The following is a 116,501-nucleotide window of genomic DNA, read 5'->3' on the forward strand; positions in this document are numbered from 1 at the left end:
CTTGCTTCAGCAATCCTAATCAACTGTTGCCTCGATTTCCTCGTCAACCAACTAGTCCCTACCCTAGCAGGATCTTTCGATCTTCCACTAACATAATGAGTCAACAAGGACTACTTATCTTTTGACCTTACAATCCAAACTGGCTTGGGGTAAAGGTGTTCACGAATGATCAATACCAGTTTTGGGCTAGGGTTAGTTTCATGTTCTTCCTTTCCTAAATAGTTAATTCGTTTAGTAACCCTCCAAAACAATTAAGAGATCATGCTCCCACTCACTAATCCCCCATAGAAGGATTGGTTCCTCATGGCTTTCATAAACAACATGGAATAGATGGAAGAATTAATCATAGAGAATGGTTTGAAATAGATGAGGAGCATGATTGGAGACAACATGTACGACCAGTTCGTAAAGCTCCAATGAAAGAAAAATCAGGAAGCCAGACAAAGGACATAGCATAAAAGGGATCCTCAAAGGAAAGAAAGACTAAAGTATAAAAGTCACAGAAGACGGGATTAACGGACATGCCCATTTCTATATGGCAAACACATTGGATGCAAGACATGGGTGATATTTTGATTCGCCTTGAGCAACAAAATGGATGACCGATGCCAACTCCACTCTCAGACATGTTTGATAAATTCTTACCGTCTGACGAGGAGGACGACGATAATGGAGGAGAGGATGATGATAATGAGGAAGAGGAGGAGCCCCGATCATGCCACTAGACTATGGGTGGGTGTTTCGACCAGAACACCCATCGGCTAAGGGCGTGGTGATCCGTAACTTGAGCCATCACAGTCCGACCCAAACTTCAGGAAGACGGGTTACTAAAGCATTAGCGAGACGAGAGAGGGGCAAGGAGTAGATTATGGAGAGTCAAAGCCTAATTTTGACTAGTTTTGAACAATTTTTTATTTGGACTTTGTATTTTACTTTTATATTTGTTTTGGTTTATTTAGTTAGGATTTATTTTGGCATATATATAGTTTGTGTTTAGTTTTTCTTTGTAGGTACCCTATATTTTTTATGGGAGTACAAACTCGAGCCAATATCGCAAGAAGGAGTAGTCCCACCAATTGAGTTGCACGTATCACGCCAATTGGGTTACATATTTCCTTTATATTTTATTGCACATTAGGGACAATGTGCCGAATAAAGTGTGGGGTGACTTAGGAAAATTTTTAAATTTTTTTGCTATTTTATTTTGTTTTTCTAGTTTTGAGTAGTTTTTAAATTTTTATTATTGTTTTTCCCTATGCTTGAGCTTGTAGAAATCCAAGTGATTGGTTTGGAACATGTTAATAGGATTTTGTGAATAAACTGTAAATTTAGCTTGATAATAATTGATTCTAAATTATCTAATTTTTAGACTAATTAGTTCAATTTATTACACTGTGAATAGATTTAAAATGTTAAGTATACCACATGATAAATGAATATATAAATAGCATGCACGTTTACTTGAATTATAGGCTTAGAAATTGATAGAATTGGCTGATTTAGTCCATGTATAGAATTATCTAAGGATGAACTAAGGCATTGTTTGGTAGACAATTTTTCGAGCCAAAAAGTTATCTTGTAAATATTTTCCTTAGTAACTATTTTGAAGCTTGAACCCATTTTCTTGATAAACTAGAAATGAAACCATGAACCTAATAAATAATTTATTTGATCCTTTATTTCTTGGTCCTTTCATGGATTTAGATGTTTGACCATTAATATTGAGGGATTAGGTAGATACATCACGGTGGTTTCAAAAATAATTTGGTATAGTAAGTATAAGATTTTTGAGCTTCTAGAAGAAAGGAAAAGAAAAATGTCAATTGAGAAAATATCGAAGAAAAATAGAAAAATAAAAGCAAAGTGAGTTGGAAAAAAAAGTACGCTCACATTTGTGAAAATACGAGCTCAGAATGATGGTACTCGTGAATACTATACTAGGCCCTAGTAATGGAGAAATAAGGTGGTGACCTAAATGTACACTTGGGGAAGTATAGAGGACAATATAATGTGCCAAACTACTTTCGTGCTTGGCAATTTGTTGAGCCTGTTCTTTTTAGTTTCAAACCAACCTAAGTCGCAAAATGTTACAAGCCGAAAAGTCCTATGTGACCTAGGTAGTACTTTATGTGGAGGAAATTGTGCCAAGCTTTGATATTTTTACCACTTATATTCATTTGCACATAATTGTATATTTATATATTTGTCTTGATGGATACCTATTCTTAATATTCTTTTATTTGTTTGCTTTGTAATTCAATGAACTAACCTGTCCAATTTTAGAAATTTTCAGTCAATTGTGTATCATGCTAGAGTTATTTGCTTATTTGCATTATTTTGTTAATATGTTTCTGTCCAATTTCCTGTATCAAGTTAGCTCAACTAAATTTTCTGTTCTTGCATGTTTATTTCTTATTTTCAATTTGTTTTGTTTTCTATTTTTATTTTGTTTTTAGTTTGTTTAGTTGGCTTAAGGGAAAGCAAACACTTAAGTTATTTTGGTATATCTCCGCACTTAACGAGCTTATTTTCTATCCATTTTATTATTAATTATTGCATTTTTTGTATTTAGTAGTTTAGTATTAAATATTAAGAAAATAAGTTTTTTTACACAATTTTGAGTGTTAGTGATCTCTTAGGTCGACACGGATCTTAGGTAGTTTTAATTTGTGTAATTAAGTGTGCAAGATGCTAAATTTAGGGCCCAATGGATGTAGGAACTTGGGATGAGTGATGCACAAGCTTTCCGAGTCATGAAAGCATGACAAGGACTTCCAAGCCACAAATCATTATCGTGTCACACCGTAGCTTGTGTATGGTGTGACATAGGACTGACGTGGAGCCCAAGAATTTCAAGGCTATTTTTATCCACACAATTAAATTTATACAAAGACCTAGGACGTGTTGAAGACGTAATTTGGGCTACTAGCACTTCTATAAATAAAACCTTAGGGGTTTGATGTAACTGAGTCATCTAAGACGCATCCAAAAACCCTTGTAGTTTAGGAGTAGGATTTAGGTTTAGTTTCCTATTATTTTTCTAAAACGCTTTGTTCTTCCTCTTGTAATCGATTTCGATCCAAGACTTCTTTTATAATATTGAAGTTATTCAGTTTACTTTCATTTGCAAGCGACGATTCTTATTATCCCAATCAAGAGATTTCCTACTCTGCACTTCAATCGACATCAACGAGATTATTTCGTTATCTCTTTTCTCTTTAGATTTAATTGTGTTTATTACATGTTTATTTCAATTGAGATTGAGATTATGAATACCATGAGTAGCTAATTCCCTTAGCAGAGATTAATGAGTGGATGAGGAATTCTTTAACAATGGATTAAGGGTTTGTCAATTGGATTAGTTGGTATAAATCATGCGTTACAAACCCTAGGCTTGACAACCCTAGGAAGTAATCAAAGGTTAAACGAGATTAGAAGATAAGTTTGCCGAGTAAATCATAGTTCATCCTAGTTGAGAAAGTGAGGACGAGAGATAAGCGAGTATCAACCAAATAATTAACCAGTTAGAGGCCGAGATGTTGGAAAATCGTGTTTAGAAAATGCAGCGGAAAAGAAATTTAGGGAAAAACCAGAGTTTAAAAAAAAATATCCAAAACAAGAACTTGGTTGAGATATCTTAAGTAATAAACACTTAATCAAAATTGTAGCTTTTCGATTCATCTAGGATGTACGCTTCGACTGAGTAGTCTTCTTCGCTATCCTCAAGCTCACGTGTGCCGAGTGTGGGCTCGCTTTGAATCAGAAAAATTTTCACAAAAATTACCAATGGGGTAATTTCACAATTTTTCTAAACTTTTGGGTCAAATTGTAAATAAAAAAATATATCTAGAAATTTTTTGAAATAATATCTTCAGAGAATTTTCTCTACAACTTTTGCTTGAATTCAAGTGTGTGTAAATAATGACCCAAGGCTCTCTTTATATAGGGAGAGTTTAGAGAGTTAAACTATGATTAAACTTAATCACTTTAAAATTAAATTAATATAATATTTATCAAGATAAATATTAGGTTAAATTTAATATTAAATCTTATTAAATTAATAGAATATTTATTTACAAGATAAAAAATAAATTAATAAAATATTATTAAGATAAACATTAACTTTACTTTAATATTAGATTTATTAAAATAATATTATTTTTGGAATAGTTCATCTTAAATCAAATTCTCTAGTAGAGTCCCAGTAGGAGTGTAATTCTTCCACTACTTAACCACCGAAGACCCACCACCATCGACCATTTTTCGGCCATCGGAGTGCTGCCATCAGTAATTCGAGCTGGTTCAATTTTTGACGGTTCGGTCTAGGCCAGTGACGGCCTGAGTGGTCCGGTCTAGCCACCGATTGGATCGTTGGCCCAATTTCACATACTAGGCCCAATTTACGATCTCAGGTTCAATTTTCAAGTTCAATTACCCATTAGGCCAATTGTCTAACTTGAAAATTAATTTCTAAAAATATCATATTAATTTTAATTAATTTGATTAATTTAATTTTACTTGATCAAAATTAATTTTCCCAAAAGTCACTTAGATTTTCCAAATTAAATTTTCAAGAAAAATCTTTAATCAAATTCTCTAGTTGAACAATTCTTACAACCACCCAATTTAATTCCGCATCGAATAAATTGACTCAATTAAATTATTTCCAAAGTCGTAGAATTTTCTTCTGATTTAAACGCAATCCGGTCAAACGTTTGTTAAGCTAGCAGAGGGACCAATTGAACATATACAATTAGGCTCTAGTAATTACAATTATATCCAGAAGCATGGTTTCGATAATTCACAATTACTTAATCATGGAGTCAGTTCACAAGAAGTACCATGATTGAAAACTCTTTATTGTATACTTTTTACGAAAGCATTTCATCCAACTGCTTTATCCAATAAGCTCGTCATGTGTGTTACCCTCATATGATATCATTGAGTCCTTTGAGTTAAATTCGTTCACTCAATACAATCCTATTTTATCTCATTGTCAATATTGTGTCTTCTTAATGATTAATATGATCACTAACAACAAATGACTATGATAAATTGCTCGTTCGAGAACAAGCAACCCGTTGCCACGTTTTATATTTATCAATTCACACAATGCCAATGAGAAGAAATCGTTAACTCTTTAATTGGTCTATGAATTCCACTGTTGCTAGTAAAGCCATGCCATACACAAGTCATGTACCCAACATACTAGCTATCGACTTGATCATCTTTAGAGTATAAGCCTCCACTTATATCAAAGCACATGAGTTCCGTACGCATGGTTAGTAACTAACTCAGGATTTAGGTAAATCACACTATGAATGTCACAAGTGAATTAATTCACAAACAGATTTAGAATTAATTCATCTTAGGTCTAGTCCAATGTATCATTCTGCCAATGAATACATCTATGTTTCTACCTGTAGAATCAACTACTCCGATAGCCAAGACTAGCCATCTCCTAAATTGAAATTGTAGATGACATAATAATCCTTTTCAATATTTGAATCAAATGCTCACTTTGATTCTTTTACGGGATTATGGACTCGTTTAGATTATCTATTGAAGTAAGTTATCTTTCTTGCAATGTAAACATTCTTACAATGCCACTTATCATTTGTTTTAACTTAAACAATCAATGAGCTACTATTTGTTTGTCACAATTTCATTATGCATGCAAAATATGAAAGGTAAAAATACAAAAGAAATAACAGTGAAATGTGAAACTTATTTATTAACCGTTCAAATACATAGAAAACAATTACATGTTTACTACAATATGGGAACATTTCCCAACATGGGAGGTAATAATTGGTTAGTTAATAGCTAATCCACCTTAACCCACATATGAAGTTAATTACAACCTCTAAAACGAGTTAATCTTCCTGATTGGTTTAATCGATTTAGCCATTTGTTTATTTATTTTAGCTATTTAATTTCTAATATTCATTTCTTTTATGATTTATCGTAATATATAATTTAATTATTACTATTTACACTTATTATTATAAAGATATTTTTAATAGATTTAATTCATCCTCCTTTGGGTACGATCCTCGAAATATTTTCTTGTGTTCTATTGTAACATATTACTAAATTACAATTTGACTCTTATATTTGCAGACATCGCTGCTCTATTTCTTATATTTTTGATGTAGTATTTTCCAGTCAAACGTTGACATGTTTGGCGGTGGTCAATGGATGCTATTGAGAAATCTGGATACTGTAGTGGTTGAAGGACAAATAATTGGGATTCAATCCTGGTGCAGCTAAGTTGGAATCGATTGGTTCCTTAGTGAGAGACAAGATGATTAGTGGTGGATGGTTATGTGGGACTGTGGTGATTGTGCGAAAAATGGGTATAAATATGTATAAGATGGATCATTCTGTAGGTAGAAAATCATCTTCATTCTATTTTATTTTCTCCTCTTCAGCATTGTCTTTTGGTTGCTCTGAAGAAGAGAAAGATGAGGAAAGCTCTTCTTAGGGCAGTGGTCTTGAGGTTTAAGACCAATAAGTAGATAATCTAGTGAACTAGTGTCAGGATGAAGGAGACTCTGGCATTTGGAAAAGCGAAATTGGCAAGGACGAAGTATAACATGTGAGTTTCTATACTCCATCTTTGGGTATTTACTGGTTTTTGTGCTACTTATATGGTCTACTTATATTTTTGTTCTAATTTCTATGATTGAATATGATTATGGTGAATGAGAAAGCCATACATGCATAAGGTTATGTGAATACATGAATGATTGTAAGTATGATCTTTGAATTGTGTATAGATGTATTGATATGTGGCGTAACCCTTTTTATAGTAGTGTATGGAATGTTATGCGTGAAATTTATGTTATAAAAATGCAGAATATAGAGGGAGTTACTTTGGCGGGCTAGATGAAGATAGGAAAAATTGACGTAATGGAGGAATGGACGGATTGAAAGGGGATTAGATGAAGTTTGGCGGTATTGTGGAATGGTTATCTACTAGCTCTCCGAAGTGACCCAAGTTCTACTTCTAAAAGAGATCGCCAAAAAAGTGGGAAGTTCGCCAAGGACCATCTTGGAGGTTATAAGGGATTAATAAAGAAAGAGATCGTCTGTCAGGACTATCGAGTGTTGGGAAGTCGACTCAGGATTATCTAATGAAGAAGTCCGCCAAGAATCTAAGGATGGGATAGCTTGTTGGAGACAAGCGGTTGTTGGGAATATCTTGTTGGATGGTTTTTAGGGGGAAAGTCCTACGAGACTATCTTGCCAGTACGAGTCCACAAAGAAATAAGTGCTTGTCTATTAGCCAAATCTTATATTCAAGGCTGCAAATGAGGATATTAGTAAATGAGTCTTCCTTTAAAGAAGGGTATATGCACAAGCTAAGTCATAGGAAGATAATTTGTCGAGGCTAATAAGATAAGTCAATGTTGAGTTTAGTATGGAATGAAGGGATCAAGGAAAGAATTTTCAGTTGTGGCAAGATATCTACAAGTCCTCAAATAGTGGTCGCCAATCTGCATATATGGTTATCTTTGATGAGTCAAACCATGAAGGTAAAATGGAAGTCTGAGATGAAGTTAGACAAGGTCAAGTTTCAGAAAAGTGTTGTCAAGAAGAGTAAAATTGCAACTAAATAAGCCCGATATGTCCACCAACGATTCATTCAAGGAGGACACATGGGCGTCATCCACGCCAGTTAACTGCAGAAGCTTACAAGAAATTTAGGGAGTTTGCTTACGCGTATCAAAATATTTATACTTACAATAGCATGCATTATTCATTTATAATTAATGTAAAAAATCTCACCAAGTTCATTTGAACTTATGAGTGGTTTCCTTTTTTGTAGGATCAAAGATAGACAGAGCTGTTATAGGAAGGGACCAAGCCAGACACTGCCAAGTTCACACAAAGGGCGTAGTAGTTGTTTCATGTATATAAAAGGGCATCCTCAGAGGTCACTCTTCGAGGGTTAATTAAGTGTATTTATAATGAAGTCTTAAGTTTTAAGTCAATGTAAATAATTTTTCATGGTCAATAAGGCGAATTGATTGTAAGAACCTTAGAACTTGTAGAAAGTTTATTTGTAGTCATGTTTTGAAACTTGTTGTTAATTAAAAATATTAGAGTAAATTTATGTGGTAAATATGGATTAATCATGGCGTCATTAATTTGTAACTAAAACAAGTTAGAACTGTTATTAAGTAACTCAGGTTAATTATGACACTTGGTACTCGAACCCAACAATCGGGTCGGGTATAGGGTGTTACAAATCAAATCTACAATTATCATTCCATATCGACCCTCAGGCTCATTCAACTGGTTCATATGATCTTTTACATGTTATCGATAAATATATATCGTAAATACGTACCTTTAATATAATTTCATAATGTCGAATTCTTTTTCAAATATCAATTAACTAATTTGCAATTTATATTTCCTATTAACATAACTCAAATTTAAAGTCCGATACATGGAATAGACAACATGCATCTCAATCTGGCATTGTAGTGCATCATTGGATATACCAAAGAAAAGCTACAGGCACACATAGTGAATTATTGGGTAAGTCGAAGCAATTATACTGACACACGAGGTGCATTATCGAACGAACTGAAGCAATTATACTAGCACGTATAGTGCATCATAGAATAAATTGAAGCAATTATACTAACACACGAGATGCATCATCAGACGAACTGCAACAATTATATTGGCACGCTATCACACCCCAGATTTTTGAATCTGTATTATGGCTTTTGACCAGATGAATTTAGTCAGAAACTTGTAAGTGAGCCCGTCTAATTAGAAAGATTATATTGGTTTTATTTAGGTGCATCCTTTAACGAACTGTTTGGTTGTGTTTCACCATTTTGCGGACTCCCATTCCGCATTTGGCGAGTTCTCCTACGTGTGAACACGTTAGTGGCGGGTTCAATTGTTGTGAAGTTAATCATTCGATTATTAACCCCTGGTTGGTGGGACATGTACCAGTTACATGTTAAACCTTAGGAAAGGAACGTGTCACTGTGCATGACACTTGGAGAGTTTCGATGGTTGTACTTAATGAGTAGAATTTTGTGTGGATGTAATGTGATTAGGGATCCTGCTTAGAGTGGGAAGAGCATAGTTTTATATTAAAAAATAGAGGTATATAAGAGGAAAGGTTTTAATTTTCCTTTCCTCAGTTATTTTTTGTTATCTCTGAAGAAAATTAGAAGTGCTCTTTGTTGCTTGAAGGAAGAACCTACTATTTTAACCTATTTAGAAATTGCCTTTAGAGCCAATTTCTGGTAATTTATTAAGTCTTCTTTTACTTCAAATGTTAGGAAATGAAAGAGTAATTGAAATTATATATAAGTTTTCATTGGAAGTTTTGAAAGAAAGGAAACTTTCTTCTGGTTAAATTGTTGCATGTTTTCGATTCTTAATTTACGTAACAGCCTTGGTTATTTTTGTATTTACTAGAGATGTTTGATTGTATTTATCGTAAGAGATGGGAGAAAACTCTAGTAAGAAGGGGAAAGAACCAGCTGAGTAGATAAAGCTTTTCTAGAAATTTCTAGTGAGTTCATTTCTTTTGTTTTTTGATAAATAACGAACTAGCTTAAAGCTAATATTGTCTGTTCAGGTAAAGTTAGTTATATCTTTAGAACTTGTATGTACATTTTTGTGATTACAAACTGCAAATACGAAACATAAATAAACGCGCAGAAATAATTGAAATGGATACCCCTTCCTTGGTGCATAAACTCAATATCTAGAAAGGTGGAAAGAGTGATAATGAAGGTATATTGAAGTGTGGTTGTGATGGGAAAAGTAAATAGAGAATATGATATGTTATACATTTTGCCTTCGGCAGAACATGTGAATGCAAACCGAGATTGGTGAAGGACTTCGGCCTTACAGGGGAACACATATGTGTTAAAATTAATAAGGAGGATTTGCGAAGGTTCGAATGGAACACTAGCTCTACAGAGCAATATAGTGGAAATGGAACATTAACTCTTCGGAGTGTTGAAAGGATCTGAAGCTAGCACAAAGAAGGGTGTATAAATGTCTGTAAGAGTACCACATGTGAATTGTACTTGAATGTATCAATACCGGACAGTGAACTATGCTTATTTGAATTGTACTTAGAATGCGGATAGTATCCGCCAATGCATTAAACTTAGTCATAATATTTGATATCTTGTGAATTGTATTTAGATGTGGTTACTATCTTCCAAGGAGCTATACTTAGTTGTGACTTGTATTTGCATGCGAGTTGTTCATTCCTCCTAAGTATAGATATTCATTTTAACATCCTCCAGCGTGCTATGTGCACAGACTTGGATGGGAAAATTGTATTATACGCAGGTTTTTTTGGTTTATTGTGACCTTGTACGCCTAAGATGTCTAGAGATTCCTATGATTTCTAGAAACCCCGGTTGGAAGGTTATTATTTATTTTATAAACTCACTAAGTTCTTTTTGAACTTACCTAGCTTCCTTTATCCCTTTTTAGGTATTTTAGGGCATTGTGGGTTCTTGAAGGGAATTAGCCAGACAACAGATTCATTCGTGAGTCATCCTTTTTTTTTTATTTTTGTAACATGAGTATATTAGGGTGGCTTGTTGTTCATAGCCTCTTTTGTTTAAATATTGTATTTAGTAAATTTGGCTGTACCCAAATACAATACTTTGTATGAGCTGATTTTTAGTGATACTTCACAAATTATTCGAACTTTTATATTGTGCATGATTTGGGCACTCTTTTTTATATCTTTGAGGTGTGACATGGTACCATAATTCGCCAAGCAGCTTTAAAATCTAGTTTGTTATTATATATTGAATGGCTTAATCAACGAAGCATTTTTTTTAAATTTTTGTGTGGTGATTTCAGTTTATTGGTAATATCATTGTTTGCCAGTTGACCTACCAGATTGGGGGTGTTACATAAGCATAGTGTATCATCGGATAAACCAAAGAAATTATACTAACACACAAGGTGCATCATCAGACGAATTGAAGCAATTATCCTGGCACGTAACTGCATCAACGATGTACTAAAGCAAATATATTGGCACGTAAGTGCATCATCGGATATACATAAGTAATTAATTGGCACGTAACTGCATCATCACTAAATCGAAATATAACCTGTACAATTAATAGAGTAACCAATTTCCAATTTCACCTCATAACTCAATTCACATCCCATCATTCTCAATTCAACATCAATTCATGATTTCTTTATATAATATACCATAATTCAGCTCAATTTCATACTAAGTTATTACATCAGTTATGTTATACAACTTTCTATTCTATTCAATTTAATCCCTATCTCGGTATTCAATTTCAACCATAGCATTTCAACTAAATAACCATTAACAACTCACCTCAATATTATACAATGCAAAATGTCATGAATATGCAGTAATTAAATTGATCTCGGGTCATAGAAATACAAATCGAAAATGGTGTTGAGCTTCTTATTTTTTTCTGAATAATCGGTTGGAGGAGATGAAATTATGTCTCATTCCTTCGAAAAAGTCCTATTTGTAGTTGGATTAATATTAAATAGAATTTAATTAATCATATGTTAATTATAATTAACTTGATTTTGCTTAATTAAACCAATGTCATCATACTGTCCACTAACCCTTATTTAAATATGGTCTAATTGCTAAGTCCCCAAGCCTTAATCTAATTAAAATCTATAATGATTGAACTTTTACAATTTAGTCCCTAGGCCCTGATTAACCACAATTTTGGCTAAATTGACTATCCAAATTTCAATTCATCAATACTTTAAATCCGTAAATATTCTTATTAAATATTTATGGACTTGGTCTACGGGAATGGGGTCCAAAAACGTAAAATTTCAACACCACTGACTTTTAGGTAGTTATAGAATCAATTAAGATGATTGTTCGGCAGGTAAATGAACTAAGAAATAAATGAGTTCCTATAGTGAAAGTGCTAACATCATAACGTCGAGGAGGCAACATGGGAAAGTGAAGAGATAATGAGACAACAATATCTGTAGCTATTCGATATCTGGTAAATTTCGAAGACGAAATTTTATTTTAATGGGGGAGAATGTAACATCCCTAACAATCCCTGAGAAGTGAACAATGTCAATTCGGGTTAACACGTGTTTGAAATTTTTTGAGTAGACAAAATAGAATTATTAATATTAGTGGAGAAGGTAATTGGGTATTATAGGAAGTTAAAAAGACTTTTGATTTTAGGAAAAATTAATTTAAGGAATGTATTAAATTGTAAAAGTGTGCGAAGTGTTGGGCCATAGTGTAAAAATTAGAATTAAGAAAAGATCAAATTTGATGCTTTGGGAAAAAGAGGAAGGACTTGGAGTGTAATTTAACCATGAGAGTACAAAAATTAGTGGTTGGGAATGGGAAGATATTAAAGCCACGTGTGGCATGAAAATAAGATTTTTATAAAAAAAAAAGGTAAAAAGATGGATAGATATTTTTGGAAGATGTAGAAAAAGTGGGGAGAAAAAAAATGTCGTTATCATCATCCTCCATAGCTTTTCCACAGCTCACTCTCTCTTTACTAACAATTTTTTTCTTTTTTCTTTTTCATTTTAATCCTTTCATTTTCAACCTATTTCAATCTTTAAAGCCCTAAATTTCACCATATATTTTAGTAAAAATACAATAGAAACTTCATGGAATGATTAGTTTTTGGTGAAGTTAGTAAAAGTACATCTAAGAAGTGAAGAAAAGTTGGGGATTTGACTAAGGTAAGGACGATAAGATTTTTTTAAGAGATTTCATATTTATTTCATTTGATGTGCATGGAAGTGATATGCGAGTATGGTATTGATGTGCAAATGTTTTGTATGTTTATTTGTAATGAAGAGAATAAGAAGAAGAGAAGTAACGAACAAATTGGGGATAAAGGCAAATGTGTAGCCAATGAGTAAAGAAGGAAGAAAATGATTATTCAAGCATTTTTTTTTGTAAGTATATCAAGATTCTTACTTTGTATAATTTAAACCCTAAATGAAAATTTGATAATTTATTTTAGTAATACTCGTAGGATACATTAATACTTGAATGTTTATTTGAAAGTGATGTGTACTTATATGGTGAATTGAAAATGTGTGTGTGTGATGAATTTGTTAAATAAGGGCTAAACTATAATTAGTGAACTTTAAATTGGTGAAATAAATAGTGATATGAAATATTTAAGTGAGATGTCACATGATGATGAAATAAATTGAGTGGGAATTATGATAGTTGATTTTATATAGAAAATGACTAAATCGTAAAAAGAGTAAAGTTAGAACTATTTTTAATTATTGAGTGAATGTAGTGAATTTGTAACACCCCTAACCAGTGTCCGTCACCGGAACAAGGTTATGAAACTTTACTAGACCTATCAGATAGTTTACAATTAATATACAAATAATTATCAAATATAATATAAAATAGTCTTAAAGCCCTTAGATAACCTTCGAGGTCCATAATTCGAGTTAGGAGTGATTCAGGACTAATTCGGAAACTCAGGGAAATTTATTTATTTATTTATTTATTTATTTTTTGTGCGAACTCAGTATATCCCCATTATAATTATCTAACCTTCCCTGCAATTTCAACCGCAACCAATTTACAATCAATATGGAATCCAACACATTTTCACATTCAAACATATTTAAATCATACCTAAAACATTTGCTTATCAAATTGATTAACAACATTCATAATACTATATAAAAGTTAACTAATAAACTTTGTTCATTTCATTTCAATTTTAGTACCAAACTAACTCAAAAGTATATCAATTTAACTTACTATAACCATAAATTCATCTTAAGTTCAAACATGCATTTTCTCAACACTTAAACAACCAATTCATATGGCCAAATACACACCGACCTTTAAAAGCCAAATCTCATGGCTAATATCATAACTCAAAATATACCAAGATGACACTAGCCTATACATGCCATATACCATATATATAAACATTTCAAAAGTACCAACTTAGATGTCCTGTAACAACCCGGTTTTGACCCTAACCGGAACAGTGGTTTCGGGACCAAAAATCCAAATTAGAAAAATATTATTAATATTATTTTGCGTGTTTATTTTGTGTGCATTTGATTGTGTGAAATTTTCGTGTTTTAATTTCGTCGTTTAAGTGTCCGATTTAATAAAAGGGCTTAATCGTGTAAAATGAAAATTTAGGGGTTAATTATAAAAGTACTTAATTGTTGTTGTCTTTATAACTTAGAGGTTTTATTATGCAAATAGTCCACTATGTAAGTTAGTGGGTGGCAAAGGACTAATGTAACCTTATTATATATGTTATATATATATATGGAAAGGTTAATATAGTAAATTAAAAATAAAGCTAATATATGTTTAATATAACAAATTAAAAGGGCCATGTTCTTCATCTTGGCTGAATATAGAAAAGAAAAAGAAAGGAAAATAGAACAACAAAGTTCGGCTATCTTTAGGTCTAATTAAGGTATGTTTTTGCTTCGATTTTTGATGATTTTTACGTTTTTGATATCGTTGCTTTGAATACTACCCGACCCATATATAATATTCGAATATACAAGTATGATCTTGTATAAATTCATGTTTTAAAATGAAGATATGAAATGTAATCAAGAATAGGTGATGTTCGAATAAGCATGAATATATATATATATATATAAATTTCTTTTCTTGAAATTAGGTAAGAAAGTTATATATATACATAAGATAGATCAAATTTATATATGTGAATACATGATTAAGTCTTGAATTTAGACAAAGATATGTATATATATTATGTATAATACTCGAATATATATATACGTATATACAAGTATAAACTCTTGGATTGGATTAAAAATATGTAACTTATAATTGTATATGTATAGTTTCGAATAGGTATATACATATATATATATATGTGAGTTATAATTTATTTGTATATGCTGTACTTGAATGAGCATGTTTACATATATATATGTCCTTTTGTTGAATTTAGGTAGGACATTTATATAAGCTTATATGAAGTTTGATTATACAAGAGTATATGTATATGTTATCGTAATGAATTTAAGTATGAAATTTATAAATGTATGTGAAAGTTTCGATTATGTATGTATGTTCATGTAAAAGTTCTTAAATGGAAGTGAAGATATGAATTTATTAATTTGGATCATTATAAAGTGATCGAATGTAATACAGACTTTACGTCTAGCAGGCTTGATGCCGGTGAAATAATTCAGACTTTACGTCTAGCAGGCTTAATGCCGGTGATACATTTCGGACTATAGGTCTAGCAGGCTAAAAGCCGGTGTACTGAATCAGGTTTTAAAACCTAGCAGGCTAAGTGCCGGTGAATCTATTTAAATTATGTGAAAATATGCAATTGTTATATCTATGATTTCGGTTATATGAAATCGATGAATACATAAACATTAGGTTTTTATATGTTTGGTGAGTATACATCTACATTCCGGTTTTGCTTTGGTTAAACATAATTGTATGCATTTGGTGTATACAAATAATAAAGGCATATGTACATTAGGTATATGCGGTTGTTAAATACATATAAGTCGAGCCTATGTGTTTGATAATTATTTATGTATGCAATTGGGATATATATATAAATGTACTCATTTAAATGTATATGATGAATATGTATATATATATTCGAATGTATGTATTAGCTATGTATTCAGGTATAAATTCAAATGAGTCTATATATATATATATTTGTTGTTATGCTATAGACTTACTAAGCTATAAAAGCTTACTTTGTTTGTTTTCATCCATTTGATTTTATAGATTTTGGAGACGCGTTACGAGCTCAGGGATCATCAGCATAGTCCATTACACTATCGACTTCTTTTGGTATTTTGTTAAATATTTGAACTTAATCTTATGGCATGTATAGGTTTGAGTACGATGTTAATTACACTCTGATTGTAAATTATAATAGCTATGCGAAAGTAATTAAATTTTCATGTTGTGATCAGTTTGGTTGAAAAAAAAATGGTTGTGTTTGTTCGGTAATGCCTCGTAACCCTAATTCGGTGACGGAGACGGGTTAGGGGTGTTACAATTTTATTGGTATCAGAGCTACGGTTTAGTCGATTCTTGGACTAACGTAGCATGTATGAGTCTAGCTATACATGCCATATTTTTTATATCGAGATAGTGTGATGACTGCTGATGTCTAAAAATGTGTTTTCGTATAGTAATGGATCCCGATCGAGCCGTAGCCGATGATGTTGAGAGTATAGCGCCTGCTCCCGCACAAGGGACAGAGCCGGTAGATTCTCGACCGACCTCGAGTAACCAGGAGGGACAGGCTAAACAAGCCTTCTACCAAATGATGAATGACTGGTTTACTCAATATGTCTGAACTAATCCGGTTGCACAACAACCTCCACCCCCGACTAATCCACCTTCGATTCCTGTTATACCCCAAGTAAGTGATCCGATGAGATTACTTAAGCCTCTGGTTGACAAAATTCGAAAACACGGGGCCGAAGAGTTCAGAGCTACTGATGATGATGATGCTGAGCAAGCTGAATTCTGGCTTGATAATACTATTCGAGTGTTTGATGAGTTATCTTGCACCCCTGATGAGTGCTTGAAATGTGCCATATCTTTGCTACGGGACACTGCATATCACTGGTGGAATACACTAGTATCGGTGGTTCCGAAAGAGCGAGTGACCTGAGAATTCTTTTAGATTGAGTTCCGTAAGAAATACATTAGCCAGAGATTCATTGATCAGAAGCGTAAGGAATTTCTTGAATTGAAACAGGGTCGTATGACAGTGACAGAATATGAACAGAAATTTGTGAGACTCAGTAGATATGCTCGAGAATGTGTTTCGACTGAAGCTATCATGTGTAAAAGATTTGAAGATGGGCTGAATGAAGATATTAAACTGTTAGTTGGTATACTTGAGATAAAAGAGTTCGTGGTACTTGTTGAACGAGCTTGTAAAGCTGAGGAGCTCGGGAAAGAGAAGAGGAAAGCTGACTATGAAGCTCGAGATTCTCGTAAAAGATCATTCAGTAAATCGTTCCAGTCGACCTCAAGGAAATCCCAAGAGGATCATAGCCGATCTAAAGCTACAGCAGGGTTTCCTAAGTATGATCGAGATCGACCCCCTGTGAGTTCACGAGCTACTTCAGTTGCTAGCGTTGGTAGTGTTCGACAAAATAGATGAGAGTGCAAGCATTGTGGGAAATGACATCCTGGAGATTGCAGATTACATGATCGGTCTTGCTTTAAGTGCGGTTCAAAGGATCATTTCATTCGAGAGTGTCCAATGGTAGCTGAGCAAAACACTGTGCAGAATACCAGACCGAGTAATGTGCCAGTACGAGGTAGACCGTCGAGGCATTTGAGTAATGTAAGTGGCAGTCAGAGAGGAACAAAGGACACGGCAGATCGATCTGAGGCTCGTGCACCTGCCAGAGCATATGCCATCCGTGCTCGGGAGGAGGCTTCTTCTCCAGATGTTATTACTGGTACTTTCACTCTTTATGATACTAATGTTATTGCATTGATTGGTCCTGGTTCGACTCATTCTTATGTGTGTGAGACTTTAGTATTCAGTAAGACTTTGCCTATTGAGTCTACTGAGTTTGTAATTAAAGTATCGAACCCCCTGGGCCGGTGTGTTTTGGTTGACAAAGTGTGCAAGAATTGTCCGTTGATGATTCGAGATTTATGTTTTCTGGCTGATTTGATGTTGTTACCATTCGACGAGTTTGATATAATTCTGGGTATGGATTGGTTAACTCTGCATGATGCTATAGTAAACTGCAAACGGAAAACTATTGATCTACGGTGTCAGAATAATGAGATTATTCAGATTGAATCTAATGATCTGAATGGTTTACCAGCAATAATATCCTCGATGTCGGCTCAGAAGTATATAAGAAAAGGTTGTGAAGCTTACATTGCATTTGTTCTTGATAGTAAAGTGACCGAAAAGAAGATTGAATCTATGCCAGTAGTGTGTGAGTATTCAGACGTGCTTCCCGAAGAATTACCGGGTTTGCCACCTATTCGAGAGGTAGAGTTTGGTATGGAGTTAGTACCAGGGACGACTCCAATCTCGTTAGCTCCGTACCGTATGGCACCTACCGAATTAAAAGAATTGAAAGTACAGTTGCAAGAGTTGACTGATAAAGGTTTTGCACGACCGAGTTTCTCTCCTTGGGTTGCACCAATTCTATTTGTGAGAAAGAAAGACGGAACGATGAGAATGTGCATTGATTACCGACAACTCAATAAGGTGACTATAAAGAATAAGTATCCGTTACCACGGATTGATGATTTGTTCGATAAGTTGAAAGGGCTACTGTGTTTTCGAAGATAGATCTGAGATCAGGCTACTATCAGTTGCGAGTTAAAGACTCTGATGTGCCATAGACTGCTTTCCGAACGAGGTACGGACATTATGAGTTTCTTGTTATGCCTTTCGGACTTACTAATGCACCTGCTATTTTCATGGATTTGATGAATCGGATCTTTAGGAAGTATCTGGATCGGTTTGTGGTAGTATTTATTGATGACATTTTGATCTACTCTCGTGACGAAAACGAGCATACCGAACATCTGAGATTTGTGTTACAAACTTTGCGAGATAAGCAGTTGTATGCAAAGTTTAGTAAATGTGAATTCTGGTTACGTGAAGTCAGTTTTCTGGGCCATGTTGTATCAGCATCGGGTATTCGGGTTGATCCGAGTAAAATTTCAGCTATACTTGATTGGAAACCTCCGAGGAATATTTCGGAAGTTCGAAGCTTTCTGGGGCTTGCTGGCTATTATAGACATTTTGTGAAAGGGTTCTCTATGATTGTGACCCCGATGACAAAGCTACTACAAAAAGACGTTAAGTTTGAGTGGTCAGAAAAGTGTCAGAAAAGCTTTGATCAGTTGAAAGTTCTTTTGACCGAAGCTCCAGTCCTAGTTCAACCCGAATCGGGTAAAGAGTTTGTTATCTATAGTGATGCATCTTTAAATGGTTTGGGCTGTGTTTTGATGCATGAAGGCAAAGTTGTAGCTTATGCCTCGAGACAGTTAAAGCCGCATGAAAAGAACTATCCGACGCATGATCTGGAATTGGCTGCTATTGTATTTGCGTTAAAAATATGGCGTCACTATCTGTATGGCGAAAGATGTCATGTTTATTCTGATCACAAAAGCCTGAAATATTTGATGACTTCGAAAGAGTTGAATTTGAGACAGCGTCGATGGTTAGAATTGCTGAAAGATTACGAGCTTGTGATTGACTATCATCCGGGAAAGGCTAATGTTGTTGCTGATGCCCTAAGTCGAAAATCACTGTTTGCTTTGAGTGCAATGAACGCACATATGGTTATGTCTGATGATGGTGCGATAGTAGCTGAGTTGAAAGCAAAACCGTTATTTGTTCAACATATTTGTGAAGCCCAGAAGGTCGATAATGATTTACTTGAAAAACGAGCTCAGTGTGACTTAAATGTTGATTCAGAATTTCTATTTGATGCTGAGGATTGTTTGAGATTCAGAAATCGATTATGTGTTCCGAGAAATTCAAAGTTAATACAGATGATTTTGAATGAAGCTCATAATAGCCGATTTTCTGTTCATCCGGGAAGTACAAAAATGTATAACGATCTGAAACAGCACTATTGGTGGCATGGTATGAAATGAGACATTTCTGACTTTGTTTCGAAATGTTTAATTTGTCAGCAAGTTAAAGCCGAGCATCAGGTACCATCTGGGTTGCTTCAGCCGATCATGATACCTGAATGGAAATGGGACAGAGTTACGATGGATTTTGTATCTGGTTTACCGTTAACACCCAGCAAGAAAGATGCAATTTGGGTTGTTGTTGATAGATTGACAAAATCGGCTCACTTTGTTCTGTTCGTATTGATTATTCACTTGATAAACTTGCTGAATTGTACATTTCTCAAATTGTGAGATTGCACGGAGTGCCTATTTCTATTATTTCGGACAGAAACCCGAGATTTACATCGCGGTTTTGGAAGAAATTACAAGATGCTTTAGGTACAAAACTACATTTTAGCACAGCTTTTCATCCGCAAAAAGATGGTCAATCTGAGCGAATCATTCAGATACTTGAGGACATGTTGAGATGTTGCATTCTCGAGTTTGAAGGTACGTGGGAACGATACTTACCTTTGATTGAATTTGCTTATGATAATAACTTTCAATCTAGTATCAAAATGGCACCTTACAAAGCTTTGTAGGTCGTAAATGTTGTACACCATTGTATTGGACCGAGCTCAGTGAAAATAAGATACACGGGGTTGATTTGATTAAAGAGACCGAACAGAAAGTGAAAGTGATTCGGGATAGTCTGAAATCAGCATCGGACCGTCAGAAATCTTATGCGGATTTGAAAAGAAAGGATATAGAATTTCAGATCGGGGACAAAGTGTTTTTGAAAGTATCACCGTGGAAGAAAATACTCAGATTCGGTCGTAAAGGCAAATTGAGTCCAAGATTCATTGGACCGTATGAGATTATAGAGCGTGTCGGACCGGTTGCTTATAGATTGATGTTACCACCTGAATTAGAAAAGATTCACAATGTATTTCATGTTTCGATGCTCAGGAGATACCGATCTGACCCTTCACATGTAATTAGTCCGACAGAGATTGAAATTAACTCTGATATGTCATATGAAGAAGAACCGATTAGCATTCTGGCTCGTGAGATCAAAGAATTACGGAATAAGAAAATTCCGTTAGTTAAAGTATTGTGGCATAAACACGGAGTTGAAGAAGCAACTTGGGAGTCAGAAGGTACGATGAAAGAGCGTTATCCAAACCTGTTCACCGGTAAGAATTTTCAGGGACAAAAATCCCTAAAGGGGGAAGAGTTGTAACAACCCGGTTTTGACCCTAATCGGAACAGTGGTTTCAGAACCACAAATCCGAATTAGAAAAATATTATTAATATCATTTTGCGTGTTTATTTTGTGTGCATTTGATTGTGTGAAATTTTCGTGTTTTAATTTCGTCGTTTAAGTGTCCGATTTAATAAAAGGGCTTAATCGCGTAAAATAAAAATTTAGGGGTTAATTATAAAAGCACTTAATTGTTGTTGCCTTTATAACTTAGAGGTTTTATTATGCAAATAGTCCACTATGTAAGTTAGTGGGTGGCAAAGGACTAATGTAACCTTATTATATATGTTATATATATATGTAAAGGTTAATATAGTAAATTAAAAATAAAGCTGATATATGTTTAATATAACAAATTAAAAGGGTCATGTTCTTCATCTTGGCCGAATATAGAAAAGAAAAAGAAAGGAAAATAGAACAACAAAGTTCGGCTATCTTTAGGTCTAATTAAGGTATGTTTTTGCTTCGGTTTTTGATGATTTTTACATTTTTGATATCGTTGCTTTGAATACTACCCGACCCATGCTTGAATTTCTGATTTTAATGAATATTTTGAGTTATTCCATTGATGAATATTTGTGTTTTGTGATGTTTGATGATGAATAATGGAAGATATGTCTTAGATTAACATGTTTTGTCTTGGGATTTTTTATGAATTTGAGTATTTAGGGCTAAATTGTGAAAATAAATTTTTGAGGGACTAAAATATGAAATAAATGCAATGTGTGGACTTGTATGAGAACCATGAATATTCGGCCCTTGTGTAGTATGGGCAAATTTTGTGTATTTTGTGTTTTGTGCAAAAAGGGCTAAATTGCAAAAAGTGTAAAATGTTAGGGGCAAAATGGTAATTTTCCTATTTATGTATTTTTGGACTTAATTGAATGTTTTTATGAATAAAAAGGTTAAATTTGATTATGTTTAGATCGAGAAACGAAGAAAACAAATTTGGATCGGGGAAAAACGAAAGTAATCGAATAGTTGATCGTGTCTGCTGGTATCCGATGTAAGTCTATTAGCAACTAAAAATTATTAAGTTAATATTTATACATGCATACTAATTGTATTTTATGTTAAGTTATAATTGAAAGTATATTAGTTGAATAAATTTTGAAGTGTAGATTTTATATATATAATATTCGAATATACAAGTATGATCTTGTATAAATTCATGTTTTGAAATGAAGATATGAAATGTAATCAAGAATAGGTGATGTTCGAATAAGCATGAATATATATATAAATTTCTTTTCTTGAAATTAGGTAAGAAAGTTATATATATACATAAGATAGATCAAATTTATATATGTGAATACATGATTAAGTCTTGAATTTAGACAAAGATATGTATATATATTATGTATAATACTCGAATATATATATACGTATATACAAGTATAAACTCTTGGATTGGATTAAAAATATGTAACTTATAATTGTATATGTATAGTTTCGAATAGGTATATACATATATATATGTGAGTTATAATTTATTTGTATATGTTGTACTCGAATGAGCATGTTTACATATATATATGTCCTTTTGTTGAATTTAGGTAGGACATTTATATAAGCTTATATGAAGTTTGATTATACAAGAGTATCTGTATATGTTATCGTAATGAATTTAAGTATGAAATTTATAAATGTATGTGAAAGTTTCGATTATGTATGTATGTTCATGTAAAAGCTCTTAAATGGAAGTGAAGATATGAATTTATTAATTTGGATCATTATAAAGTGATCGAATGTAATACAGACTTTACGTCTAGTAGGCTTGATGCCGGTGAAATAATTCAGACTTTACGTCTAGCAGGCTTAATGCCGGTGATACATTTCGGACTATAGGTCTAGCAGGCTAAAAGCTGGTGTACTGAATCAGGTTTTAAAACCTAGCAGGCTAAGTGCCGGTGAATCTATTTAAATTATGTGAAAATATGCAATTGTTATATCTATGATTTCGGTTATATGAAATCGATGAATACATAAACATTAGGTTTTTATATGCTTGGTGAGTATACATCTACATTCCGGTTTTGCTTTGGTTAAACATAATTGTATGCATTTGGTGTATACAAATAATAAAGGCATATGTACATTAGGTATATGCGGTTGTTAAATACATATAAGTCGAGCCTATGTGTTTGATAATTATTTATGTATGCAATTGGGATATATATATATAAATGTACTCATTTAAATGTATATGATGAATATGTATATATATATTCGAATGTATGTATTAGCTATGTATTCAGGTATAAGTTCAAATGAGTCTATATATATATATATTTTTGTTGTTATGCTATAGACTTACTAAGCTATAAAAGCTTACTTTGTTTGTTTTCGTCCATTTGATTTTATAGATTTTGGAGACGCGTTACGAGCTCAGGGATCATCAGCATAGTCCATTACACTATCGACTTCTTTTGGTATTTTGTTAAATATTTGAACTTAATCTTATGGCATGTATAGGTTTGAGTACGATGTTAATTACACTCTGATTGTAAATTATAATAGCTATGCGAAAGTAATTAAATTTTCATGTTGTGATCAGTTTGGTTGAAAAAAAATGGTTGTGTTTGTTCGGTAATGCCTCGTAACCCTAATTCGGCGACGGAGACGGGTTAGGGGTGTTACATGCCCGATAACGCGATGATGTTCCCGACGACTTTTGGATCTGAGCTAGCCTTGATTCTCTATAAAACATAAGAAAATAACACGAAGTAAGCTTCATAGCTTAGTAAGCTCATAAGTGAATAATTCAATACATCAAATACATACAATTCAACTAATTGTACATAACATCACCATATATATACAATTACATCAAATACATACACGTACCTGTATCGTCTCATACTAACCTCTTCCTCAATCATCTCAATGATATTTATAATTCAATTCAACTAGGTCGAATTCAAATAAATCTCAAACACATAAACATTTAACTAACTCATATAAATGCATATTATCACATTAAGTACTAAAGTTACCTTAATATTGCATGAACATATAACTTCACACATACCTAAACCATTCAACTCAAATTCACATTCAGAATTGTTAAGATCCTATGAAAATCATATAAAACTCGTACAATGCCATATCTCAGATATGGTCTTACATGTTTGTAATGCCCCAAAATTTCTAATTTCGTTACTGTGAAAATATGACACAAATTAATTCATATCTAATTTCGTTATTGTAATGCCATATCTCGGATCTTTCGACTTCGTAATTAAATCAATTCATGCACGAAACTAGTCATCCAATGCTCAAATCAATTCAGTAATATATATCCATATACAAATCAAATTCGGCAATGTATAAAACATATACATTTAAATTTAAAAAAAACATTTATTTACTTATGAACTTGCCTCGTACTCAGAATTGAAGAATCGGATTGATTACTCGATAATTTTGCCTTTCCCCTGATCTAATTATGGATTCCTCTTTTCTTGATCTATATGTATTCAAAATTAACTCATTTAATCATATAATCATTCAATTCAGTCCAAAAACACATATGTAAGACAATTTGCACTTTAGCCCTAAACTTTCACATTTATTACAATTTAGTCCCTATTTCACAAATACACAAAATTCATAAAATTCAACAAGACCCATGCTTGGTCAAATTAGCATAGTGCCCCTAGCAGCCCATATTTCACATTTATTCACACTTTGAACCCCACATTTTCATCTTTTCACAATTTAATCCCTAATTTGCATTTTCATCAAAAATCACTTTATAAAATATGAAAATCTAACATCAAATATTCATATTTCACCATTAAACATCAAAAAACACATAAGCTCATCAATGGAAACTATCAAAATCTTTAACAAGTTTGAAATCGAAGACACGGGCCAGCTAGTACTTGTTGCAACGATCATAAAAACATAAAAATAATTAAAAACAGATTAAAAATACATACCAAATTGAAGGATATAAGATTGACTAAAGTTAAGCACAAAAAATGGATTTCTTCTTTGTGAAATTCGGTTGAAAAAGATGATATAAAATGGTGTTTAATGTGGTTTTATTTATTATTAACTTTAATTATCTAATTACTTAATTAACCTTTATAAACTTTAAAAATTACACTAATGCCAAACCATTAAAATCCACTATCAACTCTAATGGGCTAATTACCATATAAGGACTTCCATTTTAAAGCCCTATAGCTATTTAATACTTTTAGCTATTAGAACTCAACTTTTACGCTTTACGCGATTTAGTCCTTTTTACCGAATTAAGCTTTCAAATAGTAAAATTTATTTACGAAACTTTCACATAATAATTATATCATGCTGTAAAATTTAATATAATAATAAAATTAATATTTTAACTTTGTATTTGTGGTCCCAAAACCACTATTCCAATTTGACCCAAAAACAGGATATTGCAGAAATTGTGTTTGTTCCATGCCCATATAGACAAAATGAGAACTAGTAGGATATAAATGGCATGCCATTAGGAAAGTGACTAAGCGTGTAAGTGATAATGACATTACAGTGCAAGTGAAAACGACATTATGGTACAAGTGTAGTGGCACTTTGATGCAAAGTGATATCTGCACGTCTGTGTGAAGAGTAATGGCACTTTGCTGCATCTTATCAAAATTTATGTATATTCTATTGGGCAATAGCAATATAAGGTAAGTGAATGTAAATGTGACAATGGTAAGTAATTTATATATTGTGGAATTGATGTTTTAATATAGTTATTATGGAAACAAAATTCTATGTAGGGCAATTGAAAGTAATGATAATAATATATGTATATGTTTGTATAATAAATAAGTTTTAATTGCATAGTATAATTATTGATATTTTTACTAAGCTTTCATGAACTTAACACGTTTCTTTGAAACGCATAGGTGAAGATCATTTTGAAGTTAGAAGGTGAAGATCGTCTTCAACTCATCTCATCACATCTCAAGCTTTGGAGGAAGTATGAATTAAAATTTTGGGAATTAGTTTTGGCATGTACATAAGATTTCATTGAGAATTGTATATATATCTAAAGGATGAAATTGTTGGATATGGAATCTTCATTGTAAACTTTACACTTTGGTCATGTTTGGAGTTTTTTAATGTTCAAATGTGTAGTGTTTAAAGTTGGTAATTGGTATATATGAATGTATTATTGGATTGTAAGATGCAAGGTATATGGAAGTGGTTTTAAGTGTTAGGGAGAAAAATGCGCAGGTTTTAAGGTTTGCAAGATTGATATTGCGATGTCAGGTTGTTGAAGTTGCGACAAGCCAAGTTAAAGAGTCATGTCGCAACGTGAAACCTCTCAAGGTCATGACGAGCTATGAACGTCACCACGTGGGAGACCCTGAGGTCGTGACGAGCTCCCGATGATTTGAACAATCAACCTTTGGTCTTGTTTTGACCTTCGGCCACTTAAAAAGCTTTCGTAAGCTTGTGTAGATCTCAGAATAGTTCATAAATCTTATTTTAAATGTATTTTGGGGTTGATAACTTGAATAAAATGCTTAATTGATTTTTGAGAGGTCGTAGTTGCTTTGGCAAATAATGTGACATTCCGATACCTTGACCTGGAGATCAGGTCAGGTAAAGGGTGTTACATGAAAGATGACCCATGCACAACAAAGATGATTCATCCAGATTTTTAGGCACCTAGGTTGTGAAAGATAGCTCAGTTAGGACTTGTGGAATCCAAGAAAGATTCACCCCAAATTTAAGGTATCTAGATGGTGAAGAAATCTGCTTAACTCTCTATGGCATCAAGATGGTGGTACATTTGATCAACCCTTAGTAGCATCAAGATAGTGGGAAGTCTGGTCGAACCTTAGTAACATCAAGATGGCAGAGAGATTCACTTAACAGTTTAAAGGTTCAAGATGGTGGTAAGATTCCCACTTCGAAGCACAAGATGGAGGGAAGATTTGTTCAACATTACAAAGCTTCGAGTTTACTGAAGATCAAGTGTTGATGGGCTCAAATAAATGTCAAAACTCCAAAGAAATTGAGCTTGGAGTGCTTTCCATGCCGGTCGAAACATTACAACCATCATGTCCTTTTTGGTAGATTTGTGACCTAAACTTCGAGGACATTTTTGGGCACCATCCTGACAGTTTTTAGGTTCAATCCAATAAATAAGTAAAGTTAAAGCTTTCAAATCCCTTCAAAATGATATATTATGGGACCAAAATAAAGTTCTATGGTTCAAGATATGACCAAATTATTGAAGCAGTGTAAGTTGGAAGTCAAATCTGTAAAACTTGCACTTAGACTAGAACGAGGATGAAGCTGAAATACTTGACTTCTTGCGAAGCATGTTGGGAACTCCAAAGAGACTTGAAGGTTTTTAGGTCACGTCTTTTACTTCATTTGATGTATTCAAAAATCCACTTTAATTTTGAGAACTTTGTCGAATCATAATTCATCTTTAAGTTTGGTATGAACCAAATTTTTTTCTTCACATATAATCTTGGAAGTGTTACATGAGTGTGTCATCAATTACAAACTAAATCCCAAATAAAATTAACTTGTAAAAAATATTTTGCATGAATAGATTATAATATGAAAAATAATCTTTCAAGTAATAGTTTTTTTTTTGTTAGGTTTGACTAAACTTGGTGATAAAACCAAGTTGCCTATGTGCCCTCAAGTTTGAGGATCAAGCCATAACGTAATTCAATATTTTTTTTTTGTTTTTTCACCCTAACTTTTACGTAAATTATCCAAAGAAGGATTTTCAGCTTAACAAGCTTCTTTTTTTCTTTTTTGCTCTAACTTTTAGTTAAGTCGCCTAATGAAAAATTTCAGCTTAACGAGCTTTTTTACCCTAACTTTTGCTTATGTCATCTAACTAAAGATTTTCAACTTAACAGGGTTTTTTTCTCTAACTTTTGCTTAAGTTTTCCAAAGAAGGATTTTTAGCTTAACGAGCTTTTTTGTGCAGTTTAAGCTCAAAACAATAATCACATACTAATTCCATGTATTTTGATGAGATAGACATGAAACCCCTTAAGAAACTTCATCATCTTACCTTAAGTTTTCTCAAATTCCTAACTTCTCTTTTCTCTCTGCTCAAATATGAAATCTAGCTAACTTCACAAGAAACTTATATTGACATGGAGTTATTCTATTGTTTTCACTAAAACTCTAGGGAAGAAATTTGAAGTTTGAGCTTGAAAAAGGTCAAAAATGGTGAAAATGGTGAAAATGACCTAAATGAAAGAAAAAGAAAGTTTGGCTAAAATGGCATGAGATTAATGTGGGAGAGCGATGATGAAAATGATGAAAGACTTTTCTACATCTTTCTATGTAGAAAAAATCTTTTTTTATTTTTTTTGTTTTTTAAATTATTAATGATATTTAATTAAAAAATCTAATCATCATCATGCTAAACAAGTGGTTTCTATTTACTCTCAATCTCATTCACAACCTCATATACTTCCTTGGTTAAAATGCTCCTTCAAGTCTCTTTTTTCCCTATCCATCCATCTAATCTAATCATTTCTTATTTTTAATTTTTACACTTTTGCCCAACACTTCTCACACATTTACAATTTAGTCAATACCTCAAATTAATTTCTCTAAATTCAAAAGACCTTTTAATTTTCTATGATATCCTACTACCTTCTCTACTAATATTAATAATTTTTATTTTATCTACTTCGAAAATTCTAAAACGTGTAAAATCCAAGATGACATTGTTCTCTTCTCAAGAGGTGTTAGGGATATTACAAATTGGTCCAAAAAAATTTCACCTAAAAGGAGTTTACACGATATTGAATTTTTACAAATAATGAAATTATGAGTGTCCTTGGTAACTCTTCTATGGAACAAAAGGACTTTGAAATATTTACCTAAATTGGTAAGTTGTGTAAAGCCCAATTTATTCTTGATTTGTACTACACTAGCTCTATCCACATTCTTAGGGAACAATACACATGTTTTATGAGCATTAATTTTGCGTTGAGAAAAGTTGTTGAATTGTGAGACAGTGTGACTCATTAAATCGGCTTGTTGCACATCTGCTCTTTAAAATGGAATTGAATTATCTTAAAAAACAAATGTGAAATGGGAGGCCTATTCTTGGATAATCGTATAGACTTCAAAATTCCATTAATCACTTCCTTGTTAATTTTATGTCCAAGACTTTTCATACCCAAAATGAATAAATAGGGAGAAAGCAAGTCACATTGCCTAGTACCTTGTGTTGGCCAAAATTTCAACGTTAAAGTGCCATTTTAGAGGGTTTGCATTGTGGAGGTAGATATACAATGCATCATAAGCCTAACAAGGTCTATTTTGATTATTATTCACCTTGTCTTCCCTTTGTAGGTTTTCATTGTATGAATCACATCTTGAGTTATAAAAATGTTTTCACTAATGCTTTATTTTGCAACAAAACTAACCTGATTAGGTTTAGAGCAATAAGGAGTGGCGTAATATTTCTAAGCTTGTTAACAATTATTTTGGCAATCATATGTAAAGCACAAGCTAATAGGCCAAAATTATGATATTGTTTTTAAGCTATCAACTTTTGATACAAGAATTGATAGAATTCTATTCAAGAATTGCTCAATTTGCTTCCCTTGGAATACATCTTGGACAATACGATAGATTGAGTCACCTACTACCTTTTGTTGGCTCTAGTAAAACTATGCAAGAAAACCATCAATACCAAAAGCTTTAAGCAAAGCCATCTCTAACAAAGTTTTCTTCTCTAACAAAGTTTTCTTTATCTCTTCTTTTTTACTCTAGGATTAAGTGTCACGGGACTAGAATTTTCTTTACCCAATCCGTACGACCTTAGGTGATTTCTTTAATTCAAGTATGCCTAAGTTAGCCTAACTCTCTCAAAGTGATAATTCTCTTAGAATTTCTCTAAGGCATCAAATTATAAAGTGGAAACAACTCAAAGACAAAAGAAAGCTCGAAAGAATAGAATATCCATGGAAAAGAAAAAGCACAAAGAGATTAAGAAAAACTTCTCAAAGAATTCTTGTAACACTCTTAACCTGTATCTGTCACCGAAAAAGGGTTACAGAGCATTACCGTAATTTACAAATCCAATAAATAGATATTTCACATTAGAAACAAGTCGGGACTAAACCGGGTACTCAGAGAATTTTTCGAAAAATATTAAAATTTTCCAAAGGTGCAGGGGACACACGTCCATGTGCTCAGGCTGTGTGGGTATTCGAAATAGGGGCACACAGCCGTGTCCCAACCTGTGTCCATACCCATGTAATTTTCTGACTTGGATCACACGGCCAAGCCACTCGCCCATGTGCTAGGCTGTATGAGCATTTTGTTTTGTGCAAATTAAAGATATAGGGGACACACAACCGTGTCATCTGGCCGTGTGTCACACACGGCTGAGACACATGCTGTGTCTCTACTCGTGTGGATAAAAAAAATAGGTCATTTTCCTAGCCATATTTCTCACCCAATTTTTCATCAACCTAAATCAACATTTTTGGACATCAACAAGCCATAACAAGATACTTAAAACAAATCAAACTCAAGTCTTATACATGAGATATCATCACATAAATCCAAATATTCAAACTTACCTAATTGACCGAATATACATATATACCAATTTAAACCAACCATTAATATACCTATAGGATTTTCATCATTTAACCATTTCAAACACACATCAAACATGGTAAGGCCACTTATACACATATCAAAATATATTCACCACTAGCCATTCAAATGGCTAATCTCAACAAAACATCTACTTGCAAACATTGGCCAAATTAACCTATACATGCCATTATAACCAAAATTAATTTATTATTTATACTGAATGAGCCATTGGATAGTGTGAATATGCTCTGACCAGTTTCCAACCAAAATGAGCTTCTGAATTACTATAAAACATGGAAAATAAAACAGAGTAAACATTTAAGCTTAGTAAGTTCGTATAAAATGGAATTTAACTTACCATTATTTCACATATAAGGTAAGCATACAAGAAATATCCGAACCAACTTGGCCAAAAGCCTAAACACTTATCCTTATCATGTTAACCAAGTAATCACATATAAGAACCCTTAATCATGGATGAACAAGGTCATCAAGCAAGTTCTACATTCAAGTAACAACCAATTCATGTTTCAGTATATCAAGTAATATCATTTCCATGTACTTCATGTATATACGGGTAATAGTTCGTTTCGAACTCACATTATCTCATATCAAACTTTGCTCGTTGAACCATTTAAAATATTGTTGGATACACGGATAGTACACACGAAGTGTACAATCCGCCAATTCATATACATATGTACTCATACGAGCATATTATCGGGAAGCTCTTCCGAGCCATATAATAGGAAGCTCATGTGAGCTAAGTAACGAGAAGCTCATAAGAGTTGTATATTGGAAAGCTCTTGCGAGCAAAATATCGAGACGCTCATGAGAGCCATTAATTGGGAAGCTCATGAGAGTCAAATATTAGGATGCTCATAATAGCTAAATAACGGGACGCTCGTAAGAGCCATGGTGTGTCTGCAACACATGCAGGATCACAACCAATTCGGGAACCCTAATGACATGTCATTTGTATCTTTCGAATTTCTAAGGTTCAAACGGGACTTGATACTTGCCGGATATGTGATCAATAATTATACATGGAAATTATACAAATCACACACAATAATATTCAATTTAAAACATATAATTATACAATTTAGTTACACGAACTTACCCCGACAAGTGTTCGTAGATACAAAGGCTACTAATCCAATACTTTCTCTTATCCGGATCTAAGTGAATGAGTTTAACTCAATTTAATATAATTCATATTCAATTCAATCCAATACACATCTTTTGGCAAAATTTCTATTTTGCCCTTATACTTTTAATTAATTATAATTTTGTCCCTAGGCTCGAAAAATAAAATTCATACAATTTAATACTTGTTTCAAGCAGCCCATGAATTTCATAAAATTTAGAATTTTTCCATGAATTTATCATATTTTTAATTTAGTCCCTAAATCATAATTTCATTAAAATTTTCTTTACAAAAGTTGTTTATCTAACAACAACCTTTCATTTTCTACCATAAAACTTCAAAATTCAACTATACTCATCCATGGAAAAACCCTAATACTTTAATAGTTTTGCAAATTAATCCCCGAGATAGCTAGATTAAGCTATTATGATCTCGAAAATATAAAAATCATTAAAAATGAGACAAGAATACATACCTAATTAAGCCAAATAAGTTTGCTAGAACTCAACTTCAATGGCCAGGGTTTCCATTTTTTTTGTTTTATTTTAGGAAAGATGATGAAAATTATATTAATTTAATTATTTATTTCATTTATCATATTATTTTATCATCTTTCCAAAATTAACCTTAATATTTTCTTCAATTTCTAATGATGAATAATCATTCTTATCTTCTAAATCCTCTAAATGGTCTATTTTCCATATAAGGATATCAAATTTTAAATTCCATAGCTATTTGATACCTTTAGCTACTAGAATTCAACTTTTGCACTTTATGTAATTTTATCCTTTTTACCAAATTAGACATGTAAACAGTAATATTTCTTAATGAAATTTTTATACTGTATTTCTATCATACAGTAGACCATAAATAATAATGAAATAAATTTTTCTCTGACTTCGAATTTGTAGTCCCGAAACCACTGTTCCGATTTCATTAAAAACAGGCGGTTACAATTCTATTACTCAAGAATGAAGTGAATACAAATAAGGGGGAGAGGCCTCTATTTATAATTGAGCTCCCCCAGATCTAACGATACAAATTAAAGTACATCAATGATCGAGATTAAAAACAATATACAAATCAAATCCCCTGATATTTACAGAATCAAATCTATTACTTTCCATATTTTTCATGCTGTGCTGATGGGCCTTATATTTCTCCAAGCAACAGATCAATCTTGTTGGGCTATATGACCCCTCATGAATAAGATCAATCATTCAAGTCTGTCATGGTTGCGGGTTCCCTTGCACAACCAATGACATAAGAACCTTCATAACAAGACCACTTAATCTTATATAGGCCCCCCGAATTGGAAATACCCCATTTATATAACCTTTAACCAAATGAAGGTTTTATTAAAAACTGGATAGTTTGGCTTTGAGAATATTTATCATCAAAGCACCATTGCCCATCACTAAGCTCCATTTAGATCAGTGGTGAGATTGAAAATAACAATGACGGTGAGATTAATTACTATAATAGCGAGATTGGGTACCATAACAATGAGACTAAAATCAACGATAAGATATGTATTTGATTCAAACGCAGTGGTGGTGATGAGATCAAAATGACCATTAAATTGGAATATATGTATATATAATAAATTATTAAATAATATATTTAAATTAAATAATAAATTATATTTATTTATGTTAAATTGTAATTAAAATATATTTCTATTAAAAATAAATTTATAAAATAATTATATTATATTTATGTTAAATAATAGTATATTAAAATTATGTCATATTAAATCTTAATTAAAATAGTATTATATTAAAATAATAAAATTGAGGGTTAAAATAAGAAGTACATTATTTATGGGAGGTCCAGCCTATACACCAGACCTCTAAGCATCAGTGGAAAAATGATGTTTTTGTGCGATTAAAAATTGAACTAGAGGATATCCAAACTACCTCCCTAGTGAACTTGTGTTGCAGTTGAAAATATTTTTGCCTAAAAATTCTAACACACTGGGACTCCAGTGCATGCAAAGGGGGCCTAAGTTGGAGTATTTCAATATGGTTTCTTTTTTTTATCTATCCACTATGCAGCTATGAAAATATTTTATGTTATTATCACCTTTCACAATCCACTCACACCTTGATTTTTGTTACCAAAGTCAATCTTCAGGGTCTAAGGGTGAGTTTGGATGGGCAGTTCGTTTACCTGCGATTAGTGTAAAAACAGCGATGGCGTTGAGATTAGATACTGTAGCGATACTGTAGCGTGAGACAAAAAGTAAGCTAAACGCACCGCACCGCACCCAATCGCCCATCCAAACCCACCCTAAGTCACTACTCTAATATTTGATTCCAACACACTTAATCTTTTAGAGTAGTGACTTTTCATATCTTGTTGTATACCTCAAAGTTTAGCTTTAAGCTTTCTTTTTCTTTCAAATACATTTCCACAAACTTCATCACTCCAATCTTGACTACTCTAGTAAACTTTTCAATTTTCTCAATAAAGCTACTATCATGCCTTCAATTTTCCCTTACAAAATCCTTAAAAGAATCATGTTGAGTCCTCAAGAAAGAAACTTGATGGTCAAAAGTGCATAGGCAATTCAACCTTATGAAGTTTCATAAGATAGGCCTGTGATCATATTCCAGTTTTTGGAAAAGGTATACAGTAGATTCTAGAGAGAAATTATCCCATAGATTTTAAATCTCTCAAAAAATTATGTCTTTTGTTCCAAATAAATTTTGGATTAACAAATCTCGTATCTTGTAGATTACAATCAAAAAAATCTTGAAATATTTACACCCTTTTGAGGTTATTACAGACTTATTTTTCTTCTCATCACTACTGAGAATGAAATTAGAATCCCTTGATAGTATGGTTCTTTAGTTTCCTTATCAATTAGTTTAAGATAATGCCATAAATATTTCATTTTAGCTTGTTTTGAGTTGCCATAGACTATCATAAAAAAGAAGCCTCACTACCAAGATTAATTTTGACTCAAACGTGTACAAACTGAGAATGATTATAAATTTCCTCTATCCCCATATGCCTCCCAAAAATCCTCTAGCTTCAAATTTGTGAGAAAAAAATCTTAACTTGGCTATTGTAACACCCCATACCCAGTCCGGTCACTGTACTCGAGCCACGAAATGTCACTACAGTAAACATATATCATCACATACAATTCTAGCTTAAAAATCAATTTTTCATTTCATAATTCATGTAAAACATGATTAAAAAACTAATTTGGGTCTCAATCAAGCTTTCAAAATATCTAAAACAAGTTCCAGATCAAATGAGGACCAAACTAAAACTTTTGCAACAAAATAGGGCAAACATGGGTCACATGGTCGTGTAACTAACTGTGATTGTGTGATCCAAATATTACTAAACTTGCAAATCCACATAGGCGTGTGGCCAACTTGTGTGCTTGGCCGTGTGGGACAATTATGTGCCATTTTAAGTGTTCATCATATATCAAGCAAACCTATGATTCATGTAATGCATAAATGGCAACACAACCTGTACAAGAACTAATCAACCATCATATCAAACATGTAACTAATCATTCTTAAGGCCATTCATTCATATGACATAGATATTTCTTTTAACACACTTAATGACCTAAGCAATCAACATTTAAACCACAAGTCTTATTCATCCATGATATTATTTCAATTCATATCAAACCATATCATACATAAACATTTCCTAGACTTCTAACTAATATGCCTCAATGGCACCTTTTTACAACAAGATGATTTACATAGAACATATTCCATCCAATCATTTCATCACCAATATGCATACATTTCAAAAAATTCAATCTCAACTTTGATGAAACTTACCAACTTCCGAAAACACACCTAACACAAGCGTAAACAAGAATTCTTAATCCAACATCTTTATACACATTCCAAATCACACACATATATATATATTTACAAACCATAGAAATGAAACAAGAGCTCACATCATTTCTTTCCAAGACAACACTTATACATTCAACCTATATACATGTCACATAACCAATAAAGAACATTTCAAAGAGCTATCGACTTTGATGCTGGATAGTGTGAGCTTTGAAGAGATCTAATAGTCGAGTTTCGCAAAATGTCAACTACAAGAAATAGGAAACAAAACCAAGTAAGCTTTATGAAAGCTTAGTAAGTTCATATAAAACATATACACTAACTTATCCTATAAACCAGAAATATAGTTATACAACTAAGTATTAATGGCATAATCAATCCTAACATTTCATTTCACAAGAAACAGATAAGTCTTTCATCTATTCATATAAAATGACAATCATTAAAACATTTCAATCAGATCAATCCAAGTATTCAATTCTTATTCCAGTTAACAAGTTAATCACTTCTCTTATTTAATCAAGATAGCTCAATAAACAATAGTAAAAGGATTCAGATACACAGGTTACAATATCATGGAGCACCGAGATGCTAAACAGGGCACAAATGTGCATACAGGAGCACCGAAGTGCAAAAGGGCACCAGAGTGCATAACAGGGCACAGATGTGCAATTAGGGATACCGTAGTGCAAACAAGAGCACAAATGTGCTATCAGGAGCACCGCAATACTAACAGGAGTACGAAAGTATTATCAGGAGCGTCGTAGTGCTAATAGGATAAGCGTGCATCAGCCCTATTGGCATGTTAATCGTATCCTAAACGTTTACTAGATTCAAATGGGCACTTATACAAGATTCAAGACTTTCATATTACTACAACATTCCCAAGAACCAAGGCATATATAAAAATCATCTCAATATCATGCGTTACTCTACACAAAATATATTTATCACATACATGCCTATTTACCTTTCAATTGAGTCCAAACTCAACTTTTATACCAATGTTATTTCATCCATGATTCATTCAGTATATATATAAGTATTTACAACATAATTAATCAACATTTATAATAATTTTAAACTATATAAACTTACCTAAAACAATCAGCTAACAAACTAAAACGTAATGACTATTCTGCAATTTTTCTTTTTCCCTGATTATCAACAAATTGATCTATATAATAGTTAAAATTCAAATTATCAATACCAAATGCATTATAACACTTAAATACATGTATATGACCTTTTAATTTCATTTTACATAAATTCCTTGAACTTTTATATTTTGTTTAATTTAGTCCCTAAAACCATAACAAATATAGCTTCCACAATTGAACTTTATTTTTTTAATCTGATTTCAATTATATCCTTCTACAGCCCACTAAACTCTAAATTTACATAATTTCATGTCAATTTTGTCATTTTCACAAACTAGTCCCTAATTGCAAAATTAACAAAAATCACTTAACAAAATAACCCCTAAACATCTTCAAGCTTACAAATCTACCATTTTCTATCAAGAACATCCAAAATTCATCAATGGTAAATTTTACAATGTTTAACAGTTTTAAAAACGAAGATACGAGATAGTTAGATTAAGCTACAACGATCTCAAAAATATACATAAGCCGATTGTTTGGAAAGTTCGAAGCTTTCTCTTCTCCTCTAAAATGGTGGTTTCGGGTTGTAAAAGAAAATTATGAAGATTACATGTTTCTTTTTATGTTTTTAACTAATATTTATTTTTGTATTTATTTAATTTTGAACATACAAAATAAATGAAAAGAAGTACCAACAGTCCACTATGTCATTAAAGTGGTCAAATTATGATTTAGGCCCTTGAATCACTATTAATTAGGCATTTGAACTAATAGCAATCAATAACAATTAACTTTTGTGGTTTTTATGATTTAGTTGTTGTAACTTAATTAATTATCCAAAAATCAAAATTTTCAAACCAAAACTCAGTTCACCTATATAATAGCTTCGTAAATATTTAATAGAAATATTTACAACCTCAATTTATAGGAATGAGGTCTCGATACCTCATTTTTCAAAATCACTGGCTTTCGATACAAACCACTTATACTATAATTAATCGTTTTACAAGTAAAATTTACTAGATCAATATTCATTATATCATTAGGTTTGAATCGTTAATATTCTCACTCATCAAAATTTTGTTCCGAAACTATTATTTTTGACACCATTGAAAAACGGATTGTTATAGTCTTTTCAATCTTCAAGCCACTAATACAGGTTTTCACAAAAGGAAAAATATTTTGGCTATAATCTTTTACATATTCCTTTGCAATTTTATGAAATTGAGGATGCTTTCCCTGACTATTTCGTACTATGGAGCTAGGTTCACCAAAAGAAAGAAAAGCAAATTTACAGAGAAACAGAAGTTGACCTTGTCCTCATGGGCCTATTGCATCATCTTCCTCATCAAGACTTTCAACCTCGGCGTCCACAACTGCAATGTCCAATCCTTTTCGCTCATCAAACAACCCATTAACTATGAGTTCTATTGCCTCTTTCAATAGCAACGAAACCTCCTTCATTGGCAGTATTTTTAAGGCGTTGCTACTTGACTTATTATGGGTTATCCCCCGTCTAACAACTCTTGGGTTAGGTGGAAAAGGTGGCCCAAAATCCTCAAGGTGTAACATAATCGGTAAATCTTTAGTATTACCCTTAATGTTGTTTGTAATGTTGGGATTGCAGTTCTCGTCCACTTGTATCATCGTATGCTAAGATTGCTTTAGGTTATAACTAGATCTAATTAGGGGTCGAGTGTTATAACTAGATCTAATTAGGGGTCGAGTCGATGCAAAAATTTAGGTTTGTTTTTTAGGTTCGGTTCTGGCTCAACTTAAAAAATGGGTTTAAAATTCTTCCCAACTTCAGCCTAGATTAAAAATTCTAAATTCGAGCCTGACTCAATCCGCCCATATTAAACTTTTTTTAAAAAAAATTATATACAAACAAATTTTTAAAAAAAATATATAATACATCAAATACACTAAAAAATTAAAAAAATGTTTCCCAACAAATTAAAATACATTTAAAAAATGTTTTTATACTTAAATAACACTAAAATAGTTGCAACTTAGCAAGCAAATGCCTCTAAAATAGTAGCAAAATTAACAATAAGACAAGAGTTATACAAAATCCAAATAATAACAATAAAATAATAGTGATATAATAGCAAAATGATAGCAAAACAACAGCAAAACAGTTGATTCAGACCAGGCAAAAATCCTACTTGAGGCCCAATCCTTTTAGGAAATTGGCATTATTTTTTGTTCAAGCCCATTTTTCGAACCTATATTTTTTTCCAAACCCTCCTACTTTTCAGACAGGCCTTCAAACTTGAGCGAATAGCCCAACTCATGATCAAGTCTAGTTAGAACTATCTTGTACAACTTTGAAACTTAAGATTGATGATCTGCTAGAGTCCCCATTGTTTTGAATTAATAAACCTTGGGTTTTAGCCAAATTGTTTAACCCACCACTAATTGGATCTATAGGCTCTTCAGCTTTGGTCTATTGTTTTATATTTAGGTCCACCTAGTTCTTTCATTAATTCCTTCGGCTAGTACGCCTTGAATTCCTAGGCCACCCTTGCTTAAAACGTTGAGAAAAATCCATTGACTTTCCTGATTACATATAATTTATAAGAGCTATAATTGGATCGATGTCAACAAAATCTTCTTAAGATTCAACTACTACATTGAAGCATGATACATTGGAATTGTTCCCACTATTTTGTGTTTGATTACCACCATTTTTCCTTATTTGTCTCCTAGTTTTATGTTCTACTAGCATCCACGAGACAAAATTTTCGATAGTCGCTTGGTTGTCCATCTCCTTCATCAGCGAGCTAGATTTTGGTGGTGTAGCACCTTCTCTCAGTTCCTGATTACAAGGGCAGGCCTCTTTGACATGTCCATATTGGTCTCAATGAAAACAAACATTGAGTAAAGCTTTATATTCTACCCTATAGATTTGATTTTCAATCTTGATCTTAGAGATCAAAGCTTAGGACCATTCTTGCAAATCTACCTCTTGTTACATTGTGAGAGTAGTAAAATATTTTTTATTACCTTATTTTTTATTACCTTCCCTATGAAACTTTTAAAATGCTTCTTTTTTGCACCCGGCAAGAGAGTCCTAGAAAAAGAATTCATACAACCACTTCATAAGGATAATGTTTTAAAGCAGATGATAATGTTGACCATGGTTAAATGGTTAGATACTGCCAATAAATGATTCATAGCTTTCCAAATCAACTTTGGTATAATCCTCCAAAGATTGGAACTTCACTAGGTAGTAATCTTGTTCAAAAGATTATTGAAACCAATCTTTCTCCCCGTTAGTTTGATAATCACAACGTTGGCTATGATTTCTCTCATTAACTTGTGATCTCTTTTAGTAGTAGGTTTTTTTAAAAGTGCAACTTTTTTTTACATAGAGATAGTTACTCAATTATACAGATAGTTATCTGGTAAATTATACAGATAGTTACTCAATTATAAAAAAATTTCATTTTAGGCACCCAAAATAAAAGGTTTACAATCTAAGCATCTACATTACATAGTTCAATCATTTTGGTCACTCCCGTCAATATCACATACAACAAGCTATGTTGGAACTGCTAACAGCAGTTATTGGTTCGTGGGGTTATTCCCACGTTTCCCACTTTTGTTGCCCTCCACTTTCATGTAGTTTGTTAGTGGAACATGTAATTGGTGGTTTTTTATGGGAACAATCACTATAAATACCAACAAACATAAGGTCTCTAGGTATCGAAAAATCAAAAACAAAAATATTTATATCTAGTGACGTTTTCAAGTGCTTAGAAGACTTTTGTGGTATTCAATTTTTCGTACAGCTAAATTCAACGACCTCGTCGGCGGTTTGATGTGCTCAACAGTGGTGTAACAACATTTGGATTTTGAGATTTGGTTCAAGCAATGGTTGGAGGTATTTATGTTCGATCTTTTCAATTGCACTATAACGTTTAAATCGTTATTTATGTTTACAAGTTGACGTGGTAGTTAAAATTTTGGTATAATAACAAATTTAGTCCTCAACTTTTACATATTATATCAATTTAGTCATAATTTCAAAAAATTAACTCTCAAATTTTACAAATAATCTCAATTTGATCCTAATTCTAAAAAAAACTCAAATAAATATATAAAAGTACACAAATATTTTCAAATATAATAATAAATTTAGAAATTATAAAAATAAATAAATATTTCCAAATAATAATAATTTTAAATTTATATTTATATTAAATAGATATACTATATTAATATTAAATAAAATAAAATCCCCAATCCTCAATCCTCAATCCTCAATTCCTAATCCCTAATCCCTAATCCCTAATCCCTCCCTCACCAAATCTCCCCCACCGTCACCGTCGATCCCTATTGTTATGTTTGCTATTTTGACCTTTATTTTCTATGGAAGTTCCTTGTTTAAATCTTTAAGGATCTTTGTGATTTGTCTGGGATCGAATTTTTCAAGTACTAATTGTTTGCTGGTTTTGCAAAATGCCTATACATGTCCTATGCCTCTATGGAACTATCTGGTTTAGCTTCTTAAATATCACATTGGTAGTGAGGGAGAGGGAGAGGAACATGGGATTTTTATTTTATTTAATATTAATATAAAATTTAAATTTATCATTATACATTTTGAAAATATTTATTTTTATATTTTAAAATTTTATATATTATTATTTCTTGTCAGCAATATTTTTTTATTTTTATATTTTTAAATTTATTATTATATTTTTTGAAATTATTTATATTATTTTTATATTTCTTTGAATTTTTTAAAATTAGGATCAAATTGAGTTCATTTGTAAATTTTGAAGGTTAATTTTTTAAAATTACAATTAAATTGATATAAATGTAAAGGTTGAGGGTTAAATTTATTATATCAATTTTTTAACTGCACATCAGCTTGTTGTTTGTGATTTTAACAGGAGTGAACAAAATGAGCGAACTATGAAATGTGAGTACTTAAATTACAAGACAAACATTTTTATTTTGGGTGGCTAAAATAAAAAAATTTTATAGTTGAGTGACTATCTATGTAATTTACCCTTATATTTAAAATTTTGACTGAATTAATATTACCATCAACCAAATCTCAATTCAATCCTAAAAACAGCTCATTTTTACATATTATTTTGAGAAAAATTATCTTTTCATGTAAAATTATCTTTTTACTTTGAATCCAAAACATTATAATTATTAACGTATCAATTTTATCATTTAAACCAAACTTATATTTAATTATTATATCAGTTTTTTTTAAAAAAAATTATTACATAAGTATGTATAATAATATTTTTCACTTTATTATAAAATAAAATAGTTTTGAAGTATTTTCGTAATTCAACTAATGTCTTCCATATAAGTACGAAAGATTCATTTTACTTTTTAAGAATGGAATTGCAACGGCTTCCACTTCGAAAGGGCGCCCGATAGGATAGTATATTTATCCTTCACCGCCTACTAAGGTGCTTGGATTGCTTCTAATTTTGTGGGCAGTGGCACCGTAATGTTTCAGCTGTTTATTTCTTTACTATATAAAATAAATAAATAAATATTGAAATGCAGCCATAAACTTAAAAGAGAGTAAACAACAACTTGATTCCTTCTTTCTTCCCACTCACCTCATATAATTTTTGAATCTAACATTGGTTTGGAGTAGATATGACAATCATATATTTTTATTATTCATATAATAATTATTAAATTTTATTTATGAAAATTTCAATATATCAATAAAATATTATATTATATGACACGTGCTAAAATTCATTAAAGAGAACAATGACGAGCTTTTCAATTAATTTACCAAAAAGAAAAAAGAAAGTAGGACAGAAGACAGAGCGCAACATTGAAAAGGTTAAAAAATACACCTAATGGGGCTGAACCTAAGCTAGTAATTTTGGGGGCTCCTCTTTCACTAATAATAATAATAATAGAGTTGGTTAAGTTGGCTAACAGAGAAGGGTAAAAGAAGGCATGTCTTCAATCCGCAACACATCATCCATTAGAAGTTCTCTTTCCAGCTGAGTCCTTGTCGATTTCAATACTTCCTGAAATCATAATAATAAATAATAATAATTACACATGCAACACAATTTATATTGCTCAATGATTGATCTTTTATTATTGGGAAAATTAAGGATGTTGAGCTTCTTTCTTACATTGAACTCCATGTACGTGGCATTTTTCTCCAGCCATTGCTTGTCCATTACCACGAATGCCACGCAGTATAGCAAGTCGAATGCCCATTCATTTTCTGTTGCAAACCAAACACAAAATCCATTCAATTGGTAAATCCCATTGCTTTGTTGTTTTACTAACATCAGTTGCAGGCTCTTACCTGATAACATCTGTAAGAAAACTGATCGGATAAATGTCCTAGGTTTCACTGCTAATTCCCGGTAATTTGACATTAGTAAGTTAGCATTAACAATATAATCGGGCTAATGAATGAGGAATCAAATTAAAATATTATCCTTTACAACTTGAATTACTTTATGGTTGAAAATAACATAGTTAAGGTATTTTCATTATCCACTTACAGGCATCAAGGTCAAGCATTTGCATGATCATGAATGTGATATTTACGCCAGCAACAGCAAACGGATACTCCCATGTAGATCGATTTCCTCCTTGCTTTTTTAATAAACATTGAAATGATGTCTGCAATAACAAGTCTGAAAGTCTCAGATTGAACAAATGCATTACATTGCTGATGGTAATTTACTAGGCAGCCGAGGCTCCTAAACTATATATATTTGGATGTGAGAGCCAAATATGAGTATGTTTCCAACAAGGGTATGCTCAGTTCTCTAAGTTTGAATATACAACAGATTGCATACGGATACTTGAAAAGAAAAAAAGAAATGAAAAGTCGGAACAATGTAGGTGATTTGTTTATCATCATAAACAGAGGTAAGTGCAAATGACTTGAAAAAAAGAAATACAACTTAATCAACAATGCTTCACTAGAATGAAATGCTTACCGAGAATGTCTTGGCAAAAAATAACAGGTTCTCCAATGAAATGAATCCAGCACCTCTGTTTTGAGCAAGAAAACAAGTTAGAAAATAAAAAAGAAATAATTTGCCAAAACAAAGCAGTTAGGTACAAAAGCCAACCTGAAATCAGTAGATGGATCCCTTCCCTGCCATCCCATTTCTTTCCACTGATCGGATATCAAGCCATGGAGTTCCTTTCCAGCGTATGTAGCAGACCATAGTGCTCTTAGAGCTTCCTGTTGCATTGAAAATTGTAAGTTGGCTGAAACAAAAGGGCAAGAAGCTGATAATTTAGATTACGTTGTCTTTAGGTATAATTAATGGATATGGAGATCCAATTGTTCTCAGTAGATATAAAATATAGGTCCCTCTGATTCAAGTTGGTGTCCTCATACATTAAAGTATTAAGTAAAGCACCTTCAGAATTAAAGATCAAATTTCTGAAAAAGAAACGGAAAAAAAGTGAAAAATCAGACCTGGTGATCAGGCCTGGAACCATCGAAGTACACCTTCATACGGTGCCTCAACCTATTCAACCTTTCCTCCTGCAATTTGCTAACGAAACTATCAAATACAAGGAATTTACATAAATTAGGAAAAAAGGAAAAATTAGCTTAATATAATACATGTATAGATATTGCATTCTTTCTCAATCGGTTTAAACATGTAATGTATTCAGTTCTACGGTATTGAACCTAACAGAAAAGAAAGAAAAAATGGCAACGTAGCCTTTGAAACTTATTTTTTTGTTCTAGATTAGCATGAACTATGTTACCCAAACTCAGAGGTGAATGTAACCATCTAAGGTACGTTATATGAAGAATTTAAAATCGTAGTCTGGATCTATACTCATATTCGAATATGTTGCAAACGCAGAGGTTCTTTAAAAAAAATGTCGGGATAAAATAGGTGATGAGTAAAAATTATCATGGTACTTGCCTGTTTGGGTGTGATGTTAAAGTAGATCCCTTCATAAACTCCCTTTCGCTTGAAACAAACACAAGTTAGGCGCTTACCAATCCAAGCTGGCCTTCCACACGTTGCACCATCTGCATGCATTGATACAATCATTCCACCTCGTTCTTTTTTAACATTTTCCATTCAAATTCTATTACAATCACAACTTCAAACCCACAAACAAAAAACATATATATAAGAAAAAAATTTAGCCTTTCAGGTGATTTTGCTGCATCCAGGAAAAGGAAAAATAGTCCATGAATTCTGGACTTGAACGAGTTCATTGGAGTCGATATAGCAGTTCTTAGTTCTCCGTGGCACTCGTATGAAAGTGGTGGGGACCACCATCAGATGACTGGTCTAGTGGATACCGCCACTAACGAACACGTTCACAGGGGAGACGAGTTTCTCGTGCACGCGCTCCTAGACATACTCTATACGACAAGCCAAATACTATTGCGTATTTAAGCTCGTTAACCCGAGAAATTCAACAACAAAAAAAAACGCAATGGGGGTCTCTTAGAATTTGAACACGCGCGTGAGCTGTTTTAATGTTGAGTGTGGACAAATTCCCCGACCACTCGGACACCACTGTTCCCCAAATCCGAGTAACTTGATCCGAAGTGGTCGGAATCTGAATAACACGCGCTAAGAGAACGCGTCAGAGAATCGTCAACCGAAAGTGAATATTGTAACTTTTAAGCAAATATAGAAAAAAAGAAGTTGAGGGGGGTTAATGAAAGATGAGACTCTTTAATCATAGATAGTATATCAAAAAAGTAAATCAAACTTAAACATCAAACGGTCAGCGTCATACCAAAATCAGGTACATAAAAAGTAGTTTATCTTGTGAATACGCAAAATCTTAAAATGCAATTATCTAATGTACACACATCAAGAAGATGATATTCGTCAACACTAATCATTATGTATTATTATATTGTTGTTTATTTACGTGGTCTAATATTTAGGTTTAAGGGTGGGCTATGTTCATGTGCGAGTGACATATTATTGTGTGTTTGATAAGGACGAACCCAGGCTAATCATGGGCCACTGACGGATGATGATTGGGCTGGACCACTACAGAAACCCTAAATTGCGACAAATCCGGCATGATTCCCCTGAAATCGATCCCATTTCTCGCACGGCAAATGGAGATTAATCAGGAGTTTTTTTTTTTTTTAAATCTGGACTTTCAAATTAAATTGAGTTTTAACATTTCCAGCTTCTGAGTGGAGGAAATGAATCGTCCGCCATTAGAAACAACAGATTCGTTAGTATTGTAGCGCTCATCTCATCTCCCCCACTGAAAAACGATTCATAAACGTCGTTTTTTCTCTATTATTTTTCTATTGTAAAAGAAGAAGAAAGAAACGGATTATACAGAGTTAAAGCAAATCGACAACTATATAATCTACACAATTGGTGCGAACAATAAGGAAGTAAAAATCGGTGCAAACATATATATAATTTGAATTTACAAAAAAGAAAAGAGCATGGAATTACAGAGATCGAGGGAGACATACCTGAAGAAGCAGAGGCGTGAGAGCAACGGTTAATGGAAGAGGAAGGAGAGAGAGAGCGGATGGCAACGCAGCTTCCTTGATTCCTAACTACACTACTCATTCTCTAATCTCACAAAACGTCTTTTAATCGGCTTCTCAATCTTATTATTATACAGAAAAGAACGAGAGAGAAAGAGAAAGGTGTTGCTGTTGCTGTTGGCCTCAGGATTCTTATGCGAGTGAGTGAGGTAGTGGGATAAATAAGAAAAAGTCAAAACTACCCTGATTTTTTCATCATTAGCTGTTAAGAAAAATAAACAATATATAATATTAATTGATAATAAAGATAAGGGTAAAGTAGAGTTTTAGAAAGATAAAAGAGTATCTCTTTTTGAAGTTTTTAACTCTTATCTATAGAGTTGTTGTCTGTATCGCTTGATGAAGGCAAGAAGTCAAAAGCGGCATATTAGAATCCACATGGCAGGCCCTCCTACAAAAGACTCCCGACCATGCTCTGATATAAGTCGGCGAAGCTTTTTCAACAATAAAAAAACTCAAGTCCCACTCTCCTTTCAGAGATTGACTATCACCCATCTAATCATTGGAGTACTGAAGGTGGAAGGGAGTAGATGTAACGCGTGAGTCTGTGAAGTGGGACTAATCATGAAAGTTATTGCAGCTTCATGTATTTGGAAGCTCAATTAACTTGCAGTGTGATGTCTTTTATTGATGGGTGCTCTGAATTTGCGATTTGATATAACTGCCACGTGGCTTTATATGGCTGATATTAAGCAAAAGGCAAATCAAATGAAAGGAAGGTTTGGCTTTGGTGGTGTTGTTTTTCTTTTGAGCCTTTTAGAGGGTGCAGGGCAATACACCAACACGAATCATGATGTCACCCACGCTGTGCCCTACGCCTCGCCTCACTTGGCTACTGCTACAGAACAATGTCAATGTCGGGATTTGCCTGCTTCTTCACATTAAACTCGCTAATTCAGTAATCAATTAAAGAAAGTGGGTCATTTTTTAGTTTTAGGTATCCATCATCTTAGTTAAATATTTGGATGATGATTTTGTTGTTTAACTAATTATTAATTTCTTTCAAATGAAATGAGAAACAAAAATGAAACTTAACGAACTTCACAAGTTATTATACGCATAAACTGCTTTTATTAATGACATGGGACGCAATTGCTGCTCGGTAAAACCAAAAAGTTTCTCGACTATGAATTTTAGCACATTTCATGATTATTTTTTTTCCATTTTCTATACTATAATTAACTCATGATTGAGTTGGTATCACTAATTCGATTAGTAAAATTACGTAATTAAAATAAGTTAAATTATTTGAGGGTAGGTTAATTTTTTTATTTTAAAAAAATCATAAAGAATTTTCATGTGATTGAATTTGAATTCATATTGTTTACATCAATAAAATATTAACTTTCTCGCTAAATCAAAACTTTATTTTAATATAATATTTACATTTTAATTGTATTATGCATATCTTATTATCTCTATCAATTGTATATCTATACTATAATTGTCCTTATGTAATTAAGATTAGTTATATTATTCGAGGGTTACTTAAAAAACAATTAGAAATTTTAATGTAGTTCGATTTAAACTCATGCTATTTACATAAATAAAATATTAATTTTACCACTAAACCAAAGTTTTATTTTAATATAATATTTACATTTTAATTGTATTATGTGTACTTGATTTACATTTGCGTTTTAAATGTATAAATTTCCACACGCATATGCCTCTAATAGAATTTTTAGTATTGATAATGTTGTTGATTGAGTTGGTATCATAAGCTGATATCAACTCAAGATTGATGACAACATTATGATAAAACAATTGTAGTACATGTAGTATTTTTAATATGATGTATTTACGTGTTTAAATTTTATTTTATTTTATTTGATCTATTTTTTATTTTAATATTGTATATATTTTATGTACTATTATTAATTAGTTTCAAACGATACATTTTGTTATTTATTGTACGCTATTTTTAAACTAATATATGTGCTCTAAGTATATAGTTTCCACATGCATACATACGCGTGTGGTAAAATTTTTAATCTATATTATGTTTGTGTAATTTCTTTTATAGCATAATAGTTTTTAGTTATGGATAAATACTAAAGTTATACATAAAATTTGACACAATTTACAATGTTATACATAATTTTTAATTTGGTGTATTTGTATTCATCAAACCTTAATTTTGTTTCAATTTTTACAGTTCACTAAAAATGTTATCTATGCGGCACAATTTTCTGTTAAGTCATATATAAATTGTTGATATAGCATTTTGTTAGATTAAAAAACAAACAAACAAATTTAAATTATTTTCACCTAGATTTTAAAAAAATATATTTTTTTTGGGAAAAATAAGAAACCCTTTTCTCAAGTGTGTTTTTTTTTAATTTAAGTAAAAATAATTTAACTTTTTTTTACCTAATACACATAATATTTTTTAAAAAAAATTATGCTATATAAATAATAAATTTAGCAGAATGTAAAATTTAAATTTAAATTTAAATTTAAATTTAATATATACAAATACATTATATAATATTACAAAATATATAAAAGTTTAAATGTAATTTCATAAAGAAATTTTAGTTCCTGCCTTGAATGCAAGGATTGCTTTGGGTATTTTGTTAGTCAAAAACAGTAGTGAGTAAAGCCTGTGAATGATTTTTCACATGACGCGTGACGATTCCTTTTCCCATGTACGTTAAAAACCAATCTCTCTTCTATTATAAAATTAATTTATATTTCCACGAATTAATTGTATTTATAAATTATATTATATTATATTAAATTAAAATAAAATTTAATTTAATTTAAATGTGTTCAATAAAAACTGTATACAAATTATTGGAAAATTTTAGTTTTATAAAATTATTATTTTTTAAATTAGAAAATATTTGGAAATAAATAATAAATACTACCAATTAAAAAATTAATACTAAAAATGCAATGGTGAAGTTGTTACAATTACTTTAGTATTAAGGGGCTGAAGATGTAATTTAATTAAAACAGTTTGTTTACATGGATGTAATTAAAAATAAATTTGTAAAGCATAAGCGTTGAAGTTTTTCTTTCTTTATTTTTTTATTTTTTTTTCAATTAGGCTTTGAAGCACTTGCACTGATAACTCGTGAAATGGTTTTTTTTTTTTTAATAATATTGTTGATCATGCTTTGAAGCGGTTGCATCATCGGCAAGGCTACCCATTCTTTTGTTTGTATTTTTTTTTATTTTAAATTCTTTATAAATAATTCAAAGTTCTCCACATAAAATTATATTTTATGATAAAAAGTTGATTTGGATGTTGTAAACATGGATTAAAAAATATTTTTAAACTTTATTTGGTAGCTATTTAATAAAAACAGGGAGGTCATCTAAAAATATAATAATGTTACTATTTAAGCTTTTTAAAACATGCTTTTTCATCAAAAATCATAATTAAAAAAAAAACTGTTTTAATCATTTATATTCAATTGCACGGGTTAATATATTTACCATTAAAATATAGTTTTAAAATTTTTAACCCATGCACGAATTTATATATCTATCTATTTATCTATTAAAAATTATAATATCTGTAATATTTCAATAAACATATCATATCATCAACTCGTGCAATGCAACTAAATAATTTATTTAAATTCAATAATGAACATATTATATGTGTAATAAATATATGTTTTAATTTATAAAAAGAAAATATACACAGTAAAAATATATGTAAAGTAATTTGCACGGCAATTGTATTATTTGATGCACCTAATTGCACGCCAACGTTGAACTTGTTTTAATACATGTTTAGTATATTTGCACGCCAATATTTTTTAATATATATATTTGATGCAATGTTGAAAATTATCTATTGTCTGTAGAAAGATAGTGTATTTCAACGCACTCAACCTACATCTTTTTACACTGACAACAATGTCGATACTAACTGAGCTAAGACTCAATCGACTAATAATATGATTTTTTTTTAATATTTCATTAATGGTTAATATTTACAACACTGACAATTTATTTTTTTATTCTACAAACAATCTTAAACAATGGTTAATATTTATTTTTTTAGTCCTTATAGAATCTTATTAATCTCCTACTCTTATTTGTGGTTTATTGACAGTATATTAAATATTATTAGGAAATATATGTTGTGTTCAACATGTTTAAGTTATTTTTTAAAATATATTTACACATTTGTTAACACATGTTTAAGTTGTGGTGTCCACAAGAAAAATTATTTGGATATAAAAAAAAATAAAGAGATGAAAACCATAATTTATTAATAAAAAAATAAATTTAATAGATAATTATGACACGTATCGTAAATTAAGTAATTACGAATAGTATTTAAAAAAAGTAGCTAAAATAATATTATTGAATATAGCATTTGTAAACATTATTTTACTAATCATATATATTATACAAAGTCTTTGCCTCCCAACTGATATGATATGAAGGACTAATATTTTCAATATATATATATATATATATATATATATTTTTAGATTCACTCATTCATTTGTTTATTTTAATGCATTAAAAATTGAAGGCATAACCATTTTAATTAAACTAATAATACAAAATAAAATTTAACATCAAACAATATATATTTAATAAATAATTTGATATTTTTATAATAACTAAATAAATATTAACATCAAATGACAATTATCTTACTTTGGGGGTTGTTATAAAATGAGGGGTGGATTCTCAAAAATATAAAAATAATATTAGTTATGTAATATCAAAATAAATAATTTCATAAGGTTATATTGCATTTATGAGAACTTAAGTTATTTAAAAAAATTTAGAAATATTAGTAAATAAAAAAATAAAGGTCAGATAAATATTGATTTAAAATAATATTGAAATAATATTAAAGTTTGATAATATCAGACACAGTGGTGACAATGAGATAAAATAAAATTGTATTGAAGGAACGGATTTAACTCAAAGGAATCAATGATATCATATGAGGGTAACACACACCTGACGAGGTCATTAGACAAAGCAGTTGGATATGAATTGCTTTCGTAAAGAGTATACAATAAGGAGTTTTCAATCACAGTACTTCTTATAAACTGACTTCATGATTAAGTAAATTATGAATTATCGGAACGACGCTTCTAAACATAATTGCAATTATTAGAGCCTAATTGTATATATCTAATTGGTCCCTCTGCTAGCTCAACAAAAGCTTGATCAGACTGCATTTGAATCAAAAAGAAATTTATTAATTTGTTATTTATGAATTCTATTTATAATAAATGTTTTAGATATTTTAAAAAAGTTTTTTTTTTGAAACTCAATCCTATAAATAATCCTTATTATAATAAAATAAAATTAGCATAATTTTTTTTAACATAAAAGTAAAAGGACTAAATTCTAAATGTACGAAAAATACAAAGACTTTGAGCAATTTTAACATTTTTTTAAATATATATGCTATTAATAAAGTCAAAGCTTTTAAATTATATTTATATTATTTTAAATTTTAAACATTTTTTATTAGATTAAAATTCTATTATATTAATAGAATTTTTAAATTCTTAAAGTAAAAGTATTTTATCATTTTCTTAAAAAAAATGTTTTAATGTGTTTTTAAGTTTGTAAAATCATTTTAATACATTTTTATTTGTTCCATTTTATATGAGTTAGTATTTTTCTTAAAGAAAAATTAATATTGATTAAAATGATCAACGGTGACATTTTAATAATTAGGTTAAAACATACTTTTAAGTTATTGTAATTTTTATAAATTTAGAATTTAATCCCTATATATTTCATATTTCATATTTTATAATTCAAATTTCAGATTCAATTGTTAACGTCACTTTAAAATGAAATCAGGGGACTAAATTCCAAATATAATAGTACAAGGAATTAGATTTTAACCTACTCATTAAATTCAAATTTAGATATTTATTGGGTTTTTATAACAAAATTTAATTTATTTTTGAATATTTAATTTTTTATTTTGAATTTATGACATATATTAAAAATATATATTTTGTAAATATAAATATTTTTAAGAAAAATGAAGGATTTTTTGAATGGTTAATCTTATTACATTTTATTTTGTAACATTAACACTTTTATGAAATTATTTTTTAATTAATAAAAAAATTTTAAAAAATATTAATTAACTTAAAATATGAATAATCCACGTGGCAAAAATTAGTTGGTCCACATCAGTTGGAGTCTAAGGCCTTGTATAATATATATACATATATATAATATAATTAGCTTGGTTTCGGGCTCAAGCTTTGGTGCTTCGAGTTGGGTTAATTATTTTGTTGACTAAATTATAGAATTGAAAATTAAAGTTTATAATATGTTTCAAGTTTTCTTACTCTCTCGGTATATTTGAAATTTACTTTTATTTTCAAAAATTTTGTCCATTTATTTTTCAAATTCAAAAATTTTGGTCCAATCATTAACATGTTTAAGTTCTTTTATTAAATTCACTAGTATGACATTCTAAAATTAAAATTAAAATGAAAATACTCGATTGGTAACTATGTGATAGAAAATAGTTGTAATGGTCTAAATTCAGGGTTATCGGAACAGTGATTTCGTAACCACAAATCTAATTTCAAGAGAAATTTATTTTAATATTTTTGCATGAATATTGATATGATAGGAAAATCATATGAAAATATAGATAGAAATTTTTTTTACCAATTTAGTGGTTAGTTAAAAAAAAGAAATTATTGAAGAAAATTGGGTAAAAACAAGGGATCGAGACCTCGATCTCGTAAAACTGAGTTGAAAATATTTTTATAAATATTTATGAAGTGTTAGTAATATGGTATTAAAATTTCGTTAGAAAATTTTTACGTTTGGGTAGTTAATTAAGTGAAAAGGACTAAATTGAAAAAGGTGTAAAAGTTACTAGAAGAATTAAATAGCTCAATTGTTAAATGAGGAGGAACATAAATTGCAAATAAGCCCAAAAGGAGATATTTTGGGCGGCATAAGCTGAGAAAAATCAGGAGAATTGGTGAAATAAGGGCAAAATGAGAAAATAACAAAATTTACTAAAATAAAAATGGGACCAAATTACAATATCTAGAATTCTCTTCATATTTTCTTCATTATCATAAGCCAAAAATGTCTTAAGGGTTTATTCAAGCTGGTATTTCATAATTTTTGCACCAAAAAATTCAAATACGAAGCTAGATCGAGGAAAAGAAAAAGTTTGAGATTAGTAGATTTTCGTATACGAACAAGTATCGAGGTAAGTTCGTGTAACTTGAATTATATTCTTAAATGCTTGAAATATATTTTTATTGATGTGAATATGTTTGGATATTTATTGTATGATAATTGATGAAGTATTGATATTCTTGATGAAAAGGGAAAATAAATCTCGATTGAATGAAAGGAAAATTCGATGGATTTCTGAAAAGGAATTGATGGTAAAAAGGATCTAGCCCGGATGGGTGATCCTATCCTGATATAGCGCTCCTGAAGAATATGTGGAAAATGGATTTAGTCCAGACGGGTAATCCCAATTAGGGTCTGAATTTAGCCTGCACTAGTAATTCAGATCCAAGCTCATTAGAGTAATTGCCATTGCAGGGGATTTAGCTTGGACTGGTAATTCCGGAAATATTCTATAAGTTTATATTACAGGGGATTTAGCCTGGACTGGTAATCCCGCTACAAGGATGAGGTTCGCAGGAGTGTGCTCTTTGAAATAAAAATGTGCGCACATGAATATGAATTGACGGACCCGGATTTGTACACTAAAATGTACCCCTGAAAATCCATCGAAATTCCGAGAAATTCAACGGGATGAATATGAAAAAATAACAAGGGTATGGAAATCATGGTATTGATGAGCTCATCAATCATGGTATATATTATTGATACATGGAAATTATTGGACTAACTTGAATGTTGAGTTTGTGCATGTTAGGGGAATAATGCATTGAATGGATGTATGAATGATTATTGCATTGTATTGAAAATATTAGGTAAGTATAATTCTTGTTACATGAGCTTACTAAGCACAAAGTGCTTACCCTGTTTCATTTTCTCCTGTTTTGTAGTGTTAAAAGCTCGGAGGTCGGATTCGGTCAGAGACGTATCACACTATCAACCTCAAGATTTCGGTATATAAAGAAACTTTATTTTGGAAATCAATGGCATGTATAAGCTAATAAAGTAAATGTTAATGTGAAATGAATGTAAAATTAGCCATTGGTATGGCTAACAAATCTTGGTTTTGGTATGTGATGACATTGGTATGGCTAACAAATCTTGGTTTTGGTATGTGATGAGGTTATCTTATGGATATGTTTGAATCTATCTTGAAAATATGTTGAAATGGATTGGTCTTGGTTTAAAATTGCAGGGAAGGTTAGATATTTATAAAAGGGGTTATATTGAGTTCATAATAAAAAAAAACTTTGGGATTTTGTGAAAAATTTCTTATGGTTTCGATTTAATCCCGGTTTGGTCCATATGTATGTTTTGGGCTTCGGAGGCCCATCTAAGGGACGTCATGACATGTTTCAGTAAATGAATAGTATTTAACTCGTAATAACGAGAAATTAATTCGGTAAAATCCGGTAATGCCTCGTACCCTATTCCGGCGACAAATACGGGTAGGGGGTATTACAATAACATTGTAATTTATTTGAATTTAACAAAAAAATTTAACAATGTTAACAATTCTTAAATTTTACTTTAGCATTTTTATTAAAATAAAGTATTTAGGCAAACTAATTATATTATAAACATTGAGATACTAAATTATGTAAAGAATTTAAAGCATAAAAATTAAATCTCAAATCTAAATGTATTATAAAAACTGAAACTGAATTTTGATTATTTTTATATAATATAGATAAAATAAAAGGTTAGACACTCTGTTAATAATGTAAATAAAAAAACCATAGCCGCGAGTCAAAGAAGGCCTTCCAAAAAAAAACTGTTGACATTTCAATTAATAGATGAACATCAAACATTTAAAAGTTAATAAATAAGGTTTAACGAGTCTTAATTGACATTGACACTAATATTATTATTAATGTAGGAGAACATGAATTCACCTATTTAATAAAAAAATGTTAAAATAATTTCTCCCTATTTTCTAAGACGGATAACATTATTAGTTGGTAAAACTTTGATTCATGAGCTTGGTGAAGTTAGTCCATGATGTTGGCCTGTGACATCTTGGCGCCTTTGCATGTTTCTCTCATGGAGATGACACCAAAAATGATGGAAAAAAATTTGTGATTTGCAGTATCATAAAAACAAGAATCTGAAATCATTTCTTCCGCCGCCACCAATCCGGAATTTTCAACCTTCTATTTCTATGTACAGCAAGTTGGGCACCGGGAAGCTTGTGCTTTACCTGTCTCCATATCATATAGACTGCATCCTCCTCCTTCGGAGGGTACTGGAATTCATAATGATGGGAAACCTGCTTAAGCCGCTTCCACATTTCAACCCATCTATCCTTTGGAAATTGGCGCAGCTGATTCACCAAATAACCCGGTTCTAATGCCTCTTTCATAGAGAAGAAAATTGAGAATTTAGTGTAGTCGATTTCGTCCTCAAAGGGAAGCTCAATTTTGTCACTGACTACCACAGGTACACAATGGCTCACAATCGCATCAAATAGTCGGCAAGATGATGGAGTGTCCCCTGCAGGATGCAGACAGAATTTCGACAACCGCATTCCCTTTGTAGACTAAAACACAAGAAGGTAAAAGAAATAAGATGTATAGCAGAGCATAGTTATAACATTAAACATTTATTAGAAAAATACAAATCGACTCGAAAGTTTTCCAGCATCTCGAAAAGAATACTTTTTTTAAAATTTTTAATGTGTTTGAAAGGATGATTGGGAGTTCTGAAAATATACTTCCTAGGGACTAGATAAGCAGAATACCATTTTAATGTTTGATGGAGTTGCTACACTCTTTTCATAACGAACATCATTGTTACCGGTCAATATCTTTGCAAGTTTGACTCGAATTTTGCCTTCCTGCAACAGAAATCGTCTTGATGAGTAATATATTCAGACTGCACAGAAATTTTACAAATGGACTATTTGCGTCTTAAACCGTACATCTTTCCTGACTGTATTTCCCCGGAAGAAAAGAAGGGTGGTTCGGTTTTCATATGGGTCTAGAGGGTCATCATCTGTGAAGGATTTCACAACGTGTACATAAGGGGAAACCACATCTTTGCTTAGAGTTGCCATGGTACGGGGATATCGACCAAAGTCTACAATAATAAGAATAGAGGCATTCAACTGCTGTCGAAGGAATCTGAAAGCATTTGGATGTGTCATGGGAATAACATGGTCTCTTCCTCCAGACCTTTGATAGTACTTGGATTGTCGCAAGATTTCCAGTAACTCAACCTAAAATGAGAAGAAATGTACATTCCACTAGTTAACAGATGTTCCGTCCACCAAATTCAGATGTCGCCTAATGGTAGCAAACTAGCAATGCATGGTACAGATAAAACACAAACCATGAACTGCAAACTAGAGAAGCTCCTCAGCAAAGTAAGGAGGATCCGACAACCTGTGTAAGGTCCTAATTCTTGTCTACTACTTGCTTGCAAATAGCAAAAGACAGCATATAAATGTTAAACAAAGATTGACAGAAACCAGTAAACTCTTCGAGGTAACGCAAGAAGCATGTAATAGATCCTGCTTTGTCTAGTAATCATACCATCAATCATAATCGATATTGGAACCATTAACAAAGGATGGAATGCATCATGGCCAAAAGACAAACTCAAGTTACAATGTCTAGAGTTTATACGTGTTTGAAAGCTATATTTCATTAATCAATTCCAAAATATCAAACCTTTTATCATTCCACAATGCTATGCTAGTTCCTAATGACTAAACCATTGGGCTAATTCTTCAAGAAGTCAAAAATACCAGCAAAGCATCATTTACTTTCGTATAATCAATTGCCAAACTCATCCTTGTTCCATTTTAGCGAATGACTGATGACTATGGGTTAAAGAAGTTCAACTTATATACATAGGGAAAGTACTAGAAGGCTGGAAATTCAATATTAGTGAGGGAAATGCTTCAAATTGGAACTATGAAAAAAAACTAACCGATTGTGTTGTTTTATGAACTTTTAGGATCAAAACTTAAACAACTCAAATCCAACTCCCTAAATCTAGTTTCTTTTCTTTTACTCAAACTCAGTAAACCAATTAATCGCATGCCTATTTAAAACCAGAAGCTTCCAGACAAAATTCCAGCAAAAAGACACAAGGCAACAGCACAAAAGCGCATCAAACCGTAATTGATAAAAGTTAAACAGTTTAAAGTGATCAATGAAGGTTTTAAGAACCTGTAATCGGCGGTCGCCTTCCGTCGCAGCATCCGTCATGTTATGGCCGTGCGTAGTAACACTCATCGAGGAGAAAAAGGGCACAAAAAAGGCGTCCGCAGTCGCGGGATCCGAAACCCTGACCGCCTCCCTCTCTTCTCCGCCCCTGCCATCGTAAAGCAGGGACGCCATCAGCCAATACTCCACGCTGTGTTGCCTCCTTACCCCTGCTCTCGCAGGCCACGGAGGCAAATTCTCCATGGTCACTGGACCCGATTCCTTGGAGTACCGACGGCCCATCATGCCGACGTGGAATTTCCTAGGGAGATCGTACATGTAAACGCGAAGGGGACGACCGGTTGCACAGAGCGAGAGTGGAGCCGACTGTACAGGGAAGAAATATGATCTGAGATCAACGGTGCCGAGATAGATTGAACATGAAATCAAGAAGGTAATCGCCAATGTCAAACAAATTGCAGCTTTGCCGTACATTGTTCTGAAAAAAAAGAGTTCGAGACCGAGAGCGAGCGAGCGAGCGAGAAAGAGATCTCCCTTTGTTTTTTCGCTTACATTCTTTTAACTGTTTTTTTGTCAGTTAACTGACTGTCCGTTCCGTTATTTTAATTTTTTGGTCAAAATATCTCACCAGTTCATGTACTTTGGCCAAATTAGAGATTTAATCCCTATATTTAAAATTTTTTAAAATTAAATCCTCTTAATTTTTCGATTTAAAGATCCTAACCTAATCATCAACACATTAGTATTTATAGTAAAAAGTTGTCAACTTAACAAATTCATTTTCTATAAAATTATATGTCATATCATACGAGAGTAATCTAAAGAACATATCTTCATAAAAAAAAAATACTACGAGTGCCTTAGTTAGAGGAGTGCTTCGAGGTAATAATGGTACTTAGGTCATTGGCTATGATAGAAATGTAAGGATGTCTACAATAGCTCAAGCTTAATTACGGGTAATTTTTGAATAATAGCTCAAGCTTCCAATTGTGAGCCATGTCTACAATGTGCCTTGCCCTCCTTATATTACCAAAAAAAAAATATATATTGCGATGGGCGGGACATAAAAATCATGGATGTTGCATGGTATATCTGTTACTATTGTTACTTCTAGGTAATAAGATCATGATTCACACCTGTTGCGTGGAAAATTTGTACGGCTGAAAATTAATGTAAACTTTTTGCTTTAAATTTGGAAATTAGTTTCATTTTGGTATTTGCATTTTTTGTTCACTTTGATATCTAATGTAACACCCTTCACCTGATCCGATAACAGATTCGAGTAAGAGATGTTACATTTAAGCATATAATCATAATTTGAAATCACATTCATACACTTGCTTTATAACACATTTCTATCATAAATTTATAACCTAGATTTACACTACTAAACTTAAGTACATGTCATCTGTAAAATCCAAAATTTCTATATATATCAAAGCATAATTTGGTCTTGTAGCTTGGATTAGTGATGTGATTTAAGTTGAAGTAACAATCCTCATAAAGAAGTAATCAACGTACCTTAAATCTACTTTCTTTCGCCTACAAACATGTTAAGCTATGTGAATAGCTTAGTAAGTACTCAAATAAATTCAATTTTACCTTATATATATATAATTTAATTAATTTTAATAATATTTATTCACACAATTTCTTTCACTCATATACAAAAAAAAATTAATTCATTTCCAAAACATAAAATCATTTAAATTATCTTTATAACTTATAGTTTCTACTCTAACACATAAAGCCACTAAGCAACTTTCACATTCACATATCAAAATCTTTTTTTCATATCACAAACATAACATAACCACTTAATTCACATATTTCATTTAACACATAAGTTCAAATGTATTACTGAAACACATATATCACTGTAGCACTTTTACTTTCACATATCACTTTTGCAATCATTAGTGAATTTTATAAGGAGTTCAATAATTTCGATACATTGCAAAGATCCATGCCAAACAGTAACTCTCAACCTATAATGAAACACTCATAACAGGAAGTCCAGAAAAATATACGGGAACTCTAGTAAACACATCACATAACCCAATACTCCTCTCCTAATCCCCTCCGAAACCCCACATCACCAACCTGGTTCCCATCCAAACCCTCAGCCTCTCTCAACTCCAAAATCATTTCGTTATCATATATCATATTTCCTACGAGTTCACTAAGACATTTATTCACATATTACTTTCATATAACATACTTGATATATCACACATATATCACTTTGTATAATATTACTTATTCACTTTGAATCACATAAATACATTCACTACATTTTTATTTCACATATTCACTTTATTCACAATTCATAAAAATACATACATAACATATACTCACATCACTTAGCACTTTATATTTCAATTCACTATCATTAAGCATTTTACTTTCTTACAATAGTTCACTTAAATATTTTATTTCACTATTTTAGCACACTTATTAATTTTTGAACATTTTACAATTTAATCTCTAAATTCATGAAAAATCAAGATTTACTTTTTTAACACTATCACTATTCACTTTATTTAAACTGTTAATGTTGTTGATGTGGTTGACTATAACACCCCAACCTGTATCCGACATCGAAACGGGGTTATGAAGCATTACCGAACTTATAAAATCAAACAATCATACATTTGATATTCATTTCTCATTCAAATTAAAAATCATTCAAATTCATTCATATAGTCCCTAATACAAGCCCTCGAGGCCCCAAATAGACATTAAAAGTGGTTCGAGACTAAACCGAGTACTCAAGGAATTTTTAGAAAAACATTAAAATTTTCCAAAGTACAGGGGACACACGCCCGTGTGGCCAGGCCATGTATCTCACAAGGCCAAGAGACACGCCCATGTCTCAGGCCGTGTGGGCATTCGAAATAGGGACACACGGTAGTGTCCCAGCCCGTGTCCGACACTGTGTAACTCACTGACTTGGGTCACACGGCCAACTCACACGCCCGTGTGTCAAACCGTGTACCTTTCGAAATGGCCTCACACGCCCGTGTGCTAGGCCGTGTGTTAGGCCATGTGAAAACTAGAGGGTATACAGACTTGAGCCATACGCCCGTGTGCTAGGCCTTGTGAAGCTACTGACTTAATTTCTAAAGAAGTATCAGGGGACACACGGCCGTGTGTCATACACTACTAAGACACATGCCCGTGCCTCTGCCCGTATGGACAAAAATAGGCCATTTTCCAAGCCATATTTCTCACCCAATGTGGTACCAACCTAAGCTCAACAATGCACATACAACCATGGCATAAATAAGCATTCAAAACCAACCAATATCAAGTTTATAACATGTAATATCCACACATACAACATGATATCCATAATCACATCCATTGACCCCTTTAAAACATACCAATCACACTTCCAAAATATACCTAAATGGTCAAACTCATATATGAGACATTGTGCCTAAATTCAACATGCATACCACATCTCAATTTCAACCATTTGGTACCTAAAATACCAAATCACAAACAAGGCACTCACATAGCAACTATACACCACATACCATAAGGTCATTCATACATATTTACATAACCAAACATATGCCATTTTCAAGCCAAATTAAATGGCCAAAACACAACAAGACATATAGGCTACATTAGCCAAAACACCTACACATGCCATTTACCCAAAATATAAAGTTGAAAGTACCAAAATGAGTATTTGATAATGTGACGCAATCTCTGATAACTTCTAAACCGAGTGAGCTTCCAAAGCACTATAAAACACAGAAAAATAAACAGAGTAAGCAATTAAGCTTAGTAAGTTCGTATAACTAGAAAGTTCGTATAACTAGAAATACAACTTACCATTCATCCACGATTTATACAAGCAAAATTAAGACATGGATTAACTCCATTTGGCCCAAAGCCTAACACATAATCCACAATCTTGTTAGCCATGTATGAATATATCAAAATGAATTATTTTCTGTATTTCACATGAATACCTCCACTAGTTTGTATCAATCTCGCAGAACTTCGTATCATCACTGTGCCCGTTGAACCATTTGGAATACTATCAGATACTTAGGTATCTCGCACACTAAGTGCCAATACGTGGTCAAAACCACCACTATCTCATATCTCATATCAATGCTCACTCTCGAGCCATCATTGGGTTTGCTCACACAAGCTGTTAATCAAGACATAGCTACACGGTGCTGCTCACACAAGCTGTAAAGTAACCGCAACATAAGCCAGAAACTTAGCCACCTGTAGGACGTACGAGACTAGCACCCAAAACACGGTAACCCCTAATGGCATGCCATTTGTATCCTATCTATTCCTAAGGTTCAACCAAGATTCATACATTGCTGATACCTCGTCAAGAATTTTTGTGGTGTTGTATAATCACAATTATATTAATTAAGCATTTAAAACACGTATAATTTAATGCTTATTAAAAATACGAACTTACCTCGAATTAATACGAAAAAAATTGACCGATCAATCCATTACTTTATCTTTTCCTCGATCTAATTCCGAACGTGGCTTTTCTTGATCTATGTAATCAAATTTAACTAATTTAATCTTTTTTTTATCCAATTCAATCCAAAATTAATGTTATGGTAAAAATACCATTTTACCCCAATACTTTTAACTTCTTTACAATTTAGTCCCTAGGCTTGTAAAATGAAATTCATGCAATTTCATCCACATTTAAGCCTAACCGAATTTACTACATGCTCATAGTAGTCCATACATTTCACAAATTCACACATTTAACATACAATTTTCACATTTCTCAATTTAACCCTTAATTGGTAATTTCATTAAAACTCACTTAACAAAAGTTGTTTAATTAACAACAAAGATTCATTTTCTTCCATTAAACCTCAAGAACAACAAAAATTATCTCATGGAAAAACCCTAAACTTTCAACCATATTGCAAATTAGTCCCCTATTTAGCTAGATTAAGCTACAATGATCCCGAAAATATAAAAATCAACAAAAACGGGACAAGAAATCACTTACATGCAAAGGAAAAGATTGAACAAAAATTTTCTTCTTCTCCAAAGGGATATTCGGCCAGCACAAAAGAGAATAAGGAAGATGATAGCTTTAATTTTGTTTACTTTGTCTTTAATTACCTAATTACCATTTTACCCTTACCTAACTTTAAAAATTACTCAATGACCAAGCCATGCATCTCCACTAACTCATTTAATGGTCTAATTACCACTTAAGGACTTCCACTTTGAGGTTCTATAGCTATTTAGCACCTTTAGCTAATAGAACACAACTTTCACACTTTACGCAATTTAGTCATTTTTCACAAATTGAGCATACAAACGGTAAAATTTGTTAACCATAATTCTAATATACTGTAGATATTAAAATAAATTTTACGACCTCAAATTTATGGTCCCAAAACCACTGTTTAGATTTCACTAAAAATAAGTCGTTACATTGACGATATCAAAGGGAACAATTTATCTGGATTTGTTTTATAGGAGTTCAAAACTATATAAAATATAGAAATTATAAAAAGATATTAATAATTATTTTAAAATTCTAAAATATAAAATATTAAAAGAGTGCTTTTTTAAATAAAAATTTTTATATGTTTAATTTTTTATATAAAATGTTTGAATTCAATATAAAAAATTAAACATATATAAAAATTTATTTTTTTAAAATAAATTATTTTAATATTTTAATATTTTATAATTTTTAAATATTATTAATATATTTTTTTAATAATTTTTAAATTTTATATAGTTTTAAGCTTATCTAAAACAAATCTGAAAAATGGTTGTCCAAATTCAAATGAACTTGGACAACTATATGTCTAGTTCATCCAAATATAATTTTTGTTAATATTTTTATAATTTTTAAATTTTTAAAAAAATCCTGATGGGGCATGCCACATCAGTACCCTTCCATGTGGCATGCCACATCAGTACCCTTCCATGTGGCATGCTGGATCACGACGGAATGTGCAAATGTATATAGTTGTTATCGTCTCCACATGGACTGTATCTATTAATCAGTAATTGTAAAATTAAGAACTTAAAAGTTGGTTAAGAAAACACAATATTTTGAAATGATGGATAAAATTAATTTAATTATCTAAATGCAAATGAATTAACCTAAATGTAATGAATGAAATGCAATAAAATGATTTTAGTAGCAATTTCACAAGTTTAACAACAATAACATGAATAAGCTAGAATACTTACAACACTTGACTCAATTTACTCTTCATCATGTTTAATAATGTTCAGGAAAAGAATTCCATGACAACTCGATCATTCATTAACTTGGAATCTAATATAAATTCTTTCAAAATCTTATACAGAAAAAACATGTATATTTTTCTATGTCCATATTTAACTAAGGATTCCTTAGAATTTATGTGAAGTAATAGGGATGGGTTAGGTTTGAAACAATTAAATCACAAAACCTAATGTTATACAAGGTAATAGAGCTCTCTCGAGTTATTACGAACCTTTAATTTAATTGGATTAGGATCTAACTTAAGCATGCACCTTCCAATTATTGTGCCCATTAATCACCATCTAATTAAGATTGAACAACTAATTCTAATGCAACCTGTAACACCCTAAACCCAGCCTAGACGTTATGGCCGTATCTGGCAATGTCACACAATAGTGTTTTTGAAACCTCGTTGTTACATTGAAAACATTCCATGTTATTATCTTTAGTAAACCTTTGTTAGAACTTAGAAAGTCGTCTTTATTCATTTAAAACATTTGTTTTGAAACATCCCTCGTTGCGGAAGCTTTAATAAAACAGTCTAAGTGATCATGCGTTTAGAAACTACTTTAACTTTTTGAAAATCGAATTTCCTATGACTAGCAGGTATAAATCCATAAAGTAAAATAAATAAATAAAAACCTAAAATTTAAAACCAAAGTCCTAGAGGGTCCTTAAATTACAACCTAAATAATCAATAATAATTAAATCATAAAACGTAAATTGAAAACCATGAAGTCCAAAAATTTCTATGGTCATCGCTGAGTCCTCTGTCGCACCGATCCATCTAAGTCTGGGGATTACCTGTGCACATTAAACAAAAATGGTGAGTTTACATAAACTCAGTGTGTAATCCCGCAGAAACAAACAATCAGTATTCACAGTGCACAATTGAACAGTCTTAGGCCTAAGCCCTTTTCAGTATTAGTGACAGTTTGGGCCTTAGCCCATAACAGTATCAGTAGCAGTAACAGTTATGCAGTAGCAAAATCCTACCCATCCAGCCTCTACACACCATCTCCGTCCAACCCTAAACTCCATGTGGGGATATAATCAACCCACACATCCCTACACTCCAAGTAGTACCCAATGCGGCACAAAACAGTAGTTTGTAGCTGAGCTACTAGTAAATTAGGCTTAAAGCCTTTCAGTACACTTCCTCCAAATAACAACCCCCAACCTAATGCAATACAACATATAATAGATGATATGCTATTATGCAATTTCAGTGCATATATTCGGTTCAGATGTTAACATGCTCGGTACAGATATCATTCAGTCAATTTCACACATTTAGTGGTCTAAGTAGCGCTTACCAACCTTACAGTAGGTTTACAGTCAACTTGGGTGACCCATGCAACCTTAGAAACATTCCAGTAAAAATAGGCGCACACGCCCGTGTGTGCCCGTGTGGCCCACTCAGCCCAAATTGGCCTTGGCCGTGTGATCCATTTTTAATGTAACACATGCTAGCTAAATATCCATATATGTTTTCACTATTTACTTATATGTTCATTCAAAGCTGTCTACTTGAGTCATTGTCACTAAATTATTTATATATTGAGCTACAAAATTTCAAATTAAGATCCGCTTGATGTTTGTGAAACTAGACTCAAATACCTTTCTACCATAAAATTTTCAGATTTAATAGTTTATCAAATTCCTCACAGTTCTGATGTCTTTTACAGTAGAATCCCCAGAAGATGAAACACTTACGTAGGCCAAATACGCCTCACATCCCTTACGAACCAGTTTCTCAACTACCAGTGCAGAGATCACATTAGCCAAGTAATTTCGACGTTCCCTAATCACAACTACTTCCTCATCCTTCTTGGTTCTCAATACGACCCTCTTAGTCGCACAGTCTAAACTGACACGATACTTGACCAATCAGTCCATCCCCAATATCATATCGAACTCCCCAAACATTAGCTCCATCAAATCAGTTATAAATACCGTCCCTTGAACCTCTAAAGGAACATCCCAGTATAGTTTGATAACTCTAACAGATTGCCCTAGCAGGCTCAGCACAGTCACCTCACTAGAAGTACTCTCAACCGAAATCCCTAAGTTTTTAGAAACAGAACAGGCAACATAGGAATGCGTAGATCTTATATCTATCAATATAGTGTAAGACACATCATAAATAAGAAACGTACCCGTGATGACATCCGGAGCATCTCTGCTCTCTCGGCGACGTACAGCATAAACTAAAACAGGCTGCCTCACCTTAGTCTGTCCAGCACCTCTGCCCAGTGCTTTCTGTCCACGACCCATGCCATTACCACCCCTAGCCTGACCACGGCCTCTAGGTGGCTGCTGTGCTACCCTCTGTGGCTGTGCAGTACCAGAACTCTGAGCTTGCATTTGATCGGCCCTCAACAGACACTCCGTAATGCGATGATCCAATGATCCACACCTCAGACACGCCTCAGTCCTTCTCCAACACTCGCCCTGATGGCATTTACCACAGTCGACACATGACTGCAGTCCAGTAGCAGTAACAAGGGGCCCAGCTCTAACTGGCCCATCAGATCTAGCCTTTTTTTAGGCCTCTACACAGAACTCGAGGGCTTTGAATCCCTCTTGTTCCTACCTCTCTTCCTATCGTGATTTTGGTACTCAGCGCGCTTAACCTCCTCGGCGATCTTCGCCTTCTCAATCAGCGAAAAAAATTACACTCCTTCTGTGGAGCTATCAGGACTCTCAAATTATCTCTGAGGTCATCCTCAAAGTGGATACAATACTCATACTCAGTCACCACCATGCCTCGCGCATAGTGGCTCAGTCGTAGGAATTCAGCCTCATACTCGGCTACTGATCGATCTCTGTGTGTTAGATTTAGGAACTCCCTCCTATGGCCGTCCACATAACTAGCTCCCACATACTTTCCCTGGAAGGCGGTCTTAAAGAACTCATAGGTCAGACGTTTGGGCTGAGTGCCCTCCTTAACAGTAAATCACCACTAATAAGCCTCATCACGCAGCAGCGAGACTGCACCCTTTAATTTTTACTCGGAGGTGCAATCCAGGTCATCTATGATCCTCTCCGTGGCCTCAATCCAATACTCAGCCATATTAGGGGCGACCCTAGTGACACCCCTGAAGAGCTTAGCTCTATTAAACCGAAGTCATTCCGTAACTGACCCACGGCCCCCAGATAAAGTATTAGGCCCAACGACCCTCTCCAATATCCTCAACATAGCCTGGGACAATGTGTCGACTCCAACCATGCGATCAAGAGTGTAACACCCCTAACCCGTCTCCGTCGCCGAATCAGGGTTACGAGGCATTACGAAACCAAGCTCACATAAACATAACTTTAATATCTAATTCCAAATGCAAGTCCAATTCATGAACATATATAATCAAATTCAAGCATGGAAACTAAACTCTTTTCACATTGCTATTTACACAATAGGATTCAAAACTAACCAAAACATTATCAAGCCTATACATGCCATAAGATCGAGTTCAAATATTTAACAAAATACCAAAAGAAGTCGATAGTGTGATGGACTGTGCTGATGATCCCCGAGCTCGTAACGCGTCTCCAAATCTCGGATATCAGCAAACACGATCGACTATTCGATTACCTTCGACTTCCCCCGATCCAAATTCGTTTTCTTCGTTCCTTGATCTTAATTTTGCTATGAAAGTGCCGAAACTTAAGAAACCATGGATGGTTTCTTCCTTTCCAATATTCGGCTAACAAAGATGAACATATTCATCTTTTTATGACTTATTTTAGTTATAATATTATAATTTACTTAATGACTAAATTAACCTTAATTAAATAAATTATAAATTACATAACTTAAGGGCAATGTTGGCATATACCACCCACTAACTAAATCTTGGTCTAATTACATCTTTAGACCTCCCACTTAAAAAGACAACTACAAATAGGTGCTTTTAAATTTTAACCTTTAACTTTTATTTTACGCGATTAAACCCTTTTATTAAATCGGACACTTAAACGACGAAATTAAAACACGAAAATTTTACACAATCAAATGCACACGAAATAAACACACAAAATAATATTAATAATATTTTTCTAATTCAGATTTGTGGTCCCGAAACCACTATTCTGATTAGGGTCAAAACCGGGTTGTTACAACTCTCCCCCCCTTAGGGATTTTCATCCCCGAAAATCTTACCGGTGAATAGGTTTGGATAACGCTCCTTCATTGTATCCTCTGACTCCCAAGTTGCTTCTTCAACTCCGTGTTTATGCCACAATACTTTAACTAACGGAATTTTCTTATTTCGTAATTCCTTGATCTCACGAGCCAGAATGCTAATCGGTTCTTCTTCATATGACATATCAGGGTTAATTTCAATCTCCGTCGGACAAATCACATGTGAAGGATCAGATCGGTATCTACGGAGCATCGAAACATGAAATACATTGTGAATCTTTTCTAACTCAGGTGGTAACATCAATCTATAAGCAACCGGTCCGACACGTTCTATAATCTCATACGGTCCAATGAATCTTGGACTCAATTTGCCTTTACGACCGAATCTGAGTACTTTCTTCCACGGTGAGACTTTCAAAAACACTTTATCGCCGATCTGAAATTCTATATCTTTTCTTCTCAAATCCGCATAAGATTTCTGACGATCTGATGCTGATTTCAGGCTGTCCCGAATCACTTTCACTTTCTGTTCGGTCTCTTTAATCAAATCAACCCCGTGTATCCTATTTTCACTGAGCTCGGTCCAATACAGTGGTGTACGACATTTACGACCGTACAAAGCCTCATAAGGTGCCATTTTAATACTAGATTGAAAGTTGTTATTGTAAGCAAATTCAATCAAAGGTAAATATCGTTCCCACGTACCTTCAAACTCGAGAATGCAACATCTCAACATGTCCTCAAGTATCTGTATAATTCGCTCCGATTGACCATCTGTTTGCGGATGGAAAGCTGTGCTAAAATGTAGTTTCGTACCTAAAGCATCTTGTAATTTCTTCCAAAACCGCGATGTAAATCTCGGGTCTCTGTCCGAAATAATAGAAATAGGCACTCCGTGTAATTTTACAATCTGAGAAATGTACAATTCAGCAAGTTTATCAAGCGAATAATCAATACGAACCGGAATAAAGTGAGCCGATTTTGTCAATCTATCCACAACAACCCAAATTGCATCTTTCTTGCTGGGTGTTAACGGTAAACCGGATACAAAATCCATCGTAACTCTGTCCCATTTCCATTCAGGTATCATGATCGGCTGCAGCAATCCAGAAGGTACCTGATGCTCGGCTTTTACTTGCTGACATATTAAACATTTCGAAACAAAGTCAGAAATGTCTCGTTTCATTCCATGCCACCAATAGTGTTGTTTCAGATCATTATACATTTTCGTGCTACCCGGATGAACAGAAAATCGACTATTATGGGCTTCATTCAAAATCATCTGAATTAACTCTGGATTTTTCGGAACACATAATCGGTTTCTGAATCTCAAACAATCCTCAGTATCAACTAGAAACTCTGAATCAACATTTAAGTCACACTGAGTTCGTTTTGCAATTAAATCATCATCGGCTTTTTGAGCTTCACAAATCTGTTGAACAAATAATGGTTTTGCTTTCAACTCAGCTACTATCGCACCATCATCAGACATAACCATATGTGCATTCATTGCACGCAAAGCAAACAGTGATTTTCGACTTAGGGCATCAGCAACAACATTAGCCTTTCCCGGATGATAGTCAATCACGAGCTCGTAATCTTTCAACAATTCTAACCATCGACGCTGTCTCAAATTCAGATCTTTCTGAGTCATCAAATATTTCAAGCTTTTATGATCGGAATAAACATGACATCTTTCGCCAAACAGATAGTGACGCCATATTTTTAACGCAAATACAATAGCGGCCAATTCCAGATCATGCGTCGGATAGTTCTTTTCATGCGGCTTTAACTGTCTCGAGGCATAGGCTACAACTTTGCCTTCCTGCATCAATACACAGCCCAAACCATTTAAAGATGCATCACTATAGATAACAAACTCTTTACCCGATTCGGGTTGAACTAGGACTGGAGCTTTGGTTAAAAGAGCTTTCAACTGATCGAAACTTTTCTGGCACTTTTCTGACCACTCAAACTTAACGTCTTTTTGTAGTAGCTTTGTCATCGGGGTCGCAATCATAGAGAACCCTTTCACAAAACGTCTATAATAGCCAGCGAGCCCCAGAAAGCTTCGAACTTCCGAAACATTCCTCGGAGGTTTCCAATCAAGTATAGCTGAAATTTTACTCGGATCAACCCAAATACCCGATGCTGATACAACATGGCCCAGAAAACTGACTTCACGTAACCAGAACTCACATTTACTAAACTTTGCATACAACTGCTTATCTCGCAAAGTTTGTAACACAAGTCTCAGATGTTCAGCATGCTCATTTTCGTCTCGAGAGTAGATCAAAATGTCATCAATAAATACTACCACAAACCGATCCAGATACTTCCTAAAGATCCGATTCATCAAATCCATGAAAATAGCAGGTGCATTAGTAAGTCCGAAAGGCATAACAAGAAACTCATAATGTCCGTACCTCGTTCGGAAAGCAGTCTTTGGCACATCAGAGTCTTTAACTCGCAACTGATAGTAGCCTGATCTCAGATCTATCTTTGAAAACACAGTAGCCCCTTTCAACTGATCGAACAAATCATCAATCCGTGGTAACGGATACTTATTCTTTATAGTCACTTTATTGAGTTGCCGGTAATCAATGCACATTCTCATCGTTCCGTCTTTCTTTCTCACAAATAGAACTGGTGCACCCCAAGGAGAGAAACTCGGTCGTGCAAAACCTTTATCAGTCAGCTCTTGCAACTGTACTTTCAATTCTTTTAATTCGGTCGGTGCCATACGGTACGGAGCTATCGATATGGGAGTCGTCCCTGGTACTAACTCAATACCAAACTCTACCTCTCGAATAGGTGGCAAACCCGGTAATTCTTCGGGAAACACGTCTGAATACTCACACACTACTGGTACAGATTCAATCTTCTTTTCGGTCACTTTACTATCAAGAACAAATGCAAGGTAAGCTTCACAACCCCTTCTCACATACTTCTGAGCCGACATCGAGGATATTATTGCTGATAAACCATTCAGATCATTAGATTCGATCCGAATAATCTCATCATTCTGACACCGTAGATCAATAGTTTTCCGTTTGCAGTTTACAATAGCATCATGCAGAGTTAACCAATCCATACCCAGAATTATATCGAACTCGTCGAATGGTAACAACATCAAATCAGCTGGAAAACATAAATCTCGAATCATCAACGGACAATTCTTGCACACTTTGTCAACCAAAACACACCGGCCCAGGGGGTTCGATACTTTAATTACAAACTCAGTAGACTCAACAGGCAAAGTCTTACTGAATACTAAAGTCTCACACACATAAGAATGAGTCGAACCAGGATCAACCAATGCAATAACATTAGTATCATAAAGAGTGAAAGTACCAGTAATAACATCTGGAGAAGAAGCCTCCTCTCGAGCACGGATGGCATAAGCTCTGGCAGGTGCACGGGCCTCAGATCGAATTGTTGTGTCCCTGGTTCCTCTCTGACTACCACTTACATTACTCAATTGTCTCGGCGGTCTACCTCGGACTGGCACATTACTCGGTCTGGTATCCTGCACAGTGTTTTGCTCAGCTACCATCGGACACTCTCGAATGAAATGATCTTTTGAACCACACTTGAAGCAAGACCGATCATGGAATCTGCAATCCCCAGGATGCCATTTCCCACAATGCTTGCACTCTGATCTATTTTGTTGAACACTACCAACGCTAGCAACTGAAGTAGCTCGTGAACTCACAGGGGGTCGATCTCGATCATACTTAGGAAACCCTGCAGTAGCTTTAGATTGGCTATGATCCGCTCTGAATTTCCTTGAGGTCGACTGAAATGATTTACTGAATGATCTTTTACGAGAATCTCGAGCTTCATAGTCAGCTTTCCTCTTCTCTTTCCCGAGCTTCTCAGCTTTACAAGCTCGTTCAACAAGTACTACGAACTCTTTTATCTCAAGTATACCAACTAACAGTTTAATATCTTCATTCAGCCCATCTTCAAATCTTCTACACATGATAGCTTCAGTTGAAACACACTCTCGAGCATATCTACTAAATCTCACAAATTTCCGTTCATATTCTGTCACTGTCATACGAACCTGTTTCAGTTCAAGAAATTCCTTACGTTTCTGATCAATAAATCTCTGGCTGATGTATTTCTTACGAAACTCAGTCTGAAAGAATTCCCAGGTCACTCGCTCTTTCGGAACCACCGATACTAGTGTATTCTACCAGTGATATGCAGTGTCCCGTAGCAAGGATATGGCACATTTCAAGCACTCATCAGGGGTGCAAGACAACTCATCAAACACTCGAATAGTATTATCAAGCCAGAATTCAGCTCGCTCAGCATCATCGTCATCAGTAGCTCTGAACTCTTCGGCCCCGTGTTTTCGAATTTTGTCAACCGGAGGCTTAAGTAATCTCATCGGATCACTTACTTGGGGTATAACAGGAATCGAAGATGGATTAGTCGGGGGTGGAGGTTGTTGTGTAACCGGATTAGTCCGGACATAATGAGTAAACCAGTCATTCATCATTTGGTAGAAGGCTTGTTTAGCCTCTCCCTCCTGGTTACTCGAGGTCGGTCGAGAATCTACCAGCTCTGTCCCTTGTGCGGGAGCAGGCGCTATACTCTCAACATCATCGGCTACGGCTCGATCGGGATCCATTACTATACGAAAACACATTTTTAGACATCAGCAGTCATCACACTATCTCGATATAAAAATTATGGCATGTATAGCTAGACTCATACATGCTACGTTAGTCCAAGAATCGACTAAACCGTAGCTCTGATACCAATAAAATGTAACACCCCTAACCCGTCTCCGTCGCCGAATCAGGGTTACGAGGCATTACGAAACCAAGCTCACATAAACATAACTTTAATATCTAATTCCAAATGCAAGTCCAATTTATGAACATATATAATCAAATTCAAGCATGGAAACTAAACTCTTTTCACATTGCTATTTACACAATAGGATTCAAAACTAACCAAAACATTATCAAGCCTATACATGCCATAAGATCGAGTTCAAATATTTAACAAAATACCAAAAGAAGTCGATAGTGTGATGGACTGTGCTGATGATCCCCGAGCTCGTAACGCGTCTCCAAATCTCGGATATCAGCAAACACGATCGACTATTCGATTACCTTCGACTTCCCCCGATCCAAATTCGTTTTCTTCGTTCCTTGATCTTAATTTTGCTATGAAAGTGCCGAAACTTAAGAAACCATGGATGGTTTCTTCCTTTCCAATATTCGGCTAACAAAGATGAACATATTCATCTTTTTATGACTTATTTTAGTTATAATATTATAATTTAATTAATGACTAAATTAACCTTAATTAAATAAATTATAAATTACATAACTTAAGGGCAATGTTGGCATATACCACCCACTAACTAAATCTTGGTCTAATTACATCTTTAGACCTCCCACTTAAAAAGACAACTACAAATAGGTGCTTTTAAATTTTAACCTTTAACTTTTATTTTACGCGATTAAACCCTTTTATTAAATCGGACACTTAAACGACGAAATTAAAACACGAAAATTTTACACAATCAAATGCACACGAAATAAACACACAAAATAATATTAATAATATTTTTCTAATTCAGATTTGTGGTCCCGAAACCACTATTCTGATTAGGGTCAAAACCGGGTTGTTACAAAGAGACTCAGTCTCAGTAGTAGGCAACACTAGAGTCTCACTCGTGTTCAAATTCAGTATATTACCTAGGGAAGAGGACTCAAATCGAACCTTCTACGGCCGCTACCTCGGCCTTGAGTACCACGTCCGTGAATACCTCGTGTGCTCATGTCTATTCAAATTTATTTGTATTACGAATTTTTATGCATCAATTTTAGTTTTAGTATTTACTAGCAGATGTTTTATGTTAACAGTTTTAGTAATTCAGAGTAACTTTCGTAAATCGCAGTCTCTATCAGTTTTGCTACAGTCACAATATACATAATCTAGAGTGTTTTCACAGTATACTACCTACAGTAGTTTCAGAATATCCTAACATATATCAGTTTCAGAATATCATAGAATGTTTCAGTTTCGGAACACTTACAAGATCGACGCCAGAGACTTGGTGCACCACATACCCAGTAAAAATATTTCAAATTATTTAAAAACCAATTTTTCAAAGACCAAATTTAAAACCCATGATCCACAGTCGAATTTTGCAACCTGACTCTGATACCATTAAATGTAACACCCTAAACCCAGCCTAGACGTTATGTTCATATCTGGCAATGTCACACGATAGTGTTTTTGAAGCCTCATTGTTACGTTGAAAACATTCCATGTTATTATCTTTAGTAAACCTTTGTTAGAACTTAGAAAGTCTTCTTTATTCATTTAAAACGTTTGTTTTGAAACATCCCTCGTTGCGGAAGCTTTAATAAAACAGTCTAAGTGATCATGCGTTTAGAAACTACTTTAACTTTTTGAAAATCAAATTTCCTATGACCAGCAGGTATAAATCCATAAAGTAAAATAAATAAATAAAAACCCAAAATTCAAAACCAAAGTCCCAGAGGATCCTTAAATTACAACCCAAATAATCAATAATAATTAAATCATAAAACGTAAATTTAAAACCATGAAGTCTAAAAATTTCTGTGGTCATCACTGAGTCCTCCGTCGCACCAATCCATCTAAGTCTGGAGATTACCTGTGCACATTAAACAAAAAGGGTGAGTTTACGTAAACTCAGTGTGTAATCCCGCAGAAACAAACAATCAGTATTCACAGTGCACAGATGAACAGTCTTAGGCCTAAGCTCTTTTCAGTATCAGTGACAGTTTGTGCCTTAGCCCATCTCAATATAGTGTCAAAAATACAGTACGGCCTTAGCCCATCACAGTATCAGTAGCAGTAATAGTTATGCGGTAGCAAAATCCTACCCATCCAGCCTCTACACACCATCTCTGTCCAACCTTACACTCCATGTAGGGATATAATCAACCCATTCATCCCTACACTCCAAGTAGTATCAAATGCGGCACAAAACAGTAGTTTGTAGCTGAGCTGCCAATATATTAGGCTTAAAACCTTTCAGTACACTTCCTCCAAATAACAACCCCAACCCAATGCAATGCAACATGCAATGGATGAAATGCTATTATGCAATTTCAGTGCATATATTTGGTTTAGATATTAACATGCTCAGTAAAGATATCATTCAGTCAATTTCACACATTTAGGAGTCTAAGTAGCGCTTACTGACCTTACAGTAGGTTTAAAGTCGACTTGGGCGACCTATGCAACCTTAGAAACATCCCGGTAAAAACAGGCGCACACGCCTATGTGTGCCCGTGTGGCCCACTCAGCCCAAATTGGCCTTAGCCGTGTGATCCATTTTTAATGTAACGAATGCTAGCTAAATATTTATATATGTTTTCACTATTTACTTATATGTTTATTCAAAGCTGTCTACTTAAGTCATTGTCACTAAATTATTTATATCTTGAGCTACAGAATTCTAAATTAAGATTCGCTTGATTTTTTCGAAACTAGACTCAAATACCTTTCTACTATAAAATTTTAAAATTTTATAGTTTATCAAATAAGTATAGTAAAATCTTTAAATCTATCCCGATTCTACTGTTTGACAGCTTCAACCTTTCCTTACTAAAAATCATTTATCTCTTAGTACGGAATTCAGATGATGTTTCTGTTTGTTTCCTTACAAATTTCGATGATTTTTCCAAATTTAGAACAGGGGAACCCAAACCTATTCTAACCTTGTCTCTCAAAATTTATTATATCTCATAACTTACAATTTCATTGCTTACACTGTTTCTTCCATGAAAAACTAGTCTCAATAAAATTTAATTTCATATTTTATTCAACCTCAAACTCAATTTCCACTATTTTTGATGATTTTTCAAAGTTAGACTACTACTGCTGTCCAAAACTATTTTAGTGCAGAATGTTGATTTCCAAGTTTATAACACCCTTATTTCCTTTCTCTATAATTTTTCGCATCATTTTCTCTTATTTCTCGACAGTAAGCAATTTCGAATTTTCTCCAAATCCCATTTTCTGCATTTCGGGTACACACCTGGTATCGTTTCTAATGCGTAAGCACTCCTACCAACAAATCTCCAAATTAATCACTTAATTCATTTTTAATCAAGCAATTTTGGAAGGAACTCGAATAAAAACCTAACAAAACCCTTACCTCACTTGAGTAACCACGACTTCACACAATCACAGTGTCGATTCAAAACCACGAGCCCTTTGATTAACTCCTAAACACAAAAAAAGAATCACCCTTTTAGAGATTAACCAATAATGATTAACAATAGAAAAACCGTTACTTACCAAACACACGCAACCAACGATGAACAAGCAAATCAATTGGAAAAGAAAGAAAGAAACAGAAGGGGAAAAATAATGGAAATTTCGGCAGCAACTAGGAGAAAAAATAGGCAGAGGAGGGAAAAAAGAAGAAGAAAACGTTAGAAAAAGTTTGAGTAATTGGAGAGAAAACCGAAACTATATTTTTTTCTGCAATAAAAAGATAATCAAATTATTTTCTGATAACCTTTCCCCATTATCTCCTAAAATCACTCCCTAGTAACCCACTAAAACACAACTACTTAGAATTTTGCCCCAACACAACTCTTAGCCGAAGTTGGAGCAAAAATACTGTCTCCACGCCATCACAAAGAATTGAACACAGGACCTCATTCACACCAACACTCTATTTATCCACCAGACCAACAGACCCATTCTGTTAATTATTTGTTAACTTTTACTTAAAAGCCTACTGACCAAAGATAGAGTTTATTCATAAAAATACCAAAATTTTCCCAAGTCCTAGCTTGAACTTGGGACCTCTCACACACTCAGAACACTTAACCACTGAAGCAGATACACAGTTGTGTCACACCTTCGCAAGAACAAAAATAAAAATTTTAGGGCGTTACACAACCAAACATATTTTAATGCATGAATAACATGAATGATTTTAATTGGAAGCATGAACTACTGAGGCACATAACATAATAAACATGAATCAAAATGAATTTTACCAAACTATTGCAATCATTGTAGCTAAAACAAAATTAAGTCATCATTGTTAATGGGAAAAAAATTAAACAATCTGCAAACATATTTGAATAATTAAGAACAAAAATAAAGGATAAATAAGAAGAAACTCTTGATGATTTCAACGATTCTTCGAAGACCGATCGTGGTGGCTTCCTCCAATTCTTGTGATTGCTCATTCTCAAACTTCTCCTCAAAGTAGCTGGCCAAGAGAGTTTTATCAAGGGAAATGCTAGCTAAAAGGAAGTGGGGAAACATATGGCTTATGCGTGGAAGAGAGGAAAGAAAGATGAGAGAAATATAATAAAAATATGTCTTGAGGGATGATTGAATGAGAAATGGGAGGTGGTATTTATACTAGAGGAATGACTTGGAAGTTTGCTAAAAATAGCACGGAGATCCCTTAGATTTCTCCCTTTCTTGGCCGGCCATAAAGTATGGAGAGAGGGTTGAGTGGTTGCTTGATTCATTCTTGATTTTATGCATGAATCATGTAAAGGGTTGGATGGTTTTCAAGGGTTTAGTTGGGGGCTAATTTCTGATTTTTTTCACACATGCAAGGACTTTCAATTCAAATATTCTAAAGGTAATTTGGGCTAATTTTTGTGCCTTAGCCAATTTGGGCTCTTCTCCCCATTGTTGGACAATTTTGACAACCCAACTAACTAGCAGACTAGCCCTTCATAGCAACCAACTTTCAACTAGGCTTGTTTAAATTTTCTGGGTCAAAATTGTTGTGTTTTCATCCACATGGAGTGAATATTAGCTCATGTTCATATGTGTCTTGGCTCCCCCATTTATTTAATTTAATGGTCCAATTGAAACAAATTGTGTAAACAAAAATTATATGTAACATAAAATAGTAAAATTATGTAAAATTAATATTTAATTTCACAAAATTACACATTTTACTAAAATTATGCCGAATGTCTAAATATGAACTAAAATGACTCAATTAGCTGTCTATATACTCGAAATTTGCATAGATTATAAGTAAAAAAGAGCTTGAAAAACCTATATATTTTAGACGTATCACATGCCACATGTCTCATGGTGGCTTCTATCAGCATCGTTAACGATCAAATAAGCCAACTAACGATTTTTGTTAATGGAAGCGCCTAGTTGATTATTTTTTGGTCATTAAGGACTTAATAGGGTGCACTTTTTTAAAGGCTCAATTGATTATTTTTTTCATTTTTTATTAAGGGCTTTTTTGACCCTTAAGCCTTTAACTTATAATTAGTTACAAAAGCAGTTTATATCAAATAGTAATATTGATATTAGATCAACTGAGTTTTATGAGTTTCAATTAAAATTAATTTATTGTTTTTAGTAAGATAAATAAATTTAGTTTTAATTTGAATATAATTCTAAGCTTAAAATAGATAAAATAATATTATTTATTAATTATCACTTGATTAATATTAGAATTATATTCCAATTAAAATTTAAGTTTGGTCTTGTAAATAGCACTAGTAGCTAGGCATATTTAGTTAAGTAGTATCTAAGAAAAATTACCGGTAAAAGTGTAACGACCCGATTTTTAGTCAGTGCCAAAAAATACGGTTTCAAAGTCAAATTTCATGAATCAAGTTGGTGAAATTATTAATTGAAGGGTCGACGCATTTAGTACGAAATTATGATATTGAATGGTCAAATAATTAAATTGAGAAAGTTCCTAATTATAGTACATGGACTAAATTGTAAAAGTGTAATTGTTATTGGATTTTATATTATAATTTGTAAGAGGGATTATATAGCAAATCAACCAAAGACTTAATGGTTATTTTACCACAATTGCTACATGATTAGTGGGATAGAATGATTCCATCCACCCAATTCCAGTAAGTGAGCTAATGTTAAATATTAGTCATTAAATTATGTATAATTAAGTTAATTAGCTCATTAAGTATATGTATATATGTGTGTGTTGAGATATTCAGAAAGAGAATAAAAAAGAAACATTCTCATCTTTCTTCTTCGAACCATACCAAGCTAGAAGAAAAAGAAGATATTTCTCTTCTTTAATTCAGTCCAATTCATTAAGGTAAGGAGGATTTTAATTTGTAATTTTTATAGATTCATGATCCTCCTAGCTTAGCACGTATAACTCATATGTTGGATTTCTAATTGTTGTATTAAATTCAAGTTATCATTGTTGAATTTTAGTAAGATTGAAGCTTGGTAGTGATGAAATTGTGAATGATATGCTTAGTATATGTTAGGTCTATGTTAGAAAGTAGTGGAAAATGTTGAATTAACTTAGAATTTGAGTTAAGTCTTATAGTTAATTTTATGAAATTAGGGATCAAATTGAATACAGTGAAAGTTGTTGGGGAATTATGTTATAGATTGAAAGTATGAGGTTCCTAGCGAATAAATATGAAGTTGGATTTTGATTTAAATAAAGAATGCCAAAAGATACGAGCATTTCAAACATTAGGGCCTATAGGGACTAAAACGAATAAGTTGCAATTCATGCTTAATTGATGTATTTCTATGTATTGTGGGAGAAACTAATATTGTTTCTATAATCTAATTTATTGTGGTAGCTAAAGACGACGCTAGGATGTCAAGGGATAGAGGAAAGGTGAAGGCAGTAGATGAGTAGCTCTATTTTGGTTTGTGCTTCCGTGACTTGTTTGTAATTCATAGTTTGACTGAATACTAAATTGAATAAAAGGTAATATTTGGTGCTTTGTCTCATGAAAGGTAAGTTTTACTTATGATTTAGTATTGGTGAAATTGAGACTTGATAGATTGTTATGATTATACATGTGATTGAATACATGTTATGGTATAATGGAAATATTATGATAATTACATAAATCAAAAAAATGTTATTTGATAATATGATTGAATAATGGTATTGCAATTAATATGAAAATTCCATGTAAATTGTAATTGAAAGGAAACTTGTATATATTGAAATGCATATGATTAAATGCTAATCATATATGAATGCAATCGAGATAAGAATTAGTTGAATGGATATGTGATACATTAAATTATTAATATCAAAAAGCATGAGAATGTAATGCAAATGATATGAAAAATTTATATGATCGTTAATTAATTTGTGAACTTAAATACATTGATTGGTAAATACCTTATTAAATGGTGTTGGATAGAATTGGGTATAGTTGGCATGTCAAAGCATTCGTGTACATTGTTGGTAGGAGCTTATTGGCACTTTGGTGCGATTGTTATTAACACTTCAGTGTGATTGTTATTGGCACATCGATTTAATTGTTATTGGCACTTCAATACAATTGATACTAGCACTATGATGCGATTGTTATTATGGAGTGTTAGGGGGATTAGTCCATATTAGGCTGATTAGCACTTCGATGTTATACTTGGAGTGTCTAAAGTTTAAGTTTGTGTATTCGTATTGAGTTAATGTCCAATTAATAGAGGTTATGAAGTTTATTATATGCGATTGAATATGAAATAGATAATGGATATCGAATGACTCGTGTTGGTTTGAGTAATTGTATACCCCTGTTATGATATGAAAAGATAGTAATTAAGAAAACATGTGAAATTGTAATACGAGCCTTAGGGGTGAAAAATGCTATGAAAACGAATTGAATTACTCGAATGATGAAATTGAGATATTGATAGTAATATGAGAGTGCCATTTTTTTTATAAAAGTTATTAAGATACCATTGATAATATGGTTTGATTTCATGTATAAATACTAAATATCAAAATATAAGCATGCGTATAAATGATTTTGTTAAAATTAAGTGACCCGAATCCTTATTTAAATCAAATATAGTGGTAAAATAAAATAAAAGTAAAATCCCTATATAATTGTACTTCTTTTATTTTATTTTTAGAATAAGGTTTTTTAAACCTTATTAAACTTCATCTATTTGATTTTGATTAGAATAAGGTGTTTCAATCTTATTACACTCCTATAGAATATGATTTTACAAGCCTATAAATAGACATAGTCTACTCCTCTTGTAATCATTCGAATTCGACATAGTGAATTTTCTTCTCCTCTGCCCATGGTTTTTTCCCGAAAGGGTTTCTACGTGAAATCTATGTGTTCTTTATTTTTATTTTTTTGTGATATATTGTCATTACCGACATTCTATTTTTACAAATTAGTATCAGAGCTTTTGGATTGTTCATCTCAATAACGGTAATGGCGTCTTTGAAGTATGAAATTCCGCTGTTGGATCGCAACACCATATTCACATTATGGTAGATAAAGATGCAAACAGTTCTTGCACAGATGGACTTAGAGGAAGCCCTGCTGGGGGTAGATAAGATGTCTTCAACATTGACGGAGGAAGAGAAGAAGCGCAAGGATCGAAAGGCATTAACACAGTTACATCTGTATTTGTCTAACGAAATTTTACAGGATGTGATAAATGAAAAGACCGTCGCTAGATTATGGAAAAGGTTGGAACAAATATGTATGTCGAACACTCTAACTAGTAAGCTGTATATGAAGCAGCGTCTTCATGCTCATCATTCGAAGGAAGGTGCGTCCGTGCACGAACACTTGATAGTGTTTAAAGAAATTCTCTCAAATTTGGAGGCCATGGAGGTTCAGTATGATAAGGAAGATCTAGGGTTGATTCTACTTTGTTCGTTGCCCCCGTCTTATTCAACCTTTAGAGATACAATTTTATATAGCCACGAGTCTCTCACAATTGATGAGGTTTATGATTCTTTAACCTCATATGATAAGATAAAACATCTTGTGGTTAAAACTGACTTTTAAGGAGAGGGTCTCATTGTTCGTGGGAGACAAGATCAAAATACTGATAATGATCGTGAAAGGACACATGAATGAAATCCTCGCGATAAATCTAAGGGTAGATCGAAGTTTTCAAACAGAGGTAAAACTTGTAACTTCTGCAAGAAGAAAGGACACATTAAATCTGAGTGCTATAAGATACAGAACAAGATCAAAAGGGAAGCTGCGAATCAAAATGGAAAACAACCAGAAAATTCTGGTAAGTCTGATGTTGTAGAAGACTACAGCAATGGTGAACTTCTAGTCGCTTCTGTCAATAATTTTAAAGTGAGCGATGAGTGGATCCTTGATTCGGGTTGCACCTTTCACATGAGTCTCAATCGAGATTGGTTTACAACTTACAAAATAGTGTCTGAAGGTGTTGTTTTGATGGGAAATAATGCTTCTTGTAGAATTGTAGGTGTTGGAACAATTAAAGTTAAGATGTTTGATGGAGTTGTCAGAACACTTAGTGACGTACGACATGTTCTGGAATTGAAGAGAAATTTAATTTCGTTGAGTACTCTTGATTCAAAAGGGTACAAATACATAGCTGAAGTGGGCTTTTGAAGATTTCCAAAGGTTCCCTCGTTGTGATGAAAGGGTAGAGAAAGACTGCCAAGTTATATGTTTTGCAAGGTTTTACTGTTACTGGTGATGTAGCTATCGCATCCTCTTCCTTGTCAGATGATGATATTACTAAAATTTGGCATATGCGCCTAGGGCATATGAGTGAGAATGACATGGAAAAATTGAGCAAAAGATGACTTCTTGATGGGTAAGGAATTTGCAAACTGAAGTTCTGTGAGCACTGCATTTTTGGGAAGCAAAAGAGAGTTCGATTCACCAGAAGAATCCATAACACGAAGGGAACGTTAGAGTATATTCATTCTAATCTGTGGGGGTCATCCAAAGTGCCTTCGAGAGGTAGAGCTAATTATATGCTAACTTTTATTGATGATTTTTCCAGAAAAGTGTGGGTGTTCTTCCTGAAGTAGAAAAGTGATGTGTTTTTCGCATTTAAGTCTTGGAAAACCAATATTGAAAAACAGACAGGAAAGCAAATAAAATACCTTCGCACAGACAATGGCTTGGAGTTCTGTTCTGATAAGTTTAATAAACTGTGCAAGTCAGAAGAGATTGTGAGACACTTGACAGTTCGTCATACTTCATAGCAAAACGGCGTTGCAGAACAAATGAACAGAACGATCATGGAGAAGGTTCGATGTATGTTGTCAAATGCCAACTTACCAAAGTCATTTTGGGCTGAAACAACCTTTACTACATGTTTTTTGATCAATCGACTCCATCCGTTGCCATTGAGAAAAAGACTCCATAAGAGATATGGTCTGGTAATCCTGCTGACTATTCTGATTTAAAGATATTTGGTTGTCCTGCATATGCTCATGTTAATAATGGAAAATTGGAACCGAGATCTATTAAATGTGTTTTTCTTGGTTATAAAGCTGATGTAAAATGGTATAAGTTATGGTGTCCTGAAAATATAAAAGTTGTGATTAGAAGAGATGTTGTTTTTGATGAAACTGCTATGCTACCTAACTTATCTCTTAAAGACTCTTCCAATAAAGAAAATCAAAAACAGGTGGAGCATCAGATTAATCCAGAATCTACAACAGAGTCGATTACTAAAACCAGTACAAAAATTCAAAATAAAGTTGCTTCTTCACCACAATACTCTATCGCCAAAAAATAGAACTAGAAGAGAAATTAAACCTCTAAAGAAGTATGCCAAAGCTGATCTAGTTGCTTATGCTTTAAATGTGGCTGAAGATATAGATGCAAACCAAGAGCCATCTAATTATTCTGAGGCGGTTAGTTGTAAAGACTCAGAAAAGTGGATATTTGCTATGCAAGAGGAGATGGAATCACTACACAAAAATAAAACATGGGATTTTGTGAAACTTTCTAAAGGTAAAAATGTTGTTCTTTGTAAATAGGTGTTTAAGAAGAAAGAGGGGACTCCAAGAGTTGAAGAACCCAAATATAAAGTAAGGCTTGTTGCAAAAGGTTACAGTCAAATTCCAGGAATAGACTTCACAGATGTGTTCTCCCTAGTTGTGAAGCATAGTTCGATTTGAGCTTTGCTTGGTATTGTGGCCATGCATGATTTGGAGCTTAAGCAGTTAGATGTAAAAACTACATTTTTGCATGGAGAACTTGAGGAGGATATTTACATGCAACAGCCAGAGGGTTTTATAGTCTCAGAAAAAAAGGACTATGTTTACTTGCTGAAAAAGTCCATTTACTGTTTGAAACAGTCACCAAGATAGTGGTACAAGAGGTTTGATTCCTTTATGACTTCTCATGATTTTAAAAGAAGTAGCTTTGACAGTTGTGTTTACTTTAAGAAAAACAGTGATGGTTCTTTTGTGTATCTACTCCTTTATGTTGATGACATGTTGATAGCAGCAAAAGATAAAGGAGAGATAAGAAAGGTCAAAGTCCAACTAAGTAAAGAATTTGAGATGAAAGATTTGGGACCAACAAAGAAGATACTTGGGATGGGGATTCTCAGAGATAGAAAAGCAAGTAAATTGTATTTAAGTCAGAAGGGGTACATTGAGAAAGTTCTTTACAGATTCAATATGCAGAATGATAAGCCTATTAATCTCCTTTAGCAGCCCATTTTAGACTTTCATCGGCTTTGTCTCCACAATCAGATGATGAGATTCAGTACATGTCACATGTTCCATACTCTAGTGCAGTGGGATCTCTCATGTATGCCATGGTTTGTTCACGCCCAGATTTATCATATGCAGTTAGTGCAGTTAGCAGATACATGGTCAATCTCAGTAAAGAACATTGGAAAGTAGTTTAGTGGGTTTTAATATACTTACGAGGTATTATCGATGTTTGCTTACAGTTTGGAAGAACTAGAGATGGAGTCATTGGGTATGTTGATACTGATTTTGCTGGAGACCTCGATAGAAGAAGATCTCTCACAGGTTATGTCTTTATAATCGGAGGTTGTGTAATCAATTGGAAAACCACTTTGCAAACTACAATTGCTTTGTCTACCACTGAAGCTGAGTACATGGCGATTACTGAGGCTTGTAAATAAGCTATTTGGTTGAAGGGACTCTTTAGTGAACTCAATGAAGACCTTCAAATCAATACATTATTTTGTGACAGTCAGAGTGCCATCTTCCTTACAAAAGATCAAATGTTTCATGAGAGAACAAAACACATTGATGTTCGGTATCATTTTGTTCGTGATATTATTGCTCGTGGTGATATTGTTGTGAGCAAAATTAGTACTCATGAAAATCCTGCAGATATGATGACTAAGTCACTTCTTATAATCAAGTTTAAGCATTGCTTAGACCTGGTTGGTGTCATTGTTGAAGTTAAACCCTTAAGGGGTTTTATGGAAGAGGTGGAGAACTTGTTCGTTGAGAGTTTGCGATGAAGAACTTGTTCGTTGAGAGTTTGCGATGAAGAACTTGTTCATTAAGAATTCGTGTCAAGGTGGAGATTGTTAGAATTAAGTGACCCGAATCCTTATTTAAATCAAATACAGTGGTAAAATAAAATAAAAGTAAAATCCCTATAGAATTATACTTATTTTATTTTATTTTTAGAATAAGGTTTTTTAAACATTATTAAACTCCATCTATTTGATATTGATTAGAATAAGGTGTTTCAATCTTACTACACTCATATTAGAATATGGTTTTACAAACCTATAAATAGATATAGTCTACTCCTCTTATAATCATTCGAATTCGACATAGTAAATTTTCTTTTCATCTGCCCGTGGTTTTCCCCCGAAAGGGTTTCCACGTAAAATCTGTGTGTTCTTTATTTTTATTTCTTTTTTTTGTGATATATTATCATTACCGACATTCTATTTTTACAAATTTATATAGCTAAATTATATATTTGACTTGTATATGCATTACCTTCAAATCACGTTAGCACCATTGAGCTTTTTTGCTAAGCGTGCGGATTTGCTTATTTCCATGAGCAAGTAACATTTAGGTCTAGAGGATACAAGAAGTTCAATAGCATTCAGGACTCACTTTTCTGTTCAGCCAAGTTTATATAGCTTTTTATATGTCTTGTTTAAGTTGGCATGTACCTAGTGCCATAACTCAGTTTTGGAGTCCATTTTGATGTTTTGGTATCTTCTACGCTAAGGGCTTGTAATTGAGGTGTGATTATATGTTTATAATGGTGTATGAAAATGACATTCTATTGATAAGTTGTTATACATGAACTTGATGCAATGTTTATGCCATGATTCAAGTGTTGCTTGTGTGCTATGTAACAACCTGAAAACCTCCTTAGTCGTAAACAATATTTGATAGATTCTTGGTAAAATAAGGTGTAAGTCAAGGCCGTGGGATACCAAAGGAAGTTGAAGAAGTAAGACATAACGTATTAATTTAAGGTAGTGACTAAATTGTAAAAATGTGAAAGTGTTATAGTCTTAGTGTAAATATTTAAAATTTATGGGGTCAAAACATAGATATGGAAAAGTTGAAGGACCAAATGTACAAATACCTCAAATGATGAAAGGACTAAAGGGTAAATAAATTGATAAATAAGGACCATATTGGGAAACAAAAAAAAAGAGGAACTAAATTAAAATTTTACCAAAAGTGAGTAATGGCACAAAAGTGAACATTAAGATATTACAAGGGCAAAATGGTTATATCCCAATCAAGATAATTATCATGATAATAATTGATGAATATTAGGTATTGAAATATAATTGGTGAGATATTTTATTATCTTATTATTTTATTATAAGATATTTTAATATTTTAATTAATTAAATTAAAGGAGATATTTGTCATAAAATCGCACTATTCCATCTTAGTTTCTTGAAATTTTTCAAAGGCATCTAAGAGGAAAAATGAAGTAGAGAACCTAGAAGGTTTGTCTATCATCTTAGAACCAAGAAATGAGAAATTAAAAGTGATGAAAGTTGAAAAGATAGGAATGGAAGTGAGAAAGGAATAAAAAGGGAAGCAAAGAAAAGAAGTTCATGTTAGAAAGAGGTATGTGTTCATTTTAATTTCATTGATATTTCAAGGTATTAAGTTAAAGTATGTAATAAATTGAGTGTTTAATATGTGAAATTAATTAAGTAATAGTGATGGAAAGTATTTTATAAATTGTGATTCATAGATAATAATATAATTTGTGTTATGAGAAGTTATGATAAAACTATACGTTAATGATATGTGATCTTTAAGGACTAAATTGAATAATAATCTAAAGTTTGATGTTATACATAATCAAGTGATATTGTATAACAATTTAATAGTTGATAAGTAAAACTAAGTGTTAAATGTTGATATGGGTGATCTGAATGATAATAAGTAAAATTTTCACTACAACAATTTTGGATAGTAACAATAGTTCAACTTTGAAAATTCACCAAAAATTGTAGAAGATGAGTTAAATGATGAACCAAGTATGAAATTAAATTTTAATGAATCTAGTTTTGTTCAGAAGAAACAATGTAAGCATTGAGATTATATTGAATGAGATATATGCATTTTAGTGAGACAAGGTCAGATGAATTTTTGGATCCCCTGTTCTAACTTGGAAAAATCATTAAAAATTGTAAAAAAAATATTTATGAGATGAACTTTATAATTATAAAAATCTTAATGAGTCTAATTTCAAGGGGAAAAATGACAATGTTATAAGAATTCTGTACAGAAAGATAAATAATATTTAGTGGAGAAGGGTCAGAGCTGCCTAGCAACAGAACAAAAGAATATTTAAAGAAAAACTGGTATTAATCTACTTCGAACTAAATTCTGAAATTTCATTGAGTTTAGTTTCAAAAACAACAAACGGATCTTAGTTTCGATTTCTATAGGCCAAGATAAAAATAATTTAGTGACTGCTACTCAAGTAGACAATCTTGTTAAGAGTACACATGTAATTGGTGAAAGAATAATTAATATTATATATAGGCATGCTATACTAAAAGCCAAAGATTCTCATGTATATACATGTACATATAGGATGTGGAATAGAGAGCAAGAGGAGGAAAATAATAGAATAATTGTAATGTTAAAAAGTTGTTGTAAGTGATGAAATTGCTATTATATAAGAGAAGTTTAAATGAAATTGTTGAGTCATTAAGTGAGTAATTGTTATATGATGAATTAATGAAGTATTAGTTGATAAATTAAAGTATTATCTAGATTTAAATTAATTGGTACATGTGTGGGGTTATGTTGTTTGATCTTAACACGAAAATAAAAAAGTTTTGACTTATTTAGAAAAAGAGGACCCAAGGTCGCGACACTGGCTACAAGATGTCGCGACATGAATAATAAGAGAACCTAGTGTAGCAACACTGGCCTCGTTTTCCTCTACCTTGTTCTCTTTTATCTAAAAGAGTCCCGTATGAACCCCGAATGCAATCAAACTTTAGAGAAAGCCTAGAAATGGTTTATAAAACCTTAAATGATTTTTAAAAAGGTCTAAAAGATGAGAAGAACTTGAATAATAAATTTTGTTCTTGAATAAAGCATTTATCCTGAAATGTAACATTTCTTGCTCGAGTTTAGGTATGAGCTCGGGTAAGGGGTTTTACATGCTAAGTTAGTGAATTTGATGTTTAAAACTGATAATGTTGTGATCATGTTAATAGCTATATGTTTGAATGTGTTTAAATATGCTTAAATGATGTTTAGAACATGCTTTTAGCGTCCCATAATGTTTGGAAATGAAACTGTAATGTTTTGAATCAAACTAGGTGTGTTTTAGGTTCTTTTTGGGTCCTAACAAACTTGTTCGAGTATAAGTGATTAGAAATATCAAAGCAAGTAAGTCAGTAGCAAAGAATGAACAATACTAGCTAGATGTATCAACACGACTAGGTCAGACAAGAGTACTTCCCCTGTTTTAAGTTATTTTGATTCTCGAAGACTCGAACTTGGTCCCAATCATCCTCAGAGACCTATAACTCGTTTAAAAATATTTCTATAGAATTACTATTATACTAATTAAAGCTTAATCCACACCTAAGCCTTCTATGTTCTAAACATTGTAATTTGACCAATTTTTCCTTCTTGAAAATACTCAAAAGAGGAAAGGTGAAGCAAATTGAGTGGGAGACTCACTCTTGTATGGTGCCTGCACCCTAAAATACTAATTTTGAGCTTTCCACAATCAAAGTCAATCCAAAGATGTTCGGAGCTCAAGCTTCCACTTCTGCCTTCGGCACTCCTTCTTCCACCCCTGCCTTTGGCACTCCTTCTTCCACCCCGGCCTTTGGAACTACTCCTTCCACTCCGGCTTTTGGGGCTCCTTCTTCCACACCGGCATTTGGCACTCCGTCTTCGACACCGGCGTTTGTCACTCCTTCTTCGACACCTGCGTTTGGGGCTCCGTCTTCGACACCTGCGTTTGGGGCTCCGTCTTCGACACCGGCGTTTGGAACTCCGTCCTCGACACCGGCTTTTGGAACTCCATCAACGCCGTCTTTCGCTACGGGCTTTGGCGGCTCCTCTCTTTTCTCCACCCCATTCTCTTCTCAAACGCAACAGCAACAGACTTCATTGTTTCAGCAACCACAGCCATCCATCGCGGCACCCTCTAGTGGTTTCGGATTCCAGACTTCGTTATCCGCCACTCCTTTCCCCAATGCTCAATTGACAACTCAAATGGCTCCGGTGGCCCCTCTCCCCTTCTCTCTTGCCGATCGTGACATTCAAGTAATTCTCTCCTTTTAAAGTGTTAAACCCTAACCCTAGGTCGCAGTGATTTGATTCTCGATTTTTTCTGTTCGATTGTTAGGCGATTGTGGATGCTTACAAAGAGGAGGCTGGGAACCCTAAGTATGCTTTCAAGGTCTGTTTTCTCCCAATGCTTAATTCTACTATTAATTGCTTTTTTATTCAAATCAAGAGGAAGAACAATTGTAGATATGTTATCCTGAAGCTACATTGTTTCTGTTTCTTGTTGTTATCTAATTACGAGAAATGCAATATCTGCAATAATCTATTTTGATGATTTTTTTATTCGATCCATGCAACTGATGAAAAAGACCCGAAATCAGGTTTTAGATGCTTTGCGTGTTTTGATATTTAAGTTAATTTTTTATGCAGCATTTGTTGTTTAGTGTAATTGAACCACAGTTCAGGGGAAAGCCAGCTGGTGTATCAGATGTAAGTTTTCCAGCATTTACTTTTGTAATTTCTTACTACTACTCTCTTCCTTTTTATTGAGTTCATGGAATTCTACTTTTACTAAGGTTGAATGATAGTTTACCTTTGTAGATAATGTGGGCAGAAGCTATGGCGAAACTGGAGGGTATGGAGAGTTCTGATCGGGAAAGACTCTGGCCTCAGCTTGTTCAGGGTTTTAAGGATCTTTCACAGCGGTTGAAGGTAATTATTGCTTATATTTGAGGTGTGAAGACAGTTTTCTTCCTTGTTTCTTTTTTTTTTATTGTCTGGAAAATCTTCATAACCATTCTATGGGTATTTATAAGATTTTGATATTGGTAACTGAATGATGCTTATTTTAGAAGGACTTGGTCTTGTCCTGATCTAATTGATTAAAGGGAAGAATCTCATGTGCCATTTTGTGTTTCTGTTTTCAAAATGATGGAAATTTGTTTGTCAGTACATCTGGCTGTTAGAAATGGCATGAAACCTTGAAAAATTCTTGATGAGAATAAAATAAAGAAGATTTTTATGCAAGGCAATTGAAATAGGAGAGCTTTTATTAATCTGGCAGGATAGTGTAGTTAGTATGTTGTTAGTTTTGTTGCAAGTTATTGGAAGGAACGGTGATGAATGTGGTCAAATGTACACATAAATTTTGCACTTCTGAAGATCTATGGGTATGTAAGTGTACAACAAGACTTGGTCTTTCCAGTGATTATGCTTTTTTATTTTTGAGAGTTCTAATTTGGTTGAACTGTTCGACTTTTTTGTTTGCCGATTATTGGCAGCTACAAGATGAAGTCATTGTTTCAGATGCTGAGAGGTTGCGAATGACCCAGAGCAATGTGAAAATGGTATTGTATTATCTGTTAGTTTCCATGCATTACTGTTCGGAGTGTTTTTTTAACATTCTATTTCTTTTGGCAGCTTCAAAGGCATTTTCAAGCTGAAACTCTTCCATGGATCCAGAGAATGAGACAAAAGGAGCAAAGCCTCCAAAGACGGCTCTTAAAGGTTAGACAAATTTTGATTGGTTTTTTTAGCATCTACTAGAAATGATTGACCTGAACCTAGGAGTTGATCAGAAGCTGAATTTTGTTGAGCTGAAGTGGATTCTTCATTTTTCCTTGATGCTATGCCCTCCCCGTACTCCCAAAATTAGTCTAAATAAATAGTGAGGAAAAAGGAAAAGGAAATCTGCTTGATTAAACACTAGTAATTACAACTGCCTTAGGAGTGCGGTCAGGCTGGATACAGAGTAAAATGTTGTATATAGTGGGATTTTTTATGGTTTCCTCAGTAATTTATGCATCTTTTGGTGTTCTTACACTGAATTTTATTGTTCCATGGTGGCCATAAAGATGATGAGAATACTGGAAGCATTAGAAGGTAAGGGTTGCCGTGTGCCTTTAATGAAAGGGGAAGTTGAATTGGCTGAGAAGTTGGCTGCAATAACTAGACAGGCTAGTCTTCCTATCTTCTGATCCACTACTTTTGCATTTCCTATACTATCATCGAGATATTTTACTGACAAAGCAGATGCAATAACAGTTGAAAGGATCTGGAGCCGAACTTTCTAGGAGGGTTCAAAACCTGCTAACCGTATCTCGTGTTCAAGCAAATGCTATTGGTGCTGGAGGTTCTCTTTATCTTCCAGGATCAACTAAAATACATGAGCAGAGTCTTGCCGATATGCAGGAGGTATGACTGAGTAATTTAAGCTTTTCTGTACTTTACATCTTGGGGAAATAAAGGCTACTACAAGTGCATTCACGACATATTATTTTAAAGAATAGTCACCTGTCATTTCCATCAATATTTTCTTTTGCAATGATAATTAGATTCCGCTAACAACAACAATGCATCTTCAACTACTTTTACGGGCTCTGCTGTTTTATGTCCAAGATATTTGCTTGTTGCCATCCTTTAATTGAAATCCTTATTTATGGCTTGAATATGAATGATCTATTTGGGGGGAATAGGTATTACAACAGCAAACAGAGGCCATTGCAAGGCTTGGCAACGTTTTGAAGCGAGATATCAGGGATATGGAGATAATAATGGCTGAAGACACGGATATGACGGAAAATGTGAATTAGACGGCAGATCCCTCTGGTAATTCTTTGAAATAATTTTATTTTATTTTGAAGTTATGTATGTGGATTGGGTGGGAATTTAAAGTTGTCGTTTTAGACGGTTCTCACCAATGCTAAGTGAAGCTATGATCATTAGAGAGTTAGGTGATTATCCTATTGGTATCGGCTGGGCGACCTGAGGCCTACAACCCGAACCTGCCTCAAGGCCAAACTAGATTTAAAATATCGAAGTTTTAAAGCTTGGCCTAGCCTAGAGTTATTTCATTCGACAGTTTTATTTGAGAAATTATTTAAGTTTAAATCTTAAAACAAGACATACTTTAGGTCGCATGGTAAAAATAAGGGTAAAACATGGAAGATACTAAAAAAAAAAAAGTAGAACATGTTAGGGTTTCGATTTCCAGTGTAAATTATTTGACAAATTTTATAAATTTATTGGATAGGGTGAATCTAAAAATAAATTGATCGGATTCGGTGAACATAGAACCTTTTTTTTTTTTTATACCTTTCAAATATAGACGTTGAATCTAATATAAATTCATTTGAAGTGCAAATAAGTTATGAGATTGATGTGGAAAATGAAAAGGGAGCATTTCGGAAATAAATTTATACAATTAAGTTATGCTTGAATCTTAGAATCATGGCTGAAAACAAAAACCCGTGGGCTGCCAAGTAGAAGTGAAGCAGAGGCTTAATTGTACAATGATTGATGGAAGTATGAAAGAGCAGCCTTTCTCGTGGCCTTGCTTTCTCACGAGCAGTCTTAACGAAATTCATGGGAATAGGTTCTTAATGCTGGAGCTGAATCAATGTTTATTTAAAACTGTGTTTTTGTATTGCTTTCTTCAGGTCAAATCAACTTGATCGAACTGCACAACTAAACAAACAAATATGATCAATAAATGGTTTTAAAAGAGTTTTAAATAATTTATTAAATGAGTATAAACGAACTTGCGAATTAATAAAACAAATGAAATTTTAGAGTTGACCAAGCTGTGCTTGGCTTTGGACTCACAAAGGCATGTGGTTCTAACGCTTTCCAAAAGAAGTTTTTATTGAGTAGTGGTGGAGTGGGGAAAATGGGCAAAGTGCCGAGGATGATAAACCTGACTGGGTTATTGAGAAGAAAAGAGATAGATTAGACCAGAGAAAGAGGAGGAAATTTCGATTAAATTCATCACATTAAATATGAGAGAAGAGAGCTTCTTTTGTAATTTCTAAAGCTGAAACAACCGACTAACTCTTTAGCTGCTCATTGCTCCCCAAATTTGTTAACACTTGAAACAGTTAAAGACTTAATGCCATCCAAACTTCATTTTATGGTTAAAAAACATGTTTATATTAATATAACTGTTGTTACCATTTAAAAGTAAAATTAAATGTCGACTTCCCCTGGTTGAGGTTCCTATGTTAGACATCTTCAAGTATCTGGATTTTAAATTTGATAATATTATCCTCTCCCCCATGTTGTAAATTGTTGAATATAAAATGGCTTCTCTGTCATTTGAACTTTCTAACCTTCTATTCATATAACCTGGAGAGCTTCAACTCAAACTCTACTTCTTTGTTTTCTTTTGTTAACTAAATCAAATTTCCTTGAAGTGGCAGTGTGCAGCACTAGTTCTCAGACCGCCTTTTCTATTGAGAGGGAGAGGATAGCATTCCTTGATTTCAGAGATGGTCTAAAAGATCGCTCAGCCTGGCTTTCTTCTTGGTTGGAAAGGATTGCTGTAAGTGGACGGGCGTAAGCTGCAGCAATACGACGGGCGATGTTAAAAGGAAATTATTTTTTACACTGCTGGAGTTCTTACTAATCATTACATAATTTAAATAAATAAAGGGAAAATATTTATTACAGTACTATTGGAATTTTTAGACTCACAGGATTAAGGGATTGATAGGTGTCTTATAGGAGCATAGTAAATTATTTTTAAAAAAATATTTAAAAAAGAAGACACCTGTCAATTTTTTAAATTCGCTTGTGAAATAAAAAATACATTGTTAGCGTACTAAATGCTAACCCATAAATAAAATTATGTTAAAAATTTTAAAATATGTAGTATTCTTGATTTTTCAAATTACAAATTTAGATTTTCCCAAAAATCTTTCAGATCGTACCATTTGAGCCTTTTTTTATGCTTTTCTTGGAGGTTTAGAGCAGGGATTTAAATTGCGGTCGCGGTCGCGTCGCGGTCATCGCGGTCGCAGACATAACGGACACTATTGCGGTCACTGCGGGTATCGCGGTCGTGAAATTTTTTAAAATTCGCACAACTTATTGTAAAACATAGTAATTATAATTATAATTATATAAAGTCACTTTTAATGATTTTTAGAGTGTTTTCTAACACTTATGAACCTTTATTAATATGATATGAGAACACAACTTTTATAATCATTAATTATTCTTACATTTATTTACGAATTTTCTAAGAATGTTATATTAACTAATAACAAAGTAAAAAAGAAGAAGGAAATATTAAATATTTATCATATTTAATAAGTTTGAAAGTTTTTATAGATAAAAGAATTGAAAATTCATACTTAAGAGATGTCTTCAATATTTCTTGACAGCTTTAAAGATGGTGAAGATATAAACATTCTATGCTGCAAAAGGAAAAAATGAATAGATAAATGTATAGATACTCATTAATTATTCCTATTTCCTACCACTTATTCTCACTCTCATTCTACTTTCATATATAATTTAACATGCTTCAATTCTTGATTATCTTTTCATAAAATATACTCCATTCAGTTATCTAAAGATATATATTATTTTAAATGTTTTAATATCATCAAAATTAAGAACAATAACAAAAGTTTTCTTTAAAAAAACATACCTTACAAATAATGATAGTGGTACGATTTAGTTTTCACCAATTAGTGGAATGACGAGGAAGATCAAATCCTTCACCTTCATTTTGGGAGCGTTCTTGACTTGATTCTCTTGGCCTTTGTCCAAAAATATATCCAAAAAAAGTAACATTTTCACATTGGTTTTCATATAATTGATATGGAGGATATATTTGAGGAGGAGGATACATGGGAGGTGGAGGTAGGTTATACATTGGTGGAGGAGGATGCATTTAAGGCTGGTATGGCACACCATAATTAGGAAATAGTGGATAATAACCATATGGTTGTGGATAATCATGTGAAGGTTGAAAATATGAAGGTTGTTCTGGTGGATAAAAACCTTGAGTGCTAGTAGATGAATCACTATACCCAAGGTTACTAGAACTCGATCTCCTACCAGATGAAGAGCCTATAGAAGTATGCTTCTTGCCTTTTCCCTTTGATGGAGCTCTAGGTTCACTTCTATCTCTCCTAGGTTCAGGAAACATATTTCCATCAAACTCTGATCTGTCACGAAAATGTCCACTAGTGGTACCAACCCCATATTCTCCTCCATACTAACTAGAAGACCTAATTTCACCTCTATCACCACTATATCCATCATCCTCATCAATTGGACTTAAACCACCACCATCGGGTCCATCGTCACTCTGACTTAGAGTTGAACTAGAACTTGAATGAGACAAAATTTGTTGTTGAGATTGATCAACATCTATTTCATCATCAGAGGTATCCACAGGCAACACACCGACATTTTCACCATCTAACAATGGATTCTCTTTCTCATGAAGCCATTCTGATAGTGGATCAACATCTTCAAAGATATGATCAAGGCTGATAGGATTAAAACTAGCATTTATATCATCAGTGCTCATTCTTTTTTGATGCATTAGCTGAAGCCTCATATTATAATAGGTAAACACTAGTTTTTCAAGTTTTTTTATACTTTAACCTATTTCTTGCCTTGGTTTGAATATAACTAAATGTGCTCCAATTTCGTTCGCAATTTGATGCTGAAGTTGTTTGACTAAGCACTTTAATTGCTAATTTTTGTAGTTCGGGAACACATGTGCCGTATATTATCCACCACTCAGCTGCATAATATTATTTAAATTTCAAAATAACTTCAAAATGTACAATATAATTAAATAATATAAATTAAATTAAATAATTTAATTAACTATTTACCCGGATTCATTTGCTTCCAAGCTCTTTGTGCTTGTGGAGTACCGAATGTCTCATGTTTATCTCTAAATAGTAACAACTGCATAAATAAAAGATAGAGTAAAAATAAAAATAAAAATTCTATTTCAAATTATGTAACTAAGTTACAAATAATAGTACTTGAATCTAACCTGATTAACCATTCTGACTTGAGTATCAAGAGAAGGTTCTAATCTTTCAATTACTGATTGTGTACCTTTTAATGTTTCAATTGCTCGTTTAGCTCTATCAACAGCCTCATAAATAAAGCCTATTGTTGGTTTTTCATCGCTATCCACAAGTCTCAATACTTTTACTAGAGGCTCGTAAACTTTTATGAGGTCATTGGCTTTTTTCTAAAAATCTTTTCCAAAAACAATTTTTTTGGCTTCATAAGCAGGCCCTGACTTTTGCTGTCCCCATTTTGATTCTTTAAATTCCTATATATTCATAAGAAAATTTTTAAAATAATATAATTTAAATTATTTGGAACTAATAAAATCATTAAAGGTTGCTATATTTAAGTGGTCAAATGAAAATATGCTTATGTTCATGAAAATGTGGTAAGATTCAAAGGGGTATTTTCTTATAAAATGGTTTATCATGTGATTGACCCCAAATCAGTTATATACATAAAAGCAGTAACTCGTGTATTGATGATGGTGATTAGGCTTATGTCAAGCTTGAGATTATGGTTGATGTTTATGCTCATGTCTGGTATTATACAAATGAAACGGGTAAGAAAAGAGAATGAAACAGTAAGTACATAAATGGGATGTATTATAATGTTATAAAAGGTTTAATGTGATAAATGATGTATTTATATGTGAGAAAATTGCTTATGTAATGTATGAATCTACTTATGTCATGGATAAATACACTGAATTGGGAATTAATAATGTTGTTCAGACTTATGATAAGCATTGGAGACGGGATTGAAAGTAAGTAAATAGAAAGATATATAATCTTATAAAAAGGTTGGTGATTATATATTATGTCTCATGAAATCCTATCATGTTATGAATGGTCAGTGAATATGTGACATTAATGAACTTATTCATTTGTGAGTTGATATTTATGGTTTGATATATCTTGAGATATTGATATAGGTTTATATTTAACCTATAAATTTTATTATTGAAATGGAATTTTTTTATGCTTAAAGTTTATATGAGCTTACTAAGTATTCATTGCTTACGTAGTTATTTTCCTTTACTTTACAGAATATTGGATGCTCGATCAGGTTGGAAGTTAGTCGGAGATCCATCACACTATCCATCAGCTATATCGGTAGATTTTGATGAGTTTGAGTCATGGTTATAATGGCATGTATAGGTGTCTTTGTTTGATGAAATTAGCCATTATGCTTGGTTTGTATATATGCTATTTTGGGTGATGAAATGGTTGATATGATATCATGTATATTTGGCCTTATAATGGTTGTTATTTTGGTGTTGTGCGATTAAATGATGGAAGTTGGTATGGTAGTTAAAATATGTATGTCATGGGTTGTTCTTGTTATGCTAAAATGTGTATTTGAAATGTTGGTTGGTATTTAATGAGATGGTATATCAAGTTGTTAATGGCTAGTTTTGGTAGCCTTGAATGTATTTGGCATTTGGTAAATTTATTAAGATAGATGATATATGTGGAAATGGTCATAATGATATTTGTTGTGCATGGGATTGGTATGTGAACATTATGGTAAATGTAGTATTTATGTTGTGCAATTGGTTGATTGAATTATGGAGGAATTTAGTAGATGTTTAATCAAGTTTGATTGTTGAAATTGAGGTGCCATTTTGGCATATTGGTTGAATGGTTAGATACTATGATATTTTAGTGAATATGCATATGTTAAGTGTGTTTTGAATGCATGAATATAGGTACATTTGAGTTGTGTAAGTGGCTAAACTTTGGGTGAGAAAAATGGCTTGGAAATGACCTATTTTTCGTCCACACGGCCAATGACACGAGCGCGTGTCTTAGTCGTGTCTGACACACGGCCTTGCGACACGGCCATGTGTCATTTGTAGCTTACTAAAGGTTGCAAGTCAGGTTGTTATACGGCCTAGCACACAGGTTGGCACACGGACGTGTGAGGCCATTTCGAGGGGTACACGGCCTAGTACATGGGCATGTGGCTTGGTCATGTGACCCAAGTCAGAAAGTTACACGGGCACGAACATAGGGTGGGATATGGCTGTGTGTCACTACTTCGAATGTCCACACGGCCTGAGTCACGGGCGTGTGTCACAGTCGTGTAAGTCATACGGCCATGTGACCCCTACAGTTTGAAAATTTTCATCTTTTCCCGAAAAATTCTATATGTTCCCGATTTAGTCTTGATTTGTTTATAATATGTTTTTAGGGCCTCGAGGGCTCGTATAGGGGACAATATGTATGTTATCAATAGAGTTTGCTATGATTGATGTTGTGAAATATATGATTTAAAATTTTTGATTGTTTTGAAATGAAATCACAAGTAATGCTCTGTAACCCTATTCCGACGACGGATACGGGTTAGGAGTGTTACAAGAGACTTGCATAAAAACCTTGGCTATGGTAGAGTGAGCGTTCGATTGAATTGAGTAAAAAAATTCGAGTTAACCGAGTTGACAAGTCCTATTTTATTATCCTAACTCGATTTGAATTTTTTCGAATCGAATTGAGTGAAATAAAATTTGAGTTGAACTGAATCGAGTGAAATTAAAAAAAATAAACATGTCAAATTAAATTTGAAACTATATATATTTGAAAACTTTTTAAAAGCAAAATAGTAAAAAAAAATTTAGTATGAAAAACTTGAAACATTAATTAACGTATTTAGGTCTCCAAAATTATTATTTTAGAAAAATTTTAAAAATTTAACTTTCTTTATATATTCTTTAGATTTTTTTTAAATATTAAAATTTTAAAATTTTAAAATTTTAAAAAATATAAATTTTGGAATTTTTATAAATATTTTAAATATTTTAAAATTATTTTGAATTTTTTTTAAATTTTTGTTGAGAGATAGACCAGTTTTCTCATTTTTAAAATTGGCAGGGATCAAAGGGGTATTTACACCAATCTGTTGTTCGAATTATTCAAGTTATTCGAATTGTAAAATTCAACTCGACTCGAATTTGAAACTTGAATTACTTATTCTAGTTGACTCAAATAACTCAATTCGATTAACTCAAAATTTAATATATATTTTTTTTATTTTTTTCAAATTAAATCGAGTTTTACCCATCCCTACCAAGAAAAAGAAATCCATAGAAGCGAGTTACAATGAGTTATTGTCATTTCTTTCAGATTCAACAACATGCAATACCTGCATAGGTATGTCTTCCACCCAGTATCGATTAATAGATATTATTATTAGTTAAGTTTAATTTTTATTTAAATACCATTTATATTTAGATTTTGTAATTATTAAATTTTATTTTTACCAAGTTAATATTTATATACTATTTCATATTAAATCGCGTCTTTTTGACACACTAGTTTAAATATATTTTATGTCAAATTTGAATAAGCATTTAATGTTTAAATTGATTATTATATGGACAAAAGAACTTGATTGATACAATACTAATACTACGAAGAATCAATATTTTAAAGCTTAGAATATGTTTGGGTGAGGGATTTGTAGGAGCGATTTGATTTGTATCAATTTTCAAATTTCTAAAAATAAATTTACTTATTTAGATAAATATATTGAAGAATTTTAGACTTGTGAGTAAATTAAAGAGGGGATTTCAAATTCTTTTTTCAAATTCCACCTAAAGAGGTAGTTTTTCAAAAATTCCTCATATTTTTATTTGATTTAATACAAATGGTTCCACTATAAGATAAAAACTTAATTTAGAAATCATTTTTATTTAATTCTAATATATATTTGATAATTTTTATTTTATTAAAATTATTTATAATTTTTTACTAAAATGATATTGGTGTTAAATATTTTTTATATTATTTTATTTATTTTAATATAACTATTCTTCTTTTATAATTATTTTTGAATTTGTAAAATTCTAGTAACATAAATTTTCCTAAATAAATTATTTATCCAAACAAAATAATTACAAATGTTAGCATTTTATATTGATGGAATTTTAAAATGGCATTTTAAAAATCTCAAAATTTTTAAAAAGTTTAATCTAAACACACTCTTAAGGACTAATTTGAAATCTGTGTGGTAGATTGAGGACATTTGGTGAATTACTCCCAACATTTATATCTATTCTCTACTATAATAAAGTTCATCATGTAATTGGTGTGGTCCATCAACCAGGTTCCAACCCAGTTACGAAATAACAAAAACTTTTTTTTACAAAGTACATTAACAAAAAAATGACACATGAAGAGATATGAATCAACGATATTATGAATATTAAATCTTTAATTTTACAATTTCAACGAAGGAACCATTTAACTTGTGACATCAATTCAATCAAAAATATTATTAATATTAGATTTTATCACACCCATTATGTGGGTGAACGAAAAATACTTTATATTAAAAAATATATTCATAAAAATATTTTAATAAACGATTATTTGTGTCGTGGCAAATTTTTTTTTATATGGATTTGTTAGTCTTGTGTTTGATTTTCAAATAATATTTTTTGGTTGTTTTATTTTAAGATTAAATACAAATATGAAAAGATGAAAATGACTTTATAATAATATTAATTATCCTTTAAAGTAAGGGTATTTTAGTAATTTCAAAATCGAGTTGGTATATATAGTAAGTATAAATATACAATTGATGGAGGTAATGAAGTGAGTATAGTAAAATTAAAAAAATATATAAAAAATTAGGTCCAATTGAGCCCTCATTGACAAAAAAAAAACAATTTGTCCATTTCGTTAACAGAAATCGTTAGTTGACCAGTTTGACCGTTAACCATGCTGACGTGGCTGATTGAATCCACCAAAAGCTACCACGTGGCAATATGATGATGTGGCATGCTGATGTCAACAAAAAAAATAGAAATAATTAAAGAAAATTTAAAATGTGCATATAGAGTGAATATAAACAAATTGCTCCAGATTTATTTAAATCTAGACAACCATTTGTTCAAATGAAAATACCTCTATAATAATATTAGTTATCCTTTAAGATAAGGGTATTTTAATAAATTCATGATTGAATTAGTGTCAAGTTGACTTGTAAACACCAACTCAGTCAATCCCTTTATATATAGTAAGTATAAATATACAATTGATGGAGGTATTGAAGTGAACATATTAAAATTAAAATGTATAAAAAAATTAGGCCCAATTGAGTCCTTATGAAAAAAATGCACTCAATTGAGCCCTCATTTACCTAAAAAGAATCATCTCACCCCCTTTTGTTAACGAAAATAATTAGTTGACCGGTTTGTCCATTAACCATGCTGACGTGGTTGAAGAAAGCCACCAAAAGCTGTCACATAATAGTATGCTGACATGACATGCTGACATTAGCAAAAAATATTTTAATTTTTTTAAAATAATTAAAATATATATAGAGTGAATCTGGACAAATGACTCCAGATTCATTTGAATATGGACAACCATTAGTCCAGGTTTATTTTGGACTAGCGCAAAATTAAAAAACTCCAAAAATTATATAAAAATATAATATTAATTATTAAAAATTTTCTAAAAAGTATATAAAAATTTCAAATATGCAATTCTTAATTTAATTCAATTTTATAATTATATAATTTTATAACTAATATATACACTAAAATAAATAATAATTCTTTGGTGTTTTTCTACACGCTTAAAGTTTATATATTAGATTTTTTTCATAATTATTAATATATATTTTTATAATTATTAACTTTTTTAGTTTTTAACAAATCCAAAATGGATTTAGACAAAAATTTGTCCAGAGTCCTTTTATATGTACTTTTTAATTTAAAAAATATTTTTTGCTGATGCCAGTGTGCCACGTCAATATACTACCATATGACAATTTTTGGTGGCTTTCGTCAGCTACGCTAGCATGGTTCACAGTCAAAACGGTAAAATAACAGTTTTTGTTAACAGAAGGGGACAATTGATTAATTGGGTGCACTTTTTTCATAATGGCTCAATTGATTTTTTGATTTTCTACTAAAGGTTTTTTCACCCTTAAATTAAAATTTTAAAATAAAACTTGAGTAGTAAATTTAAGATTTTACTAATGTAATTGGTATGAGTTCAAATCACACCATAAGCATTTTTTTAATAAAATGACTAGAGTAAAGCAAATATCTTGACCTTAGTTTCATGAATCTGAGTAAGGCAAATAATTGGGTTGAGGCTGTTAACATGCTTCCTTCCCTGACGACGTTGGACTTGTCGTGGTGTGAACTACAGGATTTCGCGGAGTCTTTGACAATAAACTTTACTTCACTTTCAGTGCTTGATCTTTCTTACAATAATTTCAACACTGCCATACCTTGTTGGTTATTTAATATAACTACTCTTCAACGTGTTAACCTCCAGAGATCTGAAATTAAAGGTTCCCTACCCGAGGTTTCAAGGGGAAGCTTGTGTAATCTTCGTACCTTGGATCTATCATTAAATGCGATTAATGGTAAAATAAAGGGTTTCATAGATGCTTTGGGTGGTTGCGGCAATAATACCTTAGATTATTTAGATTTGAGTTCCAATAATCTCCAAGGAAAGTTGCCTGATTCCTTGGGAAATCTCAAGTATTTAAGCATTCTTCGACTTGCCCAAAACTCATTCTCGGGTTCACTTCCAAGGTCTATAGGAAACTTGTCCAATTTGGTTATGTTGGACCTATCTTTCAATTTCATGAACGGGGCAGTTGTAGAAAGTATTGGACAACTGACGAGGATAGCCACTCTTAATCTTTATGGAAACACATGGGAAGGGACCATCACCGAGAACCATTTTCGGAACCTCTCGAGATTATCCATTTTTGCTTTGTCATCCATAGGCAAATCCGTGGTCTTCAACTTGAATCCAGATTGGGTTCCTTCTTTCAGTCTATATGAAATCGCTATCAGTAATTGCCAATTAGGTCCTAGGTTTCCAACATGGCTCAGAACTCAAGTCGATGCTTTTGAAATCATACTGTCTGGTGCTGGGATTTCAGACATCATACCTGTTTGGTTTTGGAACCTAACTTCTAGACTTTGGTGGGTGGATCTTGCGGATAAGCAGTTCAGGGGAAAACTTCCCGGTTCAGTTAGCTTTGAATTTGATAATATTACTGGAGCATGGGTAGATTTAGGATTTAATCGCTTGGAAGGTTCAATCCCTTTATGGCCAAACGTTAGACATCTTTCTTTGAGGAACAATCTTTTCTCTGGACCAATTCCCTCAAACATAGGCTAAAGGATGTCCAAAGTGAGAGATTTGGATTGTAAAAGGTCAATTTAGCCCAGGCTCATAAAAAATAATAAACCCAAAATAATAAAATAAAGTCTAAAATTATATTATTTGGCCCGATCGGGATGGCCTATTACTTGAAAAAGTTGAAAGTCTATCTACAAGCTTGATGTATATGGAAACATAATCTTCAAGGATATGCAATTTTAGATATGATATGTAATCTTAGATATAAAATGCAATCTTAGAAGATATGATTTTGTAATCTTAGAGATTTAATTTGTAGATACCTTTTAATCTTAGCCGTTGATGTAATTAATCTGTACCGTTAGATTTGGGGAGACTCAACTATAAATAGATGCCTCTCCCTTCATTGTAAAGGACGGAAGTGAGGAGTAATAATAATTCTTAAGAGTATTTACTCAAATTTCTCTCTCTCTTGCGTTCTTATTTTGTTGATTTGTGTATAATTTATTTATTGATTTGTATATTGTTGATTTCAAATCTCTTTTTCCCTTATTATTCATTTTCAAATTCATTATTTTAAAATTTGTTTACATTTTATTTGGCCTTATATTTTTTTTATTTTATACTCTTTGTTTTAAATTCATTGGTCTTTGATTACTGATGTTATTTAATCCTCTATTTGTTATTTTAGTTTTTTTTATTAAATTAATTATTTTAATATTATTAATACTATTATGTGGCATCATTAATCTTGTATCATTATTATTTATTATTATTTTTTTATTTTTTATTCATGCGCACGCATCGTTTATATGTAATATATATTGTTTTATATATAGTATACGTATGCTTATATATATATTTTATACATATGTTTTTATTTTTATTTTACTCCCTAACTTTTATATACATATATATACTTTTATATTTAGTTTCAATTTGTTTTACTTTTGTATATATGTACATGTATGTATTTATATATTTTTCTAATGAATATTTATATATATACGCACATGTCTATGTTTTTTATTTGCTTAAATACAAACTTATATTTTCAACACATATGTTATAATATATATATGTATATTTTTATATTTTTCTTTATTTTCATAAATGCATTATATACATTTTGTTATAAATTCTATAGTCCAAAATTTTATATGTAAACCCATGTGTATGTCTTTTATTCTTTATAATTTCATGTATATATTTTGTACCTTTTTTTCTCTTTATATTTTTTGTTTATTTCCTTCATTTGCTTATTGATTTATGTTTTCATTTATATTTTGTTCATTTGATACTTTACATGTCATTTTTTTTATGTACATTAATTTCGTTTATTTCTATGCCATTGTTGTATTTATTATTGTATTTTTACACTTAATGTAGCATTACATCATTTTTGAACTCGATTTTAAAATTTTCAAAATTGAGATAATACTCGTATTTAGGATTTTCAAGGAAATTGAGCCATAATGTATTTGGTTTCAATTTTCTTCGTTAAATCTAACAATCGAGAATTGCTCATTAATCAAAAAATAAAATGAAAAGCTTGTTGCTGGGAATTTAATATGTTGTATCCTAACGTATTGGATGTGACGTATTAATTTCTTGAGACAAAGATTTTTAAAAAAAATAATAATAACAAAGGAAATATTCCAAGTTTAGGATTTTGAGAAATTGTGCCCTAACGTATTGGGCCACGATTTCTTTATAAATCTTAAACAAATGAATATTCTTTTAAATTTTATTACACGAGTATTTTGGACTAATTCATTTTTGAGGAATTAGAATGTCGTGCCCTAACGCATTGGGTGTGACATTTTCTTTCTCCGAAATAATAAGAGTCTTAATAAGTAACGTTTTTTAAGTTTTTATTAAGGATCATATTTTTAAATTTTTGACATGAAGACACTAATTAATTAACTAGGTACCAATTTTGGGCGTTACAAGGGTGCTAATCCTTCCTCGTACGTAACCGACTCCCGGATCCATTTTTCTAAAACTCGTAGGCCAAAGCTATTTTTTTAGGTGATCCAATCACACCTCAATAAAAGATTGGTGGCGACTCCCAATTTTTGTTTTTTTAAAGTCGACAACTAATTTTTGTTTTTTTCCAAAATAAAAGTTGGTTTCGACAGCTTGGCGACTCCGCTGGGGACTTTTTTAAAAAATAAGAGAGTCGAGCCACAAAGTTGATTAATTTTTGTCTTATGGTAGAGAAAATATTTTTTTTAAATCATGAGATCCTTTTGCATTCATTATTTTCTTGCTTAATTGATCTTTTAAGTGGGAGTGAGAAACTATTCCTTCGTGAGGTTTTCACCTCCGTATAGGATAGTGGATTGCTTTCGGAATACATCGGTACCTATGCCTTCGTGAGATTATCATCTCCGTATAGTCATAGGGAAAATCTGTTCTCTTGAACTGAACTTGATCTATATGAGCCTATAATGGGTGAAGATCGATGAGTCTGTTGGTTCGGGTACCTTACTTTAGAAACCAAACCACATATAGTGAACCTTAGGAACTTGCCCTGGGTAGAGCTATGCCAAACCCCTAGTGGTCACTCGAATAGGTTTTCTATTTATTCTTGCTTTAGCTTTGTACTAACATGTTTTCTTTTTGGTTGCGATTGCATTGCATTTTCATTATAAAAAAAGGTGTTGACTCACGTTCAGTTGCTAAATAAAGAGCTTGTCATAAGAAAATGAGTTTCTTGATAAAGTGGATGACAATATGGTTGTCCGAATATGGTCCAAGAAAACATGATAAGAGAAGGAGGATAGTTTAATGGAGGACTACATGACTATGGTTCCGTTGCCCAAGGATTCAAGATGACAAAGGTTATTCGAGAGCCGCTGAACTTTCTTAAAGAGAAGCCAACAAGCATCATGATGATGAGTAAGCAACGAGTTGCGACCCGGGTCGAGCAAAAAGGAGATAAAAGAGACGTCCTTTTTAAAGAGTTTATGAGATTTTCTTAGCGCTCGAATGAAGAAGAGGATAGAATGTTTCTGCCTATAAGGGCAAGGCCGTATAAATATCTATTTTATGTAAAGAGATTTGTTTTCTAATAAAGTTTTCTAAATCGAATTGAATCAGAATCAACGTCTCTTTATGCATTCATTACATGCATTCACATCACATGACATCATACACATTAAAGTCCACTAAAAGAGCCTAATCAATTAAAATTATTCCTCAGTTAACCTAGAAACCAACCTACCTACCAAACACCGCTACGGTACTCGATCAAAAACAAAAGACATGGACCAAAGGATGGAAAGGCTAGAACAGTTCCAAAAAGAAATACAAGGTCAGCTTCAGCAACAAATGAAGGAGCAGCTTGACAAGATTCAGCAAAATATGTTGGACAAAATGATAGAATCTCAAGGGAATATGATGGCTAAGTTGACTCAGTTGGTAACTGGAAGAATTGATAAAGGAAAAAGCTCTGTGCTTAATGTTGAAGAAGGAGACCGTGAGGGACCTGTTTATCCCTCAGGCTTTACCCTTCAGCATGTTGAAGTGTATCCGTACAAATTTTCTATCACCATCAAGCCCCAGCAGTTTCAGGACGGTGTTGTAACACCAATGAATTTTCAAGCAGGATCAGACTCTAACCCTGGAGACAACCTTGTTAATCCTGCTATCCCTGACTTCGACGAAATAGCTAAAAAAGAGAAAATGAAGGATGAACTGCCAAAACAACTAGAAGAAAAGTATAAATGGCTGGAAGGGAAATTTAGAGCAATGGAAAGTACTGAGAGCTACTATGGGATTGATGCTAAAGAATTAAGCTTGGTTCCGGATTTAGTACTCCCTTATAAATTCAAAATGCCTGAGTTTGAGAAGTATAATGGAACTAGTAGTCCTAAAGCCCATATTACTATATTTTGTAGGCGGATGACTAGGCATGTTAGTAATGACCAGTTGCTGATACATTGTTTCTAGGATAGCCTCACAAGGGCAGCGTCCAAGTGGTACAATCAATTGAGTCGTACCAAGATTAATTCATAGAGAGATTTAGCACAGGCATTCATAAAGCAGTACAATTATGTAACTGACATGCTACTTGATAGAATCACTCTACAAAACATGGAAAAGAAGCCCGGTGAAAGTTTTAGGCAATACGCACAGAGATGAAGGGAGGTCGCCGTCTAAGTTCAGCCACCGCTCCTAGAAAGGGAAATGACAATGCTATTCATAAATACATTGAAAGCTCCATTCATCACACATATGTTAGGGAGTGCCACAAAAAGATTTTCTGACATAATCATGAATGGTGAAATGATTGAAAGCACCATAAGGAGCGGAAAGATTGATGCTAGAGGAAATAATAGAAGGCAAGCCTCAAAAGAAAAAGAAAATGAGGTGAACAACATGAATACGTATAGCAAATCGATTGCTAATTAGCAGGGTTCATCAAGACAAGAATCATGTGTGAAGCAAGGTACTGAAAAACTCTAGTTCACGCCAATTCTAATGTCGTACAAGGAGCTGTATCAAAGCTTATTCAATGCGCATATTGTTTCTCCTTTACATGTGAAGCCTCCATAGCCTCCGTATCCCAAATGGTACGATGCAAGTTCACAATGTGATTATCATGCGGGAATTACGAGACACTCAATAGAGAATTGCATTACCTTCAAAAAGCTAGTTGAAAAATTCATCAACATGGGTATTGTCAAGTTGGATGGCTTATTTAATGCAGAAAATTCGCTACCCAATCATGATTGACAATGGGGTGAATGTAATATATGAGGAGATGTTGGGAAGTGTTCACATCAATGACATATAAGGAGACACAAATGAAAGGGGGACCTTGTTAGATATCCGCCCTTATAAATCTGGGAGTGTTTTAAGTAATTGAACTGCGGAAGAAATCCCTGTAATTTTTAGAGCTTATTTAGAGTAATGTTCAGAACATTTTTGTTGTTTTTAGCCTAAAAATGATAGAAATTCCTTTTTGAAATAAGCTCATGTCTGAACGTCATTATTCTAATAAAATACATCTTTGCATTCATTTTTGAGCCAATATTTTTTCATTCTTTTTGAAATAATTATTCTTTCATTATTTTGGATTTTCTTCCACATCATTCTTTCATTCATAATTATATTGTAGAAATAGTTATTCATAAATACATTCTTTTGTATATTATTTTATATTGGGTCTCCAGATATCAATAACATGAGTGACGCTGCTACAGGCTTAGAATTTCCTTTTGAGCGAGGTATGTGTTTAGAGAGATTTCATGACTTTGAAGATGACATAGATTGTAGCCTATTTTTGAACTTGTTAAGGATGGTAGAACAAGTCGAGAAACGGATCTTACCCTACAAAGAATCATTGGGATACATGACTTCTCCTTATATGGGGCATAAAGGTCATTTGGTCGATCTCGCCAAAAGAGTCTAACAGTCATTGATTAATCTTTGTGATCGTCAGTTACTTTACTAACTGAATGGAAGCTGCTTCATATGCCAATGTCACAAAGTCGACAGTTAGCAAATTCGTGAAAAATCATATGTCAATATGGAACGCCAAAAGGATCATATCTGACAATGTATTAAATTTGAACAACAGCATAATATCAAAAGTTCGCAGTCTGTTCACGATTAATGCCATATCGCCCAAAAAAATATGGCGCAAAAAAAACTCTGCCGGGGTAATGCCTTTCTCTTGGGCCCATCGCGGTTTTGCCTATTGAAGACAAAATTCTTTCTGAGTTTTTGAATCCAATTCCGATTGAAGAGGAATGTTCAAAGTTGTCCATCATGCTCAAATGCATCAAAAGCAAATGATGCAAGTTAAAAAAAAAAAGGTCCATCCTAGAGAATTCCTTGAGAGGGACCTGGTATTGAAGAAGATCGTTTCCATACAAAAAGAACTTCATCCCAAGCTGGGAAGGACCTTATGTGGAATGCCTTATTTGGAAAAGCGTCGATTTTGATCAAAAAGGATAACAAGGACATGCCTAATCCTATGAGTTCAGATTCAATCAAAAATATTTCAAAATATAAAAAAAAGTAAAAAAAAGAGAGAGAGAGAGAAAAGAAGAAAGAAAATGGAGAGGCCAAGGTGAAATCCCGCAAAGGGCGCCTTGAGACCAAAGGGGATTTGAGTTGAAAACCCGAAAAGGACGGCTCAAATATTGATCAGAATGGGGCATGAGGTGGTCAGAGCAGTTTAAATTTTGATCAGATTGGGGCATATGATGATCTTGAATCAACAGGAAAGGGTAGACAACATCTTGGGACATCGACAGAGTACTGTAGATCTCCTAAACACATATCAAACTCAAAAAGTTTGTATAGAGAAGTTCAAGTTGTGATATCTAGGGCATCCAATTTTTATATTGAATTTGCTATTTTTGGAATACTTCATTCTTTTCCAAGATACACATTCTCAATCAATTTCTTTGTTATCCTTATTTACTATTTTTTAATAATCTATTCCTTTCGAGCTATGCTCAGAACCAATTGTATTCTCATCCATTGTTATACCCTTTTTGCAAGCATGTTGCATTGGAATAATGATTAATGGACTAATAAAAATTTCACAAGGGAAGTTTGGCATATTACTCTAGAAGTTTCTAAATAATATAGGAACCTGAAACAGGACTATTGTTTAAAACGCACCATGTTTAAAGGTTGGAAATCTGAAAAGGAATAGTCTAAATTAGGACTTTCTCTTTGGATTTTGTTGTTAAAAACATTGATTGAACAAAATGATAAAGCTTAAATAAACAAGTAAGCAATGATCACCAGACAGTAGGAAGAGATTTCTTCAGAGAAGAAAGCATTTATTTATGCATGAGCATTTGGTACGATACCTTGGGAATGGTGTAAGGGACCAGAGAGATTTAGATCCTATATCCTTGAATTGTGATAGGAGAAGATCGAGAAAAAGCCATATATTCCTACCTTTGGGTTACAGTGGGAGGATAATGATACAAATTTTGCGCCCCAATGGATTGAACTTTGAGGTTTACAGTGGGGAGCAACCTGCCTAAATGTTTTTTTAGAAAAACCAGCCAAGCAAAAATGCGTTGTAGCACATCAGTGTTAAAGCTTTAATAAACTTCGAGCAATGACAACCTAAGTGGGATCATTCTCGGAAAAAAAATTTAAAAATTATGCATTCGTGCAAACACCATTCACACATGTCTAGTTAGGAGCATTTGATTCATTTTATGCCATCTTAATCATTAGGCATATTTAGATTCATTATACAGGTCATGTTCCCTAAAGAGCAGATCAGTGAAGATAACAGATCTGGCATTCCTGCACCGACAGCGAAGCAGATCGAAGACACTAGCCTTGCCTCCCTGGGTTGTAGCAGAGCAGGTTAAAAATAGCAGATCTTGCCTTCCTGCACCGACAGCGAAGCAGATCGAGGACACCAGCCTTGCCTCCCTGGGTTGCAGCGGAGCAAGTTAAAAATAGCAGATCTTGCCTTCCTGCACTGGCAGCGAAGCAGATCGAGGACACTAGCCCTGCCTCCCTGAGTTGCAGTGGAGCAGGTTAAAAATAGTAGATCTTGCCTTCCTACACCGACAGCGAAGCAGATCGAAGACACCAGCCCTGCCTCCCTAGGTTGTAGCGGAGCAGGTTAAAAATTGCAGATATTGCCTTCCTGCACCGACAGCGAAGCATATCGAAGACACCAGCCTTGCCTCACTGGGTTGTAGCGGAGCAAGTTAAAAATAACAGATATTGCCTTCCTACACCGACAGCGAAGCAGATCGAAGACACCAACCTTGCCTCCTTGGGTTGTAGTGGAGCAGGTTAAAAATAGCAGATCTTACTTTCTTGCACCGATAGTGAAGCAGATCGAAGACACCAGCCTTGCCTCCCTGGGTTGCAGCGGAGTAGGTTAAAAATAGCAGATCTTGCCTTCCTGCACCGACAGCGAAGCAGATCGAAGACACCAGTCTTGCCTCTCTGGGTTGTAGTAAAGCAGTTTAAAAATAACAGATCTTGTCTTCCTACACCGACAGCGAGGCAGATCGATGACCCCAGCCCTATCTCCCTGGACAACAGTGGAATAGGTTGAAGATTGTAAGTCTTATCTCCCTGGTCAGCAGTGGAATAGGTTGAAGATGGCGAATCTTATCTTCCTGAAGTTACAGTGGAACAAATTAAAGCCAATAATCATATCTCCCTAAAGTTGCAGTGGAGTGGATTAAAATCACATATCTTATCTCTCTGAAGTTGCAGAGAGCAGATCACATCGGGTCTTATCTCCCTGAAGTTGTAGTGGAGCAGACCCAAGAAAGCGAGTCTTATCTCCCTGAAGTTGCAGTGGAGCAGATTAAAGCCAATAATCCTATCTCCCTGAAGTCGCAGTGGAGCGAATTAAAATCACAAATCTTATCTCTCTGAAGTTGCAGAGAGCAGATCGCATCTAGTCTTATCTCCCTGAAGTTGCAGTGGAGTAGACTAAGTAAGCAAGCCTTATCCTCCTAAAGTTGTAGTGAGGAAGACTGAAGATGGTGAATCTTATCTCCCTGAAGTTGCAGTGGAGCAAATTAAAGCCAATAATCTTATCTCCCTGAAGTTGCAGTGGAGTGGATTAAAATCACAGATCTTATCTCTCTGAAGTTGCAGAGAGCAGATCGCATCGGGTCTTATCTCCCTGAAGTTGCAGTGGAGTAGACCCAAGAAAGCGAGTCTTATCTCCCTGAAGTTGCAGTGGACCAGACTCAAGAAATCAAGTCTTATCCCCTGAAATTGCAGTGGGGCAACTAAATAAACAAATCCCATCTCCCTAAAGTTGTAGTGGAGTGGATTAGAATCTCTCTGAAATTACAGTAGAGCAGATCGCATCAAATTCATCTTTAAAGTTGCAGCAGATCAAGTTGAAGCTATAAGTCTTATCTCCCTGGAATTGCAGTGGAGCAGATTAAAGATAGCAAATTTTGAAAAACTACAACGTGCAAATCCTATCTCCTTGGCATTGTAGTGGAGTAGGTTGAAGCACCAGTTCCTATACCTCTGAAGATGCAATAGGAAGGAATGAGGCTATTTGAAGAAGAAGAAGAGCGCTAAAGTCTAGCACGGCCAGGCAAAGTTGGTCATTTCTAAAGTCTTTGCTCCATTCTCGTTACACGATAATGAGCAAAGATGGGCAGTTGTAATAGGCTAATTTAGCCCGGGCTCATAAAAAAATAATAAACCCAAAATAATAAAACAAAGTCCAAAATTATATCATTTGGCCCGATCGGGATGGCCTATTACTTGAAAAGGTTGAAGGTCTATCTACAAGCTTGATGCATATGGAAACATAATCTTCAAGGATATGCAATCTTAGATATGATATGCAATCTTAGAAGATATGATTTTGTAATCTTAGAGATTTAATTTGTAGATACCTTTTAATATTAGCCGTTGATGTAATTAATCTGTACCGTTGGATTTGGGGAGGCTCAACTATAAATAGATATCTCTCCCTTCATTGCAAAGGACGGAAGTGGGGAGTAATAATAATTATTAAGAATATTTACTCAAATTTCTCTCTCTCTTACGTTCTTATTTTGTTGATTTGTGTATAATTTATTTATTGATTTGTATATTGTTGATTTCAAATCTCTTTTTCCCTTATTATTCATTTTCAAATTCATTATTTTCAAATTTTTTTACATTTTATTTGGCCTTATATATTTTTTATTTTATACTCTTTGTTTTAAATTCATTGGTCTTTGATTACTGATGCTATTTAATCCCCTATTTGTTATTTTAGTTTTTTTATTATTAAATTAATTATTTTAATATTATTAATACTATTATGTGGCATCATTAATCTTGTATCATTATTATTATTTTTTATTTTTTTTATTTTTTTATTCATGCGCATGCATCGTTTATATGTAATATATATTGTTTTATATATAGTATACGTATGCTTATATATATTTTATACATATGTTTTTGTTTTTATTTTACTTCCTAACTTTTATATACATATATATACTTTTATATTTAGTTTCAATTTTTTTTTACTTTTGTATATATGTACATGTATGTATTTATATATTTTTCTAATGAATATATATATACGCACATGTCTATGTTTTTTATTTGCTTAAATACAAACTTATATTTTCAACACATATGTTATAATATATATATGTATATTTTTATATTTTTCTTTATTTTCATAAATGCATTATATACATTTTGTTATAAATTTTATAGTCCAAAATTTTATATGTAAACCCATGTGTATGTCTTTTATTCTTTATAATTTCATGTATATATTTTGTACCTTTTTTTCTCTTTATATTTTTTTGTTTATTTCCTTCATTTGCTTATTGATTTATGTTTTCATTTATATTTTTGATTAACTAGGTACCAATTTTGGGCGTTACGAGTGTGCAAATCCTTCCTCGTACGTAACCGACTCCCAGATCCATTTTTCTAAAACTAGTAGGCCAAAGCTATTTTTTTAGGTGATTCAATCATATCTCAATAAAAAATTAGTGCGACTCCCAATTTTTGTTTTTTTAGAGTCGACAACTAATTTTTATTTTTTTCCAAAATAAAAGTTGGTTTCGACATGGATCTTTCAAAGCAACTTTCTTAATGGTAGCATCCCTGCTTCAATTAATGAAATGGAAACCTTGAGCTTTCTCGATCTTTCAAGTAATTGTTTATCAGGAACAATTCCCAGAAGCTTGCAGTGCTTGAGAAAATTAGCGATCTTAGATCTGTCAAAAAACAATCTATCAGGTGTTGTTTCCAGCTCTCTTTGAACATTGCCTTCTCTTATCTTTTTGAAATTGAGCAGTAACAATCTCTCTGGTGAGCTTTCTTCAGTCTTGCAGAACTGCTCTAGGTTGTTCTCCATTGATCTCGGAGAAAATCGATTTTCTGGCACCATTCCAGACTTAGTTTCAGCTCATCTGTTCAGTTTAACCTACTTGGCATTACGAGCCAACTTCTTGAGAGGCAACATTCCTGAACAACTCTGTGAATTTCCTTCTCTTCACATCATAGATCTTGCTCAAAACAAGTTATCAGGGACCATCCCCAAATGCTTGGGCAACTTGAAAACTTTTACTTACCTGGGTCCTTATTTCGATGAACTACCCTCAACTCTGCATATAGAATTCCGTGAGCATGTGGAGATTGTCTCAAAAGGTAGACAAACTGAATACACAAAGATAATTCCACTGCTCAATGTCATAGATCTATCGGCCAATGATTTAAAAGGAGAGATACCAGATCATATAACAAAGCTCTCAGCATTGTTCACTCTGAATTTGTCGTGGAACCATTTGAGTGGGAAGATACCGGAGAACATTGGGAACTTACAACGGTTGGAGAGTCTTGATCTCTCACACAACAATCTTTCAGGCCCAATTCCTCCTAGCATGATCTCAATGACTTTCTTGAACTATTTGAATCTGTCGTTCAACAAGTTATGGGGCCAAATCCCAACAGGTAACAGTTCCAAACTTTCAATGATCCTTGTATATATGAAGGAAACCCAGAGCTTTGCGGTCCTCCATTATCAAGCAGTTGTTCACCGCCGACCAATGGAGATGGAGAAGATGAAAATGGAGACTCAGAAGGTGAAGTGGAGAAGTTTGGGTTTTATATAAGCATGGGAATGGGATTCGCCATAGGATTTTGGGTTGTTTGTGGGAGTTTGGTAATAAAACAGTCATGGAGACGAGCCTATTTCAAATTTATTGATGAAATGAAAGATAGGGTGTATGTGTTCATTGCAGTGATGATAGCTGGTTGCAGGGAGAAGATGAGATGAGAAGCTTGATTTCAGGTGTGCTTTTCGCATTTCACTTTGCTTTTTATCTTTTATTTACATGTCAGTTTCTTTAGTTGTATTCGTGAGCTTGATGAAGTTGGGTGCATATCATATAATCCCAATTTTAGTTACATTATTTTATTTTAAATTTTATTGAAATATTTAGCTAGATTATTAAATGGGTATAACTTACATTAGGATCATCCTAAAATTTAAGGTTTTCAGGTACCAAAAAAATTTCACCACATCCTCAAAATTTTAAGACACAAAATTATTATTATACAAATTATTTTATAGACCCTTCTCACCATATTATTTATGGTCCTTTCCTAATTATTTAATGAATTTCAACAATTGCACCCTAAAATTATGTGTCAATCACATGAAAAAAATTGCACAAAAATTATTATTATTTTTTGAATTGGTTGCAAAAAAATAAAAAAAATATTACCTTATGAGAAAAAAAAAACAAAATGGTTAAAATTTATAAAAAGAAGAAAAATGTTTGTTTATAATTTAAAAAGTAATTTATTTAAAGTTAAAGGAGAAGATTTTAAATATAGATGAATATATAATAATATTTTATTATCTTTAAAATTTAATAACGTGACACTATTTTATTAATGTATAAAAACTATATTTTTAGGATAATCCTAATATAATTTATCCCATTCTTCTAGCAGTGCGACAATGTGAGTATTTAGTATATTAATAGTGTATTTTTTATTCCACAATCAATCTTAAAAATTTGATATGTGTTTTTCTAATATTATATTATATCTTTATAGAATATTTGTCAACTTCTAATCCTATTTGTAAAATCTAAAAACTTTATTGATAATATACCAAATATTTTTCATATATATAATATAAAAAATAAAAACTAAAAAGGAATGGATGTTATAATAATAATAACATAAATTAATAAAATCCTTAAATAAAAAGAAATAATCTTAAAATTTTGTGTTGTGCCGTCAACTCGAGTTCTAATGTTAAATCTTCGTGTAATCCGCATATTTATTCGTTTCTCGACACATTGAATAATAATACTTACATAGAAAATGATCTATTAAGATCTAAATTAAATAAAATTCATGTTTACAATTAATTAAAATAAATAATAAAAACATGTCAATTACACGCATGATCAAGAATTAAAATAAAGTTGATAGGATGTTGAATATGTAAATGATTTTTTTTATGTACATGTATGTGAATATGTATGATATTTTTATTTCTATTTTAGGTCGTGTTTTAATTATTATTTTTCGTGTTGCACTGCATTGTATTTGAATTCAGTTCAATGATATTTTACATGATTTGTTTTTAATAAAATTGTTTATGTAAGATATTAAAATGTTAAAAAAGTTTTGATTGAATTAAAAATATCATCCATATCTGTTATGTTTCATTGAGATAAATCTTTCTGATGTTCATAGTTGCCATTATCAACAGCGTCAGTTCATGG

At 32.8% G+C, this 116,501-nt stretch overlaps 4 protein-coding genes, 1 long non-coding RNA gene and 1 pseudogene across 11 annotated transcripts; 3 read left to right on the forward strand and 3 right to left on the reverse strand.

Annotated features, from left to right (window-relative positions):
• Positions 1 to 42,337: 42,337 nt before the first annotated feature.
• On the reverse strand, positions 42,338 to 46,725 carry LOC107909836 (ELMO domain-containing protein A). Of its 4 annotated transcripts, none has more exons than XM_016837517.2 (9): positions 46,053 to 46,725; positions 44,509 to 44,618; positions 44,046 to 44,114; positions 43,690 to 43,805; positions 43,555 to 43,609; positions 43,111 to 43,231; positions 42,909 to 42,956; positions 42,730 to 42,824; positions 42,338 to 42,618 (listed from the first exon to the last, which is right to left on the reverse strand). In XM_016837517.2, the coding sequence occupies exons 1-9, from the start codon at positions 46,150 to 46,152 to the stop codon at positions 42,520 to 42,522; spliced, it is 813 nt and encodes a 270-aa protein (XP_016693006.1). In that variant the 5' UTR covers positions 46,153 to 46,725; the 3' UTR covers positions 42,338 to 42,519. The 4 variants fall into 4 exon arrangements, with proteins under 4 accessions (XP_016693006.1, XP_016693005.1, XP_016693007.1 ...); XM_016837516.2 differs by having other exon boundaries at positions 42,909 to 42,959; positions 46,053 to 46,439; XM_016837518.2 differs by having other exon boundaries at positions 42,909 to 42,959; positions 44,046 to 44,133; positions 46,053 to 46,196.
• An 8,288-nt stretch (positions 46,726 to 55,013) lies between these two features.
• Positions 55,014 to 58,394, reverse strand: LOC107909835 (probable arabinosyltransferase ARAD1). The gene is made up of 4 exons (XM_016837515.2): positions 57,428 to 58,394; positions 56,173 to 56,469; positions 55,993 to 56,088; positions 55,014 to 55,791 (listed from the first exon to the last, which is right to left on the reverse strand). Exons 1-4 carry the CDS (start codon positions 57,896 to 57,898, stop codon positions 55,366 to 55,368), a joined length of 1,290 nt encoding a protein of 429 aa, XP_016693004.2. The 5' UTR covers positions 57,899 to 58,394; the 3' UTR covers positions 55,014 to 55,365.
• Positions 58,395 to 72,318: 13,924 nt separating this feature from the next.
• On the reverse strand, positions 72,319 to 73,329 carry LOC121214729 (uncharacterized). Its single transcript, XR_005910451.1, has 2 exons — positions 72,858 to 73,329; positions 72,319 to 72,471 (listed from the first exon to the last, which is right to left on the reverse strand). It is a non-coding gene; the product is annotated as an uncharacterized lncRNA (long non-coding RNA).
• A 15,346-nt stretch (positions 73,330 to 88,675) lies between these two features.
• On the forward strand, positions 88,676 to 93,759 carry LOC107909833 (nuclear pore complex protein NUP54). Of its 4 annotated transcripts, none has more exons than XM_016837512.2 (10): positions 88,676 to 89,350; positions 89,433 to 89,486; positions 89,744 to 89,803; positions 89,915 to 90,025; positions 90,595 to 90,660; positions 90,734 to 90,820; positions 91,168 to 91,269; positions 91,358 to 91,507; positions 91,789 to 91,921; positions 93,505 to 93,759. In XM_016837512.2, exons 1-9 carry the CDS (start codon positions 88,823 to 88,825, stop codon positions 91,903 to 91,905), a joined length of 1,275 nt encoding a protein of 424 aa, XP_016693001.1. In that variant the 5' UTR covers positions 88,676 to 88,822; the 3' UTR covers positions 91,906 to 91,921; positions 93,505 to 93,759. The 4 variants fall into 4 exon arrangements, with proteins under 4 accessions (XP_016693001.1, XP_016693000.1, XP_016693002.1 ...); XM_016837511.2 differs by having other exon boundaries at positions 93,511 to 93,759; XM_016837513.2 differs by lacking the exon at positions 93,505 to 93,759 and adding an exon at positions 92,539 to 93,448.
• An 8,457-nt stretch (positions 93,760 to 102,216) lies between these two features.
• Positions 102,217 to 103,296, forward strand: LOC107907901 (receptor-like protein EIX2). The gene has a single exon (XM_016835205.1). The coding sequence runs from the start codon at positions 102,217 to 102,219 to the stop codon at positions 103,294 to 103,296; it is 1,080 nt and encodes a 359-aa protein (XP_016690694.1).
• Positions 103,297 to 113,835: 10,539 nt separating this feature from the next.
• Positions 113,836 to 115,394, forward strand: LOC107909834 (receptor-like protein EIX2; annotated as a pseudogene).
• The last annotated feature ends 1,107 nt before the right edge of the window (positions 115,395 to 116,501 follow it).

The sequence above is a fragment of the Gossypium hirsutum genome, chromosome D02 (genome assembly GCF_007990345.1).
Source record: "Gossypium hirsutum isolate 1008001.06 chromosome D02, Gossypium_hirsutum_v2.1, whole genome shotgun sequence".
Classification (NCBI taxonomy): Eukaryota; Viridiplantae; Streptophyta; class Magnoliopsida; order Malvales; family Malvaceae; genus Gossypium; species Gossypium hirsutum.

Coding starts and splice junctions, on each gene's coding strand:
- LOC107909833 (XM_016837512.2), top strand. CDS start 88,823: ATGTTCGGAGCTCAAGCTTCCACTTCTGCCTTCGGCACTCCTTCTTCC. Junction 89,487..89,743: donor ACCCTAAGTATGCTTTCAAG/GTCTGTTTTCTC, acceptor TTTTTTATGCAG/CATTTGTTGTTTAGTGTAAT. Junction 90,026..90,594: donor ATCTTTCACAGCGGTTGAAG/GTAATTATTGCT, acceptor GATTATTGGCAG/CTACAAGATGAAGTCATTGT.
- LOC107909836 (XM_016837516.2), bottom strand. CDS start 46,152: ATGAGTAGTGTAGTTAGGAATCAAGGAAGCTGCGTTGCCATCCGCTCT. Junction 43,806..44,045: donor GTTCCAGGCCTGATCACCAG/GTCTGATTTTTC, acceptor TCAATGCAACAG/GAAGCTCTAAGAGCACTATG. Junction 43,610..43,689: donor GATCCATCTACTGATTTCAG/GTTGGCTTTTGT, acceptor TGCTCAAAACAG/AGGTGCTGGATTCATTTCAT.
- LOC107907901 (XM_016835205.1), top strand. CDS start 102,217: ATGAATCTGAGTAAGGCAAATAATTGGGTTGAGGCTGTTAACATGCTT.
- LOC107909835 (XM_016837515.2), bottom strand. CDS start 57,898: ATGTACGGCAAAGCTGCAATTTGTTTGACATTGGCGATTACCTTCTTG. Junction 56,089..56,172: donor GAAATACAGTCAGGAAAGAT/GTACGGTTTAAG, acceptor TTTCTGTTGCAG/GAAGGCAAAATTCGAGTCAA. Junction 55,792..55,992: donor CTCCATCAAACATTAAAATG/GTATTCTGCTTA, acceptor CTTGTGTTTTAG/TCTACAAAGGGAATGCGGTT.